This window comes from Adiantum capillus-veneris, chromosome 19 (assembly GCF_014529385.1).
Source record: "Adiantum capillus-veneris isolate H3 chromosome 19, ASM1452938v2, whole genome shotgun sequence".
Taxonomy (NCBI): Eukaryota; Viridiplantae; Streptophyta; class Polypodiopsida; order Polypodiales; family Pteridaceae; genus Adiantum; species Adiantum capillus-veneris.
Window position 1 is genome coordinate 42,382,654 of NC_140949.1, and position 144,179 is coordinate 42,526,832.

A 144,179-nucleotide genomic window follows, 5' to 3' on the forward strand; every position below is an offset into this window, starting at 1 on the left:
AAGCTCTCTCGTGTCTAATATATGTATCATGTGTACTCCCTCTATATGTTCTTACATGCATCTTCGTGGTTTGTAACTTAGATTCAAACATTGGATGCGAGAAGCTACAACAACACAAATTGGTGTTGGTGTAGAGTCCCAATTGATTCGGCTAAAAAATAGTTGCGGCTACAAGTTTTTTCACGGTTTACTTTTCCCAAGACAAGCCACAGATCAAAGAAAAAGATGCCATGTGTTCAAAATGCAGTCAATGGTCCAGGATCTGGTGTTGAGCTTGTAAATAGAATGATGCAAGACGGTAGTGGAGACCTCCGAAAAAGTTGGGTTTGCTTTGATCATGTCCGTAGAGTAGCAGGATGAACAACAATGACATCCCATGTCTATGACCCTACGTAAGACCTATTGACATATTGACCCTATTCTTTTTCTTTTGTTTGTAACAAATATTAATCATTGCACTCTATAGGATCCAAGAAATGCAAACAATAGCCATTTGTGAGATGAAAGAAGAAGACACACATGCGCAAACCATGTTTTGGGAAATGATGAATTCAGTGCTTTTGGAAAGTGGGCACCTTCTAGCATATTTTAGAGGATTCATGGCAGATGAGGTTGGGGTAGATTGAAGAGTTGTTCGATCTGTATTCAATGGAGGGCCTGACAATATTATGGAGGGAAGAGAACGTTCTTGCTTGTTTCATTGGGAGAAAAGTTTGCAGATTCACACCATGCAATACGTGCATAAAAATTTCCAGGACGAGCACAAGCGTCTGTGTGAACTTTGGCGATGTGCAAGGAGTGACGATGAGGCAACAAGCTTGTATAGGACTATTCGAGGTTGGTGGGCAACTAGTAAACTATCCAATAGTAACTTGTCTCGGGGCTTTTTTATTATTTGCCTTCTTTATATCACTTGTGCCGACATTTTTCTCCATTGCTTTCAACTTAATACTAAAGACATAAGAACTAGATGTTCAATCTTAAAAATAATTTTCTTCTTTTTAATACATATTAAAAAAACAATCACTAAGAAAGCAATCAAATCTACACAATATGAGATTTGCAATGCACTCTAGTCAATTTTACATATCGATCACATATGTTCTGAGTGAACATACACATTGCAATGCACTCTATACCTTCATCTGACTACGATATTATGGAAGGGCATCCTACACCAAACCCCAATAAAGTAAACAAAAACGTACCTATCTGGGTCCCACAACCTGGATCTAGTGTGTTTAGTTGCTTTATAGAAACCTTTAGTAGAGCTACTCGCTCTGAACCTACGGCTAGTGAAGTTAATGAAGGTGAGAGAGAGGTAGATTCGCCTTTGGTATCTTAGCAGGAGACTATACTCCCCAAGAGTGTCCACGTCAATATCTTGCCCCCTGCTTTCATGGAAGACCCTGCAAAGCAATCACCCCCCGAAGTTCTACTACCCAATTGTAGGAGTCTTGCGGAGGTGCAAGAAGTTTAACGCTATATGCAATCGACTATGGAGAGGGAAATGGAGAGTTTCCTAGAACAACGTTGAGCCATGAAGTGAAAGACCCCTAGGACAATTGGCATAGCAACCGAGCAATCGAGTGCTCCTGAGTTAGTAGGCAATGTGGGTCAAAATGCGGGAAACAACAATGCTTCCACCTCAAGGGAAACCTCTAGGACACCGGGCCTAGAAGTGTTATTTCTCAACAAAAATTGGGAATATGACCTACAAATTGAAACCTTGACTGACCTGTACATAGGTTACACACACCATATAGATTGGTTAGAAGTTGTACAATCTACTTCTAGCGCCACAAGTCTAGAGGAACGGCAACAGATGGTCTGCAATGTCATCCATATCATCATCCAATTGGAGAGGCAAAACCGAGGGATTAACATTCCTTCAACGGGCCTTATGAGATTATTGGATACGGGCAAGGCCACACAACCGACAGTATCACACATGGAAACTCCTTTAGTGAGTCAAATGAACCCTTCATATATTGTGTCACCTGGAGTTTCGGTACAGTCTGAACCCACAAGTAGTAGTTTTACTTTTCCAAATCTAGCTCATCTGTCTCTCGGAGACACTATGACTATGATACCTACTCTAGTGATGAGTACAAAAAGTACACCTTGGACCTCGTGTGTTAGCACTGCACTACTACCTAGTAGCACAATGCCCTCAACAATACCTACAAGTGTGCATCAAGCCTATGTACCTATTGCACGTCATGCCCACGTAGCTCCCACACCCCCAATTATGCCAAGGGCTTACACTCCACAATGGCATTATCCGAGCTCATATTCAAGTGGGGCCATACCATTTAGCAATAACATGTCGTATTCAGCACTGGCTATGCCTAGGGCCACACCTACAAACTTTGGACCACCACGTGGTACACCACCATACGAGGTATGGGACCCGAAGGCCGCACATATGCTAAGGACAAGGCCAACTCCCATCCCACATGTAGTTCTAGGAGCGCCTACACCTGTGGCCACTATACTTGCTTATTTAGGAGATTTGACAGTATTTTCTCAAACCATCGATCGATCTATTGGTGAGAATATGCGTAACACACCTGATAGAGAGCCTAGAAGTAAGGCAATACAAATAGCCAAGCTCACACAAAAATTTAGTGGAGACGGGGATGTGAGAAAGCATATCAAAACGTTTGAACAAATATGCAATTCTCTAGGAGAACACAATGACCTACATAAGAGTAATGCTTTAAGCCTAACCTTAAGTGGGAAGGCTGGGGATTGGTATAGAACCCTAAGGGTAGAAGAAAAAACGATTAAACCTACTCTTAGGAGATTGTTTTTGAAAGAATACATACGAGAGGGAGTGCTTTGGGGTGTAGCCTCTCAGCTCTAGAAAGCCCAACTAGAGGAAGGAGTGTCGGTTAGAGACTTTATTAGTCGCTTGAAGCAATTGAATTCTTGTTGTAATCCAAATGAGCGCTTCAATAATAATCAATTGCTTGATAGATTCATTAGGCGATTATGACATGAGGATATCTACAATGGCCTAGTCATTAGAGGTATCACCACTTGGGAAGCAGTCACCACCAATGCGATCCAATTGGAGGATAATTTAATGATTCAAGGAGAAAGCGTGTGTGTTGAGCATAAATCTATTAGCTCGCAAGCATTGGGGCATCAACCAATGACACTAAAGCCTGTTGCTAAGGAGCCAAATATATCTGAGATGAATTTAGCAGATCTCACCAAGGCCATTCAAGAGAGTCTTAGAGACAATCGTGCTCCGCAAAACAATCATATGTATCCAAGAAGGGGCAGCAATGTGGCTCAATATGCTATGGTCCGCATAGTACTAGTGAATGCCCTACTTTTAGAGTAAAATTCAATGGGAATTGCAATGCCTGTGGGAGGTATGGTCATCAAGCTAAGGATTGCATAGTATTTAAGCGCACGATGGCCAATAGACCAACCTTAGCATGGACAGACACACCTCGAGTGCCTGTATTGATGCCGGCCCCACATCTTGAACAAACATCACAACACATGGTCCCTAGGGCCCAAAATGTTGTTCAAACAACATCCTTATCACCTCCAGTGCTAGGACCACAACCACCACATCCAAGAATCCATTTTGTGAATCAAGTGGGTTGTGAGTCATCTATTGCTTGTTTGGAAGGCTGTGAGGAAGATATAGACCCTAATATTGCCTATGGGATTGACGCGCTTGAAGAAAGTCCACAATACTACATGGAGGACAAGTCAAACCTGTCTATCAAGTAGCTGCTCTTGCTGAAAGGCCAAAATATCAATTACACTGCCAAGATACCACCTCTTCAATGCTATGAGTATGAAGGTCCACATCGTGTGGCCGAGTGTCCTATTAGGCTACACAAGAAAGCCACACTAATGCAAACTAATTAAGCAAGCATGTCTACAATGCCGATACTCATGTGTACTCAATGTGGCATATATCATTTGATTGTCCAATGTTTAGATAATCCAAATGCACCAAAGATCATGCCATTAAACTTGATTGAGGTTACCAAGGAGCCATCACAAAGTACACTTGTGGTACCAATAAACATACTCACACGATCGATGCTCCAAAAACAAAATTATATTCTTGAAGAAAGAGACACGACATCAATTTCCCAATCTCAAAAGAAGAAGAAAACACAAAGGAAGAGATCACAAAAAGCAGCGAAGTCAGACCCCAGTTCAAAGACCAACATAGGGACTGGTGACAACCCCATATACATGAATGACAATGAAGAGGATTCTGATTTAGGTGAAACCATGGAGACCAAAATGTCCACTAAGAAAGAAACCAACAAGGAAGATCGTCACGAGCCACAATGGCCAGGATCCAAGAAGAAGATAGGAACTTATCCAAACCCTACAGAGGAGATTGATGAATCAAGCAATTAAGAAGTTTGGTAGAAGATACCCAAAGGGACCTAGAACCAGCACCTAGGCAGATCCAGATTACAGACACATTGTTCCCTACGCAACAACAACCTCACAAAGTCCATAGATCCCTAGCCATACCTAGTGTCATCCAAGAAGAAAGTGACTTAAAGTCATGGGAAAGTGGGCGGACTCACTTCTTGTTGGAAAGAATATTTACAGAGGGACTACGTGATCCTATCAAAGAAATGGAGATCCCATCTTCCCCATGTCAAGGGACTGAAGCCCAAAAGGTGCTGTTAAACATTTCCAAGTTGATGGACTTCATGGCTTTAGAATTTAGAACCACCATCATGTCCAAACTATATGGAGACCCTGAGCTATTCTTAGCTCTTCGAGCTTTCCTCAATGGAGAACCGAAGGTCGGGACTACCACAATTTGCACAGATGGATGGAGCTAGGGAGATGCCAATAGAGGAGGAACACTTAGATCCACAACCCAACCCAGATGAGAACCCTGATGTAGAAATACCTGTTAACAAGTTGGGACAATACTTTGAGGTCGATGAATCCAATGCAACCATACTAATCACTACCAAGGGATTAACTATGAAGGAAATCCTTGATGGTGGCGTTGGAGGTTAGCATTGTGACTAGTGTAGATAGTGTTGGCAGTGTCCTGTCCAACACCCAAATCATCCATAAGGCGTTTGAGCCATACACACTCAACCGTAGCTGTGAAGACTACCCTGTACTTAGACTCACAACTCGAAGTGGCCACAGTAGGTTGCTTCTTGCTCAACCATGATATACATGAACTGCCAAGCATGAAACAAAAACCACTTGTGGACACTCACATGTCAAAACAACCAGCAGCTGGGAACGAGTCTCACAAAGAAGCTGTAATGAGTTTTGTTGCACCAGTTTCACCAGGGGAATGCAGTCCTTCCCCTATATTGAGATTTCTACAGGACATGAGCAATCCCCAGCTCAGGGTTGCTGCAGTTTGGTGCGTGATGAATTTGAGCTATCCTGACAGTTCTGGTGCTGTCACACGTGTAGCAAGGCTTCGAGAAACTGGTATAGAGCAACAGCTGCTGAAAATGGTGGATGATCCTTGTCTAGATGTAAAGGTAGGGAGCTATATTTTTTGGTGCTACTTATGAGTAATGGATCAGTCGTACTGAAAAGCTAATTATTTTATCTTAACAGGATCGTGTAAAGACTGCTTTGGAGCAGTTCACAGGCGAGCAGTTCACAGGCCTGGCCAATGTATAAATGTTTATCTTTTGGTTATCTGGTAGCATTTATCAACAGTCAAAGGTGATATCCAACGTATCAATCGAACAATGGGCTTCTAAATGCTTGTGTCTGTCTAGAGGTGCTGATTTTACCTCCTGAGAATCGTGTTGTGATATTTGCCAACCCAGCCTTCACATTGATCAGTTTTTACTGGCCTCAGATTATTGATCTCTTCGAGTTGGTAAGACATTTAGCTGTTTCCTTCTGACGCTTTGTCGAATATTTTTCCTTCTGAAGCTCTGTCGTATATTTTGCAATATTCGCAGTATGCACTAGAGAAAGCAGTTTGTTTGTTTGACTGTGCAATTCTCTTGTTCCCTACGCTATAACTTTTAAAGTGAAGTTTTGCAGTTTCTATGTTTAGCTAGTGAATGAAGAGAGCCTTTTTTTTCAGGTTAAGGTTTATCCATCGGGCTTTGACTGAAGACGTGCATTCAAGATACATAGTCTGCAGCCATGGTAAAGAGTAGTGCCATGCAATTCTTCAACCCTTCTTTATACGAGTCTCATAGTGTTGACGATGTAGCTAGTTTAGGTATTTTTGCTAGCAAGAGTTTAAGGGACTTGCTACAAAAACCCTCTAGAGGTTGCAGAGACTTTCATTGAAATATTTAATAGTGCGTCCAGACTCTCTTTCTTATCGCCACCCATCTGTATTTCAAGAGCTGTAATGTTTCTATTTGATTGAGGTGTTGGTCTTTCAAGTTCAGCTCTGGTTACTACTTTTGCTTCCCTTTGTTACAAACATTGGATAGACTTGAACCATGAACTTGGAATTTCCTCTTTATGCTGTGTTAAAGTGCTTGGATGCTCCCTATTTATTGCTTCAATGCTTCTTTTAGTGCTTGGCTTCATTATGGCAGAATCTTCCCTGCATCTCTAGAGTTAGGACTGAAACTTAGTACACAGATCTTTGTATTGATGTACACCCATGCACCCATACACGGTGCACGTACATCAACACACACACAAAGAGAGAGAGAGAGAGAGAGAGAGAGAGAGAGAGAGAGAGAGAGAGAGAGAGAGAGAGAGAGAGAGAGAGAGAGAGAGAGAGAGAGAGACAGTTTAAATAGAAGCACGTGTCAAATGCATAAAGCTCCAATATTTTTAGGACGTTCATCGTCCTTTAGTATATAGTCAAAAATTTGTAACGGTTACATAGAAAATATAACTATAAGAAGTTGTTTCTAATCCATTTCATTGCAAATAGCTAGCAAGCCGTTTCTGTCTTGTTTCCGTTTCCTGTTCCATGTAACTATGGCGTCAAGTGATTAAAAAGATATTTGCTCATTAATAATCTTCTGGAAAAGATTATTTTCTCTCTTGCTTCAAGTTTTTTGTCAGAATATAACCCCCCCCACCCCCCCGCCCCCCAAAAAAAAAAAGAAAAAAAAGAAAAAGAAAGAAAGTATTGTTAGTGTTTACTAGTTCTATTTCAATATCTTCGTCTTCAAGGGCATAATCTTTTCTTTTTGTTGCTTCACTCTCAAGATCACCTCATAAAGCTATGCATTTTGATAATGAACTTATGCAGGTTATTGGAGGCATGCTGTTTGTGTTTTATCTTCCATTTGTAGCTCCAAAAAAGCAGTCAGCATCATTTGTGTTTCTCAATTTTGTAGAGTTTCCCAACAGTGCGAGCGTGCCTGATAAAGCATATGGCGTGATAATGTCGCTTCTCATCTCTCAATACTCTTTGTTTGGCTATGATGCGGCAGCACATTTGACTGAAGAAACCAAAGGAGCTGATATGAATGGCCCTATAGCTATTCTGTATAGCCTTGGTATGGTTTCACTTCTTGGATGGGCTGTTATTCTGGTGCTTACATTCTGCATCCAGGTACGTGCAGTTGCTGGTTCATATTAAATGTCTTTGCTCTAAAAGCATCACTTGGATGTGTGTGTGTGTGCAAGTGCAAGTGCATATGTATGTTTCTAGCCATGCAAACTAAACCAGTATTTAGGCTGGGTCAGACAGCCTGGCGGAAAAAAACACATTGCTTGTGTGGGTAGATTTCATTGGTCGAGAAAAAAGCACCACTTTTCCAGCCCCCCCCCCCCCCTCCCCCCTCCCCGCAGAAGAAGCAGGTTTCCCTCGGCACTGAACAAGCACATGTACGCTCACTAGTTTTCAAACCCACTGCAGCACATCTGCAGGCTGTCAATTTTCTTCCAGGGTATGTCAGAAATATCTGCTGCTGCCGCCATGTTGTGTGAACACGGAATGGAGTTCACATATTCTAGGGCGAGTTCATTGTTCTCGACATTACTTGTAACAAATCTTAGCAAATGAATGTTTTTGGTTTCTTTTTGTGCATATCAGGCATTGAACCCACAACTTGGGCTTTAGCAAACGATGACTTAACCGATGCATGTAATGAGCCCCCCCTGCCAAGTCAATCACCTGGTTCATGGAGGAAGCTTATACACTTGAACTAATATGTACCATGCTCTTCCTTTTCATGCTTGATGCAAGCGTAACTCTCTAAACCTCTCCAAATAGACCCAGAGGTAGTGAGTATGAAGCTCTACTTTTAAACTAGTAACTTGGTAGTAGAGAGGGCCTCAATTGTATACAAAGATCTTGAATACCTATAACCTTGTAAACCTTGCTGTTAGAAGAGAGAAATTAGGCCACGAGAGTGGATCGCATGAATTGACAAACAAACACTTACTAGCTTCTTGATGAGGGCCTAAGTATGGTAAATGTAAGGAGTAAGCTTTTGGGACTCCATTAGAGCGACCATAGAAAGGGGCCTGCGCAGAAGGGAGGTTATGCATCCTCAGTATTTATAGGGAGCAAGTGCCAACATTCCAAGTGATGGGCTCTTTCTTGTGAAGGGGCTGAGGTGACTTAGTGGTGCGACTACTAGGAGAGGCGCTTGTGTCTCATTGAGCTGTGGCGGCAGAAAAAGGGACCTTGCCTGTGCCTTTAGTGCACTGTGCCTTCTTCAAAATGCTAAGCAGGACATTTTGAAGAAGCCTCACTCAAAGAACAAAAACAAAGCCAAAGAGACTCCTGCAACGACTACTCCTCAAAAAAGGCAAAGAGAAGACCAAAGAGGAAGGTACCTGCACCAAAGCTATTTATCTCACTCGTTCTCCTCAACCCCTCTACATTACATGATCTCATAGAAAGAACACACAGCCTCATGTTTTATGAGGTTTCATTTTTGGCTTTCTCAAGTCATTGCTCTAGGGTTACTCTTTCTCCCCCTCATCTCCCTCTTTGTATGTGTTTGTAGCCACAACTCTTGGGGGGTTCATTAAATATAAAACCTTTATTTCGTGTAACAAAACAGCGTGTATCTTTTTAAGATGATCAAATATGATTGAAAAGAAGAGAAAATTGGCATCGATTTCTATGTGTGGACTCAATTGTATGTGCAAGCCTAGAAATCTAGGGTTTGATCGTGTGTGCGTATTTCGCTCTAATGATGTGTATGCTAGGCATTGCCAATCAATGGTAAATGCCGTTGTGAGCGGGATGAAAACACACACAGCGCCTCTATAACGACCCGACACACACTCTTGGGAAGATACACACACACACTATGGGGCACCACTCGGCTTAGACAACACACCTGGCCGAGACAGGGAACACACCTCGGGAGTGAGAGGAGAGACACTATCCACTTGCCCACTCCACACAGACACACACACACACACACACACCCAAAAAACTTAGCTCAAAAGAGAAGAATTTCTGATGTTTAGATACAATTGAGCTTGGGCCAACACCAATGGGGCAAACAGCTCACACAATATGGGTAAAATAAGCCAGATACAATCACAAACTGGAGCAGAAACTTCGCTCATAGGAGAAACTTACACAGAAAAATAGCAGGAAAAGAGTGAGGAATTTGGCAAAATGGACAGCGCCATCGCGTCCGGAACGGCCCAAAACCCCAGTCTACAATGTCAAAGTGCTCAAATCCGACCTCGGATGAGCAGTTTACGGCCAAAACAGGCTCCAAAATGAGCAAAAACACACCTGCGGCTGTTCCTCCTCTCTTCTCCACGTTTTTTTCTGGTCTTCTCTCCGTTTTTCAGTTCCCACACTTAGCTTTATTAGTTGGGCACCCTTGGCCTTTTAGATGACCTCAAACGGACCCCGAACAGGCCAAAAACTGACCTCGCAGTGCATAGTTGTCACCTTTTTGCATCTTTCGCACACCTTGCACTCAGCTTTTTTCCAATAATGCATCTCGCCACCACGTGAAGTGGCCCCAAAAAGTGGTCCTAATGATGACCTTTCTGCATAACTCTCACTAGAAAACACCCACGTTGTGTCCGTATTCATCCACGTGCAAATATTGACCCCGTTCGGTCTCCTGACGCCACTCGATGCCATCTGACGCACCTGCTTACCTCATGTCGTCGGCCCGCGGATAGCTTCCTCAAGAAGTTTTACGCGCTACCAACTCCTCCTTATTGTAGAAAAAACATACTGGTACTGGTAATAGTGAAAATCGATGCACTATGTACATGCTATCCTAGCTGTACACATGTGGGCCCCACGTAACCACCTGGCTCTGGAAAATGGGCAATTCCTTATTTGATGCACCATGCATGTGTATGTACATATGCGCAATCCCTTGCTCCAAAAAACTCCTGACATAATTTGCCCATCCCCTAGCCTGCTAGATCATTCATGATCAGCAGCAGCAAAGAGAGATATGAGACTCGCCGCATCACAGGTCTCCTCATCCCTCACCAACACAGCTTGATCCACAGACAGCTCATCTTGCTCCACCATCATCAACCTGGCATGATACAACTTAAGACGCAATCCATTTACCCTTGACGTATGTAGAACACCATCCAGGTTAGCCAGCTGATATGTGCCATTTGGAAAACACTCCACTACCTTGAAAGGGCCTTCCCACTTAATCTGAAACTTCTTTTGGAAGGTGTTGTCCAGCTTACTATTGTAGCGCAAAACCAAGTCATGTTTCTTGATACCCTTACTTTTAACCTTTTCATTTATCTTTGCCAAAGCCTTATCCTGCATCTGCCCATAATGTTCCAATGCGCTCATCCTATCCAACTGGACCTCTTGTAGCTGCAAAAGCCTTTCTTTGAATGCATCACTAGGCGGCCCAAGCAACTTCTCTAACATCTTGACCGCAGGCAACTCTACCTCCACAGGCAATAGTGCTTCCTTTCCATACACCAAATGAAATGGAGTAAACCCTGTACCTGTCTTCACCGAAGTACGGTAAGCCCATAATGCACTAGGCAATTCCAAATCCCAATTCTTTCCTTGGTGCTCTGTCACTTTCGAAAGAATCTGTACCAACTCACCATTGAATCTTTCATTCAAGCCATTACACTGCGGGTAATAAGGAGTGGTATGCTGGTGCCTAATCTTCATCTTTGCACATAAAAAATCTAGCAGTTTAGCTCTTATCTGAAAGTAACTCCAGTGGCACCCCAAACTTGCAACATATTTCATCATACACAAATTTTGCCACATCCTTTGCAGTGATTTGTTTTACTGCTATAGCCTCTGTCCATCTAGAGAGATAGTCCACTGCCGTCAAGATATAGCTTTTGCCCCTGCTTGTGATAGGTAACGGGCCTATTGCATCAATCCCCCACTTTTCAAACACATCAAACGCCATAATGGTTTTTCGTAGCTCTGGCTTCAACACTCTCTTCCCAAATGCTTGACACCTATTGCAAGACCTACACCAATGGTGAACATCCTTGTGCAAACTAGGCCATACATACCCCCTCTTGCAAAATTTTAATGCAAGGTGATCATTAGAGCAAAAATGCCCACACATGCGCCCTCGTGATTCTCTTCACAAAACCCTCGTGATTCTCTTCCAACACTCTGTAAAGCTCCTCCCGCCAAGGTACACGTCTCAACACGAGATCAGCCCCTTTCATGTATAAGACATCACCAATCAATTTGTACCTGTATGCTCTACGCACAAAGCCATACTTCTTAGACTTCTGAATCTCCTTTGGAATGATTCCTGTTAGCAAAAACTCTCTTCTTGAGCCAAACTTTCCCGGCCATGATAAAGAGGTAAAGTGGTCCTCAACACAAATAGCTCCCCAATCATGCCTTGAGCTGCTTCATGTGCCTCTCCATTTAGAGCACGTTCAATGTGTCTGATACTCCATGCTTCAAACTTTTTTAACAGGCCTTTAATTCTGAAGCACATTTCCTTCAATGAGGTGTTCTTGCTCTTCCACACACCCAACACTTGCTTCACCACTAACAAGGCATCACCTTTTATGCTCAACCTTCGAACCCCATGCTTCAAACAAATGTGTAATCCGGCTTCCAATGTAGCATATTCAGCCTCATTGTTACTATGAGCATCCAATTTGAACCCTCTCTTGCATACTAGCTTCCCCTCTGGATCATAAAGTGCTATACCCCCTGAAGCTGCATCATGGCTCTTTCTGTATGAACCATCAAAGAACAACACATGTGCATTGCTGATCTGTGGCACTTCTTCAACTACCTTTCTCACCACCTCTTCCTTAACAATAAGGGGATTCTCCTTGTAGGTCAAAAAATCAGCTAGGGTAGCCCTTGTACTATATTCCACTAGAAAAGAGAACTCAAACTCTTGCAGCTCAATTACCCATTTCTTCACCACATTTGACATGTTAATACCATTAATTAACTGTGGCAAAAAGGCATAACTCGTCAAGAAAACAAAAGGCCGTGGTAGCAAGTAATGACGAAATCGTCGACAAGCAAATATTACACTAGCCATCACTAGCTCTACTTCCGATAACTTTCTCTCCGCTACCAACTTCACTCGGCTTGCACAATACACTGGCCTCATATAATGGCTGCCCTTCCCCTTTTGCAATAGCATGGCTCCAATGGCATCATCCCCTACTGATGGATTTACATAAAAAACTTTCTCCCAATCAGGAGCCTGCATGGCTGACAACCCCCCTAACACCTCTTTCACCTCTTGAAACACTTCTTCACACTTGTCATCCCATTGCAATGGATCATGCTTTGCCACTTGTTGTAATGGATAAAGAAGCTGCGAAGACAATGGAATAAACCGTGCCATGTACTTCACTTTGTGTATAAAGGTTGCCAATTGCTTCGTACTCATAGGTGATGGAAGAAGAATAATAGACTTCACCTTATCTGGATCAGCCTCAATGCCATTTTCTGACACCATATGGCCCAATAACTTCACCCTTGGCTGTGCTATATGACATTTCTTTGGATTTAATTGTCCTCCACATTCATCATATCGAGCCAATACCATCTGCAACTTTTTTGTGCGGTCTTTAAGAGCAATCTTCAACTTGAAAATAGCCTGAAAAAACCATCACACACACTGTACCTCTCATATATCCTGCCACTGAATCCAGATCTGATCGATGAATGGAAGAGGATATGGGTTTCTTCTTAGTGGCTGCGTTTAAGGGTTTAAAATCCACACAAATTCTCCACTTCCCATCCTTCTTTGGACTGACTACAACTGGACTCACCCATTCTGTGGTCTCCACTGGAACTATGAACCCTGCCTTCAATAACTTGTCCACCTCTACCCGCAAGGCTTCCATTTGCTCTTGACCCATCCTTCTTAGCCTTTGCCGCACTGGCTTAGCACCTTCTTTCAGCTCTATATGCATCTCTTCACCCTTGAACCCTCTGATCTCTTCATATGAAGTAATGAACAAATCAGGAAAACTAGCCAGCATATGCAAATATATATCCTTCTCCATAGCTGAGAGGTCTCCACTGATCATTTGTGTCATCAATTCCTGCTTCTTTGACAAACTCAACCTTGGTTGGCATCAGCCCTTCAATCACTTCATAAGGCCCTTCACTTTCATCTTCAACTTCTTCGCAAATGCGCTAAACCAAGCTCCTGGATTTCTTTGTCCATCAAAAGAAATGCAACATCAGCATATCATCACTGCTGGTAGTGCTATCACTATCCTCATCTGTCACCGTGGAAGAGTCTTCATCACTAGACTCATCCTCATCTTCATAAAGCTCCTCTAATCGTTTCCTTGTGTCCATATTATAAAGCTTCTTGGTACCTGTCTTTCCATAGAGGCTAATTGTACCATGTCGCCAATCTTGAACAGCTCCCACTGCACGTAACCATGGTCTGCCCAGTATAATAGGATATGCTCCCAACCCTGCTGGCATCACATGAAAATCAACCACTGCCTTTGCATCATATGCCTCCACTTCTAAGCTCTTTACAACACCCAAGCATTTTACTTTTTGATGGTTTGCCAATCTGATCCGAAAACCTGACACCCCAGCCACTGTGAGACCCATCTTCTCAACGCATGAGTGTGTTATGACGCATATTTGGGCTCCGCCATCCACATAACCTTGTCCCAAATTTTTCCTTTTATGCCACACATCTACTATTGGACAAATGTCTGGTAGCTCGTCCATTGCCAACACCTTTACTGAACCTCTCTCTGGCTCTTTCTCCATTGGGTTAACCATCCTCTTCCACTGTCGCTTTAGCTTAGGCACCATCTCTATAAGCTGCCCAAAAGTAACATCTGCCTTCCTGCTCGTCAGATCCTCCTTCAAGTCATAGCTTAATTGCCCATCCCCTAGTGGAAAATCTGAAACATGAAACTTTCGACGAGCTCTCCTTTTCCTCTTGGCCTTGACATCCTCGCCTTCATGGCTCTTTCCTTTCTTCTTACTAGGACCTGGGGCACTTCTTCCTTCCTTATCCTCTGTGGTCCTCTTCCCAATAGGCATCACTAATGTATCCTCTAGCTTTGATGCCTTCTCCAAGGTGATTACACTTAGCACTTTTGTCTTTCCCTTTTCCTCCTGGGTCAGTCCACTGGTTCCTTCGTCTCCCTTAATTTCGATGCCATAATCATTTGATCTAGTTAGCACCTGTCTTGGCAATGGATACATGTCTCCCCCCATCCTTGGTGGCTTATCACATTGCGGGCTGATGTGACCCAACTCTCCACAATTATAACATGTGGGCGTCTGCCTCCAAAACCTACTATTACTTTGTCCAGCACCATTCCTAGGTCTTTCTTCACCTCCTGGCTGATTTGCAAACCGCCCTCGACCTCGATTATTTCCCACTTGACCTAGCATGTTTAGGCTGAGATTCTTCATCAGATCAACCACTTGCCTCATGTCTTGCCTTAGGCCATCATCTTGCACTGCTGTAGTGACCACTGCTGGCATAACCTGAGTAGTAACAGGAACCACTGGTTCATGATGAACCCCTGACATGCGCCCTTGTAAAGACTCTATAGGCTGAAATTCAGACCTCATTGGCAAAGACTCCACCCCTAACTGGCTCATTTTCCTCAGCTTCCACTCTTTGTTCCTTGCTACCTCTAGTGCATCTTCATATGTCCTAGGCTTCTTTAGCTCTACTCTCCAACGTATATTCTCCCAAAGACCAGCCAAGAACCTGTCCTTCTTCATCATGTCAGGCGGGGGTACCTGTGGTGCTAAAGCCTTGCACATTCGCTCCCATGCCAATGAAAACTTACGTATGTATGCATCTACTGGCTCACCTTCCTTTTGCACCAAAGCCTGTACTTCTTGCCACACTTTGTCAGGGTCTTCTATCTTCACAAACTCCACTTCCAATCCATCCCTTAGATTGTCCCAACTCAATCTTATAGGTGGATCAGCCATACGCAACTCCTCTTCAAATGCTTTGGACCAAGCTCGTGCATCACTCTTCAAACAAATTTGGAGAAGGCGTAACATTTGCGTAGGGTCATGAATCTGGTTGCTAATGCAGGCAACCTCCATCTTTTCCAAAAATTCTTCCACATCTTCATCACTTGTTCCATGAAACTCGGGATAAGAGAAAGCCATGGCCACCCAAATTATGATGCTTTGAGAACCCCTTCGAACACACGTGCAAGAACCCAAAACTTTTCACTTCCCAATCCCTAGAAACTTCAATGGAGCTCAACTTTAGATAAGGACAAACACATGCACATCAAATGAGTTTTCATAGTTGATCATCGGAATTACAACAGGCAAAGGACATTCCAGTATCTCTCTTAATCTTCTTGACCCGAACATAAAGACTAGGCGCTGCTGGAAAAAGATCTTCCTGGACACATGAACATTAATCTGGATTCTTTGAGTTAAATGAAAAGGAGTGAATTGAGGGCCATTTTGATCATCCATTAAAGCCAACCATGAAGCTCCCAAGAAGGCACACCTGACTCAACCACTGATTTTGCCAAAATTTCAGCAGCATAACAGCATAAATGGCTTAAAAGACCAAAAGACCAGCCATCATAACTTGGAAAAATTTTGACAGAGCTTCCCCAGAAGTAGAGCAATGAGAACCCAAAATATAGACTGTATCTGTATGCATAAACTGTCAACAATAGAACCTGAGCATCAAGTAGGACTCACTAGTACATAGCCTATGGCGAGGTCACAAAAAGGGTGCTCCAGCTACTTGTATCACCGAAAGGATCTCCACATTTGAGAATCCCCCAGCTCAATAAAAACCTCACGCTATCGACCCTCACACGAAGGCTAATGCAAATCGCGTATAGTCAAGTCTCAGAAATGACTATCTTCCAGACCAAGTCTCAGAAATGGCTGGGACTGCCAAATACAACCAAGTATGGCTCCACAAATGCGTACAATGATAGTTTCCACAAGCAACGTACAATCCAACAGACAATGCGCTCAAATAGGCGCCAAGTGATGCATACCCACAACAACTGCAAGTGACATCACTGCTAGTATATCACTGTACTCCAGCTACCTGTACCTGTGTGAATCACCTGTACCTGTACCTGTGTGAATCACCTGTACCTGTACCTGCCCCTGTAACCTATAACCTGTAACCTGTAACCTGTAATCTGCAACCTGCAACGTGTAATCCCGAAGCTCGAAGCTCGAAGCTCGAAGCAGAAGGTACTCGAAGAAGATCCTCCGTGGGGGCACCAAAAGAATGTGAGCGGGATGAAAACACACACAGCGCCTCTATAACGACCCGACACACACTCTTGGGAAGATACACACACACACTATGGGGCACCACTCGGCTTAGACAACACACCTGGCCGAGACAGGGAACACACCTCGGGAGTGAGAGGAGAGACACTATCCACTTGCCCACTCCACACAGACACACACACACACACACACACCCAAAAAACTTAGCTCAAAAGAGAAGAATTTCTGATGTTTAGATACAATTGAGCTTGGGCCAACACCAATGGGGCAAACAGCTCACACAATATGGGTAAAATAAGCCAGATACAATCACAAACTGGAGCAGAAACTTCGCTCATAGGAGAAACTTACACAGAAAAATAGCAGGAAAAGAGTGAGGAATTTGGCAAAATGGACAGCGCCATCGCGTCTGGAACGGCCCAAAACCCCAGTCTACAATGTCAAAGTGCTCAAATCCGACCTCGGATGAGCAGTTTACGGCCAAAACAGGCTCCAAAATGAGCAAAAACACACCTGCGGCTGTTCCTCCTCTCTTCTCCACGTTTTTTTCTGGTCTTCTCTCCGTTTTTTCAGTTCCCACACTTAGCTTTATTAGTTGGGCACCCTTGGCCTTTTAGATGACCTCAAACGGACCCCGAACAGGCCAAAAACTGACCTCGCAGTGCATAGTTGTCACCTTTTTGCATCTTTCGCACACCTTGCACTCAGCTTTTTTCCAATAATGCATCTCGCCACCACGTGAAGTGGCCCCAAAAAGTGGTCCTAATGATGACCTTTCTGCATAACTCTCACTAGAAAACACCCACGTGCAAATATTGACCCCGTTCGGTCTCCTGACGCCACTCGATGCCATCTGACGCACCTGCTTACCTCATGTCGTCGGCCCGCGGATAGCTTCCTCAAGAAGTTTTACGCGCTACCAACTCCTCCTTATTGTAGAAAAAACATACTGGTACTGGTAATAGTGAAAATCGATGCACTATGTACATGCTATCCTAGCTGTACACATGTGGGCCCCACGTAACCACCTGGCTCTGGAAAATGGGCAATTCCTTATTTGATGCACCATGCATGTGTATGTACATATGCGCAATCCCTTGCTCCAAAAAACTCCTGACACCGTTATGCCAAGAAAATCGTGCAAAATTAAGCGAGTACCAATATTCTGCAGGATCCATTTTCCTTGTATGATCCAAACAATGAGACAGCTGGAAGCTTTGTGCCAGCCCAGATTTTATATGACGTGTTTTATGGAAGGTACCAGCATGGCCTGGGAGCAGTTCTGATGCTGCTCAACATCTGGGGCTCATTTTTCTTTGGAGGCCTCTCAACTACAACCAGTGCTGCACGCATTGTGAGTACATGGCACATGGTCAATAGGCAAAATTGAAAATGGTAAACTTTTCTGATTTGCATGTAGTAGAGCATACTATGCCTATGGTTAGCGGGAACTTGGACAATGCACTGTCGAATATATCGTAGCAAGAATAAGTGTAGTCCACATTTTGGGTAATTTGTGACCATTCATCTTTTGCCAAAAGTTTGGATCGGCGGTGTCTTTATACAGATAGGCATGCTCTTTCTGTGATGGTATGTAGCTTTTGATCATAAGGTAGAGCCTCTTTCTGAGAACTGCTAGAACATTGATGGTCATGTAGGTGTATGCTTTGGCGCGGGATGGGGGCCTGCCCTACTCTTCTATATGGAAAAAAATCCATCCCAAAAGGAAAGTACCCACAAATGCAGTGTGGCTTTGTATAGTAATATCTATATTGATGGGTTTGCCCATACTAAAGGTGAAGGTGCTCTTTACAGCAATTAGCTCCATATGTACAGTAGGGTGGGTTGGATCTCATGCAGTAGCATTGTGGGCGCGCGCACAAGTATCTCCGAAGGGATTCCAGCCTGGAAGATTTCATTTGGGCAAGGCAGGGCGGGGAGTGTGCTGGATTGCTCTAGTTTGGGTCTGCTACACTTGTGCCATTTTCCTGCTGCCCACGCGATATCCTTTACAATGGGGTAACTTCAACTATGCGCCCATTGCTGTCTTTCTTGTCATGTCCTTCAGCTTGCTTTGGTGGGTTTGGGATGCTAGACATTGGTTTAAGGGACCTCTTCCTAGCATTGCATGACTACACAAAATGGCAACTCTTACTGAGTCTTTGTACCACATCTTCAGTTGGGTACCACCTATGTCGGCAGATATTGAGATGTGACCGGGGTCGTCTCACTAATGGAACATCTCACTTGAACAGGGTGATTTTCTTGACACATCTCTAAACTTGGCTAATGGTTCACTATGCTCCAAAACAGCTTTCTAAACAGGCTGAAAAGTAACAATGGCCTATATAAGAAGAGTGGAGTGTGAGAGAGAGCGCACCTGACCCACTACTAAATGCACTTTCTTCATAGAAACAGAAATAGGAAAACAATTGTTAAGTCTCTCCCACTATGGCGTACATACACATAAGTACCGCATTTTATGGAAATAGGCAAGCAATTGTCCAATGTCAACAGTCTCACTATAGCCTACATTAACAATGCTTGGTTAGTGCCCCTCTTTGTAAGAAGCAGGAAGAAAGCTATCATTTAGTTCCCATGTGGTGTTGGTCGACAAGCTTATTTAATAATCTGCGATTGCTCTGAAGAATTCCATGTTTCACAAAGGCCTTATGTAGGCCAAAGAGTTATTCTATTGGTCTTGATGAAATATAACAACATTAAAATCAAAACGCCCTTTTGTTCTACTTGCATCGGCTCAAGAGAAATTTAGCATGCACAAACAATAGCACTTTGGTAAGGTATGTCCTCAAGGTTGCTCGCTTGTAAGTGACGTTACACGTGTGTTCTCTAAGCTAATCAAAGTACAAAGCATTAAAAACAATATTGAAATTGAATATGGAACAAGCCTTGAGAATCTCAAATACAAGAACAACAAGAATATGTGTTGGAAACAATTATGATGAATTTTACTCAGGAGTACAACACAAGTAAAACATGCACTTGTCTACTTTTAATTGATGAAGCCTCACAGCAAACGACTATTCATACGTGAGAAGGTAAAGCAAAAGGACCTCTAGTGTCCCTTCCTCATAATGATCACAACCACATGGCAATTGGCGAAGGCAGAAAGCCACAGTGGGAGCAGCTTTCCGGCTGTTGACTTGGCATTGACCTGAGCTACTACAGTGGGTATTACCATCAGTAAAGTTTAGGATTTCTAGGGCTGAGATCTGGACCTTGACAGTAATGCACTGACCAGAAAGTTGAACTTGTGCCACATTGATACAATTAAGTGATGTACACAATTTCGAGCATGATAACACAGTTGTCTTATCCCAGAGTGCTCTTAAGGATTTTGGCAGGAATCCCAAGGAATGGCATTTTCAACCTTGGCTTGTTTGCCTGTTCACGATGCTAGCGAGTTGCTACATGCAATAAAACCTAACCATTAAGAAAATACACCTCAGATCTGAGCTTCATTTTACCACTTCCACTCTATTTTTTGTTTTTCTCTGCCTTCAACTGGCATTTTCAGTCTTGACATGAAGCTGAGACAACACTCTTCCTGAATATTGCCTACAACCCTTCGACACATAATGGTACTTGTCTTATCCCCGAGTGCTCTTAAGGTGCCAAAATCCCAAGGAATGGCATTTTCAACCTTGGCTTGTTTGCCTGTTCACGATGCTAGCGAGTTGCTACATGCAATAAAACCCAACCAGTAAGAAAATACACCTCAGATCTGAGCTTCATTTTACCACTTCCACTCTATTTTTTGTTTTTCTCTGCCCTCAACTGGCATTTTCAGTCTTGACATGAAGCTGAGACAACACTCTTCCTGAATATTGCCTACAACCCTTCGACACATAATGGTACGCTAAAGTGCAAGCAGTCCTTTCCATGCACATGCAAACCCTTTCTCTAAAACTTAGCCTTCACTGCAAATGCTTTTATCGGACATATAAAGGCTTTACACATTTGGCAATTTGGGCTTTTACATCATCCCTGCACACAAAATGTGTACTCTCTTGCCAGTCACCATGCGGTTACAGGGAATGGTCTCACTAACGGACTATTCCTTGCATGTTCGGGCTTGAGTGGTGCATAAATTTGTGCATATAATGAATGGATAGACCAATCCCTTTGTCCCACCTCTCATTAAATACGACTAATATAGTGTACATTATAAATGAGGGTTAAGGTATACAGTCTTGACAAGTACGTCTGGATATGAGCGGAGCTGAGGGAGCCACTGCTCAATCTTTCAATCCCTCCTCGATCTCTCGATTATGTCGGGCTTTGATCTCTGTTATGTCTCTGAGGTAGAGCCATTGTGCTCTGTGTCTTCTGCTACCTGTAAGGCCCTCTGTTCATTGATGCTAGACTAATCAACCACTCGACCTGCACGTCTTTTTTAACTTCAAGCAAATATTCGTGAGAACAAAGATCATCCTACCCTATCTAACAATTATAGCTTCAAAAGTACTAGTTGATGACATATTTTCCCTGAGCCCATTGCATCACATTCATTAAAATGGTAGAAAAAAATGGTAGAAAAGTACAGCTTCTGGATGTAGAGTTCGGAGTCCTGCGAGGCGAGAATGAATTACTGAGTAAACTAACCGATACAAAATTGTTTGGATAATGTACATCTCAAAGAAAGTAAATAGATACAACGGCTAGCTACAATAGGTGTCAAAGTGCTTCTTGCACCAACCCTGTGTCTCTTTCAACCAACACTTCCCTCCGTATACCTCTTTACAAAAATATGAGAGCCCCTATCAACTTCTTCAGCACTTGAGAGAAAAATTGCCTCACCTACCCAGCCTAATCATGATGTAAAACTGATACAAGAATTCACCTCAACCTACATGTAGATTACAGTACCCCAGGCTGTTTACAAATAGTGGCCCGGTTGTCCTGCAGCCACAGCTCATTCCATTACTGCAAAACGGACAAGCATGAATTTATTAGATGAACACAAACGCTAAGTATTAATGCACCTCTCTCTCTCTCTCTCTCTCTCTCTCTCTCTCTCTCTCTCTCTCTCTTCCCCCCCCCCCCCCTCTCAAAGGAATCTATTACTTGAAAGTCCCCCAGATCACTTTCTATGACCAAGCAAAAGCATAAGCCAGCCTGAGCAACCAAACCAACGCAACGGTGTCCACACTGTAAGCCTCCTGCATTCTTTGACCACACTATCAGGGTGCTGTGGCAATCGGCAATCCACAACCCTCCAAACTTACAAGGTGACCTGCATACGATAGGAAATCACAAAAGAGTTCCCCCTTGCCCAATCACAGCCTCCATAAGCCTTGCAAAGTGGCACCCCAAAGACGAGGGAAACCAAGAAAGAACAAGCAGCAGCAACAACCGCTTCCAGGACATGGCGTTGCAAAGTCATGTAAAGATATGACAACAGCTCTCTCTCTCTCTCTCTCTCTCTCTCTCTCTCTCTCTCTCTCTCTCTCTCTCTCTCTCAAGGTCAATGTTACAGCCCCAATGTATCACGACTTGGGGGAAATCTGGGGGGGGTTCATGCCTCATACATTACACCACATATGTTGCCCCCGACTACAAAATCATCTTCTTCCCAAACGAAGGAATCACACCCAATGCTCGAGCCCATCCATTTCTCTCTCTCTTGCTTATTGCGTAGAATAAAGCAAAGTCAAAAAGCTGCCGCAAAAAGCGTCGCAATTCACGGGCTTCCGTACGGCATGCCATGTCGTCATTTCAGCGGGCAGTGTGTGTGTGTGTACCGGGCAGCCACGTCACCTGTTTGTGACATACCCCCCTCTTGAAAGCATTGTAATCGCCCTCGATTACACTTGCAAAACAGACAGAGGCCATAAACTGTCTTAGGAGACACTGACTGTTAGTACCGACGCACTAGGAACACATATCTAGCACATGTACCAATCGACCGTCACATCACTTGACATCACATGACAAATCACATTCAACCTTCATTTGTATCTCAGACCATGATTTATCAGCAACGTATTTAGCAATCGCATCTAGATCCACTCACGACCTCACAGATGCCCGATTGACTAATCCTTATTGCAACCATGTCTATCGAGATCATTCAGACCAAAATGTTGCAATCATTTCATCTATCAATTCCTGCACTTAAAGAAGTCAAGAACAAATCAATATCATATTATAGAGAATTCCAATTCATAAAGTCATACAGCAGAATACTATTAGCTCACAGTATCCCTGAAACTCAACGAGACATCAGTGACTTTAATATCAAAAATCGAGGCAATCTGTTGACAAAGGAGTGGAGCGACTCCCCAATTGTGCATACCCGCTGCACCAGATTCTACCCAAGCTGAGTTCAGGGTTCCATCTAGAATAGACTATGGTAATCCAAATGCTTCAAGGTAAAGATTCACAATCTAAGGAGTATCTGCTAGGTCCTCCTCCTCAATCCACTTTGCATCCAATGCAGGATAGTTCTTGAATTTAACCAAAAACCGCCTTATCACTTGACCCTTAATCTTTCTGTCTTTATGTGCCAATATTTGTTCTGGAACAAGGATCTCCTCGTTTTCTTCCACTACGGGTTGCTCATCAGGCTCCCCATCTTCCGGCACATCGCCTTTAAAAGGCTTCAAGAGACTCACATGAAAAGCATTGTGAATTCTCGAAGTATTGGGTAGCTTCAGTGTCACAAACTGCTGACGTATCAAAGCCTAAAGAATGGATCCAACTTACAAATGTCGACCGAGGGGCCTAAACCCTAAGAAAAACAAGTAACAGAAGAAGAAGTCCTACCAACTTATGGGGACCCCGTCCGATGGAGTCCCAAGTGACATAAAGAATTAAAATAAAGCAAGACATACGTAAAAACTGATGACGTGGAAAATTTTCAAAATTGCACTGGTATCGCATACTAAGCTTTGGAAAAAGCCTCTCCTTTCCCTCTCTTTCTCAGGTGTGCCTTCTCAAAATGTAAGAGCACCCAATCGGTCTCCTTCAATTTCAAATCGCGACGATGGCGATCTGCTACCTTTTTCTGTCTTTCTTGAGATTTCTGCAAAGCCTCGCAGACCTTGGTAAAAGCCGTGTCCAAGTCACGCGTGTACTTATCGACTTCAAAAATCTTGTCTTTCGTGCTTAGGAAGGGTGGAACCTTCGTAGCACCTTCAATAATCTCAAATGGCGCCTTCCCCGTCGAAGAGTGTACCGTGTTATTGTAGGCAGATTCCACCAAAGATAAATACTTTTCCTATTGAGTCTCGGAACACTTATAAATCTGTACCACTGAATTGGCAATCTCAAATTGCCCGTCAGTCTGCAGGTGGAATGATGACAAGAACTACAACCGCGTGCCAATGTTCTCCCAAATAGCCTTCCAAAACAAGCTCATGAATCTAGGGTCCCTGTCGGAGACAATCGTCTCGAGCATGCCATGTAATCTAAAGATTTGGGCCACAAACAGTCTCGCTAAGTGATCCGGCTTGACTGTTTTCTTCACTGGAATGAAATGAGCTTGCTTGCTAAATCTGTCAATAACAGTCCAGATACCATCGTGACCACTTTGTGTTCTCAGAAAATCAAAAATGAAATCCATTGCAATACTTTCCTAGGGGCGGGTGGGTATGGGCAAAGGTTGTAACAATCCCTGTGCTTTATGCCTGTCAAACTTGACCTTTTGGCATACCAAGCAACTTCGTACAAAATCGTCCACTCCTTATTGAGTCTCAGCCAAAAGAAGTATCTCTCTACACCTTTCAAGTGGTAGTAATGATGGGGTGACCCGTAAAAGGTGGACAGTGGCATTCGGTCATAACCTTTTTCCTCAACGGCTGTGTAACGCACAACATGGTTTTCCTCATCAAGTAGCCATCCCGAATGGAATATCCCACTACTATCTCCCCATTCTGTATCCGAGTGAAAGTATCTGCAAAATTTGTATCTGTGGAATACTGATCGACCATATCCTCGAAGCTCCTATGATGTATCGCGGAAATAGCCAGAACCAACGGCTTCCGGGACAAAGCATCTGCCACCAAATTCTTCTGTCCCTGCACACGGACAATCTGGAAGTGAAACTGTGACAAAATGTTCGCCCACCGCATCTGCTTTTGTTGGGTTAAAGGCCCAAATGACCCGTTTTATGTACATTTTTAAAGGTTACTAACCTTTGGCCAAGTTCACATTGAACTTGGCCACTAACTTAAAAATGGTCCTATACTTTTAATAAAGGGAATGTGAGCCAATTTGCTCACTTACTCATTCCCCTCAAAAATGTGTAGCGCTCTCCCTCTCTGCTATTTCGTTCCCTAGCGCTTCACCTCTTCAGCCACATTGCCTCTGCTCCAAGCCTCAAGGCCTGCACATCTCCTTGTGCTCTATCACTTGCACACATTGCTGCGCGCTCATCAACTGGTATCAGAGCTAAATTAGGGTTTGCTTCCAAACCTGCAAACGCTGATTTTCAGCCAAGAAGGTCAACTTTCACGCGAGATTTTGCAATTTTATTGCCAAAGGACTCGTCCCCGGACACTAGAGGGCTCCCGGCAAGTCAAATTGACCTAAAACAGGCTGAAATTAGGTCAATTAAGGTGTGGGAACATCTTTACTAGGTCCCCGCTACTCGAAAACAAAGAAATTGCCGAAAAACAGGTCCCAAAACAGGTGTTTTCAGCAAATTTCAGATTTACGCAGGTTTTTGTCAGTGTATTTTTTATGCATCTACATTGAGGGAAGTGCAAATTGATGCAATTTATGTACATTTCACAAGTTTTGGCTATGTATGACCATTTGTGGCTCAATCTTCTGCAATTTGATGCTACAAATTGGGGCTTTTGCTCATACATGCTTCTAAAGGCTGTGCATTAGCCTTATGTATGTTCTGTGAGACTAAAAACAACTAAAATTGTTGTTTTTGAGCACAAATTCACTCTCTGAAATTTCCTGCGCATAAATTTCAGAAATTGTTTTTTGTGCCTAAACCCACCCATTTTGCGCCAAATTGCTCCTGTGACCATTTGGAGCTGTAGTGCACACTTCTGTGAGGTTATACTCCGGTTTTTGTGCATTTTGCCAAAAAATTCAGTGTATTAGCCCTCTTATTCGTGCAACTAGGGCCTCATCTTCTTCGGATGTGAAGAATCTCTTCGAGATTAGGAGGTTCGATGGAACAGGTTTCAACCTTTGTAAAGACAGGATCCAAGGAATCCTATTTCTTAAGGATTGTGAAGGGGCACTTGAACAAGTAAAGCCACAAAATATATCCGACGAAGCATGGGTTAGCCTGAACAGGAAGGCAATTACAGTTACGTACATAAAAATGGCCATGACCGATGAGACGGTCATTGATTCGAAAGGTCTCACAAATGCTTTTGATGTATAGGAGAAGTTAAAGGCGATGTATGAGAATACAGAGCTTGTCAACGAAGTGCATTTGATGCGAAAACTTGTTGGCATGCAACTAGATGAGTCCAAGAGCGCTAGGGAAAATTTGTTTTGAAAGTCACCTGTGTCTTGTTTTCTTTGTGCCTTTCTTAACACGAGTGTGAGACCTGGCCTACGGGAGAGAGAGAGAGAGAGAGAGAGAGAGAGAGAGAGAGAGAGAGAGAGAGAGAGAGAGAGAGAGAGAGAGAGAAAGATGAAATGTTATATTAACGTCTTCAAAAGGCCATAGTGACCTATGAGACCAGAAAGTTACAAGGTGGTGGATCTGATACAAAGTCAGAGTAACGAAATAACCTAACAACAGTACAAAACAAAGATATATACTATGGGGTCCTAGATTGGTCGATGTGAGCTAAGCAAAAAGCTAAGCAAAAATGAGCGGCTTGTTGGGATAGCTGAATCACAAAAAATCTAGCATCGGTTGTGGGCGAATCTCATCAATTTCCTCCATGGTTAGTAGTGTGACTGGGCGTCGTGCATGCCTGGCCAGCGTGCTCCGAATCTTTTGACGTAGCCTCCGTCGGTGCTGTGTAGTCCTTCGCAGTCGTGGGCGCCTGGATTTCCCCAGTTCAATCGCTCGATCGATTAGTGTGCCTCTGGTGTGAGACGAGGGGGAGCTCTGCTGTGGGAGTGGCTCTTGCGGCTGTCCCGTGTCTGCTCTGAAGAAGTCTGTGATCCGTCTTTGAGACTGTCTAGCCTCGCCATTCATCAGGATCTCTCTGTGTCTGCGTAGCTCGAGCAAGAACAAACCAAGGCATCTCTAATCTTCGTATCCCATTACTCTTGAGAGTGGTCCAAATCCCTCTTTGAACAAGCAATGGAAGCGGCCTCATATCTCGTAGTAGACGGGGCAGCGGCATGTATAATGCAGCTCTGTCTCAGGTTCCATGTCACACAAGGGGCATGTCCTGGCCTCTGCTGGTACTCCGCTGTATCTCCCAGTTTCAATCCGCAGCTGGTGAGACGATGTGTGTAATTGGCCAATAGCACATCATATCCCATGAGACAAGTGGGTATCCATGTATCTTGGTCTCGTCACAAAACCATCTTCTGTAAGCTGGAGAAGGTGGTCTCTGTAGAAAGCCATCTTCGTGCCCAATTCTTGTGTTGGTTGTATCCATGTCCTCCTGGTGTCTAGCTGGGTCAGGTCTTGGCGGATGAGCTTGGTGATCTCCGACCGTGTAAGAATAAGAGATGGTGCATCCAATGAGTACTGGAATGGTGGCAGCCTGTCTATGCTGAACCCATGCGCCTGAAACCATGATGTCATCTCCCCATACCAGCATGTTGTATCTCCTTGTATGGCTAACTGTCGAGAGGACTCAAGTGCCATGCGAGCATATCTGTCTCTGGGAAGTTCCCATGTGCGGTTTATGAAGGAGATTGATCTGGTGAGCGCCTCCACCACTAGTGGGGGGGCCGCTAGCTCTGCTCGGATAATGGCCCGTGGTACTGATGCCTTGGCTCTAATGAGCCGCGAGATCATAGAGACGAGGGGTTTCTCCATGTTCCCCCATCCGTCTGTGCGACCCGGCCTACCGTGGTGATCCAAAGAAGGTCCCCATATCTCAGCCCCATAGAGCAATGCTGAAGCCACCAAGGTGTCAAAGAGCTAGAGCTGCGTCCGGGGCTCCTGAAACTGAACGTGCGAACACATCCTCTTCAATCTACCCAATGTTGCGTGGGCTCTAGTCAGTCTGGTCTCTGCTGCTCTTCTGAGTGAGAATGTAGGTCCGCTAAAAACCACTCCAAGGTAAGTGTAAGCGTCTGTGTACTCCATAGTCTCCTGGCCGTATGTGAATGTAGGTGCTGACCTCTTGATCCACTGTGGGGTGGTATTAAACACCATAACCTTGGTTTTACCAAGGTTGACAGGCAAACCACTTTCGTGGGTAAACTTATGCAGAGTATCCAGTTGACGTTGCATTCCCTCTGGGGATTCGGAGATCAACACAATATCATCAGCATATAACAGAAGTGGAATCCATGTCCCTACCAGCTGTGCACCTTTTATCCCCATCGCTGTCAATGTAGTCAGAAACGTCATCCACATACATACCGAAAAGAGTAGGAGAGAGCGGGCAGCCCTGCTTCACCCCAATAGTGGAGTGAACCGGTGTAGAAAGTCCCTCCGGGGTGCGTACATGCCCTACTACGGATCTATACAATGCCATGATCCCCCAAATGAGCTCTGTGGGTACTCCCAATTTTTGTAATCTGCGCATCAATCTAGCTCTGGGTACTGTGTCAAAAGCTTTGCGGAAGTCCGCAAAGCTACAATAGATCCGTCTCTCATGAGATCTGCCTTCCTCGATGATGGCCCTGAGTGTCAAGATATGGTCAAGAGTAAAAAACTCTGTGATTCGTCTCTGAGACTGTCTTTCCCTTGATGTCCTCAGCAAGCTCTCCCTAAGTCTGCGCAGCTCTAGCAGGAACAATCCGAGACACTTCTGATCCTTGTATCTCATGACTCTAGAAAAAGGTCCGAACCCTTCTCTGAACAAGCAGTGGAAGCGTCCGCGTATCTCATAGTATGCCGGACAGTGGCATGTGTAGTGCAGTTCTGTCTCTGGCTCTAAGTTACATAGGTGACATATCCTGGCTCTTGCCGGCACCCCTCGGAATCGGCCAGTCTCGATCTGGAGCTGATGTGAGGATGTGCGTATCTGTCCAATAGCGCATCTTATCCCATGAGATAAGTGTGTATCCATGTATGGTGGCCTAGTCACAAAGCCGTCCTCCGTGAGTCGGAGAAGATGCTCTCTGTAGAAGGCCATCTTCGTGCCCAACTCCTGTGTCGGCTGTATCCATGTGCTCCTAGTATTTAGCTGAATTAGATCCTGACGTATGAGCCCGGTGATCTCTGTCCGTGTGAGAGACAAGGAGGAAGCGGAGGTAATCTATCCATATTGAGACCATGTGACTGGAACCATGATGCCGTCTGTCCATACCAACATGCTGTATCGCCTTGTAGAGCTAGTTGTCGAGATGACTCCAGGGCAAGCCGAGCGTATCTGTCTCTGGGGAGATCCCATAAACCGTGCATAAAGGAAACTGATCTCGTCAGTGCCTCCACCACGAGGGGGGGGGGCGGCTAGCTCGGCTCGGATAATCTCATGTGGTACTGAGGCCTTAGCCCGAATCATCCGAGCGATCATAGAGACCAGAGGCCTCTCCATACATCTCCATCCATCTGTGTTACCAGATCTCCCATGGTGGTCTATTGAGGGTCCCCATACTTGAACTCCATAGAGCATAGCTGGAGTCACTAGAGTGTCAAAGAGCCATAGCTTTGTTCGCGGTTCCTGAAACTGAACCTGCGAACACATCCTCTCCAGTCCTCCCAAAGCTGCATATGCTCTTGTCAGTCTAGTCTCTGATGCTCTCCTTAGTGAAAACACCGGTCCACTGAATACTACCCCAAGACAGGTATATGCATCTGTGTACTCCACAGTCTCCTGGCCATACATAAATGTGGGTGCCGACCTCCTGACCCACTGTGGTGTGGTGTTGAACACCATAACCTTGGTTTTTCCCAGATTTACCGATAATCCACTGTCACGAGCAAATGTATGCAGAGCATCCAAATGACGCTGCATCCCCTCTGGGGAGTCTGAAATCAGCACAATATCATAACATATAGTAACGATGGAATCCATATCCCTGCTAGCTGAGCCCCCCCGTCTCCTTGCCGCTCTACATAGTCTGAAAACTCATCCACATACATCCCAAAAAGAGTCGGGGATAGTGGGCATCCCTGCTTTACTCCAATAGTGGAGTGGACCATGTCAGACATTCCCTCAGTGGTGCATACCCGTCCCATCACTGTCCTATATAGAGCCAGAATACCCCATATCAACTCTGTAGGCACACCCATGTCCTGTAGTCTGTGTATAAGTCTGGCTCTTGGCATTGTGTCAAAAGCTTTGCGGAAATCCACAAAGCTACAATAGATTCTCTTGCCATGGTGTCTACCCTCCTCAATAATAGCTCTGAGTGTTAGAATCTGGTCAAGAGTGGAGAAACCTCTCCTGAAACCTGCTTGCCCTGGTGCTCTTATTCCCTCTCGCTCTGCCCATCTACTCAGCTCTTGCTCAAGGACGAATGCATACAACCTAGCTAATGTGTGGCCAACCATGATGGTGCGATAATTCGCGGGAATCATGGGATCTCCTGACTTGAAAATAGGCACAATCGTAGACATACTCGAGGTCTCCGGGAAGCCTTCATACATGGCTCGATTAAACATCATAGCCAGGAGCTCTGCAAGCATATCCCTGGCATGGATGAAGTGCTCTGCTACCAGACCATCATGATCATGCGCTCTCCTTGTCTTCATCCTGGCAATGGCTTTCCTTACCCTCTCGGCAGTAAAGAAAGAACATGTCTCTGGGCATGTCTCTAGTGGGTCCGGCAGAGGTGGTTGCCCTGATGCCGTGTAGAGAGATGTGGCATATTCCCCCCATGTCTCAGTGGAGGTGACCGTGGGTGGTGGTGAATGCTCGTGGAATAGTCTCCATGCTTGGCCTGAGTCCCGACTTATAAATAGCTGATATAGATCCCCGCTCTAGCTGAGATAGATAGGCCCTTTTCTTTCGTCGCACTAGGCGGCGAAAGATAATCCGTGACTGTCGATGTGTGGTAATACCCGTGAGCACTTCCCTCTGTAGTTTGATCCTCGTCTCTTTGCACTCCTCATCATACCAATTGTTATGGGGCATGTTCCCAGATCGTCTCCGTGTAGGCTGACTGTGGGGGTATGCCTTTGATGCTGCATCATGGAGCGTCTCTGTCAAAATCTGAGTGAGTTCATCTAGTGGCCGTCCCTCTTGGGTGCATAGCTGTCTGTATATCTCATCCATATATACAGAATCCGTCTCCCTCATGAAGGTATACCGAGTGTGTATGGGGACCCCACCTAATGGAGCTTTGCTGAACTGAAAGGTCAGGGTGAAAGACACGATAGCATGATCAACTGCTACTCCAACTGGCCTAGTGCCCACCATGAAATCCTAAAAGAATGGGATGAGACCTGGCTGGGCCATAACATAATCCACTGTGCTTGCACTATGTCGGTGTGGAAAGCAAGTAAAACCTCCAGCTGTCGAAAAGCTTTGTAGGCCGTTCACAATGGCCAATCTGTGTGCGGTTCCCATATCTATCAAGTATCTACCATACTCAGTGTATTCCTCATCTTGTGATAGTCTGGATAGACCCATCTCTGTGACGTCCAGCTCCCTGAGCATCTCTTCGGAAGTATCATAAAATATTGTCTGGTGGTGGGCAGTCCTAGCATTGAAATCCCCTAGTATGATAATGTCACCATCCTTGGAAAACTCCCATATGTCATTATCCAAAATAGCAAAGGGAGATTGTCCCCTAGGTGATGCATATACTGACGTACTAGGAGGAAAGTAACAGATAGCAATGTAGAGGTATCTGCTCGTCTCTGCCCTGTGCCTCACCCACATGTACCTAGCATGCTCATCCCTGCGTGCTATATATAACAATGGCTGCAACTCCTCCCTAAATAAAACTACCACTCCCCCTGAGCCTCGTCCTCGATGCTCCAATCTGGTCTCTTGTCTGCAGGCTCTCTCCCATCTATATCCGCTCACTTGTGGCATGGATTGCCCAGGGGCTTGATGCGTCTCTGAGTAGAAGATGATGTCTCTCCCTGTGAAGCTATCCTCAAAGGCCCCTACATCAAGACGGAGTGAACCGTTACAATTCCAGGTTGCCATCTTTAGTGTGGTCCCATGGGTCTTGCACTGTCATGCGGGACGTCGCTCCAATATCACCACCTTTCCATCTCTGTAAAAAGCAATCTTCCCCTTTTCCCTTGCTGCTCTAATTTCCGGCATTACTTCTTGCATATGAGCAATTTGCGAGAGGGCGAGGTCATCTCCAAGAAAGATGCCAGTCTTCTTTAGAGTCGGTCTCTTCTTCAGGAAATCCTTCTTCGCTTCCATGGATGGGAAGCGGAGAATGAGTGTCCTTTCCTTCGAGGTTTCTCCGTTGCTTCCGCTTTTCTTTGTGCCCACTCTCCAGGCCCTCGTATGCGTCTGTTCGTTGACCCCCGTCAGAGTCATGAGTTCTTTCACCTCTTTCTCCACATTAGCTTGGTCTTTGAGGCCACATACTCTTACGTGTAAGGCCCTCACACGTCTCCTTTGCTCCTCTTCTAGTGTCAAGTTGATGATGGTTGGTGTGGGGGTGGGGGTTATTTCCTTGCCTTTCCCTTTCTTGACAATCTCGATCCATTTTTTGGCCTTTTTTGCTTTTTGTTGGGTCTTTGTGATGACATCTACCCACGAGGTCGTCATTTCTTTTTGTTGCTCCCCACCTTCTTTGATGGCCCGCATTTGTTCTTTGATCGTGTTAAGCTCTTCAATTATTGAGGGTTGAAGCTCTCCCTCTTCGAGGACGTTCTGCGATCGCACCTCTGCAAGCTCTTTCTTGAGTAGTGCGATTTCCTCATCTTGAGCCTTCATGCGATCCTCGAGTGTATTTATCGTGTTTTCCTGTGCTGCCACGCACGCGTCGAGTATGTTGATAGTACCTAGGAGGTGGCGGTTGATCCTGCTAATGGACTCGCTTAGGTCTTCTTTGCATTTTTGGATGGCATCCTCCACCGGGTCATCTTTGCCACTCTGCTTCCTCATGGTCGGAAGGCTGCACCCAGGAGAGGTAGAAAGTCTCCCCGCGGGTAAGGGGTTTGTTTTTTTCTCTCTCTCTCTCTCTACGCGGCTAAGTCCTTTCTCTCTCGACGTGGCTAAGACTTTTTTTTCCCTTCTCTCTCTACGCGGCTAAGTCCTTTCTCTCTCTACTCTTCTCACCTCTCTCTCTCTCTCTCTACGCTTGTCCTCTTTCTCTCTCTACGCTCTCTACGGAAGTCTTCTTTCTCTCTCTACGGTTGGGAAGTTGCGGGGAGAGCGCGAGGGAGCGGGGGGGGGGGCAGCAGGGGCACGAGGGGCAGGGCCGCAGGGGTGAGCGAGAGAGCGCGAGCGGGAGCAGAGAGGGGGGTGGGGGGGTGGGCGGAGAGCGAGGGTGCAGGAGCAGCAGCAGGGAGCGCCAGGATGCAAGGCAGCGGGGGGTGCGAGGGTGCAGGGGGGAGAGAGAGAGAGAGAGAGAGAGAGAGAGAGAGAGAGAGAGAGAGAGAGAGAGAGAGAGAGAGAGAGAGAGAGAGAGAGATGAAATGAAATGAAATGTTATATTAACGTCTTCAAAAGGCCAAAGTGACCTATGAGACCAGAAAGTTACAATGCGGTGTATCTGATACAAAGTCAGATTAACAAAATAAATTACACTAGGATAACAAAATATAAATACTGCAGAATCTTAAACTAAGCTGATTGGTGTGAAAGGTGAAAGGCGTAAAATGTGTGAACTAAGCAGTACAATGTGTAGACAATATGGGAGGGAAGTAGAGATCCATCTTCATCTGCACTCTGGACGACAAAAAAGTATGGCTCGAATCCTTTGCTGTAGCCTCCTTCGAAACTGTGTAGCTCCTCTTCTCCATCGGGGTCGTCTAGATCTCCCTAGCTCCAATGCTCGGTCTATGAGAATGCCAGTAGTGTGGACAGACCTCTCCACTGTTGGCTGCTCCTGTGTCTGTTCTTCTGGGTGTACAATATCTAGTGTAAAGAATTCTATGATCTGTCTCTGGGGTTGTCTCTCTTCAGCTCTCCTCAGTAAAGTTTCTCTATGCCTGTGTAACTCAAGTAGATATAGCCCAAGACATCTCTAATCCTCATAACTCATGACCCTTGATAGAGGCCCAAAACCTTCTCTGAATAGACAATGAAAACGGCCTCGTATCTCATAGTACACTGTGCAATGACATATGTAATGTACCTCTGTTTCTGGCTCTAGATGGCATAAGCGGCATATCCTGCTATCTGCTGGTGTCCCTCTGAATGTGCCAGTCTCAATCTCGAGCTGATGTGAGGACGTGCGTATCTGGCCAATGGCACAACGCAAACCATGAGAAAGATGCGTGTCCATATAGCTAGGTCGAATCACAAACCCATCCCCCGGGAGGTGGAGAAGATGCTCTCTATAGAAAGCCATCTTTGTGAGAGAGAGAGAGAGAGAGAGAGAGAGAGAGAGAGAGAGAGAGAGAGAGAGAGAGATATGTAATAAATGAAATGTAATATTAACGTCTTCTAAAGGCCAAAATGACCTATGAGACCAAAAGGTTACATGTGGTGAATCTAATACCAGCTCTGGGTACAAAAAGTACAAAGAACTGAAAAGAAAATAGTGCGTAGGGATGGGGTGAAAGCTGATACAAAGGGAATAGGAAATACAAAGGGTGAGCTAATACAATGGAGCTCTCTGACAGTCGAGGTATTATATACATATCCATCAGTATCCGGGACGGCTCCTATGTCGCGCCAGTATTATATATCAGTATCCGGGACGGCTCCTATGTCGCGCCAGTATGGTATGGATCCTCTGTCGCAATTTGCATCGATATCGAGAGGGCCCCCTCATCGGGCGACGGGACCGCCTGTAAGGTGCAGCGGAAAGAATGTTGTATTTTCTCAAGATTAGTGATCTATATTTGCTCAAGGTTCCTTTTAGTTCTTAGGGAAGGAGAGAGCCTTCCGTCTTTATGGAGAGTGCTATGATCACGAACAAAGTGAGTGGATATTGTGCGTGCAAATGTATGAGACTAAGAGAAAGAGAGAAGAGAGATACGACACCCGAGAGTTTGTAAAACCCTCCTCCAAAGGCCCCACTCTCGTCGGCGAGAGTGGTCTACTTTTGATTGCACAAAGGTGTACAATGATGATGCATGGGCTGATGCAAACGGGGACTATGTCGATGACGACGATGAAGACTTTAAGACTGAATTAGATGCTCTTCTATCTGCTGTCCACAAAGGGGTATTGGCTGAGAATCTGCACCACTTTGGGAGGCTGAAAAAGACTGAATTACTGCTGTTTTTATGGCTGAAAATCACTGGTTTTGTGGGGGCTCATGCGGTGGCAAAAACGCTGAGGATCTGTCTCTATCTGGCTGTGTTTTTGGGGTCACTGTCGTAGGCTGAAAACGCTGATGAATTGCAAGGCAAAGCTGCGTTTTAGGGGCTGAATTACCTGCTGTAAATCACTGTCCAAGCTGCGTTTTCAATGCTGAATTTGCTGAGGTAAAACGCTGAAGTTGCAGATGGCTAGTGATCCAAAAACGCTAATGGCTGGGATTGGTTGTCGCGGGGAAAAACGCCAAGCAGTGATGCTTGAGGGCGATGGTTGTTGGAGAAGGAAACGCCAGGGCATGAAGCAAGGTAAGTGGCTTGACGAGGTTCTTGTTGAGAGAGGGAGGGAGCACCTGTTGCTTGGGGAAGCCTGCTGTGCTCTTTGCTCATCTGCCCAATTGTGCTAACTTGGGTTTGCTTGTATATTAACTTACCCAATTTGCCCTACTGAGTTCCCAACAAAAGTCACTTAATAAATAAGTGAAAAATGTTAAAAATAGGGAAAAATAGGATAAAGTCACTTGAAAAATCCCCAAACTGACTCTGATGGAATTTGATGGAAATGCTTATGCTTATGCGGTGTGCAACCAAAGGATATGCATCTACACTAAGTGACTGGGCATGCACGGTCTACAAATAGACTCACAAAAATGCCATATCACTTCTAATCTAAACTGACTGGACTGACGGGAACCCTCTTATAGTGTAGCTTGTCCACAGACACATAGGGTTGGATGTGTCACGTGACATCCCCTCCTTTTTAAAGTGAGGTACTAGTACCGAGTTGCATGGCTTCCTTGTAGTCTGCCAACAACTCTGGATAATCCTTGAAGAACTCTTCGTCTACCCACACGGCTTCGTGGGTTCCTCGATCTTTGAACTTCAAAAAATATTGTTGTACTTGTTTCTTCGAACCATGGCGAAACCGATGCAACAAGACTTGCTCCGGCTCCATGACTTCAGCTTCATCGATGATCTCCAGTTCTTCTTCTTCCAAAACGTCCTTTGGAGGTGTTCCCTGAAACACTTTCAACCAAGAAACATGGAAAACGTTGTGCATTGACCATGAGTTAGGCAACTGCAATTTCATTGAAACCTCATTAATCTTTTTGATGACTGGAAATGGACCATATATACAAAAAGACAACTTAGGACATTTCTTTTCAACTTGCTTAAGACGTTGTTTCATGATTCGTAGATACACCCAATCTCCTTCCTTGATCGAGACCTTCTGACGATGCTTGTTAGCCTGTCGAGAATAAGATTCCTGAGCCTTGCTTAGCCGAAGCTTCACACTCTCAGAAATCTCATCCAATGACCGACTCTCAGCATTGGCATCAGGCATTTGACTGACCGATCTAGTCAAAAGTGACTGGAACGGACGGCCAAAAGCTGTCTCATACGGAGTTCGACCAATAGCAGAAGAAAAGGAATCATTTAGAATAGCCTGAACCAATGGGAGATAGAGCTCCCATTGAGACTGTTGATCATGAACATAAGATTTTAACACATCAAAAGCCAATTGATTATAAATTTTGGTTCGACTATATGACTGTGGATGAAAAGCGGATGAAAAATTCAACTTTGTGCCAAAATTTTCAAAGAGTGCACGCCAAAAGTTGGACATGAACTTAACATCCCTATCTGAAACAATGGAGGGGGTACCAATGCTTAATGAACAATCGTGCAACATCTTGTGCAGTAACTGTGGCCTTGTAAGGAATCAACATGCAGAATTTGTTGAAACGATCAACAATTGTTAAACATTGAGTGTTCCTTGAATGCAGACTTGGTGATAAGTTAGTCACAAAATCCATAGAGATATCCTGAAAAGGTCCCTCGGGAATAGGCAGCGGAAGCAAGAGGCCTTGCGGCTTACCGCGAGGAGCTTTTACTTTTGACATATAGTGCACTGTGTGACATAACTAAACACATCTTTTCGCATTTTAGGCCAATAAAAAAATCGTTTAATCTTTTCCAATGTGGTGTTCATACCCCTGTGCCCACCCGTGAGAGAATCATGTGCATCATGCAATATGGTTGGCCTGAGAGAGGGCAACACACATAAACGCTGACGAAAAATAACAATCCATTACGAATGAGATAGTTGCTGGGCCCTTGGGAAGCAAGAGCCTGCGACCAATACTTACCAAACTCCGAATCTGCATACTGATTCTTCATGCTGTCAAAAGACTCACCGTGTATAGAAAATGTGATTCTTGACTCAAGAGCCAAAATCTGTCCTTTGCGACTCAACGTATCTGCAACAGGGTTAGCTTTTCCGGGCACATACTCAATCAAACCTCCAAACTGCTCAAAAAATTGTGACCACCGCGCTTGGCGATTACTCCAATGTGCATTAGGCATAGACTGGAGCTACTTGAGGGCTTGATGATTTGTGCGCACTGTAAACTCTCTACCATACAAAAAATGCTTCCAATGCTTAAGAGAGTGAATGACAGACAAAAGTTCTTTATCATAAACTGAATAATTCTTTTCCGCACTATTGAGCTTCCGGCTAAGGAAAGCTACTGGGCGACCATGCTGCTGGAGCACAGCGCCTATGGAGACATTGCTCGCATCCGTCCATACCTCAAAGGGATCATCCCAAGAGGCAAGAATAAGACACGGTGCTTATGTCACCGCAACCTTGAGAGCTGCGAAAGTCTCAATGGCTGCTTCGGGCAAGTCTACGCGCTGACGACGAGTCTTTATCCCTTTCAAAACATCGGTCATAGGTGCAGCAATGCGTGCAAAATTCTCTATGTGTGAACTATATGCTTGACATAAACCAAGAAAAGAACGCACATCATATGCAGTTTTGGGCAAATCGCAATTACGAACCTGTTCCACCTTCACGGGGTCTAGCTTGACGCCTTCTACAGAAATGATATAACCCAGATAAGTGACTCCAGTAAGAAAAAATTGAGACTTCTTAGCTACAATATACAACTGACACTCATCCAAACGAGCTAGTACCCTTTCAACATCTAATTCATGTTGCTCCCACGATGCAGAAAAAATGAGAATATCATCTAAAAAGATGAACACACATACACCTACCATATCGCTGAAACGACCTACCATGAGACGATTGAACGTACCCACGGCTCCTGTCAATCCAAAAGACATAACAATATACTCCCATTGCCGTCGCTCGGTGCGAAAGGCCGTCTTGAAAATGTCGCCTTTGAATACCCGTACTTGATGGTATCGACTTTTGAGATCAACTTTGTTGAAAACCTTTGCCTCATTGAGCCTATCCAGGATATACTCAATGCGAAGCATCGGAAACTTGTTCTTGACGGTCATCTTGTTTAAAGCCCTGTAATCAACACACAAACGAGACGAACTATCCTTCTTGCGAACAAACAAAATAGGGGCAACAAAAGGACTTACACTAGGACGTATGAATCCTCTAGCCACCAACTCCGTGAGTTGTCGCTCTAACTCTTCCTCCTGTGACTTGTTCAAATGGTAGAGAGCCTTACTGACAGGCTACACTCCCTCCATAGGCTCGATGCGATGGTCCTCCGGCCGCTCAGGTGGGAGACGAGGTGGAAGATCATCCTGCAAAAAGAGATGTTTAAACTTCGTAAACAACTCCGAATACTTACCTGGAGCCTGAATGCTCTAGGAAACTGGGGCAGCATAGATGAATGCCGCTTGTGCTCCTCGTCGTAATTCACACTTTACCTGCACATGCGAAATGAGAGGCAAAGAATGCAAGCCCTCCTCAGCACGAATGATGAGGGGGGAATCAGTTTTGGCATGTAAAGTGAGAGTGTTAGCCTTCCAATCAATGAGAGGGTTGAGTTCACGAAACCATTTAATGCCTAGAATCATATCACATCCTGCGAGAGGAGACACAAAAAATTTTCTACGAAAAGAAGCTTGTTGAACAGTAAATAGCACATCAAGGCATTCCTTCGTGATGAGAGAGTCCATACCAGGAACGAAGCCAGAAATTTCGAGAGGAGATCTCTGGCTAACCTCTAGGCGGGCTCTCTCAACAAGAGGGGGACTAATCACATCATGCATACTGCCTGGATCAAACAATATGATAAAACGTTGCCCTTTTACATGACCATAACACTTCATGAGAGATTCATCAATGTGTGTGTCAAAGTCATGAGAAGACGCAGGCTGTGTTGTGACAGTGCTTGTGGTAGCTGTGGGTGTCTTTGGTTCTTTAGGTGGGACTGTCTTAGGACAGGCCTTCTTAATGTGACCCTTGACGTGACATTGAAAACATCTACCTTCTTTAGCATAAATCACTTGTTCTTCAGCCGTGATGTATCCTCCTATAATTCCTTGTGAAGCTTTTTCATCAGGGGTTAGCTTAGGTTTTGCAGGTGCTTTAGCTTTACCCTTAGATTCATTATTAGAGTTCTTTTCCGAGGAATTAGAGGAAGAAGGGCTAGAAGAATTACCATTCTTTCCATTCTTACCATTTTGTGTGTTGTGAGAATTCTGCGGGGTTCCTTGAGAAATCTTGTTTTCCTTAGGCTTTTCTTTGTTGTGCTTCATCTCGTGGGCGAGAGCAATTGCTACCGCTTTGTTGAGATCGATTGGATCAAGTACCTCGACATCATACTTGATATACTCGTCCAATCCGTAAAGAAAAGCCTCCTTGCGCTCGGCATCCGATTTGCGTAATTGAGTGCCTAGCTGCAAAACACGATTAGAGAAAGACATAACCGGCATACCGTTTTGCTTGAGAGCGCGCCAATCGTCCTTCAATCGTGCAAGGTACTGAGGTGGCATAAACCGCGCCTTGAGCTTGTCTTGGAAATCAACCCAATTGAAGGAAAGGGACGTGAATCCGTCGGCTTCCTCGAGGTGCACGGCTAGCTGTGCCTCTTGCCATGCATGGTACCAATTAATGGCATCACCGGCAAGGTATATAGCTGTCGTCAAAACTTTGTTATTGCCTGTTTTCTTAGTTGTCGCAAAATAAGCATTAAATTGATGCAACCAAGAATGAATAACCGTAGCATCCATCTTACCGTCATACTTACTGAACGTCAACTTTTCGATGACTGGGTTGTTGGAGTCCGCATCGTGGCTTGCACCACTTGAGGAACTCCCACGGTCTTTGGGTGGTTCGATTTTCGAGGCTAGCGCTTGTCGAAGCAATTCTTGAGTGCGTAGCTCTCTTTGAGCTTCACGCTCGGTCTCCAAAGCCAATCTTTGAGCCCTACGATCGGCCTCCAAGGCCGCGTTTCTTGCCGCCTCGTCCGCCTTCCTTTGTTGTTTCCTTTCTTTACGTTCGTTGCGCTCGCGTTCTAAAGCAAGGCGATTGTCTTCTTGTTGTGCGGCAAGTTTTGCGTTTCTTTCGTCGCGCTCACGGTCCTGAGCAAGACGATTTTCTTCTTGTCTATCCATCATGGCCATCATCTGCTTGACCATTGCTTCCATAGGGTTTGGTGCACTTGGTGGCGTAGATGGCCAAGGGGGAGGGTTGTAGAAATCATCTCCTGGTAGGGAAGATTCTTCGTCGCCTCTCTCATACTCATCACCTGTATGCGAAGTATCCATTCCGCTTCGGGTGACGACCATGCACTATGATCTTGGGTTCTTAAGTTCGCAAGGCACTTGGGTTCTTGAGGGTCTTGAGGTTCTTGATTCTTGAGAATCTTGGGTTCTTGAGGTTCTTGAGGTTTTCTTTCGCTTGCAAATCGCGTTGGAGAAGGATCTTCTCTTCACCTGAGTTCTACTCCTTTCTGTGGGCGCACCCCTTGGCGGCCTTGCGCTCACACCAAGGTTGCTTTTTCCCACCTCGCGTCGATTGGCCGGCCGCTAAGTGCACGGTCCGCTCTCAATGAGTGAAAAGAGACACAAGGGGAGGCTGGACAAGCCCTTCTTTCTTGGGATTCCTGTCACTCCTCAACAAAACACGATTAGGAATTGACACGCCCAAGCGAACTTGGGTTCGTGCGACCGCAACAAGCAAAAAAATTCTTGTGGTTCTTGTGGTTCTTCCCTTGAGTAGTACAGAACACTTCCAAAGCTCTGATACCAATGTAAGGTGTAGCGGAAAGAATGTTGTATTTTCTCAAGATTAGTGATCTATATTTGCTCAAGGTTCCTTTTAGTTCTTAGGGAAGGAGAGAGCCTTCCGTCTTTATGGAGAGTGCTATGATCACGAACAAAGTGAGTGGATATTGTGCGTGCAAGTGTATGAGACTAAGAGAAAGAGAGAAGAGAGATACGACACCCGAGAGTTTGTAAAACCCTCCTCCAAAGGCTCCACTCTCGTCGGCGAGAGTGGTCTACTTTTGATTGCACAAAGGTGTACAATGATGATGCATGGGCTGATGCAAACGGGGACTATGTCGATGACGACGATAAAGACTTTAAGACTGAATTCGATGCTCTTCTATCTGCTGTCCACAAAGGGGTATTGGCTGAGAATCTGCACCACTTTGGGAGGCTGAAAAAGACTGAATTACTGCTGTTTTTATGGCTGAAAATCACTGGTTTTGTGGGGGGTCATGCGGTGGCAAAAACGCTGAGGATCTGTCTCTATCTGGCTGCGTTTTTGGGGTCACTGTCGTAGGCTGAAAACGCTGATGAATTGCAAGGCAAAGCTGCATTTTAGGGGCTGAATTACCTGCTGTAAATCACTGTCCAAGCTGCGTTTTCAATGCTGAATTTTCTGAGGTAAAACGCTGAAGTTGCAGATGGCTAGCGATCCAAAAATGCTAATGGCTGGGATTGGTTGTCGCGGGGAAAAACGCCAAGCAGTGATGCTTGAGGGCGATGGTTGTTGGAGAAGGAAACGCCAGGGCATGAAGGAAGGTAGGCGATCCCAAAACGCTAGGGCATGAAGGGGGTGGCCTCACCAAGCGGCTTGACGAGGTCCTTGTTGAGAGAGGGAGGGAGCACCAGTTGCTTGGGGAAGCTTGCTGTGCTCTTTGCTCATCTGCCCAATTGTGCTAACTTGGGTTTGCTTATATATTAACTTACCCAATTTGCCCTACTGAGTTCCCAACAAAAGTCACTTAATAAATAAGTGAAAAATGTTAAAAATAGGGAAAAATAGGATAAAGTCACTTGAAAAATCCCCAAACTGACTCTGATGGAATCTGATGGAAATGCTTATGCGGTGTGCAACCAGAGGATATGCATCTACACTAAGTGACTGGGCATGCACGGTCTACAAATAGACTCACAAAAGTGCCAGATCACTTCTAATCTAAACTGACTGGACTGACGGGAACCCTGTTAAGGAGTAGTTTGTCCACGGACACATAGGGTTGGATGTGTCACGTGACACCGCCCCAACTCTACCGCCCGATCAAGCAGTATGCCTTTGGTGCCTCTGATATTGTTATGTTGTGGGGGCTGCTCGAACTCCTCTGTCTGTGACTGAAAGAAATCTGTAATCTTTCGCTGTCGCTGGATCTCTCTATGTGCCCCTCTTCAAGAGGTCCTCTCTGTGTTTGCGAATTTCGAGTGAGTATAATCCGAGGCATCTCTGATCCTGGTATCTCATGACTCTAGAAAGTGGCCCAAAGCCCTCTCTGAATAGATAGCGAAAGCGGCCTTGTATCTCATAGTATAGTGGGCAGTTACATATGTAATGTAGCTCTGTCTTTGGCTCTATTTGGCACACTGACAAATCTTGTACTTAGCGGGTACTCCTCTAAATCTGCCTGTCTCGATCTCTAGCTGATGTGAGGATGTGCGTATCTGATCAATAGCACATCGTATCCATGAGTATCCATGTATCCTGGTCTGATCACAAAACCATCTTCTGTGAGTTGGAGAAGATGCTCTCTATAGAAAGTCATCTTCATACCTAGCTCATGTGTAGGTTGTATGTGACAGAGATGTGGCAACTGCTAACCTTGGTTGTTGGTTTCTTTCCAATGGGGTTTATTTTATTTGTTTCGAGACACTCTTTTTGAAGTAGCAAACGGTCGGACATTGTATGGCCAATGTGAACGGTAGATTCACCCGCAGACAGGAAGTGGTCGGCACTGGAATTCGTATGGTAAGAGGATGTCTAGGCTCAGAGCAAGATCATGTAGGTCCCCCCGTTGCACTTAGCAAGTTGGTGGATACTAGGAAGTGAACTCAATAAAGGCATAAAGTCAAGGTGGGATCACCAACAGAAAGTATCCGACAGTTGGGTCATATTGCACTTTTGGATGCGGTCCCAATGAGGATAGATGGTCAGAAGACCAGCGGGAGCCCGACGGAAGCATCTCCTAAAAATGAGGGAACTGCTATTTTGGGCCGTGAAATTTGTTTGCGTCATTACCTTCAGTATGACCAAGGGAACATTTTATTACTTTGTTGCAAAGTCAACTGATGCACCAGTTGAGAGATTTTTAAGCAGGAAGCCCAATGCGGGGAAATTGCATGTATGAGTGCCAAGTGGCACTTTTTGGTCAATTTACCAAGTTTGGGAGAAGAGAACCCGTAACTGACTTTTGGGAGCAGTTTTGGAGGTTGTTAACTTTGATTTTCAGCCATTTCTCTCCATTTTTGAGCTTCCCAGGACTTTGCCTAGGTCCAAGGAGCTCATTTTCAGCATTGGAAGGCATCAGATGCGTGTTTACAGGACTAGTTTTGGCAGCCATGGAAATCTTCCCCTTTTTGCATCTATTTGTTCACAGATGCATTACAGGTTAAGGGCAGAAGAGGGGACGCTCGATTTATGCTTGGGGGATGCTTCATTGAGAACCTGTCACAAGTTAAGAGCTATGGAGTGCTTCCTTTCCCTCTATGTACAATGTGGTGCTAGGAGTGATGACCTGCACACTACACATTGCTCTCTCTCCCTACGTGCAGTTATGTGATGCCCCACAAGAGGGCTCCTCATTTGACTGATGTACAGTTGTGTGGGTTCATGCTTTTGTGCTGAGGCAAGAGCCTCCTTGAGCAGGAACAGGGGTAGCTAACTGCTACTCCAAAGCAGGCACTGGTGATGGTCATAACCTCACCGTACAGGTGCAAAATCAGCACTGTGTATGCGCTGTAAATTCACTGTTTTTCAGCCATACGGACGTCGGGACCATTGGGAATCGTGCCCCACTGGCAGAGGACAGTTAGGGGACTATTTGGGGCTGAAAACAGGGCAAAAACCAGTAAATACAGCGTGCTGAATTTACTGTTTTTGGGCAGGAAACAGAGGGTATACGCCAGTGCAAGTGAGTTTTAGCAGGGGAATTGGTTTCGCGCAAGTTTTGGGGTTGTTATGTTGCTGAAATTTGGCCAAAGCAAATGGTATCTAGGTGGATACACGTGAAGGATTCCCAGGACCTTACCTTGTAATTTACCCTCCTAAAGAATAAAGAAATACCGAAAGGGGCGCCAATTTTGGGGCCTATAGGTTGTCGGCGTTTGCTCGGTGCATTCTAGCTTCCGAGCCGTGTGTGCGATTAAGTGTTAATTCTCGTCGCAGGTTCTCTTTGCAAAGTGCGTGTGTGTCTAAAGGAAAGAATTTCGGGTGAAAGCCAACGCCTACCGCCCTACGGGCCGGTTTCAGTTGTATCCATGTCCTCTTCGTATCCAACTGAATCAAGTCATGTCTGATGAGCCTGGTAACCTCTGCCCTAGTGAGGGAGATGGAGGATGCATCCAGAGAGTACGGAAATGGGGGTAGCCGGTCCATACCAAAGGCATGTAACTGAGACCAAGATGCCATCTTTGCATACCAACATGATCTATCTCCCTGCAATGCCAGCTGTCGCGAAGACTCTAGTGCTGATCGAGCATATCTGTCTCTAAGGAGAGCCCAAGTGCTATGCATACATGAAACTGATGGAGTGAGTGCCTCCACTACCAGTTGAGGAGCAGCGAGCTCGGCCCTAACAATGTCATGTGGTACTGATGCCTTGGCCCTAGTCATTCGAGAAATCATACACACTAAGGGCTTCTCCATACATCTCCATCCATCAGTACTGCCAGCTCTGCTATGATGATCAACTGAGGGGCCCCATATCTCCACTCTGTACAGCATGACCGAAGTGATCAAAGTGTCAAAGAGCCAAAGCTTTGTCCGAGGTTCCTGGAACTGAACCTGCGAACATATCCTCTCAAGTCTCCCCAGTGCTGCATAGGCTCTGGTCAATCGTGTATCCGCTGCACATCTCAGGGAAAATACTGGACCATTGAAAACTGCCCCAAGATAAGTATATGTATTTGCATACTCCACAGTCTCTCGACCATATGTAAAAGTGGGGGCCTCCTTACCCACTGCGCTGTGGTGTTAAACACCATTACCTTGGTCTTACCAAGGTTCCCAGACAATCCACTTTCCCGTGCAAATACATGCAATGCATCCAAATGACGCTGCATCCCCTCTGGAGAATTGGACATCAGCACAATATCATGAGCATATAATAGCAGCGGAATGCATGTCCTTGCAAGCTGAGCACCTCTATCACCCTCTGTATGTACATAATCTGAAAACTCATCTACATATATAAGAGTGTCGGAGATAGGGGACCACCCTGCTTCACCCCAATGGTGGAGTGAACCATGTCGGACATGCCCTGAGTAGTGCGTACTTGTCCTACCACTGTCCGGTATCAAGCTAAGATCCCCCAGATCAACTCTGTGGGCACCCCCATGTCTTGCAATCTGTGTATGAGTCCGGCTCTTTGCGGAAATCCACAAAGCTACAATATATCCTCCTGCCATGGTGTCTATCCTCCTCAATAATGGCTCTGAGTGTCAAAATCTAGTCAAGAGTGGAGAAACCTCTCCTGAACCCTGCCTGTCCTGCTGCCTGTATGCCCTCTCTCTCTGCCCATCCACTCAACTCATGCTCAAGAATTGATGCATATAGCCTAGCCAGAGTGTGACCAACCATGATGATTCAGTAATTCCGAGGAAGCATAGGATCTCCCGACTTGAAGATAGGCGCAATAGTGGATATACTCCAAGTCTCAAGGAAACCCTCATACATGGCTCTATTAAACATCATAGCAAGAGGCTCTGCAAGCATATCTCTGGCATGGATAAAGTGCTCTGCTACCAGACCATCATGATCCTGTGCTCTTCCTGTCTTCATCTTGTCAATGGCTTTCCTTACCCTCTTAGCAGTAAAGAAAGTATATGTTTTTGCGCATGCCTCTGGAGGGTTAGGCAAAGGTGGCTGCCCCGATGCTGTATAGAGAGATGTAGCATATTCCCCCCATGTCTCTGTGGAAGTGATGGCTGGCGGTGGAGAGTGCTCATTGAAAAGCATCCATGCCTCACTAGAGTCATGACTCATAAACAACTAATACAAATCACGCTCTAATTGAGATAGGTAAGCCCTCTTCTTTCGTCTCACTAGGCGGTGGAAGATAATCCGTGATTGTCTATGTGTAGTAGTACCCATGAGCACCTCTCTTTGTAATCTGATCCTCGTCTCTCTACACTCCTCATCATACCAACTGTTCTGAGGCATGCTCCCAGATCGTCTGCGTGTAGGCTGGTTGTGGGGATATGCCTCTGATGCTGCATCACGTAGCGTCTCTGTCAGAATCTGAGTGAGCTCATTTAGTGGTCGTCCTGGCTCCTGAGTGCATAGCTGCCTGTATATCTGATCAGTGTATACGTGATCCGTCTCCCTCGTGAAGGTATACCGAGTATGTGTGGAGGCCTCTCCCAATGGAGTTGTGTTGAACTGGAACGATAGAGTGAAAGACAAGATAGCATGATCGACTGCTACCCCAACCGGCCTAGTTCCCACCACGAAACCCTGAAAGGAAGGAATGAGTCCTGGTGGAGCCATAACATAATCTACTGTACTAGCGCCATGCATATGTGGAAAGCATGTAAAACCACCAGCTGTCTGCAGGGAATCTTTGTAGGCCATTCAAAATGGCCAATCCATGTGCAGTCCCCATATCAATCAAGTATCTGCCATACTCAATGTGCTCCTCATTCTGTGATAATCTAGACACGCCCATTTCTGTAATATCAAGCTCTTGCATCAACTCCTCTGAGGTATCATAGAATACTATATGGTGATGGGCAGTCCTAGCATCGAAATCCCCTGGGGGATAATAATGTCGCCATCTCTGGAAAACTCCCATATATCATCATCTAAAATAGAGAAGGGGGATAGTCCTCCAGGTGATGCATACACTGACGTACTAGGAGGGAAATAGCAAATAGCGATGTAGAGATATCTGCATGTCTCTGCCTTCAGTCTCACCCGCATGTACCTAGCATGCTCATCCCTCCGACCTATATGTATCAGAGACTGTAGCTCCTCCCTGAATAAGACTGCCACTCCTCATAACCTCATCCTTTGCGCTCTGATGGAGTCTCTTGTCTGCAAGTTGTCTCCCAACTGTATCCGCTCACATGGGGCATGGATTGCCTCGGGGTCTGATGCGTCTCAGAGTAGAAAATGATGTCTCTCCGTGTGAAACTATCCTCAAAGGCCCCTACATCAAGGCGCAAAGATCCATTACAATTCCATGTGGCCACTCTGAGTGTGGTCCCACAGGTCTCGCACCGTCATGCAGGGCGCTTCTCCAGAATAACCACTCGTCCATCCTGTAGAGGGCCACTTTCCCCTTCTCTTGAGCTGTCATTATTTCGGGCATAACTTCTTTCATTTGAGCAAGTTGTGTGAGTGTGAGGTCATCTCCAAGGAATATACCCGTTTTCTTTACTGTAAGACGCTTCTTCAAGAAGTCCTTTGCCTCCATGGATGGGAAGCGCATGATTAGAGCTCTTTCTTTTGAAGTCTCCCCATTTCCTTGTGTCTTCTTCCCTACCCTCCATGCCTTTGTATGAGTAGCCTCACTACCCATCATGCGGAGAAGTTCTTCGACTTCCCCTTCGACGTCATCTCGGTCTTTTAGACTGGTTATTCGTATGTGCAAAGCTCTAGTCTTCCTTCGTTGCTCTTCTTCTAAAGTATGTTGATGTTTGTAGGAGTGGGGATAGACGTGGGTTCTTTCCCTTTCCCTTTCTTAGCGACTTCTATCCATTTCTCGGTCTCATCCGCCTTCTTTTGTGTCTTTGTGATTACATTCACCCACGAAGACGTCTTTGCCCCATTCTGTTTTTCTTCCTCTTTGATCATCCGTACCTGTTCCTTGATGACCTTGATTTCATCTATCACTGAGGGCTAGAATTCACCTTCCTCTAGTCAATCGCTTGCTCTATCAGCAAGCTCTCGTTTGAGGCTGAGACCTCTTCTTTGAGTGCTTGTGAATCCGCCTTAAGTGCTTGTATCTCTACGTGCAGGTCCTCTTTCTCCTTCTTCCATTGCGTGCCTTCGTTGAGAAACATTTGAAGAAGGTTGGCCTTCTCCTTCCACCATCCTTCCATCTCTGCTTTCCATTGCTTTATTTCCCTTTCCACTTGTGTTATCCGCTTGTTTGTAAGCATGAAGGTCGCCTTCGTACGGAACTTGCAAACTGGTGAAGCGCTCATGACCTCCATCGTAACGGCCCCTGTTGTGCACAAGGAGTTTCCTGCGATTGTTGCCAAAGTGCTTAAGGCTAAGGTGTCCCTTGCTCGCAGCCAAGAGAGGCCAAAGCACACCTCTTCACATCAACATAAAGCCGAAGGAGATCAATGCACACCTCTTCACATCAGCATACAACTAGCATATCCTCACAGCGAATAGCCTGATGATAGACACTGCAAAATGCCTGCAATAGGAGGGCTGTGAGAAAACAATCCGGAGGCAGGGCTAAAATGTCAACGAGCAGCAATCTGATAGGAACTCCTCTCTAAGCGCGTGCAAGGGCCTGGCAGGCAGGGATCAACCAGTAATTGCCGGCAGAGGGGTGGCATCCTGCAGCAAGTGAGAGACTCAGGTGGAGCTTGAAGAGATGGAGCGTCGATGATTGATCGACGATGCAACAAAGATGATGCTAAATTTTGCGAAGGACCCGAAATTTGCAAAATTTATGACCCAGATCTCCTTCGACGAGGTGCATTCACAGTGGCGGCAAACCACAGAACCACCCCTCAAACCGGCACTCAAGAAACCTCCTTCTCCAAGGATGTTTACAGAGCAAGAATTAGAAGAGGTGGTTGATACACGGATTCCTCAGGTTTTTGACGCGAAGAACAAAGCCGAAAAGCACGACAAAAAGCAAAAGAAAGGCACTGACTTCCTGGGTTATTTGGGTCGTGAGTCTACATTTGCCTCGGCAAGAAAGCAGAAGAAGCATGTGCGATTTGAAGGAGTACCCAGTTCTTCTTCTTCTTGTTCTTTTGACAGTTCTTCTAGCTCCTCTGACTCGAACGAACAAGACAAAAAAGGGAAAAAGAGAAGCAAAAAAGCAACGCTTCGGAAAGGGCAAGAAAAAGGCAAAGAAGTCTAAATCTCGCCCAGTTGTTGACAGTTCTACAGAGGACTCGTCTTCAGATAGTTCGGACTCTAACGACAACAGCTTTTATGCAAAGAAGAAGAATTTTTATAAAGCCAACCAATATGACTTTTTGGAGGATAAAAGAAAGAAAGTCCGAGAGTTTAAAGAAGGTGGACAGTCAATTAAATTTGACACGTTTTCTGGATATCGAGATGCTTTGAAGGCTTTGGTCTTCATACAGCAGTTTGACATAGCTTTCTCTGGAGGGCGTTACTTAGAGCACTCCAAGATTCGGAGGGCTACTTCTTACTTCAAGGGAAATGCTCGAACTTGGTGGCTGAAATCTAAAAGGTTTTTTATTTCTTCTTGGTTGACGCGGGAGTATAAACGCGACATACGAATTGCTTGGAACCATCTTCGGATGACCACGAAGGATACATTGGACGCATATTGCAAGAAATTTTGGAGCTCTTTTCTACCAGCCTCTTCATTTAAGAAGATCTCGTTCAAAGGACAGGTTGAGCGGTTTACCTTGGCACTTCCTACAGAGATCTGAAATCACTGCTTAGAGCAAAAGTCAGATTCCATTCAGAACTGACGAGTCATGCGAAATGGGGTGTGTTCAATTCATTCAGGCAGTTGACCTACCCCACAGATGAAATCATGTCACAAAGGACCGAACAGACTTCGAACAATGAAAGTAGAAAGAGGAAGAGCAACCCAAAAAAGAAAGAAAAGGATGCACGACTCGAAGAGAGAGCTCTTTACATCAAAGAGGGGAAGTGCTTTGGATGCGGGGAAACTGCGCATATCTCCGCGAAGTGCCCTAAAAAGGCACCGAAAGGACAAAACGACAAGGATGAAGACAGGCCAGAGGGTTCGAAAGCAGCTGAGGAACGTGGACGAAAAGGCAAGATGAAAGCATGACTGGTTCCAGCTTGCATGGGTATTGACCCAAGCACGATTGACGAGAGTACAGAACTTTGCCGAGCTTGGGGCAAAGTGAAAGACCAAGAAACCCTGATTTTCTTTCATGGAGGAGCCAAGGCCAACATCATTTCACCTGAATTGGCGATGCGGCTCAAGATCACACCCGATCGGATGGGACCACTAGCAGAGGCAGTTCTAGCGGCACCTGGCAGGGACATAGCCGTTCCACCTGTCATTGGCAAATTTCGGTTGCATTGTCAGGGGTATTTGGGGCATGAGGACTTCTACATAATGCCCTTGGAAGGTTGTGATGTCCTCTTGGGAATTCTCTGGTACCATAAGAACAACGCCGTGGTCGACTATTGGGCGAGAAAAGCAACTTTGACTACAGAGAAGGGGTGAACTATTGTACTTGATGTAAAACTTAAGGGCGAGTCTCTCCCTATTGTATCGGCTTCAGTTGTTTCAAAATTAATGAAATCCAGTCTGTTTGTTTACTCAATCTTTTTGAGAGAGTTGAACAATGAGAATAGGACAAATATGTCTGAACTTGATAAAGAACGCCAAGATTTCCTCCACAATCATGCCGATTTCTTTTCAGAGGGCCTGCCAGGCTAGTTACCACCTGCTCGTCCTGAGGATCATACTATTGATCTGATACCTGGAAGCACACCACCGAACCGGCCACCTTACCGTGTGAGCTGAGCCTAGAAGAAATTATGAACCAAATGTAAGACCTCTTGGAAAAGAGTCTTGTCCAGCCTAGTACTTCACCAGTGTTGTTGGTTTTGAAGAAAGATAGACCTTGGAGAATGTGCATCGATTATAGAGCTCTCAACAAAATCACCATCAAGAACAGATTTCCGATTCCTAGGATCAATGATATACCGACTACAGGGATCCTCTGTTTTAGTAGGATCGATTTGAAGAGCAGATATCATAAGATCCAAATCGCGCCGGGAGATGTCTACAAGACAGCTTTTCGGATGACTTTCGGGTTATTTGAGTTATTGGTGATGCCTTTTGGCCTAACTAATGCTCTAGCAACATTTAACCAATGATAGATATCATTTTTTGAGAGTACAGACTATTTGTTGGCACTTTCTTTGACGACATCATTGTTTACTCCAAGGATGAGGCAGAACATAGAGAACATCTACTACAGGTCTTTCAGGCATTACGAGATCACAAGTTGGTGATTAATGCGAAGAAAAGTGATTTTTTTCTACCCAAGATACACTTTTTGGGACACATTGTTTGAGCAGCAGAAGTGCAGATGGACCCGGCCAAGATAGAGACTATCCGTGATTGGCCCAATTTGACGAATATCCATGAAGTTAGAAGCTTCTTGGGCTTGTGTTCGTACTACAGGCGGTTCATTAGAAAGTTTGCAAAGGTTGCTTCCCCTTTGTATTTGTTGATGCAGAAAGGAGTCCCTTTCTCGTGGGGACCCATAGAGGTGACTGCCTTTCAAACATTGAAAGAGAAATTGACTACTGGACCAGTTTTGACTTTGCCAGACTTGCAGAAGTCATTTGAAGCATATTGTGATGCTTGTGGTCGTAGTCTGGGTGCGGGGAAACTGACTTTGCCAGACTTGCAAAAGTCATTTGAAGTATATTGTGATGCTTGTGGTCGTAGTCTGGGTGCGGTCTTAATGCAAGAAGGCCATGTCATTGCTTACAGAGCCAATTGTCCTCAAGCCCGGAATTAACAGCACAGATTTATGAGAAAGAGCTGTTGGCGGTTATCCATGCTCTTACTCAGTGGCGACATTACCTACTCGGAGCGGATTTTACTGTCTTCACAGACCATCAGAGTTTACACTACTACTTGTCACAGAAGCAGCTATCGGAAAAGCTGATGAGCGCGCAGCAGTGTGTGCAAGTGATAGAGCACGAGGAGATGTGCAGGCCTTGAGGCTTGGAGCGGAGGCAATGTGCTGCAGAGGCGAAGCGCTAGGGAACGAAATAGCAGAGAGAGGGAGAGCGCTACACGTTTTTGAGGGGAATGAGTAAGTGAGCAAATTGGCTCACATTCCCTTTATTAAAAGTATAGGACCATTTTTAAGTTAGTGGCCAAGTTCACATTGAACTTGGCCAAAGGTTGGTAACCTTTAAAAATGTACATAAAAGGGGTCATTTGGGCCTTTAACCCAACAACCTCCCACTTAAAGGCATAAATGACGTCTTTAAGCTACGTGACTCCCACCATCTGTATGCAGAGTTAATGTTGTGCTTTGGGTAAGCACTTAGTGAGAGCATCTGCTGAATTTTGTGATGTATGGACCTTAACCAATGTGATAAGGCCATCCTCAAGCACTTCTCGAATGAAGTGATACCGCACATCAATATGCTTTGTGCGTGCATGAAACATGGCATTCTTTGCCAGGCTTATGGCACTCTGGCTATCACATCCAAGCATAGGTGCATTGTTAGGCAAACCAAATTCACTGCATAGACGTACTAACCAAATGGTTTCTTTGGAAGCCTCAATGGCTGAAATATATTCAGCCTCTATAGTAGACAATGCAACGATCTTTTGCAATCTAGAACACCATGAAACAGCACCTCCTGCAAGAGTAAACACATAGCCACTTGTGGATTTCGGTGTATCCACATCACCAGCCATGTCAGAGTCACAAAATCCCTTCAAATCCAATGGTCCTTGACCATAGCAGAGGCATTTGTTTTTAGTCTCTTTCAAGTACCTCATAATGGACTTCACTGCACCCTAATGCAACCTGCCTGGCCTAGCCATAAACCGGCTCACAACTTCCACTGCATGGGCTATGTCAGGCCTAGTAGCAACCATAGCATACATAAGTGAACCACAAGCTGAAGCGTAAGGCACACTTGGCATGTCATTGGCTTCTTCCTTTGACTTGGGGCAATCATCCTTAGAGATTTTGACATATGGTTGTAATGGCACGCCAAGAGGCTTTGCTTCAGCCATGTTAAATCTGTCCAGCACCTTTTCAATGTACTTTTCTTGCGACAAATACAATATGCGCTGGTCCCTTTGCCTTGTAACACGCACTCCAAGTATATGTTCAGCTGCCCCAAGGTCTTTCATTGAAAATACAGATTTCAGCTTCCCTTTAAGAGCATCAACATTGCTTGTTTTCTTTGCAGCTATCAACATATCATCCACATAGAGCACAAGAATGATAGGGCTGCCATCCTCATCAGTTTGGTATACAAACAATGGTCTGCATGGCTTCTTTTGTAACCATGTTTGAGCATGAAGCGGTCAAACTTCTTGTACCATTGTCTACATGATTGTTTCAGCCCATACAAGCTTCTATTCATAGCAAGTCACATCACCCTTGCCTTTGCTAGCATTTCCCCTTTCCTTACTCTTACTCTTACTCCTTTGTGCATAGACATTCTTGTTCTCTGTCCTGCCTCTAACCATGTTGGCAGAGCTGCCTCCCTCTCCATCTGCTTTTCTCCTGATTTTCTCGTTCAAGATAGAACCCCTAACACCATCAGGTCAAATTGGGGTTATTCGACAATGAAACCACCAATGTTTCCATGAATCAGGTAAGGTCATAAGCAAGAAGATAGCTTTGAGCTTGTCATCAAAAGGAGACAAATCTGAATCTTGTAACTGCGACAAAGTACTTGTAAACAACGACAAGTGCTCCCTAGCGCTCTTGGACTCATCTAGTTGCATGCCAACAAGTTTTCGCATCAAATGCACTTGGTTGACAAGCGCTGTATTCTCATACATCGCCTTTAACTTCTCCTATACATCAAAAGCATTTGTGAGACCTTTCGAATCAATGACCGTCTCATCGGTCATGGCCATTTTTATGTACGTAACTGTAATTGCCTTCCTGTTCAGGCTAACCCATGCTTCGTCGGATATATTTTGTGGCTTTATTTGTTCAAGTGCCCCTTCACAATCCTTAAGAAATAGGATTCCTTGGATCCTGTCTTTACAAAGGTTGAAACCTGTTCCATCGAACCTCCTAATCTCGAAGAGATTCTTCACATCCGAAGAAGATGAGGCCCTAGTTGCACGAATAAGAGGGCTAATACACTGAATTTTTTGGCAAAATGCACAAAAACCGGAGTATAACCTCACAGAAGTGTGCACTACAGCTCCAAATGGTCACAGGAGCAATTTGGCGCAAAATGGGTGGATTTAAGCACAAAAAACAATTTCTGAAATTTATGCGCAGGAAATTTCAGGGAGTGAACTTGTGCTCAAAAACAACAATTTTAGTTGTTTTTAGTCTCACAGAACATACATGAGGCTAATGCACAGCCTTTAGAAGCATGTATGAGCAAAAGCCCCAATTTGTAGCATCAAATTGCAGAAGATTGAGCCACAAATGGTCATACATAGCCAAAACTTGTGAAATGTACATAAATTGCATCAATTTGCACTTCCCTCAATGTAGATGCATAAAAAAAACACTTACAAAAACCTGCGTAAATCTAAAATTTGCTGAAAACACCTGTTTTGGGACCTGTTTTTCGGCAATTTCTTTGTTTTCGGGTAGCGGGGACCTAGTAAAGATGTTCCCACACCTTAATTGACCTAATTTCAGCCTGTTTTAGGTCAATTTGACTTGCCGGGAGCCCTCTAGTGTGCGGGGACGAGTCCTTTGGCGATAAAATTGCAAAATCTCGCGTGAAAGTTGACCTCCTTGGTTGAAAATCAGGGTTTGTAGGTTTGGAAGCAAACCCTAATTTAGCTCTGATACCAGTTGATGAGCGCACAGCAATGTGTGCAAGTGATAGAGCACAAGGAGATGTGCAGGCCTTGAGGCTTGGAGCAGAGGCAATGTGACTGAAGAGGTGAAGCGCTAGGGAACGAAATAGCAGAGAGGGAGAGCGCTACACATTTTTGAGGGGAATGAGGAAGTGAGCAAATTGGCTCACATTCCCTTTATTAAAAGTATAGGACCATTTTTAAGTTAGTGGCCAAGTTCAATGTGAACTTGGCCAAAGGTTAGTAACCTTTAAAAATGTACATAAAAGGGGTCATTTGGGCCTTTAACCCAACAAAAGCAGATGCGGTGGGCGAACATTTTGTCACAGTTTCACTTCCAGATTGTCCGTGTGCAGGGACAAAAGAATTTGGTGGCAGATGCTTTGTCCCGGAAGCCGTTGGTTCTGGCTATTTCCGCGATACATCATAGGAGCTTCGAGGATATGGTCGATCAGTATGCCACAGATACAAATTTTGCAGATACTTTCACTCGGATACAGAATGGGGAGATAGTAGTGGGATATTCCATTCGGGATGGCTACTTGATGAGGAAAACCATGTTGTGCGTTACACAGCCGTTGAGGGAAAAGGTTATGACCGAATGCCACTGTCCACCTTTTACGGGTCACCCCAGCATTACTACCACTTGAAAGGTGTAGAGAGATACTTCTTTTGGCTGAGACTCAATAAGGAGTGGACGATTTTGTACGAAGTTGCTTGGTATGCCAAAAGGTCAAGTTTGACAGGCATAAAGCACAGGGATTGTTACAACCTTTGCCCATACCCACCCGCCCCTAGGAAAGTATTGCAATGGATTTCATTTTTGATTTTCTGAGAACACAAAGTGGTCACGATGGTATCTGGACTGTTATTGACAGATTTAGCAAGCAAGCTCATTTCATTCCTGTGAAGAAAACAGTCAAGCCGGATCACGTAGCGAGACTGTTTGTGGCCCAAATCTTTAGATTACATGGCATGCTCGAGACGATTGTCTCCGACAGGGACCCTAGATTCATGAGCTTGTTTTGGAAGGCTATTTGGGAGAACATTGGCATGCGGTTGTAGTTCTTGTCATCATTCCACCCGCAGACTGACGGGCAATTTGAGATTGCCAATTTAGTGGTACAGATTTATAAGTGATCCGAGACTCAATAGGAAAAGTATTTATCTTTGGTGGAATTTGCCTACAATAACACGGTACACTCTTCGACGGGGAAGGCGCCATTTGAGATTATTGAAGGTGCTACGAAGGTTCCACCCTTCCTAAGCACGAAAGACAAGATTTTTGAAGTCGATAAGTACACGCGTGACTTGCACACGACTTTTACCAAGGTCTGCGAGGCTTTGCAGAAATCTCAAGAAAGACAGAAAAAGGTAGCAGATCGCCATCGTCGCGATTTGAAATTGAAGGAGACCGATTGGGTGCTCTTACATTTTGAGAAGGCACGCCTGAGAAAGAGAGGGAAAGGAGAGGCTTTTTCCAAAGCTTAGTATGCGATACCAGTGCAATTTTGAAAATTTGCCACGTCATCAGTTTTTACGTATGTCTTGCTTTATTTTAATTTTTTATGTCACTTGGGACTCCATCGGACGGGGTCCCCATAAGTTGGTAGGACTTCTTCTTCTGTTACTTGTTTTTCTTAGGGTTTAGGCCCCTCGGTCGGCATTTGTAAGTTGGCTCCATTCTTTAGGCTTTGATACGTCAGCAGTTTGTGACACTGAAGCTACCCAATACTTCGAGAATTCACAATGCTTTTCATGTGAGTCTCTTGAAGCCTTTTAAAGGCGATGTGCCGGAAGATGGGGAGCCTGATGAGCAACCCGAAGTGGAAGAAAACGAGGAGATCCTTGTTCCAGAACAAATATTGGCACATAAAGACAGAAAGATTAAGGGTCAAGTGATAAGGCGGTTTTTGGTTAAATTCAAGAACTATCCTGCATTGGATGCAAAGTGGATTGAGGAGGAGGACCTAGCAGATACTCCTTAGATTGTGAATCTTTACCTTGAAGCATTTGGATTACCATAGTCTATTCTAGATGGAACCCTGAACTCAGCTTGGGTAGAATCTGGTGCAGCGGGTATGCACAATTGGGGAGTCGCTCCACTCCTTTGTCAACAGATTGCCTCGATTTTTGATATTAAAGTCACTGATGTCTCGTTGAGTTTCAGGGATACTGTGAGCTAACAGTATTCTGCTGTATGACTTTATGAATTGGAATTCTCTATAATATGATATTGATTTGTTCTTGACTTCTTTAAGTGCAGGAATTGATAGATGAAATGATTGCAACATTTTGGTCTGAATGATCTCGATAGACATGGTTGCAATAAGGATTAGTCAATCGGGCATCTGTGAGGTCGTGAGTGGATCTAGATGCGATTGCTAAATACGTTGCTGATAAATCATGGTCTGAGATACAAATGAAGGTTGAATGTGATTTGTCATGTGATGTCAAGTGATGTGACGGTCGATTGGTACATGTGCTAGATATGTGTTCCTAGTGCGTCGGTACTAACAGTCAGTGTCTCCTAAGACAGTTTATGGCCTCTGTCTGTTTTGCAAGCGTAATCGAGGGCGATTACAATGCTTTCAAGAGGGGGGTATGTCACAAACAGGTGATGTGGCTGCTCGGTACACACACACACACTGCCCGCTGAAATGACGACATGGCATGCCGTACGGAAGCCCGTGAATTGCGACGCTTTTTGCGGCAGCTTTTTGACTTTGCTTTATTCTACGCAATAAGCAAGAGAGAGAGAAATGGATGGGCTCGAGCATTGGGTGTGATTCCTTCGTTTGGGGAAGAAGATGATTTTGTAGTCGGGGGCAACATATGTGGTGTAATGTATGAGGCATGAACCCCCCCCAGATTTCCCCCAAGTCGTGATACATTGGGGCTGTAACATTGACCTTGAGAGAGAGAGAGAGAGAGAGAGAGAGAGAGAGAGAGAGAGAGAGAGAGAGAGAGAGAGAGAGGAGAGAGAGAGAGAGAGAGCTGTTGTCATATCTTTACATGACTTTGCAACGCCATGTCCTGGAAGCGGTTGTTGCTGCTGCTTGTTCTTTCTTGGTTTCCCTCGTCTTTGGGGTGCCACTTTGCAAGGCTTATGGAGGCTGTGATTGGGCAAGGGGGAACTCTTTTGTGATTTCCTATCGTATGCAGGTCACCTTGTAAGTTTGGAGGGTTGTGGATTGCCGATTGCCACAGCACCCTGATAGTGTGGTCAAAGAATGCAGGAGGCTTACAGTGTGGACACCGTTGCGTTGGTTTGGCTGCTCAGGCTGGGTTATGCTTTTGCTTGGTCATAGAAAGTGATCTGGGGGACTTTCAAGTAATAGATTCCTTTGAGAGGGGGGGGGGGGGGGAAGAGAGAGAGAGAGAGAGAGAGAGAGAGGGGAGAGAGAGAGAGAGAGAGAGAGAGAGAGAGAGAGAGAGAGAGAGAGAGAGAGAGGTGCATTAATACTTAGCGTTTGTGTTCATCTAATAAATTCATGCTTGTCCGTTTTGCAGTAATGGAATGAGCTGTGGCTGCAGGACAACCGGGCCACTGTTTGTAAACAGCCTGGGGTGCTGTAATCTACATGTAGGTTGAGGTGAATTCTTGTATCAGTTTTACATCATGATTAGGCTGGGTAGGTGGGGCAATTTTTCTCTCAAGTGCTGAAGAAGTTGATAGGGGCTCTCATATTTTTGTAAAGAGGTATACGGAGGGAAGTGTTGGTTGAAAGAGACACAGGGTTGGTGCAAGAAGCATTTTGACACCTATTGTAGCCAGCCGTTGTATCTATTTACTTTCTTTGAGATGTACATTATCCAAACAATTTTGTATCGGTTAGTTTACTCAGTAATTCATTCTCGCCTCGCAGGACTCCGAACTCTACATCCAGAAGCTGTACTTTTCTACCATTTTAATGAATCTGATGCAATGGGCTCAGGGAAAATATGTCATCAACTAGTACTTTTGAAGCTATAATTGTTAGATAGGGTAGGATGATCTTTGTTCTCACGAATATTTGCTTGAAGTTAAAAAAGATGTGCAGGTCGAGTGGTTGATTAGTCTAGCATCAATGAACAGAGGGCCTTACAGGTAGCAGAAGACACAGAGCACAATGGCTCTACCTCAGAGACATAACAGAGATCAAAGCCCGACATAATCGAGAGATCGAGGAGGGATTGAAAGATTGAGCAGTGGCTCCCTCAGCTCCGCTCATATCCAGACGTACTTGTCAAGACTGTATACCTTAACCCTCATTTATAATGTACACTATATTAGTCGTATTTAATGAGAGGTGGGACAAAGGGATTGATCGATCCATTCATTATATGCACAAATTTATGCACCACTCAAGCCCGAACATGCAAGGAATAGTCCGTTAGTGAGACCATTCCCTGTAACCGCATGGTGACTGGCAGGAGAGTACACATTTTGTGTGCAGGGATGATGTAAAAGCCCAAATTGCCAAATGTGTAAAGCCTTTATATGTCCGATAAAAGCATTTGCAGTGAAGGCTAAGTTTTAGAGAAAGGGTTTGCATGTGCATGGAAAGGACTGCTTGCACTTTAGCGTACCATTATGTGTCGAAGGGTTGTAGGCAATATTCAGGAAGAGTGTTGTCTCAGCTTCATGTCAAGACTAAAAATGCCAGTTGAGGGCAGAGAAAAACAAAAAATAGAGTGGACGTGGTAAAATGAAGCTCAGATCTGAGGTGTATTTTCTTACTGGTTGGGTTTTATTGCATGTAGCAACTCGCTAGCATCGTGAACATGCAAACAAGCCAAGGTTGAAAATGCCATTCCTTGGGATTTTGGCACCTTAAGAGCACTCGGGGATAAGACAAGTACCATTATGTGTCGAAGGGTTGTAGGCAATATTCAAGAAGAGTGTTGTCTCAGCTTCATGTCAAGACTGAAAATGCCAGTTGAGGGCAGAGAAAAACAAAAAATAGAGTGGAAGTGGTAAAATGAAGCTCAGATCTGAGGTGTATTTTCTTAATGGTTAGGTTTTATTGCATGTAGCAACTCGCTAGCATCGTGAACAGGCAAACAAGCCAAGGTTGAAAATGCCATTCCTTGGGATTCCTGCCAAAATCCTTAAGAGCACTCTGGGATAAGACAACTGTGTTATCATGCTCGAAATTGTGTACATCACTTAATTGTATCAATGTGGCACAAGTTCAACTTTCTGGTCAGTGCATTACTGTCAAGGTCCAGATCTCAGCCCGAGAAATCCTAGACTTTACTGATGGTAATACCCACTGTAGTAGCTCAGGTCAATGCCAAGTCAACAGCCGGAAAGCTGCTCCCACCGTGGCTTCCTGCCTTCGCCAATTGCCACGTGGTTGTGATCATTATGAGGAAGGGACACTAGAGGTCCTTTTGCTTTACCTTCTCACGTATGAATAGTCGTTTGCTGTGAGGCTTCCTCATTTAAAAGTAGACAAGTGCATGTTTTACTTGTGCTGTACTCCTGAGTAAAATTCATCATAATTGTTCCAACACATATTCCTGTTGTTCTTGTATTTGAGATTCTCAAGGCTTGTTCCATATTCAATTTCAATATTGTTTTTAATGCTTTGTACTTTGATTAGCTTAGAGAACACACGTGTAACGTCACTTACAAGCGAGCAACCTTGAGGACATACCTTACCAAAGTGCTATTGTTTGTGCATGCTAAATTTCTCTTGAGCCGATGCAAGTAGAGCAAAAGGGCGTTTTGATTTTAATGTTGTTATATTTCATCGAGACCAATAGAATAACTTTTTGGCCTACATAAGGCCTTTGTGAAACATGGAATTCTTCAGAGCAATCGCAGATTATTAAATAAGCTTGTCGACCAACACCACATGGGAACTAAATGATAGCTTTCTTCCTGCTTCTTACAAAGAGGGGCACTAACCAAGCATTGTTAATGTAGGCTATAGTGAGACTGTTGACATTGGACAATTGCTTGCCTATTTCCATAAAATGCGGTACTTATGTGTATGTACGCCATAGTGGGAGAGACTTAACAATTGTTTTCCTATTTCTGTTTCTATGAAGAGAGTGCATTTAGTAGTGGGTTAGGTGCGCTCTCTCTCTCACACTCCACTCTTCTTATATAGGCCATTGTTACTTTTCAGCATGTTTAGAAAGCTGTTTTGGAGCATAGGGAACGATTAGCCAAGTTTAGAGATGTCGCAAGAAAATGACCCTGTTCAAGTGAGATGTTCCATTAGTGAGACGACCCCGGTCACATCTCAATATCTGCCGACATAGGTGGTACCCAACTGAAGATGTGGTACAAAGACTCAGTAAGAGTTGCCATTTTGTGTAGTCATGCAATGTTAGGAAGAGGTCCCTTAAACCAATGTCTAGCATCCCAAACCCACCAAAGCAAGCTGAAGGACATGACAAGAAAGACAGTAATGGGCGCATAGTTGAAGTTACCCCATTGTAAAGGATATCGCGTGGGCAGCAGGAAAACGGCACAAGTGTAGCAGACCCAAACTACAGCAATCCAGCACACTCCCCGCCCTGCCTTGCCCAAATGAAATCTTCCAGGCTGGAATCCCTTCGGAGGTACTTGTGCGCGCGCCCACAATGCTACTGCATGAGATCCAACCCACCGTACTGTATATATGGAGCTAATTGCTGTAAAGAGCACCTTCACCTTTAGTATGGGCAGACCCATCAATATAGATATTACTATACAAAGCCACACTGCATTTGTGGGTACTTTCCTTTTGGGATGGATTTTTTTCCATATAGAAGAGTAGGGCAGGCCTCCATCCCGCGCAAAAGCATACACCTACATGACCATCAATGTTCTAGCAGTTCTCAGAAAGAGGCTCTACCTTATGATCAAAAGCTACATACCATCACAGAAAGAGCATGCCTATCTGTATAAAGATACACGTTGTTTTGTTACACGAAGTAAAGGTTTTATATTTAATGAACCCCCCAAGAGTTGTGGCTACAAACACATACAAAGAGGGAGATGAGGGGGAGAAAGAGTAACCCTAGAGCAATGACTTGAGAAAGCCAAAAATGAAACCTCATAAAACATGAGGCTGTGTGTTCTTTCTATGAGATCATGTAATGTAGAGAGGTTGAGGAGAACGAGTGAGATAAATAGCTTTGGTGCAGGTACCTTCCTCTTTGGTCTTCTCTTTGCCTTTTTCGAGGAGTAGTCGTTGCAGGAGTCTCTTTGGCTTTGTTTTTGTTCTTTGAGTGAGGCTTCTTCAAAATGTCCTGCTTAGCATTTTGAAGAAGGCACAATGCACTAAAGGCACAGGCAAGGTCCCTTTTTCTGCCGCCACAGCTCAATGAGACACAAGCGCCTCTCCTAGTAGTCGCACCACTAAGTCACCTCAGCCCCTTCACAAGAAAGAGCCCATCACTTGGAATGTTGGCACTTGCTCCCTATAAATACTGAGGATGCATAACCTCCCTTCTGCGCAGGCCCCTTTCTATGGTCGCTCTAATGGAGTCCCAAAAGCTTACTCCTTACATTTACCATACTTAGGCCCTCATCAAGAAGCTAGTAAGTGTTTGTTTGTCAATTCATGCGATCCACTCTCGTGGCCTAATTTCTCTCTTTTAACAGCAAGGTTTACAAGGTTATAGGTATTCAAGATCTTTGTATACAATTGAGGCCCTCTCTACTACCAAGTTACTAGTTTAAAAGTAGAGCTTCATACTCACTACCTCTGGGTCTATTTGGAGAGGTTTAGAGAGTTACGCTTGCATCAAGCATGAAAAGGAAGAGCATGGTACATATTAGTTCAAGTGTATAAGCTTCCTCCATGAACCAGGTGATTGACTTGGCAGGGGGGGCTCATTACATGCATCGGTTAAGTCATCGTTTGCTAAAGCCCAAGTTGTGGGTTCAATGCCTGATATGCACAAAAAGAAACCAAAAACATTCATTTGCTAAGATTTGTTACAAGTAATGTCGAGAACAATGAACTCGCCCTAGAATATGTGAACTCCATTCCGTGTTCACACAACATGGCGGCAGCAGCAGATATTTCTGACATACCCTGGAAGAAAATTGACAGCCTGCAGATGTGCTGCAGTGGGTTTGAAAACTAGTGAGCGTACATGTGCTTGTTCAGTGCCGAGGGAAACCTGCTTCTTCTGCGGGGGAGGGGGAGGGGGGGGGGGGCTGGAAAAGTGGTGCTTTTTTCTCGACCAATGAAATCTACCCACACAAGCAATGTGTTTTTTTCCGCCAGGCTGTCTGACCCAGCCTAAATACTGGTTTAGTTTGCATGGCTAGAAACATACATATGCACTTGCACTTGCACACACACACACACACACATCCAAGTGATGCTTTTAGAGCAAAGACATTTAATATGAACCAGCAACTGCACGTACCTGGATGCAGAATGTAAGCACCAGAATAACAACCCATCCAAGAAGTGAAACCATACCAAGGCTATACAGAATAGCTATAGGGCCATTCATATCAGCTCCTTTGGTTTCTTCAGTCAAATGTGCTGCCGCATCATAGCCAAACAAAGAGTATTGGGAGATGAGAAGCGACATTATCACGCCATATGCTTTATCAGGCACGCTCGCACTGTTGGGAAACTCTACAAAATTGAGAAACACAAATGATGCTGACTGCTTTTTTGGAGCTACAAATGGAAGATAAAACACGAACAGCATGCCTCCAATAACCTGCATAAGTTCATTATCAAAATGCATAGCTTTATGAGGTGATCTTGAGAGTGAAGCAACAAAAAGAAAAGATTATGCCCTTGAAGACGAAGATATTGAAATAGAACTAGTAAACAGTAGCAATACTTTCTTTCTTTTTTTTTTTCTTTTTTTTTTTCGGGGGGTGGGGGGGGGGTTATATTTGACAAAAAACTTGAAGCAAGAGAGAAAATAATCTTTTCCAGAAGATTATTAATGAGCAAATATCTTTTTAATCACTTGACGCCATAGTTACATGGAACAGGAAACGGAAACAAGACAGAAACGGCTTGCTAGCTATTTGCAATGAAATGGATTAGAAACAACTTCTTATAGTTATATTTTCTATGTAACCGTTACAAATTTTTGACTATATACTAAAGGACGATGAACGTCCTAAAAATATTGGAGCTTTATGCATTTGACACGTGCTTCTATTTAAACTGTGTCTCTCTCTCTCTCTGTCTCTCTCTCTCTCTCTCTCTCTCTCTCTCTCTCTCTCTCTCTCTCTCTCTCTCTCTCTCTTTGTGTGTGTGTTGATGTACGTGCACCGTGTATGGGTGCATGGGTGTACATCAATACAAAGATCTGTGTACTAAGTTTCAGTCCTAACTCTAGAGATGCAGGGAAGATTCTGACATACCCTGGAAGAAAATTGACAGCCTGCAGATGTGCTGCAGTGGGTTTGAAAACTAGTGAGCGTACATGTGCTTGTTCAGGGTGTATTGCCGAGGGAAACCTGCTTCTTCTGCGGGGGGGGGGGGGGCTAGAAAAGTGGTGCTTTTTTCTCGACCAATGAAATCTACCCACACAAGCAATGTGTTTTTTTCCGCCAGGCCGTCTGACCCAGCCTAAATACTGGTTTAGTTTGCATGGCTAGAAACATACATATGCACTTGCACTTGCACTTGCACTTGCACACACACACACACACACATCCAAGTGATGCTTTTAGAGCAAAGACATTTAATATGAACCAGCAACTGCACGTACCTGGATGCAGAATGTAAGCACCAGAATAACAGCCCATCCAATAAGTGAAACCATACCAAAGCTATACAGAATAGCTATAGGGCCATTCATATCAGCTCCTTTGGTTTCTTCAGTCAAATGTGCTGCCGCATCATAGCCAAACAAAGAGTATTGGGAGATGAGAAGCGACATTATCACGCCATATGCTTTATCAAGCACGCTCGCACTGTTGGGAAACTCTACAAAATTGAGAAACACAAATGATGCTGACTGCTTTTTTGGAGCTACAAATGGAAGATAAAACACGAACAGCATGCCTCCAATAACCTGCATAAGTTCATTATCAAAATGCATAGCTTTATGAGGTGATCTTGAGAGTGAAGCAACAAAAAGAAAAGATTATGCCCTTGAAGACGAAGATATTGAAATAGAACTAGTAAACAGTAGCAATACTTTCTTTCTTTTTTTTTTTCTTTTTTTTTTTCGGGGGGGTGGGGGGGGGGTTATATTCTGACAAAAAACTTGAAGCAAGAGAGAAAATAATCTTTTCCAGAAGATTATTAATGAGCAAATATCTTTTTAATCACTTGACGCCATAGTTACATGGAACATGAAACGGAAACAAGACAGAAACGGCTTGCTAGCTATTTGCAATGAAATGGATTAGAAACAACTTCTTATAGTTATATTTTCTATGTAACCGTTACAAATTTTTGACTATATACTAAAGGACGATGAACGTCCTAAAAATATTGGAGCTTTATGCATTTGACACGTGCTTCTATTTAAACTCTCTCTCTCTCTCTCTCTCTCTCTCTCTCTTTGTGTGTGTGTGTGTTGATGTACGTGCACCGTGTATGGGTGCATGGGTGTACATCAATACAAAGATCTGTGTACTAAGTTTCAGTCCTAACTCTAGAGATGCAGGGAAGATTCTGCCATAATGAAGCCAAGCACTAAAAGAAGCATTGAAGCAATAAATAGGGAGCATCCAAGCACTTTAACACAGCATAAAGAGGAAATTCCAAGTTCATGGTTCAAGTCTATCCAATGTTTGTAACAAAGGGAAGCAAAAGTAGTAACCAGAGGTCTTCTCTCCATATTAGCATGAACTGAGGAGAAGATTCAATAGAAGTAATAAAAGTGCTGGCATAGAAGATAAAGATCCTGAACTTGAAAGACCAACACCTCAATCAAATAGAAACATTACAGCTCTTGAAATACAGATGGGTGGCGATAAGAAAGAGAGTCTGGACGCACTATTAAATATTTCAATGAAAGTCTCTGCAACCTCTAGAGGGTTTTTGTAGCAAGTCCCTTAAACTCTTGCTAGCAAAAATACCTAAACTAGCTACATCGTCAACACTATGAGACTCGTATAAAGAAGGGTTGAAGAATTGCATGGCACTACTCTTTACCATGGCTGCAGACTATGTATCTTGAATGCACGTCTTCAGTCAAAGCCCGATGGATAAACCTTAACCTGAAAAAAAAGGCTCTCTTCATTCACTAGCTAAACATAGAAACTGCCTAACATTTTAATATACATACCCCCTCACAGTTCAACTTACAAAGACCACTACCTGAGAGTTAGGTAGCGCCACTACTAGGGTAACCATATTAGTCTAAGTGCACCAACAAAATACAAGGTAATTTGGAGTTTGGGCGGAAGGATTTTGCTATTCCATGCAAGATATGTTTAGATTTGTCTTTTCAAAGGAATTTTTTACAAGACCGATACTGATATTTTTTTGAAATTTGAGCAAGTTGGTACTTTCAAATTTTTTTAAAACTGATGCTAAAGAGGCAGTTTGTTCCAAAAAATGGGTTTCTCAACTAATTACCCTTTCAGGATTGCGCATTTTAATTGGAACAAGGAGCGTAAAATGATGGGCACCACACTCTTGGCCACTGATGCACGCCTCCTTACTAGCTCATTTACCCTATGTACAAACGCTTTACATGTGCAGCCGGGGGGTACAATACAATAGAATACAATACTGAAACGGATTCAAAATTTGAACTTATACAGTAACATGGAAGCAAAATACAATATATTATGCATATGAGCCAAAGTGACACAGAATGGGAATGGGGAACAGGACTTGGGGGTTCAAGAACCGGCGGCCCTAGGACAATGGAACGGGAACGAGGGTTGGAATGGTAAACATAAAATATGCTTAAATTAGGTTGGATTCAACCTATATGTTAGTAGAGAGCCACACACACCCATTTGTCGAATTAGAATCCTATTTAGGTATGCTTTTCGATGATGCTTACAGCTCACACGCAATGGCACCGCAGGGTAACCGGATAGAGCTTGTTAGAGAGCCAGGGATGGAGCTTGAGAGTAAGCCTCGAGGGAGGGATGGAGGTTGAGCTTTGAGGCTTGAAGCCTTGGGGGGGAAGGCTGAGAGCTTGAATGAAAGGGTCCAAAGCCCTTGACATTTTTGAATTCAGCCGTCCGGCCACTCCATTCCACGTTCTGTTTGGCCTTTTGCCTGTTTCGGTTATCCCTAGGAATGGAACGCCGTCCCTGTCTCCATCCCGAAGATGTGCAGGGCTTGGGAACGCGTTCGAAGAACGGGAGGGCCCTGTTCTGCCCGTTCCCTGTTAGTGTGGTATGAGCAATGGCCATTAACCACAAAGCTTCCAGTGAAAATCAAGTAAATCTACTTTTTTCCATTGAAAAAAACTCTTACCTTTAACTCTTCACTACTACTACATGAGGTGCTACACTGCAAAGTAAGCAGTATATGTAGTGGTCTTATCTGTCATGATAATTGTAAATGTAATGTTCTACAAAGGCACGTCAATATTAGGAAACATCAGGATGCATCTTCAGGTCTCAAAGATCTCTCTCTCTCTCTCTCTCTCTCTCTCTCTCTCTCTCTCTCTCTCTCTCTCACACACACACACACACACACACACACACGTGCGCAACACAACATATGCATGCCCACCTTATTCAGCATTGAAACAATAGGCACAACTATGAGAAAGAACAAACCGGGAAAGAGGAGCAGATCTCGGCAAGGGCAAGGGCGCGGAACCAGGTGAAGAAAGAGACGAAAAGCCAGCCCCAGACGAGGGGAGGAGGCCCTGCAAAGGAGAGGGAAAATCCATAGAGGGGGATGATGCCAGTGAAGAGCGTAACTGTGGAGAAAGCTATGCCCAGAGCTTTGGCCAGGCTCTGCAATATACCAAGAGTCCCGCCACCCTCTTAGGTTTCACAGCACATGTGTTAAACGGCGGGCATGGTGGGCTATGGCTTACCATGCTTCTAAGTAGCTCCTACTTGTAGCCTAGCTCGTTTAGCCTCCTTTCCACGCTGTCTTTCTCTCCTCCGTCATTGCTGCTACAGCTCTCTCTCTCTCTCTCTCTCTCTCTCTCTCTCTCTCTCTCTCTCTCTCTGGGTGTGGTTCTCACACCTGGCAGGCACCACACTGAACTGTAGATGCTGGCCACTTTCACTTCATGCACATGCAGAGAGAACTGATCGCTTTTGCACAATGTAGAGCTCTTTTCAAATCCCCATTCTACCAGTAAGGCCCTTGTCACACACGTCCGCCCAAATGTGTCCGGGGATGAAGTTGGTTTACGGAAGTGGACGGACTGAACCCCTCACCCAATCACTGATCAATGGCGGACATCATCAAAAGTTAAGGCGCCAAGACCTTCAAGCCATCATCATGGTGGGAGGAAGCTGGAAGATCATCCACCTAGGCTATGCCCATTTGATGATTAAACTTGCAAAAGGTAGTTTATGTCTTGTATCCACCTTGTGTGACACACACCACGCCCTAATGGCCATTCGTTGGCTAATTTGTACATCACATGTGTGTGATAGGGACCTAACACTGGAAAATTGTTCAGCCAGTCAGCGCTAGCCAAGTGGTTTCTGCCTCCGGTGTTGCCAGCCAAAGCTTAGTCTAGGCGTAGACGGGGCGAAGGTAGTGAAGGAGAAAGGACCGTGCGTCCATGGTGGCGCACACACTGATTGGAACAAACGAATGTGGCGAGCTTCTAGACCCACCTCAGAACAAGCGAGTGTCTCTCCCCCCCCAGCCCCCCGCCCCCCGATCGGAATTCGCTACCTGCAACTTTTCAATGCAAAAGGCAAATCACACACATCGACAGTGTCAAGAGAAAAAGCTCAGCCACCACACCATTGCTCACTCTCTGTAAGGGATCTTGATATCAATTTGTATGGTGCCGCCTCCGCCTCTTGTGGACAAGCCGTAGCTCAAGAGCCAGCGATTGCCGTCGGGCTCTTCTCCAGCCTTAGGCATTGTTCATACTGCCCGGAACATTGAAGGGGGAAGGGGCATGTCATCAAGGTGGTACAGTCCATTCGCTTGAGAAAAGAAGTTCAACTTCTCGACCCACATAGGAGACAGGCGGCCTTCCCCCCTCCGAACAAAAGGATGTCCAAATACGCTCCAACACCAACCACGGAGAGGCCTCGATCTCCTGCCTTACTCGCATCGTCCCCACTAGCTGACCACGAGGCCAAACTTAGTAGGTTGATGTAGAGCTTGGCGCACAAGTGAACGGAGTCCCGGATGGACATAGCTAGCGAGAGAAGAGAGACCAGATAAGAAAGGAGCGGAGACGGAGAAGAAAACACACAAAAATTGTACAATGTAAAAGAGAGTTTGCATTAGGGCTTCATAGGTCTTATATAAGGTTTTACATTCTGTTATGTGAGTGTGGCCGCCCAATCTGGGCTGACCCCAACAATCGCCCCCTTCAGCCAAACTTGGCATAATCATCATCAAACTGTAGGGTGATAGCATGAAAAGGGGGTGCAAAAAGTAGTGTCATTGACACTTCTTTGTGAGGCACTTATGGATGGTGCTTTAGCACACTTTTGAAGATGTTCTTGTGAGACTACGCTTTATGTTTTTTTTTTTTAAACGTTGACTCCAACCAGTTTAACGATTTCTTGAAATGTATGTCCGTCTACCTTTCATGCGTGCTATTGTAGCTGAGCGTCTCTCTCTCTCTCTCTCTCTCTCTCTCTCTCTCTCTCTATCTACTGGCATGTTGTTGAGCAATCTATTGTCGGCTAGATCTTTAAGGTCTCTGGGATAGTTTCCTACGACGTTAAAAAACACTCTTCTTATCGGGTGTGTGTGTGTGTGTATGTGTGTGTGCTAATAAAAAGAGGAAAATGGTATAACCTTTCTATCACCCAAGTGTAGGAGATTGGTTATGCCATTTCCCTCTTGAATAACAGGTCTTGAGTTCAACTCTCCTCGTCGGCTAGATCTTTAAGGTCTCTTGGGATAGTTTCCTACGACGTTAAAACTCTTCTTCTTCTTTCTTCTTCTTCTTTTCTTTTTCTCTCCTTCTCTTGAAGCAAGCAAGCATGGCTTGCACATCCATCTGCCTCAATGACGTCTACATCCTGGCTTGATGCAAATGCACTCAAAAACCGCAACCGACGTGCTCCAACCTTCAAAAGGGCAAGGCTCTTGTCTACTCTGCCCCACGTTGGTGTGGCCCACATGTGGCAGCAGGACATTCAACAACATCAGCCTTCTCACTACTCTCAAGGTGGATGGCTACCCATGGATAGAAGCATTAGGAGGTTGGGAGAGAAATTCAATAGCAACATTTTTGTGTGGGTGAGAGCACCTTGGAAGAGGGGGTTGTGTTGCACCAACAGCATTGGCAGATCCTTCAGCTTGGATTGCAGCCCACGTCCATGGAAGCAGCAATTGGACACCAACAACATCCTCCAAATGATCGCCACATTATCGGACAGTCAATCATTGCATACACAATGGTTTTGGTTACCATCAACAAGCTTCAAATCCAATGGAGTGGTCTCACTCGTCTCAGGATCATGTCGAGGACAATCCAAAAATGATGGGATGTCCCCTATGGCCACATTGATTACTCAACCACGATCCGCCAGGAAGCCACACATAGGATGCGACAGTACTGGGCCATGATGAAACGAGAGAGTTGTCAAAGAAAAAGAAAACGGGATGCATCATGCTTGTCAACGCCTGAAGATATGAGTATAGTTTGCAAAACAATGGTGCTTTGCTGGCAAGAATCTACAAAAGGCATGTATAGTGAAGCTAAGAAATCCACCTTTCGATTGCTTCTAAAGAAGCCAGATTTTTGACAGCTGCACTGTGGATTAGAGAAGTCTATACTCTCCAACATACAAGACACGATCACCAAAGTCAAAGCATCCTTGTATGAGAAGGAGCTGAAGCTAAAAAGAGCTTTATTCATGATGTTGGTGAATAGCGAAGGGGGTCCATCAAGGTCTATAAGCAATTCGGAGATGGCGAGGTTCACAGGGTTGCATCGATGAAATTTTGCAACAGCTAATTCACGATCACAACAGGCTGAAGCGGGAGCATTTCCATTGTAATTATGTCGACATCAAGAGCCTACAAAGTCATTGCATCACGCAGGAGACAAGAGACATTGTGTTTGCGCTTTTGATAGACGGAGACGCGAGTGTCCCCAAAAAAAAAGGATGTGTGTCGAAAGCCTCTGGGCGAAAATCTACATAAAGCATCCAATATATTTGCTTGACGAGTCCCAGGTATGCTTTAAAAGTGCTTGAATTTTTTTTTTTTCTCTTGCATGCTCTAGTATAGGTACCAAGGTACTAACTGCGTTTAGGTAGTCTTACATCATGTATAATGTTGTCTGTGAAGCCCCAGAGGTGTGACACTCCAAAAGGCAATCTTTTGGTACTCTTGGAGCAACAATATAAACTCAAATATAGTTTACTATCACCATAGCAAGCACCATAGGTATAGTATATACAAACTCTTCAACCACCAATATATACTCATGGATCTCCTAAAATACTTAGAACCATGAAGAATATCTTCACCCTGGGTAGAAGCTAGCTTGAGGTCAAACAAGTACTTCAAGTATACGTAAAGGCAAATAAAAGTGCATTGGGCCAAAGTGCATAGGCTAGGTACTTCAGCACTACCAATTTTGCTACATGTACCTTGTAGAAATATATTACATTGAAGATTACCTAGAGTACCTACATATAGATGCTAGTAATACTACCATGTCAAAGGGGTTGGTGCTCAAAAGCACCAATGTAAACTCATAAGTTCTATTAGGGTCCTCCTAGACAACGAATGAATATTTAATGGTGGTTTAAAACCACCTTTGTAAACTCATAGGTCCTTTACAACTATGACAGTGCATACCAATAGGCTCTCTTGGGCTACTTGGAAGCTTCAAAAGTACCTTGAGATTAGGTAGAAGCTAGCATGCGACCACCAACATGTACTTTCAGAATACAAACTCTAGGTATATAGGTACTTTAAATGTACTCTCTGAGGTACTTATTAAAGTATCAATTTCAAGGACTTAGGTACTTTGCAAAAACTGGTACTTCATAAAGTACCGTTTACAGTGTCTTAGGTACTTTAGTACCTAACAAAAGGTTTAAAAAGTACCATGTCAGGTAGCATGTTCAAGTTGCGATGACTTTAACCTTCTCTTCACAGCCTCAAAATTTTGATGAGATTTTCTTTTCATTGGACAGGTGGAATTTTATAGGAGATTCGAAATGCAATACTCACACATCAAGATCTCTCTCAGATGTTTTGAGGGATTGAAGCCTTGGTTTGTTCGCAAGTTGAAGGATATGTACACTTGTTGTTGCATTGCTCACATACGTATGATATACCTCAAGGATGCATTCAACCAGATGAGACAAAGCAAGATAGGTGTACACATTGAAGGGTGTGGCTGCAAGTGTCAAGTATGCTTCATAGAAGAGGATCTAGGAAAGTGTGGAGCTACTGCGTACAGGCACAAGAGCATCAACAAATTGGCTGAGATGGTATTATGTCCGAAGCCAGATGAGTCTACGTTTCATAAGCACTCTTGCTTGAAGGGAGAATGTGATCAATGTGGATCGCAGCGGTTAATGCTCTGTCCAAAAGAAGAATCTGAAAATGCATTTCAAATTTCAATAAAGGTGTTTGAAGACATTGCATCAGCCCATCAAGAGGGCAAGAAGCGCAAGGATCTACTGGTCAAGGAAATGGGATGTGCAGATTTCACATCCTTTCTTAAAAAACATCTAACCACCTATATCAGACACAATTTTATTGCCAAGTGACAATCTTAGTAATTCAAAGACTGCATTCAAAGGTGTCCTAGAGATGTGGTAGTCTCTGTTATAGACTTTGCTAAGCATTACTCTTTCAAGGAGAAAAATGAAATCCAATCAATGCATTGGTACTCTTCACAAGTCACAATCTTGGTGCACATCACCTATGTTCGAGACGAGGCTGACAGGGTGTTGAAGTATATTTAATTTTACATCTCTGATGACAAAGAGCATGACACATTGTTTGTGCAGCATTGCATGCAGTGTGTGGCTACAAGAGCAAGGACTCAACTCCTTGAAGCGGCACTTGGTCTGGTCAAACAGATGTGTTGCTCAATTTCAAGGTATCCAAGCCATTTTTCTTCGTGTCAAGGTATTCTAGCTTCTCTCATCTCTTGAAAATGATATCCAGTTTCTTGTTTTCTCCTAGGCTTTGAGACGTGTCATTGATCTAGGTACTACTATTGACTAGCATTGAGATGCTATGGAGTTTCTTTGCATCGGGCCATGGCAAAGGAGAGCATGATGGGACCGGTGCAATTGCCAAAAAGGCTCTGACAATTGAGCAATTGAAACCTGATGCATGGCACATGAAGTGTGCCAAGGATGTGGTTAGTTTCTCGAAACATAAATTTCATGATGAAAACACCCAGTCAGAGGTGACTCAAATTTTTTGGGAAGTCAAAGCGCCCGATGTGACGAGGGAGAGGAAATGGAATTGTAAGCGAGTGAAAGGGTCACGCTCTTTGCATTGTGTGAATGAACACTCTAGGAATGACAAGCTTGCACTTTTCTATAGAGCTCTCTCACGTTTTTGTTAGTTTTGTATGTCACAACGTTGGAGGTGATGCCTTAACAATACACATGTCAAAAACTGGCAGTATATTTCCATCAAACCCTTGGACAGCAGTGACGAAGAAAGTGATCAGTCAAATGACGATGAAGGATCAGATTTGCCTATGTATGGTGGACATCAGGATGCCATTAGTGATGCTCCGCGTGTAGGTGACAACTTTGCCACGAATATGACCGAAGACGGAGCAGACTTCTACCTCTTAAGGTGCTCAAAAGAGAAATACAAAACAACACGAGCTCTAAGATATTCTTAGGACAACTGCATTTTTCCAAATTCCTATTTGGTTGAGGGCTACTACTATGAGCTAGTCGATGGTACCAAGGATGTTTATTACATACCTCCTGACCAACCAAAAGTGTTGTTGGCATTGCACTTGGTTTGATCCATCAAGATACCTTTGGAACCCTTGCATGGAGAGCCACATAAGTTAAAATTATCTCCAGAGGTTTATGAAAATGTGTACAACAGCATGCCAACGGTGTTGTAGGTCTTTGTGTCTTTGAGCCTAATAAACAATTGTTTTGTTGCAATTATTGTTTGTTGTACTTGAGTCCTCCCCAAAACACCTAATCACAAATGTTTCCTCCTGGTTCTCTTTTCTCTTTCTACAGTCCACATGTGGTGTGTTTCTCTCCCTCCCATCACCACTTCTCACATGATATCAGAGTATTGACAACAAATTGTCTGTCTCCCATTTATTGTACCAACATGTGTAATTCAAAGTAATTTTAAACTTACTACAGTTCAGGTTTCAAGCATCTGACTACTTGTTCAAGTACTTAAAGGGGGTATCCAGGTAGTCTCAAAGTACCAATGACGGGTTTTTAGTGCATGTTTTACAATGTAGAAGTGTGCAGATTAGGTACTTAAAGTAACATGCATGGAACATATTTGTAAATTAGTTACTTTAAGTACCATGAAAACCTTGCAGATCTTTTCACAAAGGCATTGTCTCGTGAGAAGTTTGAAGCTTTCCGCAAAGCTTTGGGCTTACTCCCCTTTGTGGACTGATCATGTCCTCACAGAGTGACAATTCCCTCTACTTTAGGTGCCATATCTCGTTCATCGCATCACTCCCAAGGGGGATTTGTTACCATATACATGTGGTAGTGATGTTACCATATACATGTGGTAGTGATGTTACCATATACATGTGGTAGTGATGTGTGTGAACACACTCAAGACCGCCGAGGCATTTTTTCCCTCACTAGGAGGTTTCCCTCCCCCCCGTGCATTGTATATATGCCCATCACTCTAGGGCTATCTTATCTCTCCATTGCACACTAATTAAAACACTCTCTGTTGTGTACCTTGAGCTTCCTTCATCTTCTCCAAGCTGTGTATGTTTTTTTGGGCCATAAGTGCAAGACTTGAATACGCCAAGAAACTATGGTAAGAAACTCAAGTTAATTTTAAAGAATCTCCGCTATAATAGGAGTGAAATATCAATTCAAAACAGGGCTCAAAGTGCCAAGAAACATACATTAAACTTGTGGAAAATATCTGATAGCATTATGTATCTGTAAACCCATGCTACTCCAAGTGTGCATGAGGAGGGTGAAGAATCTAGCTCACCTCCCAATTGTAGAGGAGGATGTGGAAACCTTCCCCATTCTCGAGCCTTATAGTGTGTGGCATGTCATCCACATTTGCCCGACTGCCTGTGTGCTTCGACATCGGCCTCCACAACCATTGAATCCTTGTTGGCACCTTGCTGTGGCACTCCAGCCACGATCTCGGCCATCCGATTGATTGTCTTTCATAATATTACAATCTACATGACATTACCACCCCTTGTAAAGAGTTTTCATCCTCAAAAACAACATTGGAAAATCTCTTGGCAATCATGTTACGGTGTTGCCAAGGTGCTTCTTCCTCGTCTATGTCTGCCCACTTATTTTGTATCTCTTGGTACACTTTATGATGGGTTTGTCTATCTTGATACCCTAGAATCCTTTTTGGTTCATGCAGTATCTTTGATGGCTCTATCAAGGCAATAAAAATCTATGGAGAATCTATGTTCCCCAACCCGTAAACTGATTTCTTTAGTTTACTAATGTGGAAGACAAGGTAAATTTGATAACTCTCTGATAACTCAATCTTGTAGGCTATGTCCCCAATCTTCTTAAGGACCTTAAAGGGACCATAGTATTCAGGAGAAATTTTGTCATACTTTCCCATTTTCATGGTTTCTAACTTTGGAAGAACCTTTAGGAATACAAAGTCACCTTCCACAAAGGTAACTTTTTCTTCATCCTTTATCAACAGACATCTTAACACAATTTGTGCACTACGAAGGCTTTTCTTTGGTACCTTCAACATATCATTCATATCTTCAAGGAAATCCTTGATAGATCTCCTTCTCCAGGCCTACAACTGTAGGATATCTTGGCTAAAAACCATACATCAACATGAATGGTGTAAATTTAGCTCTTGAGTGTTTGGAGCTGTTATATGCAAACTCCAACAAGGGCAAGTATTCTTCCCAATTAGGTTTCTTTTCACTTACACAAGAACGTAGAATTTCCTCTAGAAAGCTCCTCCAATCCCCTACTCAGAGATATAGAATGCTATTACTATGGTAAGAAAGGCCATTTAAAGAAAGGTTGTTGTCTTTTACAGCATAAAAAGGGCAAAGCTATTGTGAAGTCTGATGCTCCAAACAACAATGTAAAGATAGAGAGATCAATGTGGTGGAATCTCTACCTCCAAAGGTTGTTCTTGACATGCAGTTTGTTCTCACTTCCAATTTGATTCCAGATCCGTTATTGTCTCTTGATGAGTGTTATGTGCAAAGTTAGATCATTGATTCACGTGCCAGTTTCCATGTTACTCCCCATACGGAATGGTTCTCCACATTTACTGTGATGCATGGTTCAGTCAAGCTTGGATATTCCTATCACCTTGATATATATGGGAGATGTCAAATTTTGCATGATGAATGGCACTAAATTTATGCTTCTTGGAGTCAGACATGTTCCTAAACTGACTAAGAGTTTGGTGTCAGTTGGTCAGCTTGATGCTCTAAGCTATACTACTGTTTTTGGCAATTTTTCTTGGATGGTTCATAAAGAAAATTTGGTTGTCATAAAAGGTCACAAATTTGGTTCATTGTACTCTTTATATGTCTCTTTAGTCAAAGAGAGTTCTATATATGTAGGCAAGAAATCTTCTACTAAGTTGTGGCATAGCAAGCTACGCCATATGAGCCAGAAAGGAATGAAAATCCTTCAATGTTTGGGCTAGTTACTTGTGTTAAACTACTTTGATTTCCATTTATGTGAGCATTGCATCTATGGGTAAGCAAACTAGGAAAACTTCCTTCCCATTACATAGAAAGTTGGGAAACCCTCTAAATTTGATTCATAGCGATTTATGTGGGCTTATGCCATATAAATCTCTAGGGGGAGCTCTATATTTCCTGACATTCATAGATGACTCTACTCAGAAGGTGTCTCTTGAAGGGGAAAGACAAAGTGTTTGCTACATTACAAATAGTTTTAGCCATGGTTGAGAACAAATTTGGTAGAAAGCTAAAAGCTTTTCAAATTGGTGATAGTGGAGAGTCTGTCTCCACAAAATTCAAGAATTTATGTAGCAGACAAGGGATTCAATGACAATTCACTACGATGTACACACCTGCTCAGAATGGAATTGCTGAGCGTATGAATCACACGATTCAAGAAAGAGTCACAACCATGTTATCTATGGCAAATTTACCTCCTCCGTTTTGGGGGGGAGGTTGTTATGATAGCGGTACACATCATCGATAGATTGCCTAGTACTCCGTTGAATTTCAAGATTTCGCAAGAGATGTGCATTGGCAAGAAGCCAACTTATGATAGATTACATGTGTTTGGGTCTGAAGCATTCTCACACATTCCCAAAGAACTTTTCAAGAAACTGGACCCCAAATCACACAAGTGCATCTTCATTGGTTATGGTGCAGATGGAGACATGGGATATCATCTCTGGCACCCGAAATCTAGAAAGGTTATTTGTAGCTCATAAGTAATATTCAATGAGTCTAAAATGCAACCTGTGAAAAAGGCTAAATATCAAAATGTCAGATTTGAGGATGTAGCCTCCACAAATTTGGGAAAACAAACTCAGTCTACTGGTGAAATTCCTACCACTAGTAGTGCTCCAGAGAGATCAAAATCTAGCAGTCATGCAATGAGGAGATCTACGCGTGTATCTCATGCACCTGAGTGTTTTGAGCCAGGATTAGATTATGTGTATTGAATGTGATGAGCCCACTTGTTATAAAGAAGCTATTCAGATGGAAGATAGTGTGAAGTGGGAGCAAGCTATGCAATCTGAGTAAAACTCGATTGTGAACAATGAGACATGGGACTTGGTTGAATTGCCATATGGCAAGCACACCTTACCTTGAAAATGGGTTTACAAGAAGAAGTTTACATCTGATGATCCTAAGGCTAAGTTGAAAGGACGAGAGTAATGCCATGTGCTAGTCTCCACCCAATCATGCCATCTTATAGCCTCCCCCTAGCATACACACTATCCGGCCATGCCGATGGCCTTGCCCGTAGGACCCGTGTCCTTACATTACCCCCCTTGGAGAATCTTTTTCATCCTTGAAAATGAACGTAGGAAAACATTTCTTAAGTGTGGAGACATTCTCCCATGTAGAACCTTCTTCAGGTCTATCTAGCCATTTTACCAACACCTATCGTCTGACATGATGTCTGGTGTGAAGCTCATGAGAATCCAAAATCTTTTCGGGTTCATGAGGGATGCTTGGCGGTTTGATAAGGTCAACTAACACACCTGTGTCAATGACATTATCATTTTGTCCTAGTTGTTTTCGTAAATGGCTAACATGAAAAACAAGGTGAACTCTTGAGTGCTCGAGAAGAGCTAAATTATAGGCCACTTGACCTATAGTTTGAGAATGGTAAATGGTCTGCAATATCGTGGTGAAAGTTTATGCTTTGGCGATTTTCCACAGTCTTGAAAGTAGCAATATCTACAAGGCCATGATCTCCTAGATCATCATCGTCATGCATATTAATGTCGGCAGCACCCTGGTGACCAGATTTTGATGTGCGTACTCAAAATCAAAAGTGTGTGTAGGTGGGATATCCTTGCCGGCCTTGGTAAACACACGCTAATGTAGAGAGAGAAAAATGTCAACTTGTGCCTTGTAAATCTTGAAGTCTTTTTGTTTTGTAGCTCGATGACTTTTGTGTTGCATGCAATCCTCGCCTTGAGAAAATTATAGTGCTTCACATCTTGTTCTTCGTAAGAACGCCTTTGTTGATTTCTTAACTCATCGTTTTTGTGAAGGCTTTTGTTCACTTGTGAAGCTTCTTCCTTGAAGAAAAAGGAATTTTGGAAGAAAACTTGTCTTTGTCTTAGGAGTGAAAAGGAAGGGTGAAACTACTTTTTTGAAGTTTAGCTTTCCTTTTCTTCTAGCTTTCTTTTTCAACTCAAGTATGCTAACTTTCCTTGTTGTATACAACAAAGCTCAATAGCTTGGATGGTAGGGAGTTAGCCTCTTACCCTCATGGGGTGAATTCAATCCTCCTTCATGCAAGGGTTTAGAGGGCCTTCCTATTGTAACCAATGGTGCCAACAAAGCCTCGGTGCTAAAGTTGTCGGTCAAGTTTGTCTCAGTCGTGCGTTGTGGAGGGTGTAGATTGGATGCCACCTACCTTCCCGTGTTGCTACCTTTCAGCGTTGCACACAGAACTCTGTGCCACCCTTCTTTTTGTTGCTCTATGGAGGGTGTGCGTCTTCCCAACCTATTGCCTACGGAAGGTGGGAGAGGAGATGTCATGCACATGCAACCTGCTTTTTTTTTCTTTCCTTTCCAAAATAACTCAGATACCAGTGAAAGGATGAGAGTAATGTCGTGTGGTAGTCTCCACCCACCCATGCTATCTTATAGTCTCCCCTAGCATACACACTGCCCGGCCGTGCCAATGGCCTTGCCCATAGGACCCGTGTCCTTACATAAGTACAAAGCTAGATTGGTTGCTAAGGAATTCAAGCAGTCAAAAGGAGTTTATTTTGATGAAATCTTCTCACCAATGGTCAAGATGTCTATATTGTGTACAATGCTTGGCGTAGTAGCCATAGAGGACATGGAGCTTGTCCAAATGGATGTGAAGACAACTTTTCTTCACGGGGATCTAGAAGAGGATTTTTACATGAAACAACCTAAAGGTTTTGAAGAGCCTAGCAGGAAGGAGCTTGTATGAAAACTCAAGAAAACACTTTATGGCTTAAAGCAAGGTTCTAGGCAATGGTATAAAAAATTTGATGCTTTTATGCAGTCCCAGGGTTTTAAAAGCAGTCAAGAGGATCACTATTTGTATACAAAGAAACTCTGCTTGTATACAAAGAAACTCAGAGATGGTTCCTTGGTCATTCTCATTTTATATGTAGATGACATGCTCATTGTAGGAAAGTCCATTGAGGAGATTGCCAAATTGAAGAAAATGTTGAGCAAAAACTTTGCTATGAAAGATTTGGGCGAAGCAAATCCTTTTCTTGGTATATGTATCAAGAGAGATAGAAAAAGAGGCATTCTTGAGTTATCCCAGGAATCTTATATCCACAAAGTCTTGCAGCATTTCAATATGCAGGGGGGGAAGGTATTGAGTACCCCACTACCATTATATTTGAAACTTAGCAAAGAAGATTCTCCCAAGTAAAATGCTGAGAGAGCAAAAATGGCAAATGTGCCATACTCTTTGATTGTAGGTAGTCTATGTATGCTATGGTAGCTACAAGGCCAGACATTGTATTTGCAATGGGAGTGTTAGTTGGTATATGGATAATCTTGGCAAGCAACATTAGATAGCGGTGAAACACATCCTTAGATACTTGAAGGGTACATCAAGTAGGTGTTTATGCTTCGACAATAGTGATGCATCTATTTTTGGTTACATGGATGAAGCTTATGCAGGTTGTAGAGATAGTAGGAGATCTATGTCTGGCTACATTTTCATATTTGTAAGAGGAGCCATTTCTTGGAGATCATCTCTCCAAGATTGTACGTCTTCTTCCACTACAAAGGCTGAGTATGGTGCAGCGTCAGATACCAACAAGGAAGCTATATGGTTGGCATGTTTAGTGGGAGATTTAGACATCCAGCAGGTTTCAATTTTGCATTGTGATAGTCAGTGTGCCATTGCTTTGGCAATGAATCCCATGTTTCATTTCAAGACAAAATACATTGAGGTGAGGTATCATCTCATTCGGGATGCATTGATGGATAAGCACTTGGAACTTGTTAAGGTCCACACTGATCACAACCCAATAGATGCTCTTACAAAGAGCCTAGCTACAGAGCGGTGAAGCTGATAATGGGGTGTAGGTTGATAATCTTTGTACAAGGGTGAAGCTGGCATACTTCACAATTGTACATACTAAATATAGTAGCCACTTATGGCCACATTGGCCTTTAAGTGGGAGATTGTTGGGTAAAGGCCATGCAGTTGGGCGCCCATGTGAACCTAACTCATTAACTTTTGTATACACTAACCCTTCATTGTTCATATATATACAAAAAGAATAAAAGAGACATAAGTTGTAGTCTCCTCTTGTGTGTTTTCCCCAAACCTCTTCTCTTCTTCTTCTCCTTCCCCTTTCCTTGCACGCACGCGCACTGGGCTTCAAGCCCTTCAATTTGTGGTGTGGAATCTATGTATTGAGCACTATCAGGAGACATTTCCCTTGCTCTTGTTTTCCCAATAGTGTAGATGCATTTGTGAAGCACACCACCACTTCCAAAAATCATTAAACTGCTTCACAAATGCATCTACACTTGATTGTCCCACTTGATTGTCCCCTTGCTCTTGTTTTCCCAATAGTGTTTTGGTGCCCGCCACTGAGGATCTTCTTCAAGTGACCTTCAATTGACAGCTTTGATGGCTATAATGGCGGAGTTTCCAAATTTTGATGGTCATGAAGGTGAAGATGCTAATGAATTCATTGAGAAATTTGAGTTTTCTTATTTTATTGCCAACAAGAAAGATCCAATGTTTATGCTAAAGATTTTGTTCTTTTACTTGAAAGAGGATGCAAGGACATGGTATGATAAGTATGAGTCTTGGTTGAAATCATCTCAACCTTCCCAAGTGATGACTTATCATGAGGTCAAGAAGGCTTTCTTTGAGAGGTGTAGGAAGAAAGAGGACCCAATAGTTGTATGGCACTCCATTGAAGGACTTATACGGGGTGACAATCAAGTGTAGATGCATTTGTGAAGCAGTTTAATGATTTTTGGAAGTGGTGGTGTGCTGCTTTGGGTAGTTATGTTCCTCCTCTTATGCTTAAGAAGTGTATGTTAATCAAAAACTTGAGAGTTGATTTGTTGAATAATTAAATGATTAGATAATTTAAATGATCTTAAAAGGCAAAGACTTTTGATGATGCAATGTAGGTTGCACAGGGTAAGGAATGGACGTTAAAGAGATTGAGAGAGCTTGGATTGCAAGGTGATGTGAAGCCAAAGGATCCTCTATGTTGTGATGTGAATTTCCAAAATACTTGCAATGAGAAAAAATTTTATGTTACTTCTTTTAAAGGGGTACAAGAAGCATCCCTTATGGATAAAAAAATGAAGAATAGTGCATGTCATTCTTGTTGTTTAAGCATTTTGGTGTCGCTACACATGTCAAAGGTGATGTTTCTGTGAAGGTGAGATAAATGAAATTGATAGATATGTCCATGAGCATACTAATGCTGCTCATGAAGAGGTTCCTCAAGTACATGACATGATTGAGTGCATGCCAAAGAGTGATGATGCAAAAAGTCTTGTTGTGAACCTTGTAGATGAAGAATTTACCATTGAATTTTGTGATAGTTCTTCAAATGAAGATTTGGTAGAGGATGTCTTGGTTCATAATGAAAATTGGGAGGCTTCAGAGGATATGGAAAACCATGAATATTCCCTTAGTATGCCTCATGTGGAGTTGGTTGATCCTATCTTTTTCAATTGTCATATTGAGGAGCACCAAACATGTCAGAAGGATAACATGGTTGAGCTAAATGCTTGCAATAGTATGATTAAAGTGAAACACAAGATTGATATGTATGAGGATATGAAAATGGGTGAGGTAAAAATTGAAGACCTTTTGGATAAGATGTTAAAGGCTTCCATGTGAGCTATAGTAATGAAAGCAACTCTTTGTGTGGTATTTGTTGAGAGTGCTTTATATCTAAAGAGGATTGGATTCTACATATGGTTTATGATTTGTTTTTGGAAGCACTAGTATGGCTGGTGTTTTTTCATTACTTTTGTGCTTATGCTTTATGCATTTTTGATCCAGGTGGATCTAGTGTTTATGCTATTGTTGAGCATGAATGCTCTAGCAGACTGGCAGTTTGGCAAAGTATATTGTGTGCATTTTGAACACCCCGTTTTTGTAAATTTGTACATTGGACATGATGCCCGATGTCAAAATGGTGTGTGTGATTTCTTTTTGTGATTTTTTAAGCTTGCTTTAGCAAGCACATGTACATGCAATGCAAGTCGTTATAGTGTAGTGCCAGGTATTAGGTTGCCTTGGGTGCTCGTAAGTGAGTTTTTTAAAATGTCACTTGTATATAACTTAAACTCGTGTAAAAACATTAAAAAATTCAGCCAGATATATGAAATTTGCACATTTTTTCTCATTGTGCCTTCTTCATGCTTTTTCATGCAGTTTTTTTATCCTTGACTAGCCTTTCGTATGTGTACTAGTTGGGCCATGGTAGCTTGCTATTCGTGTCAATTTTGCACATAGAGGTGCATAGATTTTAAATTTGTGGTCTTCAAAAAATTTTTGGTAGAAAATGCAGAGAATTTTTGAGGCTTGAAAGCATCCCTTTTGGAGAATTTTTGAGGGTTCAAAGCATCCCTTTTGGAGTTGTGGTTGGGAGATACAATCTTTTTACCACAAGGTACATGATATGGCAGCCCGCAAGCAGTTTGGTGTATGGTAGGTTGTGGAAGGTCCTTGTTTGGTGGTGTGCCTACGCTTCAAAACTGCTGTTTTGAAGAACTATTTGGTGCAAGGGGGAGCTCTTTCCCTCAAGTGCATTGGTTGGCGAGTGCTATAAATCAATGCTAGGGTAGGTGCTTTCTAGTTTTTGTGGTGGTATTTTGGGTGGGCGTGTGCTTGTAAACTCCCAAGGGATCAGTTATCTTTGAATTGTGGTCTTGTGAAAATTCTTTTGATGCAGTTTGTGGTGCTAGATTTGTGTCTTGAGCGTTATTGGGAGACATTGCTATAGAGGTGCCCCTTGCTCTTGTTTTCCCAACAATGCCCACTTAGTCGCTCACCGTATGTTATGAATATCTTATTTTGATCATGTTCAAGGGATGGTGGCAGTCTATTCCTCCCAATATTCATTTTAGAGGGGTTTTTTTTGCAGTAACACACTAAGAAAAAAGCATAGGCCCTTGGTGTGTAGCAATGGTAGATCAAAAACCTGGCAAGAGTGGAACACTTTGAGCCTTGCAATAGTGCAAGTGATTTGAAAATTCAAGGCAACCTTGGTGTAGCATTGATTTCATAGAAAGAACGCAAGTTGTAAACATTTTTGTGTAGCGTAGAAAAGAAGTAAGAGCAAGGGTAAGCCTTTTTGCTATTGTATTACCGAAGTTTTGCAAACGACGATGCAAGGGAAGGTAAAAAGAAACGAGCATGCACTCACACACACACACACACACACACACACACACACACACACACACACACACACACACACACACACACACACACACACACACATACATATGAGGCAATAGGAAGCCTTGGTAGTGTGCGTAATATACACATACAACTTCCAGAGAGAGACTTTGAGTGTGTGTGCTCTCAACATGCATGCACACAACGGGATTCAAAAAGGGAGCTATGTATGTGCTCTCAATGCATGTGCACACATGGATTTGTTCCACTCTAGAGTGTTGAGCCAGCAGAGGATCACACCCACATTTTTGCTCACACTCATCATTTTGTAACCATTGATTGTAATAAATGTCTTTCCGACATTAATTTTGATTTGAGCCATTCATTAAGTAACGGGACTCAATTCAGTTTCCAGCTTGTAATCCCGAAGTAATTTCACTTGCTGATGTAATTAGTTAGAGATGTTCTCACCTCCAAGGCTGAGGTATATAAGCCAAAGTTTTTGTAACCTAGGGGGATTCAGATTATTAATCAAAGTGAGTTTTTGAGCGCCTTGACTGTGTCACAGAGAGAGAGAGAGAGAGAGAGAGAGAGAGAGAGAGAGAGTCTTATCTACTTGCTACGCGAGCTACGGAGCCGCCATTGGAGAAGCGACACCGCCATTGTGTTAGCAACGGCGAGAGCTACGCACAGATACCAAGAGTGCGCGCTATCGGCTTCTATGTGTGGTAAGTTCCTACGAGCTTGGTGTGAGTTTTCTTCCAACTCGTGTGTCGGAATGGAGCGTGCAACATATCTATAGAACCACAACGAGTAGAACTACACATTAGTACCATCGGGGTCAAGTTTCGATCACCTGTATTTTTCGGCCTGTCTTCATAATTTTTTACCGCACGGAGTGGTTATAGGTTGATTTTGAAGTTCAAGTCTTTAGGGTGTTGTTCTTACCTAGTGTATAGACTTCCCCTTGAGTTTGAGATCGATTCAATGATTCTAGATCTTGTTTCGTATAGTATTCGTCCGTAGTACGGATTTCAGTCACTTGCGTATTTTAGAACTTAGATTTGATTTCCTTAGTAGTGATTGTCATTAGAAGGTCGAGTAGGTGATTTGACACCCACCTAGTTGTTTCCATGCGCCTCCGGGTCAAGCTCCGTCCTCGTCTGACAAATTCTGTTGTTGGTTGAGTTCTCGCTATTTAGCTTCCGCTAGCGGCGTAACCGCCTTAACATTTGGCGCCGCTGCCGGGGACGAGAGCCCTAAGTAGGTGACCTTAGACTAATCCTACGAGGTGAGTCGTATAAACTACTTTGTATACTTTAGTTAGAAAAGATCTAGGAGTGGTGGACTCCGAAGATCCCGAGAGATACTAGGAAGTGGGGTATTCCTGAGTCTTCCGTGTTGACAATATTTTTAGTTTAGCTTAGATTTGTTTGTTTTTTTGTTGGTGTTGAGTAGTTGATGATAGAAGAAGAATTTGCTAGTCCGTGAGTGACAGTGGATCTCTTTAAAATCACAATTACCAAACCCATTTTATGATTAGGAATAGCTTAGGTAGGACTTCATTTCATCCTGATCTGGAGCTAGTAAACATTGGAGTATTTGCTTGATATGGTTGATTGCATGTTAGATCACTAAACCGTCGAGTTAGTAGTGAAACTTGCAATAAACAAAAGTCAGAGAAATTTTCTGTGTATCTGGGAGCTGCTGAGCACTTGAGAAAGCTTTAGGAAGGATTCTGTGCCAAAAACCTGGAAATCTGTAACTTTAGACATCATACGCGTATGATGTCTAAATGACCAAACAGAGACCAAAACAGAAATTTTGACTTTACCAGAGTGTTCAAAAGGGGGGTTATACCCTAATTTCAACTTAAAACAAGAGTATTAACACTCAAAGAAACCCAAAAAGACAAGTCGGAGTCCAAGAAACGCAAAGAATAGGAAATTTTGGATTCAGATCTTGATTTTACATTCAAACCTGACAAAAACACTTGAAACTCAATTATAAACATTGGAGAAGGCTTAAAACCAAGAATAGTCAAAATCTGGGACAAAAGACATCATATGCGTATAATGTCTTTTAGCACATCCACTGCTTATTTTTGATATCTGACCTGACAAGATTGTTACAAACACTGTAGAAAGCATAAATATCAAGTCTTGACCCAAATTGATAAAAAAGACATCATACGCGTATGATGTCTTTGACCTAATTTTGGACATATTTTGATACTTTGCCAACACAGATCCATTGTAATAGCTGTCTAGAGGTTATATTTCAAGTTTCATCCCTTTTGGATCACAATTGACCCAAAACAAGTCAAAAGCGGAAAATTGCCAAGAAAAGCCTAAATTAGCCATAACTTGCTCAAACAGAGTTCAAATTGAATTTTGTGAGTGGACAGAGCATAAGGGGGCTACTGAGAGTGAGCATAACCAAAATAGTCCAAATCTGTGAAAAAAGACATCATACGCGTATAATGTCTTTTTCAGCATAACTGCAACAAAATTCTCACTTGATGAAACAGAAGTTGTCCAACTGACAAGATTAAACAATTGACCAAGTATCAATCAGTTTGGATCAATTCTGACCACAAAAACTTGGGAAAACAAATTGCCGAGACGGAAAAGTTAAAGTCCTTTAGGGGAATTGATGAATTTGAGATCGGGCAGGAATCTCCAGAATAACCAACCAAAACAAGGGGAACAAGCAAGTGTCATATCAACCGAGGGAAGTGTAAACCAAAGTTGGGTGCAACCATTAGAGCCGATCTTTGAAGGAAGTGTTTCTGATACTTCTTCGGAGAGATCTTACGAGATTTTCACCGAACACTTGGAACACTTGAACCTGAACAACAGAGAAAATATGGCAGCAGGATCATCAAACCCTTCCGCCACAATGAAGCTATTGTTCATAAAATATAAGTACGACAATGAGCAAGGTGCCAAGATCTACAAAGATGGAATGGACCGCTATTGTGTAAAGATAGAAGATAGACCTAGTGAGTTCAAGGACTTAGTGCCTGTGAGCTATAGCGGAGATAGATATCTAGATAACGAGGGTACCATGTACTTGGTAGTTCTAAACCCTAACATTGTGGACAAGTGGGGATTGATGGGCACCAAAGCCAAAGTAGATGAAGAACTCGAGGAGAAAGCACCAATAATGAACTTCCCTGATGCGAGGTTAAGAAGAGAGAATGAAACTACAAGGATCAACACTTATAACATCTATGTGGGGCTATACAAATATAATAATGGGGAGCAAGATCTCTATTATAGATGTGAAGAACCCTACACCGGAGAGTTGACAGACCAAAAAAGACTTTATGTCTTTACCTACACAGAGGGATCGGAAGTGAAAATTGCCGCTTACGACAAGTATGGGAGGCAATACTCAACAATGGGCAAGAAAGAATTAGAAGGATATACATAATTTGGGGGACCACTACATCAGTATTATGTTACTTTTAGCTCACAAAGACCAACACCAACAAATGGAGTGCAAAACCCAATGACGACAGGAGGACAAAGAACTCAGGCTGCTGACTCTTTCAGTCAACCTCAGTACTCGAAGCCCGGACCAATGGGATCATTACATTCTAGAGAGTCAATGGATACAAATCGAGGTAGTGCAGTTCCAATCCCCACGTATACCACTCCAGGTCCAAGGTTCGAAGCGGAACCATCACATTTACCTTCTAGTAGTAGATTCAGGGCAGGGGAACCGACAAGGGTAACCCATGAAGTCCATGATGCTAGAGAAAGCTTTAGCAGGGACACAGGAGCAATGAGATTGGTAGCAGACCATAGGCGTATGAGACCATCTCAAGTAGCCAAGTGTATGCCAAAGAAGTATGGTGGTTCAGGAGATCCGTATGCACATGTGTCACTCTTTAAGCAAGTCTTAAGAGCTGAGCAGATAACCGATTTCCATACACAATACGAGGGATTTGGTCTTACTCTAGAAGGTACGGCATTGACATGGTTTCAACCATTGAACAGAGGGGGATTCCATGACGTTGACCATTTGCTAAGAGAGTTTGCTGAGGAATTCTCAAAACGAGGGATTAAGCACAATACGGTCTCACAAATATATGCTTTTAAACAGAGAGAACACGAAAAAGTGAAGGAAGCTTCACTTCGCTTCAAACAATACATTGAGAGATGTCCAGTACGTGAACGACCACAAGATGACAGACTATCTGTTCTCTTTATTGAAGGATTGAGAAACGACACTCTCAAGAAGGACTTGCACTTGAAAGCTTGTACAAGTTTCGAGCAAGTAACGAGAGAAGCATTGTACTTAGTGGATAACTGTACGGTTTATGGAGAGGTGTCAGCGGATACAGATTTTGCATCTAGTAGCTCTTCCTCCGTAGCGAGCGAGACTACCACTAAAAAGAATGTTCAAACAACAACCATGTCAAATGTAGAGCAAATGATAGAAGAGGCTCTAAAAAGGATGGCACCATACCAAAAACCATTACCAAAACCACTGAAATGGTGTGCGATTGAAAAAAAATGGACAAACCATCCAACAGAGGAGTGCTATTACAACAAAGGGTATGTAAGAGAGCGTCAGTATGCACCTCCTGCTCAATTAGCACCACCTCAGGTACATCCAGTACCTCGATACCCAACGGGAAATGTACCAGGACCTATGGGGATAGAAAGACCGCAACCGGTATTGGGACAACAACCACCTTTACCAGGAGCAAGACCAGTGGGCATTAGATATGCACCAACCTTAGAAAATCAGGAAGAACAAGCCTTAGTGCCTGTTCAAGCCTATTATGAAGAATCTGGTGCACACATGTCTCCAACTGTGTATTACCCACCAGAAGAACCCAAACAACCAGAACCATGGGGCATGATTGGGAATGTCGGAACACCAACAATTACAAGTGCTTCTGATGAAGAGAGATAGAATTTGGACGCAAGAACATTGATGTTCATAGCTCATGGAGGGTTAACAGGACAAAGACCATCCTATCCACAAAGGACGAATCAAGTGGGACCAAGACCAGCACTAGGACCCTGTTACAAGTGTGGAGGTGACCATCTGATGAATGTTTGTCCACATACGGAAATCATTAGAATTAACGCTTATTGCACTGAGTGTGGGGTTACTCACTTCATTGAGGATTGTTCAAAGAATCCAAACAAAGTGCAAAAGACGACATTGAATATGCTAGAAACTATTCCTACCAGCAGTGGGTCTGAAAATGAAACTCTGATACCAACGCAAGTTGTTACTAGAGCTCAAGCTAAGAAAACCACTAGAGAACCTGAGAATGGAAAGTTAGCGACTGAAGTGGTTAGTCAAGGACCGCGGAGTCAGAGAAACACATGGAAAGCTAGAAAAGCATGCATGAAGTTGAGAAAAGAACGTGAAGACGCTATTCTAGCTGAGGAACTAAAGCAAACTAAAGATAGATTACAAAAACTTGAGAGTCAAAACGGGAAACGAGAGATGAGCCCGGAAAGAACGAACAAAAAAGTGTCAAAGAAACAACGAGCTTAAGCTCAGGGGGATCAGTGCTAGTCGACAAAGTACACAAACCATTGGACACACTGATCAGAGCTTATGAAGCTAGGTTAAAGAACAACCAAACACAAGAACAGAGGTGGATGACATACCCAAACGCGGAATTGGAAAAGCAGAGACTTGAAATGTGCCAGAGAATGATCGAGACTGCACAAGCCTTATTAGAACCACCAAGAGAAACAATGAATTGTGGAACGGAAAACCCAATTCAGCAAGAGACTATCATTTCACGGGTAGCTGAAAAGACTCACAGTGCACAAAAGTCTGAAGATACACACAAGGATGACCGCATAGTATTGAACACAATCGATCAGGAGATAGAGAGTTTTCATCCAGTCATACAGAGGTCTTACGGAAGAGATGAGGATTACAATGAATTTTGGAAACAAGTGAGAGAGGCAAACTTTGCAAACGAGCTAAGTTGCCAAGCTAATCAGACAAATTGGGAAAAGGACATCAGGAATCCTCCCATAGTGGAATTTGAGGCAGGATCTCAAGTGGACTTGGATCTGCAATCTTACTGGGGAGATGGGGGCTCTGTTAGAACAATGGAGAGAAAACCTCACTCACTGAATACCTTACCTTCATACTTAGGAGAGTATGAAGCAAAATCCGAGATTAGAGCACTTCCCTCACGAAGAATCTCATCAGAAAAAGTCATGGACTCGCAAGGATTGATAGAGATCTTGTCAACACCAGTGACATGCACTATCACTCTAGCTGATCTTTTGAAGCTAAGACCACATATGTGGACCACTGTAGGAAAATGCTTGGAGAAATTTGGGATAAAAGACCCAACATCGAGACTGCAAGAGGGTATACAAGAGCTGAGCAAACCACAAAAGAACGCTAAGCCTGTACCCTTAAACAAGGTCGGAGAGTATTGCGAAGGTGAAGAGGGGAATACAACCTTACCAGTTGAATTCCAAGGAGTGAACACGATGGCAATACTAGACAGCGGAGCTGGGGTAGCCATTGCTACAAAAGAAATCTGGAAAAAATGGGGGAAACCAGCAATAAGGAAGACTAGGTTGAAACTCCAATTAGCAGATGGACACATGGAGAAACCTATGGGGTTATTAGAGAAAGTCGTACTAACTTCTTGCGGCATTGAATACGAACATACTTTTGCTATTGTCGATTTTGGCAAGGAGAATAACTATGATATCATACTGGGAAGACCATTCATGAGACAGTTGAAAATGGTCCAGGATTGGGGCTACGATCACATATACCTGAGAAATATGGAAACCACTACACGTGTGAACCTGAGAGACCATAGCTACAAAGATGTGAACCGAACACCGGTAGAGGAGTTTGATTCAGCTACTTTGGCGGGATTCGAATTTCCAGCTTGGTTAGGTAAGCCGAAGGAGTTATGGATGTGTGGGGCCTCGAAATGTGGAAGTCTGAGGCGAGAAGAATATGTTTTAGAAAGGGCTATCGAAGACGAAACTTATATAGGAGAACCCTTTTCAGAGGACACGCTCGAACCATTAGAATGGACACACATTCTAGCAACCCTAGATGTTTGTGCAATTCCGGATGGTCCCACAACGAAATTTTACGACAAGGACGTGTACGACGTGGTTCCGTACTTCATGCTGAGAACTATACTCGAAAAAGAAACTGAAAAGAACGATACACTGGAAAAGGAAGATGAAGAAGAGGTGTTTCACGACATTCCCGATCATCCAGAGTGGGGAAATGAAGCAGACAAGGAGTCAACGGACAGTTCAAGCGGAAACGAAGAAACTATAACGGATGTCAGATTTTATGATTTTCTGAACCAAACTAAACAACGCCAGAAACGCTATAGAGCAAAGAGAAAAACAAAGGGGGTTAGAACCAATCCGATGCCTAGAATAAGAGGAAAAAATCAATTCCTAATGCTAGTAAAGGCGGAAGATTGTGTTAAGGACAAGATTTCTGGAAGAATGAGAGGCAATGAGCAAAAGAGCTTACGAAAAGACAAAAGAAGCTCAAGAAATCAAGTTCAAAGGAATGAAACAAAAACTGAAACAGAAAATCAGAAAATCAGAAAAGAACAACCGCAACAGAGAACACACGGAGTCCAAGTTAGAACGTAGAAACAAGTACAGAGAGCTCAAGAAAACTCTGAAAGAAGTTTGGACGACAGAAATTGAGAGTGGAGAGGACGAAAATGCCAAAATCAAGGAAAACATGGATTTTCCCTCTCACTACAGGAAATTCACAATAGAGGATAGGAAGGTGGTATTAACCCAACCTATTCGAGAGATAAAGGAGAATGAATCTTATGACGGACCGGAGGATGCAAAAAAAGTTGATTTAGCAGCTCCAGGTGAGACACCTAGACCGGTGTACATAGCCACAGATTTGTCTCCAGGCAAGGAAGAGAAACTTTTAAGTCTTCTCAGAGAGTACAGGGATGTGTTTGCATGGTCTTATAAGGACTTAAAGGGATTTGACCCATCGATATGCCAACACACAATCCCATTAAAACAAGACGTAAAGCCTAGCAGACAGAGACCATACACATACAATGATACGTTTCCTAAGCGAATCAAAGAAGAGATAGATAAGCTAATGGAAGCTGAATTCATATACGAGATTGAACACACCGATTGGGTATCTCCGATTGTGGTGGTACCCAAGAAGAACAGAAAACTCCGAGTGTGTGTCAACTTAAAGAAAGTGAATGCTGCAACAATTAGGGACAATTATCCCCTGCCGATAACTGATCATGTTCTAGAGCGTGTATCAGGGAAAACAGCATACTCCTTTCTTGATGGTTTTTCAGGATATAACCAGCTAGCCATAGCACCGCCAGATCAACATAAAACAGCTTTTGCAATGGAGTGGGGAATTTATGCTTATCGGGTTATGCCTTTTGGTCTAACCAATGCTCCCGCAACCTTTCAGAGGCTGATGACGCATGCTTTCAAAGAATACTTAAGGTTGTTTCTAGAAATATACATGGATGACTTATGTGTACATTCTCTTCTGAGAGATGAGCATCTAGAACACCTAAGAAAAGTATTTGAGAAATGTAGGACATATCGCATTTGTCTCAAGCCTGAGAAATGTGTGTTTATGGTCCGACAGGGCAGAATTCTGGGACATATTGTCTCACAAAACAGAATATCCACGGATTTAGAGAAGATAAAAGTTATAGTGGATATGCCTAAACCAACCAATGCGAAACAAGTACAGAGCTTTATGGGACATTGCGGATATTATAGACGATTCATTTACATGTACGCTATAATAGGCCAACCACTATACAGGCTAATAGTGAACTTTGAATGGACAGAGGAGTGTGAGGAATCATTCAAGAAATTGAAAGAGGCACTCATTACTGCTCCAGTCTTGAAATCACTAGATTGGGAGAAGATATTCCATGTGCATATAGATGCTTCGGCATATGCAATAGGATGCATTCTGGCTCAGCCAGAAGAAGGAAACATGGATTTTCCTATCTGTTACGCCAGTCGACAGCTCAACAATGCAGAGAAGAATTACACCACAACAGAGCGAGAGGGATTAGGAATGATATATGTTGTGAAGAAATTTCGGCATTATCTTCTAGCCAACAAGTTTGTGTTTTTTACGGATCACCAAGCCTTGCTCTACCTAGTGAATAAACCATGTAATACGGGAGAATAGTGAGATGGTTCATTATCCTGCTGGAATTCGACTTCACGGTAGTAGTAAAGAAAGGAAAAAACACATCTTAGAGCTGATCATCTTTCACGATTGACGAATGGGGAAGACCCTATAGGAGTAGATGACGACATGCCAGACGCATACTTGTTCAACATAGAAATGATACCGAAGTGGTCTCAAAATGTCGTTAGCTTATTAACCTATGGAGGAGAGTTTGATAGAAGAGAATACAACCAGAAACATATTGCTATTCAGCAATCCAAGAATCTTCAATTGGTTGCAGGAAGGTTGTATCAATTGGGAAATGATCATGTTTTACGACTATGCATCAATCCTGAGGAATATAATATATATTTGCGCGAAGCACATGTTCAGGAATGTGCATTTCATTGTTCAAGAAGGAACACATATAGGAATTTGTCACAATTGGGAGTCTATTGGCCAGGAATGAAAGAAAGCGTACATGAATATGTCACTGTATGTATTGTATGTTCATCAAAACCGCCAGCAGAGTATTCGACATTATATCAGATAATGATAGCTCCGGAATGGAGTCAGTATATTGTTGAATATCTCACAAATAGAACTTTCCCAGAAGGAACGTCAAAAACTCGTCAGAAATCTGTAGAGACAGAAGCTAGAGATTACGCTTTAATAGGAGATCAACTCTATAAGAGAGGTAAAGACAACCATCTTAGGATTTGCGCATCAGAGTCTGAGTATGTGATAATCCTAGAGCAAGCTCATGGAGGAGTAGGTGGAGGCCATTTCTCAGGTGATAAGACAATAAAACTTGTCTTAGCCGCAGGAATATGGTGGCCAACATTACATATGGACGCTGAGGAATACGTTAAACGGTGTGATGACTGTCAGCGGACCAAAGTACCACTTAAAAGAGATGATATGCCGCTTAGACCAATGATGGGGACAAGAGCTTTTGCAAAATGGGGGATTGATTATGTCGGACCCATTTCACCTCCTGCATATAAGACTCATGCACAATACATCGTTGTGGCTACAGACTATCTAACAAAGTGGGTCGAAGCAAAGGCAACTCAAAAAGCGGATGCCAGGACCACGGCACAATTTCTATATGAATACGTCTTTGTACGATATGGATTGCCAATAGAAATTGTGAGTGATCGCGGCACACATTTTATAAATGAAGTGATAGAGATCCTTCTAGATGAATTCATGGTAATCCATAGGAAATCAGCCCCGTATCATCCACAAGCAAACGGACAAGCTGAAGCAACAAACAAAACCATATGCACGGTCCTTACAAAGATTGTATCTGAGTCGAGAACTGACTGGGACTAGAAGTTGCATTCAACATTATGGGCATATAGGGTAGCATATAAAACATCAATAGGAATGACCCCATATAACATGGTTTTTGGGCTAAATGCTATCTTACCAATAGAATTCTTGATTTCAACCTTAAGGGTGGCTAAGGATCTAGAGTGGACAGGGCACGAGCTTTTTGATAGAATAGATGACCTGAAAAAGCTAGACGAGCTTCGCCTAAAAGCAGTAGCTTCTATCTACGCTTAAAAAAGGCGACAAAAGGAATTTTTTGATAAGCATGTGCAGACTAAAGAGTTTAAGGTTGGGGACTATGTCCTAGTTTACACTTTGAAACAGCATGCTAAGAAGCTTAAAAAGCGAGGGATGGGACCTCTGGTGATTAAAGATCTATCACCAAGTGGAGCCGTCAAGCTTGCTACATTAGACGGAGAAGAAATGCCCAATTGGATTAGTGGATGCAGAGTGAAAAAGTATCTTTTGCCGCTAACCCAAAACATGCTTCTCAAAATACATCAAGAAAAGCTGCGTGTCCAGAAAAAGAAAAAGATTGTGGAGGAAGCGCAAGCCGAGGCGAAGGAAAGAATGGAGAAAAGAAGACTACTACGTCAGAAACAGCGCAATGAAGGAGCAATACGAATAAACGCAGTCAGTATAACAGAAAGGGATAATGACAAAGAAGAACCCATCATTGAATGCAAAGTAGGAACCAACCAAATCAAAGCCAAAGCACTATTGGATTCAGGAGCTCAAACTAACCTACTTTCACTCAGTTTGTACAGACAATTGACAAATGACACTAAATTACAAACTGCCAAGCAAGAGTTAAAGAGTTACTCTGAGAATTCAATCAAAATTGTCGGATGCATAGTTTTACATATACAGATTAACCAGTATGTGTATCCTCATATGTTTTACATGGTTGAAGACCAAGCTACACAACATCCATTATTGCTAGGACAACCATGGCAGAAGCAATACAATGCAATGATTGGCTGGAGTTCTAAATCAGTGCTTATCAAATACGAAGGTGAAAGTCAATCAGTTAAGTTCACCAAAGGAGCAGAGCCAACTTCAGAGGAAGAATCCAAGAACAAAGGTAAACAAAAACCAGAGAAAAAGAAGAAGCAATGGCAACCAAAAGTTTCTATACAACCGGATTACTCTTCGACGAGGAATTCTCAACATTGGATAAGGAAGACAAGCAATAATATAACAGCTCAACCTTGGAAAAAAACGGAGTCAAAGTTGGTATGGAGACCAAAAAAGGTTGTGCCAGAGAACACAAAGGTGGAAAACAGAGTCTTCAATACCAGACAACAGAGTGATTCCAGACAATCAAGGACAGTGAAACAGATCTGGATTCCAAAGAAGTTCATGACGGCACAAAGCTATAGCAAGCAAATTTGGATCCCAAGGAGTTGTAAACAGGAACTCCCTTCAGTACAATCCACGGAAACTCCTAGGTATTTCAAGGCGAGGAAATCAACACAAAGAACAAAGCAGGTTTGGGTCGCAAAGAGTTTGTGGCAAGCACAAGCGAAGCGGAAGCACATTTGGATTGTGAAAAAGAACAACAAGGTAAAGAAGAATCCATCTACTGATTCTACTACCGAAGTGCCAAAACCAACCCAAAACCCGACCACCAATCCTTCAATCAAACAAAGAGCAGCTTTATTGGAAAGACTGTTGTATCATCGCTCTACAATTGCATTGGGGACTTATGACCAAAACAACTACAATGCTTCGCCCACAGACACTTCATAGTCATCCGGGAGGACTCAAACTAGGAGGGGGGGAGGTATACAGGTATACACGAGCTACAAAGCAACTACAAAAAAAAATTTAAAAAATAAAATAATATTACAAGGGCAGTGTCTTACATGATTTTACAATTTTTATGTTTGATTGCGGATATTGATAATATTTATGCCCTTATATACCTTGTTTTGCAACAAGAAGAGATCAAATGATGAATTTGGGTCTCTAAACGCATAAATATCACTAAATAATAGTGTTTTTGGAGTTAAAAAGTGAAAAAAAGTGGTAATCCAAGTCTAGAAATCACAAATAAGTGTATATTCATATACACAGGGTTACCAGCTATTTATTGTGTATGTTTGGAATTTTTTGGCTTCAATTTGCTATTTTCCTTTATTTTTTATGATTTTCTTAATAAAAGTAAAAGAAAAAATAAAAAAGCAGGTGAAACGAGATCAAAAAAAAAAAAAAAAAAAGATGGTGATGATCCTAATGACAAGGGCAACCCATGGTAAAAATTGAGTACAATTCGGGAAAAGTTGCGGAAAGCCCGAAATGACAGAATTTTGGCAAAGTGGACAGATTTCTCAGAAACAGGTCAAACGGAGTCCAAATTGAGAAATTTCAAATCTTAAAGTGCATTTCACGACGAGATAGGAGCACATGTCAAATTTGGTAACAAGTGATCCGGGAAGTCCGAAGTTAAGTATTTTTCACATCACTTTCAAGCTCATTTCCACTATTACCTTCTTGGAGAGAGCAACGAGCACACAGGAGCATCCAACCTTGTACAGCCTTCTACGACTGCTACGAGAGCTCAGAGGACACCAGACATGAGAGGTAGACTCGTTGCCATAAGCTTTTGATGCTTATCATTAACTTTTGTCGCGAAAACTGACCAAAACCAAGAAACAAGAGCAGACGGGGAATGCGGTAGAATGCTAGGTAGTGGCACAACCGCCTAACCAAACCTTTCAAGAACTTATAGGTGGGTTACCCTAGTATAGAAGATGGGTTTCTAACACTCAAAGCTCGAGAAAGAACGACTGGAAAAACCGTAGGTCAACAGAGCCTGCAAAAGGCAAACAGGAAAAAGTTGTCGAAACGACACGAAACTCCTTAGGAAGCTTAACAACATCGAGGGCAATGCAACCATGGAGTATCTCCAGGTTTGGACCACCAAAAGTGGGTCAAAACAACCGATTCGACGACAGACACACAAAGCGTCATTTTGGCATAACGGCTGAAATTGACGACCGAATGAAATGAAACTTCACAAGCAGCTTCAAATATACATGGATGACTTATGTTTGCAAGTAAAACCCAAAAGAAAGCTGATTCACTTACTGATGGTAAAAAAGACGCTTTCGGGCAACCAAATGGAGAAAGATGGAGAACGGGGAGCCAAAGTCAAGTTCAACCAAATAGATGGCTTCACAACATATCCAATGAGCTGGAAATGCAACTCTCGAGAAGAAAAGTTGAAGAAATTCAACTCCAAGGCAAAAAGACAACTTCGGAGACTGAAATGCCTATAAGGGGGCTTTTTAGCTAAACTGATGACTTTTTAAGTTGAAAACTAGTTAGCAGGGCCTAGGGCACTAGCACAAAGCATTCTTTGCACAAAAAGATCAACATTTCAAGAAAAGACATCATACGCGTATGATGTCTCACAGCATGACTTTCACATCCATTTCAACATTTGAGTGCATAGCCTCATTCCACATGTTAATCACATCCTATGAACCAAGTATCATGAGAATTGGAGTTAGAAAACCCAAGGAAAACCAAAAAGACGCAAAGTAGGCCATAAAATTGATTTTTGGTCCTAATTTTGTCAAAATAACTCCAAACTCATTAAAACTTTGTAGGATTGTTGATTAACACATCTACAAGCTATTTGGAACCAAAAAACACCATTTTGACACAAAAGACATCATACGCATATGATGTCTATTTGCACTTACAGAGCCAAAACTGCTCATTTGTCATCATACATCCATTATATATATCTAATACATGCTACATATGAAATTTGGAACCATTTGGTCAAGAGGATCACCCCATTAGCCCAATTGAGGGAAAATCCTTCACCTAAAGCCTATTTTTGGCCAAATCCAACATACTCAAGTCCAAACCAAGATTTGAGTAGAAACAGCCCTTCACTAGTACATGGGGAGTCCACAGAACCAATCCCATGCAAAATTGATGAAAAAGACATCATACGCGTATGATGTCTCCAGAGCCAATTTTAGCCCAAAATCTATCCAAACTTCATAAATCCACTGAATAAGCCTATCTAAAGCCAAATCCAAGCTTATAGAGAAATTTGGTCCAAAAATACACTAAAAGACATCATACGCGTATGATGTCTCACTATGTGATTTTGGCACCTCATGGCTTCAACCACCAAACAGAAGTGATCTACATGCCATTTGAAAGTGAACCACCAAGTTTTATCCAATTTGGATCATAAAATCCAATTCCCTTTCAAAATTTTGCCAAGAGCCGGAACTGGAATAAATTGGCCAAAACTTGACCAAATGGGATCCAAACTCAAATACAAGCATATGATATTCATGTATACACTATCAGCTACAAGCACAACCAATATGAAGTCATTTTGACACAAAAGACATCATACGCGTATGATGTCTCCAGCATGATTTTGAGCCCATTTTGCATATTTTTCACCTACCTTGCATCCTTAGGCCCTGAATAGCTCATGTTTCAATTTTCAAGTCATTTGGATAGTTAAAAGCTCATTTCGGCTTTCAGTACTAAAAAGATGCTAACTTCTGAAATTGGAGTTACAGGATCCATGGATTCCACCAAGTCATCGGCAACGAAGAGAAAAAGACCGACAATCAAAGATGCTCTTGCAGAAGCGGAACCCTTTGACATTCCAGCAAAAACCCTCAAGCCAACCAAAACTTGGGTGGAGGAAGTAGTATTGGAGAAAGAGGGAATAAAGATCTACCAAGGGACTTTCAGAGATCCTCAAGGGCAAGCGGTGGATGTACCGATGATCCCACAGGAATTGGTAGATTATAGCAGGTCAGAAGACATCAGCAAATACCTGGAAAGGGCAGACTTGCACAGTTTCTTCACCTCGAGACCATCAAGTGTGGATACAAGAAGAGTGTACGAGTTGGCAACATTCATTCAGAAGGACGGAAAAGCCACATTGACAGCCATGGATGGAGAGAAAGTAGAAGTACAGATCACTCCACAACTCATTGCAGACGCATTGAAGCTGCACAACAAAGGGAGCTCGGTCAGGGAAAGAAGGGAGGCCATAGAGGTCTATGGGTCCAAGAAACAGAATGCAACCTATGGAGATATGGCGGACCCAAGAGCGACAACCCTTTGCCGATTGTACAACCAGTTTCTCCATGTTTGCAGTAAAAGACCGCAAAAGTATACGACACCACCCCATGCCATTGCGACCACCATCACATGGGCATTAAAGAGCAATATGCCAAAAGAGGTGAATTACGCTCAACACATCCACGAGCAAGTAATTGCCATGCACAACGAGAAGCCAAAGTACATAGGAGGAGCGGAAATTCTGACAAGAATAGCTTATGAAGCTATTGGAGCTAGAGATCAGTGGCCAAAGGTTCCCTCCCAGAATGAGTGGCTTAGAGAAGCCGACGAGGAGGAAGAACAGCCCGAAGTACCCAAGAGGGCATCCACAAGAGCACGCCGGAAACTAGAAGTAGTTTCAGAACCTGAAGAGGATGTGGACGAGCCACTTAAGAAGAAAGTAAAGAAGAAGGTTGCTCCCAAGCAAACCAAAAGTCAGAAAGCGGCAAGAATGGAAAGATTAGTGGAGCAGTTTAGAGCGGAAAGAGCTCTAAAGGGTGACTTTGAAGAAAAGTGGGTGCCAGACCCCACTAAAGTCGGAACTAGCTCAGCCAGGCCACATACATATTATCAATACGATCAATATATTAAAGCTTATGAGGAGTCAGAGGCTATTCTGGAGCAGCAACCTGTCGAGCCATACATTGAAGAGGAGGTACAGCAATTAAAAGCTGAGCTGAAAAAAGACGACAAGGGGAAAAGGAAAGTAGATGAGTCTACTAAGCTTCAAGAGAAAGATGGGCAAGCTGACAAAGGGAAAGCCAAGGAAGCTGAGGACAGATATCCCTCTTTTACTGATGTACCAAGCCCGAAGAAGACGGAAAAAATTGTGGAGGAGACCACAGTAGAGGTGGACACAGATGATTTGGAAAAGCCAGAGGCCGAGACCAAAGAAAAGAAGATAGATCCAGTTCAGCAAAAGAGAAATGATTATGAGGATCTGGTAGAGATAGGATACACCGAAGAAGAGGCCCTTGAGGCAGTTTATGGGATCACCCTACAAAAACAAGATGAACGGAGGAAAAAACAAAGAGTAAAAAAGAAAGTGACGAGAAACTGGACGAATCGAAGGTACTAGAAGAGACAAAGCCAGTGGAGGTGGTGGCGGAAAGAGCTTTAGAGTTGACAGATGATGATGAGAAAGACATGCACATGGTGCATGAACTGCTCAGAAAGATAAAAGAAAGGTCCAAGGCAAAGGAAGTAGAGATTGAGACAGCCAAACAAAGGGAAGCGGAGTTGCAGAGAAAATTAGAGAATGCTATGACTGAATCTGAAAGTCATAAAGCATCACTCTATGACGCGGAAAACGAGAGAGACGGCTTGATACTCCAGCTAGCCGAGGCTTCAAGAGAAGTAACAAGTGCACAGGAAGCAAGGGAGCGAATAGAGGATGAGTTGGAGGCGGCCAAGGATGAGCTCATTGAGCTAAGGGAGAGAGTCGAGCTCCAAGAAAGAACAATCACTAAACTCAGGACTACCCCTAGAGCTAGCAGAGCAGGAACCGAACAAGAGGGAGCTATCATACCAGCTTTGGAAGACCAGGTCCGAAGCTTACAAAGAGAGCTGAGATTAGAGCAAGTGCAAAGGTTGCACATTGCGGAGGGATCATTGGCCGCAGAGGAGAGGCTCACATTAGAAAATCAAACACTACGGACAGAGAGTGAGGCCCTCCGCAAACAGCTCCAAGATCTACAAGAGCAACAAAGAAGAGAAACAGAGACACCACACGAAGAATCAGGAGGAGCAGCCATAGAGCTACCAGAAACTGGAGAGGCAACCACAATTGAAGATCCAGCCCCAGCTCAAGAGGTGGCCTCGACTTCAAGAATCTCTGAAGAAGAAGAACAAAGGCTCCATGACCAAATAGAAAAGTCAGCAGAGGAGAGTGGCAAGGCGGAAATGGAATGGGAGAGGAGACTCCTAATCTCCATTAGACTTCAGGGACTAGACACAAAAGTGCTCCATGAACAGTGGATGCAACCCAACCTTCCTTTCCCTTTGATGAAATTTGAAGTGCTAAAGACGAAAAAGAGAATAGAGGAGGAGCAGTATGTCGCTCTTTACGAAGGCGACATCACAAAGGAGGAACAATCAAAGAAGATAGTAGATTCACAACCTAGATGGAGGAAAGGTTGGCTGAATAAATACTCAGCCTACCTCATCTACTTGGTGGAGGCACCAAAGGAGATTCGGGAGGATGCAACCTTCTTCCGGTGCCAAGAGTCAGAAACTGGAAAGAGCATGGCAGGATTGCAGAAAAGAAGCCAAATTGGCTTAATTACCCCAGGATGCCAGGACCAAAGGCAGGAGAGAGAATAGGTAAAGCCTACATGGTGAAAACCCTAACGGGCACCATCAAGCTCTTTACTGGCTCTCCTGACCTTTCATGTCAGATGCTCAAGAAAATCTGCAGGACTCTCTTAGCTTGCATTGAAGTGTTCGCGCCAGATAAAGCCACGACCTCGAATCTACTATCGATGGCCGACACAGTGACTGATATGATGTACGATCTTTCATTGCAGCCTTCTCCAAAAGTGTTACACCTCCTATACCAAAGGATTATGTTTTTGCCTAGCTTCCACATGCAAACATTCGAAGAAGCTTTCTACACCGGCTTTTTCACCCACGAAAGCAAAATATTCGGCCCAACCTTGACCATCGGCAACCTACGATACGAATCACATTTGCAGATGCTCAAGACGACAGGACTTTATTGTCCAAGCATAAAAGTCATGTCAAGGACGACATGAACGCGGAGGGGGGGAGTGTTGAGCCAGCAGAGGATCACACCCACATTTTTGCTCACACTCATCATTTTGTAACCATTGATTGTAATAAATGTCTTTCCGACATTAATTTTGATTTGAGCCATTCATTAAGTAACGGGACTCAATTGAGTTTCCAGCTTGTAATCCCGAAGTAATTTTACTTGCTGATGTAATTAGTTAGAGATGTTCTCACCTCCACGCTGAGGTATATAAGCCAAAGTTTTTGTAACCTAGGGGGATTCAGATTATTAATCAAAGTGAGTTTTTGAGCGCCGTGACTGTGTCTGAAAGAGAGAGAGAGAGAGAGAGAGAGAGAGAGAGAGAGAGAGAGAGAGAGAGAGAGAGAGAGAGAGAGAGAGAGAGAGTCTTATCTACTTGCTACGCGAGCTACGGAGCCGCCATTGGAGAAGCGACACCGCCATTGTGTTAGCAGCGGCGAGAGCTACGCACAGATACCAAGAGTGCGCGCTATCGGCTTCTATGTGTGGTAAGTTCCTACGAGCTTCGGTGTGAGTTTTCTTCCAACTCGTGTGTCGGAATGGAGCGTGCAGCATATCTATAGAACCACAATGAGCAGAGCTACACATTAGTACTATCGGGGTCAAGTTTCGATCACCTGTATTTTTCGGCCTGTCTTCATACGCGTTTACCGCACGGAGTGGTTATAGGTTGATTTTGCAGTTCAAGTCTTTAGGGTTTTGTTCTTACCTAGTGTATAGACTTCCCTTGAGTTTGAGATCGATTCAATGATTCTAGATCTTGTTTCGTATAGCATTCGTCCGTAGTAGGGATTTCAGTCACTTGCGTATTTTAGAACTTAGATTTGATTTCCTTAGTAGTGATTGTCATTAGAAGGTCGAGTAGGTGATTTGACACCCACCTAGTTGTTTCCATGCGCTTGCGGGTCAAGCTCCGTCCTCATCTGACAAATTCTGTTGTTGGTTGAGTTCTCGCTATTTAGCTTCCGCTAGCGGCGTAACCGCCTTAACATATTGAAGGATAGCAAGAGATAGAGAATTTGGCTCTATGTCTACATTGGTGATTTCTTGGCATCCTTAGTATACCCTTGGCATTCTCAAGTATCCTCGACACACACAAATTAGGTACGACATTCAAAATTGGCATGTTGACTTCCACATCAACATTGGAACCATTTTTTTGGCATCTTCTCAGCTTCTTAGTGACTTTGCCCACAAGCTAGTTGTCAGTGCGCGTGTGAGTGGATGCACGCGTGCGCGATGCGATGCGGTGCGTGCAGGGAATGGGAGGAGCACAAGAGTGTGGGTGGAGAAACCTCTGGAACTATGAGTGAGGTGCTCCTTATTCTTTGTATCTTATTCTTCATATACAAAGAATAAGGGGATGTACACATGTGGCGGGTGGGCAGACATCGGACGTCCGGCCCCGAGCAAAGTTGCAACGCCTTTACCTCAACAAAGTCCCACTTAAAGGCGATGCACCAATAAGTGAGATCTACTAGCTAAACTACTAGTATGTACAAGAAACTAGGTGAGAGACTCTCTCAACCTATGCTCGTTGACTCACTCAATCGATCTACACGCAGTCGTATCCGTTCTAGTGGTAGGTGAGCGTGCGTACCCATGCTAGAGCCAGCATGTAAATCCCGCACACAACTCTGTATGGTCTGCAAAGCTCCACAAAGCATCATGCTACTATCAATCATTGTACTACTGATTGTCCCTACTGCAAATGCTCCCATTGTAGCTGTTAGGTTGGGCCTTGACACTAGTAAGTCAAACATGAGACGCCTGAATGCTGACAAGATCAGCACAAACCTGGTTGTACCACCTCCCTTGTGCTATCTGCATGTACTACATCATCAGGACTACTCATTGTGTATGGATGTGTCAATGCCGACACTGGGATAGCTACATCCCTCTCCCATAGGCAAAACTGTGCGTCCTGGCACCAACTCATTAGCCTCTAACATGAGCATATAAAAAAACTCCATGTCTGTCATCTTTGTCTGTGTCTCTAGGGAGAAAACCTGCTCTACCTCTACCTACACAGACTTTGACAACAACTGTTGTGTGTCACTAGAGCACTGCCGCTCTATCTCTCTCTCTACAAAGTCCACTAGCATATCTTGCATAGCTAAATGCTTTGTCTCGTGATCATAGTGGAGCTCACATGCGAAGGAGACACGTCTCATCTCTTGCTCAAAGCATGCCAACAACAAAATCAAGACTATGTCTTCTCGAATCTCAGACACATGCATAGGATATAGCAGGTCGTTGTTCTCCTCTATCAATCACTAATAAACCACAATCCATCTGGAAAGACAGCTCTCTAAGTAGTATCTGACAACTAAAATCTGCTAACAATCTCACTAAGATAAAACTTTGTCTCACCTAAGGAACATAGTGCACATGCCGTAGCTTGTATGATGCACCACTGGGCAATGACAAACAAACGTCTCCTGCACCCTCTATGCAAAATGCCGAACCATCATCCAAGTGCACACAGCCAAGTCTACCACTAGAAAATGTGCTAAACCACTCACGACATGGTGTGACGTGGAAAACAACATCTCTATCTAGTAACCATTGTGGAGAAAGTGTGCTATCCATAGACAAATCTACAAACAAGAGTACACTCGAGGCAAGCATGACATCACCGTCACTTGCATAGACTGCCACTGTAACTGCCTCTCTAACATGTGTCAAAGTCGTGAGTTGGTCCGGAGAGACTAATCGATCCTTCAAAATGGTACATTTTAGAGATATAGACACTTCATCACCTTTGATAGCTACGGCTTCAAAGGGGGGTGATAAACTTCATTGGGGGAAGAAGGATGCTAACTACTCCATTGATATATTTTTTGAAAAGCTTCTCTATGCTTGTCTTAGTGTGTCGAGGCAAAAAGGCAAAAAAACTCTCTCTCTCTCTCTCTCTCTCTGCAGTACGTAGCACATACTTAGGACAACCATAGTGATTATTTATGTTCACAAAAAAGCCAAAATCAGCATCTGGCACCCAAGAAACAAAAAACAGACAAGTTTGTACACCCTCTTTCCCTTCACATGATCTGTGCTACGACAACAAGGAGAAAGCATTCTTTACAAGTATTTGCGAGTAAACATAACACATTTAATAATTCTTAGACTGTTCAAAGCATGCGAATACAGTGGCTGACCATAAACAACATTTTTTGCAAAATGTGAGGTATCTTATTGCTAGGCTACAATATGGGATTGGGTGGCGGATCCAGTTCCACAATGTTTGGATGCGCCTCCACAAGAGATGCTGCCTTCAGGGAACATCGGACTTCATCTGCTACTCTCTTATCTCACTCTTGAATCTCTCTCAAGCGATGTGCTTGCATCTCCAATACATTGTTCATTCTGTTGGAGACATCCTCATTGCTCTCAAACATTGTCATCATGCAGCCCATTTGGCTATCCATTAAGGCTAATGCACTGCAATCACCCCCGTATTGAACGACAATGTTGTTATCATTGGTGTATGTGCAAGCAACTGCCAAAGGAACCAATGCCCACGTTCCATATCCCCTACACAACAATTTTTTGTCAAAGGATTTAGTAACATGAAACATAAAAACTATACTTAGAGCCAAAAAGAGAGAGACGTTACCTTGCATTGGTGTCCCATCCTCATCTCGTGTCTAATCATCTTCTTGCAGAGAATCGTACCAAGCATCCTCTGATGGAATGTCAATGGCCTCTGTAGTCCAAGTCTGCTCTTTTCTCATAGCTGACACCAACAATGCACGCATGGTTCTATTCTTTATCTTGCAAACAGGTGTCTTACACACAACCACATTCAAGTGATCTTCTTGCTATCCAACAGTTTACGCCATTTCATGCACCATTCCATAATTATCTAACGTACAAACAACCACGAAAACACCTGTCATCGGCTGTTGCCAATGTAAGACGTGCGAACTGTCCAAAATGGCATGCTTCCATCTTGTTCCATTTTGGGACTTCTGTTTTAGATAGCCCATACACAGGCACGTTTGATGGCAGGAAAAGAATATATGCGTTCACCAATGAATTAGCGCATGACCCATCTCGCAATGGCATCAGACACTTCTCCACCATGTGAGGCGTCACATTGCTTAACAATGCATTTTTCAAGTCATCCTTTGTCTTATCCCATCCGAGATGCAAAATCTGAACACAATCGCCATTGCCAGCTGCAAAACAAAAACATGAACTTAGCAAGAGGCTCTTGAATCATACTAGAACAACCATGTAACCTAGATCATAAATTACCGGTAGAAGGTATTGTAACTAGTGGCAAGTCTGAGACATGCAATATTTCTGTTTCTAGATTCGTGGCAAAATCTACCACCTCCTCTGTAGACATCTCACTTCTTTTTCTTGAACAAAAAGACCATATTAACAAGTTGAACAATCGAGACTATGATTCTTACGAACATCAATAGAACGCACGTTTTTCTTTCATTCTATCCTCTCGTTGCGAGCCAAAAGAGTGAAAAGACTGTTCCATCTGCATAACAAAGATAAATTGGTTAGTGAAATTGCACTGCCACCATGGTGATGGAGCTTATAAATAGAGTGTTTTCAAATCACGGAATGATAGTACCTCAAAAGTCGTATCAAACCCTCCCCGTGAGGCAATTGAACACTAGACTCTGCTGCTGTGGACACTTCTACACCTGCAAGTGCTCTTTCTTCTCTTTCTCGCACTGCATTGTTGCACGCTTTTTCCTCGCTTATGGGAAACATCCCTCATCATACTCTAAGAACCAAGGCAAGTCTTGGTAGACTCTTCCCTTGAAGTTGCGGGCTACATGCAAAGGGTTGAACACGTGCTCTCGTTTACTGATCTCCATCATTTTTTGCAAGTTGGGAACACCTTTGATGTTGAACTTACGCTTTCACAACCGTCTGATACATTTTACAAAATCAAAAGTACTTAACAGTAAGTTCTTTTAAAAGCAGCCAAATACATTGATCTAACCTGCAAAGGCATCTTTTTCCTGCATCTGCCAATGCTTTGGCCACCTTTGATTGAGTTCCCTTCTTCATTAGAGCTAGCTCATAAGTGGAGCTCTTTTGTCTATGAGTAAGCTTGACATCATCGATGAACGAATCAAGGTCTAGACCAGGCATAGAGCTCAAATGTATACTCTAGATGATGCTTTGTACGTTCCCTACTTCTCTTGTAATTGACACCCAAAAAACCTCAATCCGCAACACTCCCTAAACACACTTGACTCTCTTGGGTTGTGAAAACATCTATCATTACAATTGAACCCCATGAAAAGCCAAATAGGTAGACTGTTAAAGGTGATGTTCAAATGTCTTCACCTGTCTGTGGTATGTCCAAACTCTTAACATCTGCCTGGTCTATTGAAGCCATTGCACGGAGAATGAATGTTTTCTTCACAGGTTGAAGATCTACACATGCCAGCCCGTACATGCAAAACATGCAAGAAAAGTACACTCTTGCATTGAAAAAGATCATTGTCAAGAAGGATAGAATGCTTCCTTCAGAGTTTCAATGCAATTACAAAAAAGGCATTCTTTGAAACAGATGCACCATCCAAAAAAAAAACAAAACATGCGTTGGCCATTGTTGATCCAGCGTTAGGAGATGATTGGTGGAGGTGTGTTGTTTTGATCTGTCATGCACTAAAGTATGAAATTGATCCTTGTTGGTCTCAATGCAGGTTATTGCAAACAATTGAGTGGACCAGCCACCCAAAGTGGCTACAATATCTAACGTAAACTTGTGCAAAAAAACCACAGTGGCACTCACGAGATGCAGTAATTGCGACATTAGAGCCACATGTACATTATACCATGCTTTTTCCCCTACTTTCTTGTCAATGTCTGCTTGCATCCAATTGTAGACAACACATGGCAATTTCTCCATGATTGCCTCCTTTGAGGCAAGCCCCATTGCTTGCACCATCCATAACATATCAGTGTAAGATGTTGCCACGAATCCCGTCTCATTCAATCTACATTAGATCACCAAGCATAGGATGACAATATTATTTGATTATAAAGTCAACACTTGATGCAAAACTGCCTCAAGGTACTTACTTGTTTATATGCATCACTATGCTCAGCATGTCAGCCTAATTTGTAGAGTCTACCGCCTTTACAAGCTCGACACAAACCCTTGGATGCAAATCGATATCTTTCTCATAGGCTATGCATGCAATCACAAGGAAGTTTACTCCCCAATTAATCCCAAAACATGCATTCAAGTTAACCACATAGAGAACCAATCTTACTCTGTTTAAGAACTTCCATCCAAGTCCTATGGTTCCATCCCATGTATATAACATTTTTCCACAAGGTCACGCCAACATGTGCCTTTGATTTTAACTCAAACTCTTCATTGACCATTCACCACAATGGATCCCATGTTTGAATGATTGCATCGTCAACATCCACGCTAGGATGTCCTGGTGCATTGATAGAGCATATGAAGGATCCCTTGGGCTCATAATATCCCTCCAACAAAAAGGTATCTCCAAGTGGCTGAAGACGCTTGGAATCCCAGCTTACTTGTCTTGCTTTCTCAAGTTTCAGCAATTGGTAAAGAGAGACCATGGCAACGAAGTTTCATGCTCTACCTGCAACAACCAAATTATGTCCAAAACCTCATTTTGCATTAGTCGTTGCATAATTTCAATACAAAGATCAATTCCACACCTTCAAATTCCCAAGATGCTTGGACAACATATCCTATCATACAATGACATCTTCGTTAATGGGAAATTCCCCACCGGCACTGGCCCCTGCTATCATGTAAGCCTCCATCTCCTTGTCATCGATATCCTCATTCGAACTGACATCTTTCACAAACCCAAAAGATGTCCCTTCTTGCACTTTTGTCTTACCCTTCACAGCCTTCTTAGCTTTTTCCACAATTGAAACAGGTGGAGATGGGACAACACTAACCGGTTGGCTACTAGTGTAGTGACTAACAGTTGCTGATGGTGAAGTTTGTGTTGGTTCTATCCTTGCAGTCTTGATGAGCGGCTGTTTAATAAAATACAAAGCTAATATCATTCAGCAACTTAACTCATTCGAGATGTACACACAACACTCTCCACTTAGAGTATATTGATGACAAGCCCTTAGAAAAATGAAATTGAAAATTACCAATTCACTTCTAGGCCATGCAATAAAACTGTTCTCTGCCCTTTCCAAAGTAGTCATCTCCTCATTCCCAGAAGGGACTTGAGGCAAAGGAGTTTCCTTCCCTTCATACACATCAAGCATAGAAACGAAAAAGCATCCATCTGGCATTCTGTTGCCATGAAGCTTGGCCAAATTTGAACTCTTGTCTATTTTCCAATTCCAATAGCTTCTCCATTGTAAATAAATTTGATAGTAGCACCGACATCACTTTTCTTGGCCACAAGCATATACTAGATAGTAATGCAAAGATAGACAACTCTATAATTTAAACCAAAAGAAAAGACCTTGATTATCTCTAGTATATGCTGGGCTCTCTCACTCGCTTCCTTCCTCAAGCCCAGCCTTAATGTAGAGATTTAGGAAGGGAGAGAGCTTTAGGAAGGAAGAGGGCCTCGGATCATTATACTCCAAGTTATAAGGTTTTGTGCCGGTAATCTGTGGAAGAAACTATTTACATCTTCCAGGCTCGGTTGGCATACATGTCAATAAGCGTATTTTCAATGTTTGTTTTCAAGCCACAGCCATTCTATACAATCAGGGCCTTCCTGGCTATTGTTAAACTAAATTGCTATAAGTGATTCCCTAGTTCCCTGATTCACTATTCCCAGAGAGAGAGAGAGAGAGAGAGAGAGAGAGAGAGAGAGAGAGAGAGAGAGGAGAGAGAGAGAGAGGAGAGGAGGAGAGAGAGAGAGAGAGAGAGAGAGAGGAGAGAGAGAGAGAGAGCGAACCTAGTGAGACAGGGAGGGAGGGAAACTTTCAAAATCTAGCAATAGATCATTACTTTAGTATGCAACAGTCTTGTTTTACCTTTCTTTTCAACTCTTAAAAACCTTATGATCATCCCCTATTTATAGAAAATTTTGATGGCTAAAGATCAAATCCACACATACTCCCTTCACTCACTCTGTCTCTCCCACTTTCCCTCTATCTCACTCATGCAAGACATGTATGGTGAGTGCTAGACTCCCTTCACTCCCACTTTCCCTCTATCTTTTGCATGCAAGACATGTATGTTTAGCGCTAGCGCTCACCATACATGTCTTGAATGAGGGAGATAGAGGGAAAGTAGGAAATAGAGTGAAAGAGACTGTGTTGAAGCTGCACAGTACCATCCACAACCAAAGGCTTTGCAACTGGGGCATAAAAGAAATGCATAAAGACAACACCCTAGCAATCTTGACGACCTAAAAACACGATAAAGGTCAACCGAAGAAACCAGGTTTACTTCAAAGTAGTAAACTCTCTTTCTATGCAGAAAAATATGAAAGCTCAAGAAAGCTTTCAAACAGGGAGCTATCTAACTTTCTAGGGCAACTTACTTTCTTATTATAAAAGATATGGTCTTTATTAGAGTGTCCTCACACAAGTATTAAATTCGACAGTGTGCCCTCATTTCTAGTAGTGAATAGCTGTTACTGCTTTCAAGTCAAAATGCAAGCTTGCAAAAAACCACTTTTTTGGAAAATATTATTCAATACTTTTGTTAGTGACAAATTAAAGGACGTCTATTGTCAATAAAACATCATGGTCAAAATACGAGAGTGAATTGAAAAGCCTGTTACATTCAGATTAAGATCATTCAACTAAAGAGGAAAGTTAAATGTGCACCTTACAAGCAAGCAATATCAAGAAACAACCTATGGGAGGGAGTGATTGCAATCACATAACTATACTACATCATACATAGCTGTGTCACTAGAATGCAAAAGCAGTCAGGCAAACCCATTTCCTTGTTCACAACGATATAATTAAACTGACTACCAGACATGTGACCATTAGTACTAGAAAGAAAAGTGAAATGATCATAAGACATCAAAAGTTTGTCACGAACCTTACAATATGCTCCAAAAACTTGATTGCCTGAGCGCTAGCGCCTCAACCTCAACGTGCTCTCCCTCTCTGTTCTCAGCATAAAAGCTCACGAAGGCTCAACTTGGAATAATAACCAAAAAATCTCAATTGTCAAACATGGATAAAGGTTAGGATTAATAACCAAAAAACCCCTCTAATTTGTGGAAATTCCAAGAATACCCCTCTAATTTTGAAAATTTACAAAATACCCCACATATTTTGTCATTGATTCCCAAAATGACTCTCAAATTTTCCATATAATCCAAAATACCTTGGTTGTGAGGTTTAAATCCTCTAAAGTTAAAACAAATTGTATGTTTTCATAAGAAGACTGATTGTCTATCAAACCAAGATACTAAATCTAAAATATGAGCTGCTTATGTAGACTTTGGAGATGAAGTGCTTCATTATTTTCATCAATAATTTCCTTTTTGGGAGGTGATTTTTGAAAAGTAACATGCTAAGCTCCCAATACAATGATCTCAATTGTCAAGTATAGATAAAGATTTGAAAAAATAACCAAAACCCCCGCTAATTTGTGGAAAATTTCCATGAGTGCCCCTCTATTTTGAAAAAATATACAAAAATACCAATCTGTTGTCATTTTATCCAAATGCCCCTCAAATTTTCCATCAAATACAAAATACCACTAGTTGTGATAGTAATCTAAAAAAAAAAAAAACAAATTGTTGATTTTCATAAAAAGATTGATTGTATATCAATACAAGATATTAAAACTAGAATATGAGCTGTTTATGTAGGTTTGAAGATGAGTAGCTTCATTATTTTTAGAAATAATTGCCTTTTTTGGGAGGTTATTTGTGTGAGATATCATGCTAAGCTCTCAAATAAAGAATCTCAATTGTGAAGAAAGGATAAAGAGTTGGAAAATTACCAGAAAACCCCTCTAATTTGTGTAAATTCCCAAGACACACCTCATATTTAAAAAAATTTCAAATTTCCACCCATATTTTGTCATTAATTCCCAAAATGCATTTCAAATATTCCAAACAAACAACAATACCTCTGTTGTAGAATAAATTTCTAAAAAGATGACAAAAATTGTATGTTTTCATAAGAAGATTGATTGCCTATCAATACAATATTCTATAACTAGAATTTGAGCTCTCAAAAAAAAGGAACTCAAATGTCAAGAAATGATAAAAATTAGGGAAAACTACCAAAAAACAACTGTAATTTGTGGATATTCCAAGAATACCCCTCAAATTTCAAAAATTAAAAAAGAAAACCCCATATTTTGTCATTAATTGTGGTGAGAAATAGATTTTCAATGATAGACAATCAGTCTTCTTATCAAAAGAATCAATTTTTTGTCTGTTTGAAAAAAAAACCACTCTAGGGTTGTTTTGGAGGTTATGGACAATTGGGATGGATTTTGGGAATTTATGCCAAAATAGTGCCGAATTCAAGGGGAATTTAAGTGAGAAGTTGGACTGCAAATAACTCTAGAGTGTTTTTAGCAAAATTTTAGGATAAACTACAAAGCATATTTTGCAAAAAAAAAAAGATTGGGTTCAACAAGCAGGAGTGTTAGTTATATTTACAGTGTGAGGTAGAAGAAAATGATAGACATGCTAAGGGAGATAGATACATAGAGTGTCTTGGATGCCTATAAATATATCATATGGGGTTAGCTTGGAAATTCACATATATGCACACAACTATCTGCTTAATTTGTTGGGCAATGGCTTCATCATCATTGAGCAAGGTGAGTTTATTTTTAAATACTATTGGCAATGTCCCCTTGTTGATTGATTGCCCAACAAGATATCGTGGTGAATCCTGTGGACTATGGAGGTTGTGGTGGGGTAGTAAGATGTTTTCCATCATTTCAACTCCAGATGGAGACATTCAAACGCAGGTGGCAGATGGTGTGCAAGTAAATCAACAGTTTCACTTTGTGCTAGATTCAACCTTGTCTTCAAGGTTTCTATTGGTCACGCACGACAATGTGAAATTAGCCTCAACACCACCGAGGGTGGCAATTGTAGAATTGTCTGATAGTTCCATTGAAGAACAAGGAGAAAGGTATGCTAGAATTTCATCTGGTAAGACGGATGGTTCCTTTTATGCATGTGATGAAGAAAAGGCAGAAAGCTTAAGTGAGGAACATAATAAAAATACAGAAAAGAGTAAAATTTGAGCAATTGGAAAGAACACAGAGTACATTAGAGTATATCGCATTGAATAGCCATAAGTATCCCAAATTAAGCCGAATGATATCTAGATGTTCAATCAAGAAACATGTTGATGAAGTTCCTCAAATATACAATGGGGACTGCGTATGAGCTAGACGCTGTGCCAGATGGTGTTCCAAAAGTGATGTGAATGGATCAGAAGTATGATGGCCACTACTGGGTTAAGCCTGTTTAGTCTAGAATGAGGTATCCAACATTGATAAAGAGAAGTAAATGTGGTGGGCACCTCATTTGTAAGAATAGGTCGTGCTTGATAAATGCAGTAAATGGGTTACCAAACAAGACTTCTTGGAATGGAAAATTACTAATATCAATTGCTTTTTTTCGTATGTTTAGCTCCGAAAGTGGAACACTTAGTTGCTTTCATTGTGGCAATTGTCCAATTCTTCTTTGAGAGTGTCAATGCATTGTCTATTACTTACTGGCTGAGTACAACTGGACTCGTTTATTTATACATCTCAGAAGGCATGATCATCCCGTGGCCAAGGGAGTTTTGCGATCATCAATCAGACAAACTAGAGATCTTGTGTCACGTGTGTTGTCTGAAAGCCCAGTGACGGGACCTAGGCACTTGCAATTAAATCTTGAAAAGCAGATGGTTATGGGACCAGTGGTGCGTGAAAATGGGGAGGCGGGAGCAACTGAATAGTAATGAGCTGCTCTCTGTGCTAGAGGAGATGCAACCACTAATTCATACACAGAAGTAAAGCTCTCTCGTGTCTAATATATGTATCATGTGTACTCCCTCTATATGTTCTTACATGCATCTTCGTGGTTTGTAACTTAGATTCAAACATTGGATGCGAGAAGCTACAACAACACAAATTGGTGTTGGTGTAGAGTCCCAATTGATTCGGCTAAAAAATAGTTGCGGCTACAAGTTTTTTCACGGTTTACTTTTCCCAAGACAAGCCACAGATCAAAGAAAAAGATGCCATGTGTTCAAAATGTCAGTCAATGGTCCAGGATCTGGTGTTGAGCTTGTAAATAGAATGATGCAAGACGGTAGTGGAGACCTCCGAAAAAGTTGGGTTTGCTTTGATCATGTCCGTAGAGTAGCAGGATGAACAACAATGACATCCCATGTCTATGACCCTACGTAAGACCTATTGACATATTGACCCTATTCTTTTTCTTTTGTTTGTAACAAATATTAATCATTGCACTCTATAGGATCCAAGAAATGCAAACAATAGCCATTTGTGAGATGAAAGAAGAAGACACACATGCGCAAACCATGTTTTGGGAAATGATGAATTCAGTGCTTTTGGAAAGTGGGCACCTTCTAGCATATTTTAGAGGATTCATGGCAGATGAGGTTGGGGTAGATTGAAGAGTTGTTCGATCTGTATTCAATGGAGGGCCTGACAATATTATGGAGGGAAGAGAACGTTCTTGCTTGTTTCATTGGGAGAAAAGTTTGCAGATTCACACCATGCAATACGTGCATAAAAATTTCCAGGACGAGCACAAGCGTCTGTGTGAACTTTGGCGATGTGCAAGGAGTGACGATGAGGCAACAAGCTTGTATAGGACTATTCGAGGTTGGTGGGCAACTAGTAAACTATCCAATAGTAACTTGTCTCGGGGCTTTTTTATTATTTGCCTTCTTTATATCACTTGTGCCGACATTTTTCTCCATTGCTTTCAACTTAATACTAAAGACATAAGAACTAGATGTTGAGTCTTAAAAATAATTTTCTTCTTTTTAATACATATTAAAAAAACAATCACTAAGAAAGCAATCAAATCTACACAATATGAGATTTGCAATGCACTCTAGTCAATTTTACATATCGATCACATATGTTCTGAGTGAACATACACATTGCAATGCACTCTATACCTTCATCTGACTACGATATTATGGAAGGGCATCCTACACCAAACCCCAATAAAGTAAAAAAAAACGTACCTATCTGGGTCCCACAACCTGGATCTAGTGTGTTTAGTTGCTTTATAGAAACCTTTAGTAGAGCTACTCGCTCTGAACCTACGGCTAGTGAAGTTAATGAAGGTGAGAGAGAGGTAGATTCGCCTTTGGTATCTTAGCAGGAGACTATACTCCCCAAGAGTGTCCACGTCAATATCTTGCCCCCTGCTTTCATGGAAGACCCTGCAAAGCAATCACCCCCCGAAGTTCTACTACCCAATTGTAGGAGTCTTGCGGAGGTGCAAGAAGTTGAACGCTATATGCAATCGACTATGGAGAGGGAAATGGAGAGTTTCCTAGAACAACGTTGAGCCATGAAGTGAAAGACCCCTAGGACAATTGGCATAGCAACCGAGCAATCGAGTGCTCCTGAGTTAGTAGGCAATGTGGGTCAAAATGCGGGAAACAACAATGCTTCCACCTCAAGGGAAACCTCTAGGACACCGGGCCTAGAAGTGTTATTTCTCAACAAAAATTGGGAATATGACCTACAAATTGAAACCTTGACTGACCTGTACATAGGTTACACACACCATATAGATTGGTTAGAAGTTGTACAATCTACTTCTAGCGCCACAAGTCTAGAGGAACGGCAACAGATGGTCTGCAATGTCATCCATATCATCATCCAATTGGAGAGGCAAAACCGAGGGATTAACATTCCTTCAACGGGCCTTATGAGATTATTGGATACGGGCAAGGCCACACAACCGACAGTATCACACATGGAAACTCCTTTAGTGAGTCAAATGAACCCTTCATATATTGTGTCACCTGGAGTTTCGGTACAGTCTGAACCCACAAGTAGTAGTTTTACTTTTCCAAATCTAGCTCATCTGTCTCTCGGAGACACTACGACTATGATACCTACTCTAGTGATGAGTACAAAAAGTACACCTTGGACCTCGTGTGTTAGCACTGCACTACTACCTAGTAGCACAATGCCCTCAACAATACCTACAAGTGTGCATCAAGCCTATGTACCTATTGCACGTCATGCCCACGTAGCTCCCACACCCCCAATTATGCCAAGGGCTTACACTCCACAATGGCATTATCCGAGCTCATATTCAAGTGGGGCCATACCATTTAGCAATAACATGTCGTATTCAGCACTGGCTATGCCTAGGGCCACACCTACAAACTTTGGACCACCACGTGGTACACCACCATACGAGGTATGGGACCCGAAGGCCGCGCATATGCTAAGGACAAGGCCAACTCCCATCCCACATGTAGTTCTAGGAGCGCCTACACCTGTGGCCACTATACTTGCTTATTTAGGAGATTTGACAGTATTTTCTCAAACCATCGATCGATCTATTGGTGAGAATATGCGTAACACACCTGATAGAGAGCCTAGAAGTAAGGCAATACAAATAGCCAAGCTCACACAAAAATTTAGTGGAGACGGGGATGTGAGAAAGCATATCAAAACGTTTGAACAAATATGAAATTCTCTAGGAGAACACAATGACCTACATAAGAGTAATGCTTTAAGCCTAACCTTAAGTGGGAAGGCTGGGGATTGGTATAGAACCCTAAGGGTAGAAGAAAAAACGATTAAACCTACTCTTAGGAGATTGTTTTTGAAAGAATACATACGAGAGGGAGTGCTTTGGGGTGTAGCCTCTCAGCTCTAGAAAGCCCAACTAGAGGAAGGAGTGTCGGTTAGAGACTTTATTAGTCGCTTGAAGCAATTGAATTCTTGTTGTAATCCAAATTCTTGTTGTAATCCAAATGAGCGCTTCAATAATAATCAATTGCTTGATAGATTCATTAGGCGATTATGACATGAGGATATCTACAATGGCCTAGTCATTAGAGGTATCACCACTTGGGAAGCAGTCACCACCAATGCGATCCAATTGGAGGATAATTTAATGATTCAAGGAGAAAGCGTGTGTGTTGAGCATAAATCTATTAGCTCGCAAGCATTGGGGCATCAACCAATGACACTAAAGCCTGTTGCTAAGGAGCCAAATATATATGAGATGAATTTAGCAGATCTCACCAAGGCCATTCAAGAGAGTCTTAGAGACAATCGTGCTCCGCAAAACAATCATATGTATCCAAGAAGGGACAGCAATGTGGCTCAATATGCTATGGTCCGCATAGTACTAGTGAATGCCCTACTTTTAGAGTAAAATTCAATGGGAATTGCAATGCCTGTGGGAGGTATGGTCATCAAGCTAAGGATTGCATAGTATTTAAGTGCACGATGGACAATAGACCAACCTTAGCATGGACAGACACACCTCGAGTGCCTGTATTGATGCCGGCCCCACATCTTGAACAAACATCACAACACATGGTCCCTAGGGCCCAAAATGTTGTTCAAACAACATCCTTATCACCTCCAGTGCTAGGACCACAACCACCACATCCAAGAATCCATTTTGTGAATCAAGTGGGTTGTGAGTCATCTATTGCTTGTTTGGAAGGCTGTGAGGAAGATATAGACCCTAATATTGCCTATGGGATTGACGCGCTTGAAGAAAGTCCACAATACTACATGGAGGACAAGTCAAACCTGTCTATCAAGTAGCTGCTCTTGCTGAAAGGCCAAAATATCAATTACACTGCCAAGATACCACCTCTTCAATGCTATGAGTATGAAGGTCCACATCGTGTGGCCGAGTGTCCTATTAGGCTACACAAGAAAGCCACACTAATGCAAACTAATTAAGCAAGCATGTCTACAATGCCGATACTCATGTGTACTCAATGTGGCATATATCATTTGATTGTCCAATGTTTAGATAATCCAAATGCACCAAAGATCATGCCATTAAACTTGATTGAGGTTACCAAGGAGCCATCACAAAGTACACTTGTGGTACCAATAAACATACTCACACGATCGATGCTCCAAAAACAAAATTATATTCTTGAAGAAAGAGACACGACATCAATTTCCCAATCTCAAAAGAAGAAGAAAACACAAAGGAAGAGATCGCAAAAAGCAGCGAAGTCAGATCCCAGTTCAAAGACCAACATAGGGACTGGTGACAACCCCATATACATGAATGACAATGAAGAGGATTCTGATTTAGGTGAAACCATGGAGACCAAAATGTCCACTAAGAAAGAAACCAACAAGGAAGATCGTCACGAGCCATAATGGCCAGGATCCAAGAAGAAGATAGGAACTTATCCAAACCCTACAGAGGAGATTGATGAATCAAGCAATTAAGAAGTTTGGTAGAAGATACCCAAAGGGACCTAGAACCAGCACCTAGGCAGATCCAGATTACAGACACATTGTTCCCTACGCAACAACAACCTCACAAAGTCCATAGATCCCTAGCCATACCTAGTGTCATCCAAGAAGAAAGTGACTTAAAGTCATGGGAAAGTGGGCGGACTCACTTCTTGTTGGAAAGAATATTTACAGAGGGACTACGTGATCCTATCAAAGAAATGGAGATCCCATCTTCCCCATGTCAAGGGACTGAAGCCCAAAAGGTGCTGTTAAACATTTCCAAGTTGATGGACTTCATGGCTTTAGAATTTAGAACCACCATCATGTCCAAACTATATGGAGACCCTGAGCTATTCTTAGCTCTTCGAGCTTTCCTCAATGGAGAACTGAAGGTCGGGACTACCACAATTTGCACAGATGGATGGAGCTAGGGAAATGCCAATAGAGGAGGAACACTTAGATCCATAACCCAACCCAGATGAGAACCCTGATGTAGAAATACCTGTTAACAAGTTGGGACAATACTTTGAGGTCGATGAATCCAATGCAACCATACTAATCACTACCAAGGGATTAACTATGAAGGAAATCCTTGATGGTGGCGTTGGAGGTTAGCATTGTGACTAGTGTAGATAGTGTTGGCAGTGTCCTGTCCAACACCCAAATCATCCATAAGGCGTTTGAGCCATACACACTCAACCGTAGCTGTGAAGACTACCCTGTACTTAGACTCACAACTCGAAGTGGCCACAGTAGGTTGCTTCTTGCTCAACCATGATATACATGAACTGCCAAGCATGAAACAAAAACCACTTGTGGACACTCACATGTCAAAAAAACCAGCCCAATCTGAGTCCAAAAAAGCATGTAAGTCTAGCGGCAATGATCCCCACTTGGGATAAACAAGCCAAGATGTAAAGTGCCACTAAGGTAGCGGAAAATCCTCTTGACAGCCTGCCAATGCTTAGACCCTGGGCTATGCATAAATCTGCTGACCTGTGAGACTGCAAACTAAATATCTAGCCGTGTGTTGCATACACAAACGAAGCAGCCAACAACAGTTTGGTAAAGAGTGACATCAATAGGATCGCCAGCATCATACAGACTCAACTTAAAACCTGTTTCCATGTGAGTGGCAATAGGTTTGCAATCCTCAAGTCCAAACTTACATAGGAATGTTTCTATGTAACTTTTTTGACACAAGGCAATACCACCATCACACTGCTTAAACTGTATACCAAAGTAATGATGCAACAGCCCCAAATATTTCGTCTTGAAAGTAGCATTCAAATCAGCCTTAAATTCAGCAATATGTCTCTCATAGATCAGCAAATCATCAACATAAAGAACCACAATGAGAAGTACATCACCCTCACGCTTTACATACAATGTGCTTTCTGTTGGACTGTTACAAAAGCCTCGTTTAACCAAATGAGTGTCAGCTTTCTCATACCAAGCACGAGGAGATTGCTTCAACCCATACAAAGCCTTCTTACATCTACACACTTTGTCCTCTTGTCCTTTTATGACAAAACCGCGAGGTTGCGTTACATAAACTTCCTCAAATATGTCACCATTCAAGAAAGCAGTAACAATGTCTGATTGATAGTACATCCCAACCAAAATGAGCTGCCAATGCACATAGAAAATGCACAGTAGTCATACAACAAGTGGGAGCAAAAGTCTCTTCATAATGTATGCCTTTTTGTTGTGCACAACCCTTTTCAACAAGTCGAGCCTTATGGCGATCGATCTCACCATCCGGCTTGCGTTTCAACTTGTAAACCCACTTCGTACCAATGGCCTTTTTGCCAGGATCACATAAAGTCCATGTGTCATTTTCTATAAGTGCATCATATTCTGATTGCATGGCAGCCATCCAATTTTCTGAATTCAGTGCTTCATCAAAAGACAGAGGCTCCTCAACATCATGTAAACTAGACACAGCCAAAGCATAACAATCTGATGCATAAGATGCATGGCGAGAGCCTGAACGAGTATGACTACACAAAGGTGCATCCAATTTACTGTGACGCAAAGTGTGCACTAGCCATTTTGGCATACCTTTAGCCTGCTCATTTTCATCCCTTTCCTCATCAAGTACATCAGGTACACCTGCATCAGTAATAGGCTGATCTGTAACATTTTCAAAAACCCCCATAGGCTGTACATTTACCTCATTGGAAATTACATTCGTATTTCCATCACTGAAAAGAGGCAACAAAGTGTCATAAATGTCCTATGAGCTTACATTACTGTCTCTAGTACATGACAGCAAGGGCTGAACAGAATCTTTCACAAACACTACATCTCGTGAAACCAGAATACGTTTTGTTTGCGGATGATACAACCTGTAACCTTTGCTTTTAGCACTATAACCAACAAAAATACATTTGACAGCCTTATCATCCAATTTTCTGTGCTGTGTTTGTGGCACCAAAGCATATGCCAAACAACCAAAAACACGCATGTGCTCAATAGAAGGCTTTCTATCATGACATGCTTCATACGGAATAATAGACTGCAAAGCTTTTTAGGACACCTGTTAAGTACATAAGTGGCACACATGATGGCCTCAAGCCAAAAAGAATGTGGCAAAGCTGGACTTTTGACCATACATCGTGCCATTTCTGTAAGTGATCTGTTTTTCCTCTCAGCAACACCATTTTGATGAGGTGTATAAGGCACTGTACATTGGTGTTTTATCCCACGACTAGCTAGAAATGCATTAAATTCATGAGACATATACTCCCCCCCTCGATCAGAACTGAGGGTGCCCATAGTACATTTTGAGACATTTTCAGCCATAGACAAAAATTGTTTGAAGCACATAAAAAGTTCGGACTTCGCTTTAAACGGAAATACCATGCATGCCTAGACTAATCATCAATGAAAGTCATGAAGTACAGGTAATTGCCCAAGGATGGAGTTTTCATGGGCCCACAAACATCACTATGCACAAGCTGCACAAACTGCATGTGGCTCGAACTGAACCATCCTTTGGAAAATTAGAACGCTGCATCTTACCCAAAATACAGCCTTCACAAACATGTTTGACAGGTGCTTCAAGAGGTGGCAAAGAAGCAACCATATCAGATTTTTGCAAACGCAGCAAACTGGCAAAATTCAGATGACCAAAACGTGCATGCCAAAGTTTTGCATCTGAAATAGCCCTTGAATTTGCAACAGCATTTGCAAAATTTTGTCCACACTTGTCATAAAAAAGTGAGCTTATACAGCTCACGGCACAAAAGGCCAGATGCAACAATTTCTTCACCAAAATTGAGATCATGAACTGTATATCTGTCATCCACAAATTTGACTACAAGTCCAAGTCTAGCAAGTGCGGTTACAGACAAGAGATTCTTCTTGATCCCAGGTACATAAAGTGCATCAAAAAGTGTGAAAGAACTGCCATTTGCAGCAGTAAGCACAATCTTTCCAACTCCCTAAACTGGATAAGAGGCATTGTTCGCACAAGTGACTGAATTCCCATGAGGGACAGAATCGAAAGAGGTAAACAATTCACGATGTGAGGTAATGTGCTTTGTAGCACCATTGTCGAAATACCACACATGTGAATCTGCAGCAACTGACAAGCATGCATCATGCACAACAAGATTGTAAGTGCACTCTGCGCTAAAAGCCCATTCTGCATCAACATCAGCAACACAGTCTCCCTTCACAGAAGACTTAACAATGGTTGCATTTGTAGTGGAACCAGCATTTGCAGTGGAACCACCCTCTTTCTTCTTAGACTCTTTGGCCTTCAACTTAGGACACGACTTGATCAAGTGATCATTAGCTTTACAATAATGGCAAAACATCTTCTTTTTGCCCTTATCACCAGATTTCCAGACGAATTGCTACCAACAAAAGCATTAGGAACATAATTTTTGCCACTCGTAACAGAACCATAAGAAATGGCTGCATTACTGTTACCACCATTTCTTTGAGAAGCAATAAAAGCCTGTTCAACTGCACGCTACCTAGTCCTGTTTTTTCTAGAAAGTGACTCTGGCAACAGCAATGTGCATAATGCATCAAACTTGACAACTTCAGGATTTCCTTGGGTCATCAGTCTCCAAGTACTAGCAAAAGTTTGGTAGGAATCTGGTAAGGCATCAAGAACAGTCTGCACAAGTAAACTATCTAAAATGACTTCACCTGCAAAAATAAGTTGCTCATTGATATCCTTGATACTAGCAAGGAAAGAGTCCATATCATCTTCCTCATGCATAATCTTCGACTCCAGCTCTTTACGCAGCAAAGCAATTTTAGCCTCATTGCGACTTGCATAAAGACCTGCTAGAATATCCCAAGCCTGTTTTGCAGATTTTGTTGAACGGATGTGAGGAACAATGGTGCGCTTCACAGACAACGCAATCAATGCATGAGCCTGCACATCCTTTACATCCCAACAAGCTTGTTCTACCATAGGCAAAACAACTCTAACAGTAGCAATCCTTGCAGCAAGACCTGCAACATCCTCAACATCGCCTACATCCTCAGAACCAGGACGTACATCAATGCCCTGCACAATGTTCCAGATGCCCTTTGACACAAGAATATGTTGCATCATATAAGCCCACATAGGGTAGTTGTCCCCATCCAACCTGTCCTCAGCAGCAAATATCTTGAACACATCTGTGTTGTTGTTGTGAGCCATGGTAAATGCTGCACCTGATGTGGAAAGTTCCCAAAAATAGGAGAAACGGAGTGGGAACAACACATGCTATATAGCACAAACCGTAGAAGACTATAAGGCACCTGTTATGCAGAAAATGACACCAACAGAAATTCTGCACAAAATGATGAAATAGCCTGTGCAGTACTGCTTGTAGTAGAAACGGAGGCCGAAATGAGCCCAAATCAAAAATCTGAGCAGACCGAGTTCTTCGAGCTCGCCCGAAATATTTGTTGACCTACGAACGCTCGCCAAAGCTCACTGAAATCGGAGAGAGTGAGCAGGCGTGTACTGGAGCAGCTGGCGACTAAGCCCGGGAGGACGCAACCTGCTCTGATACCAATTGTTGGAATTAGGGTTGCACAGAAATGCACACAGCTTGGAGAAGATGAAGGAAGCTCGAGATGCACAATAGAGAGTGTATTACTTAGTGTGCAATGGAAAGATAGATAGCCCTAGAGTGATGGACATATATACAATGCTCGAGGGAAATAACCTCCTAAAGAGGGAAAAAATGCCCTGACGGTCCTAGTGTGTTCACACACATCACTACCACATGTATATGGTAACAAAAATTGCTAGGAAACTATGAGAAGACCTCACCTTGGGACCACAACCATATTACTAAAGATGGAAAATGGGTCTATTGTTAAACCGATTGGGATGCTAGAAGATCTCAAGGTCTATTTTCCCAAGTGTCTATGGTTGTTGCTAAGTGGACCCAATCCACATTGCTCGACTCAGTCATCCTAGGTAGTACATCCATATAAGGAGAATCTTCCCTAACATCTGTGTCCACTTTACATGTGTAACAATACTACAATGGGTCCGAGTGTACTGCGGTGTTAGATCTATGATCAATTATGAACCTGTTTCCTAGAGGATGTGCTCGACCAGTTACAAGATCCACTTGAATGATAGAATCTTGGAATTGCAAGTAGACATGGTTTTTAGACCAGTCATGCACCATTTTTGCTTCCCTCATGAAAGGACATCCTAAGATCATCTCAAATGCCATAGTGTGCATGGAGAAATCCATAACAATGAAGGTATTTCTTATTTTATGTCCAACCTGGATAACACTCGAGGGGGATGAAATGCCACTACTTGTACCCTTAAATATGCTAAAAGCAATGCATATAGCTTCTGATGACTTACAAGATGAAGGTTTGACTGGCATTGGAACCAGTAGCATTTCACAAGACTATAGCCCACACGATTTGGGGTCAAAATCATCAATTGAAATTGACTCTAAGGACGAAGAATCTGAGTTAAATCTTAGTGCAAATGTGGGGACAAACCATTCAGGGCCCAGTGGTACCCTAGATGACAATCTATCCAAGGGAGCAGAAGACACAAGTAGCGATTCATCTAGTTACTCTTCACTAGAGATCGGCCGTAATAAAAAAATTAGACAAGAAGAGTAAGAGATATAAGAGGCAACGATATCGAGCAAATGTGCGTGCTAGAATAAATGAAAAGAAATCTATCGCAGAATGGCTTAATTATATAGGGGAAGAGCTTAAAAAGATCCAAGAAAGAGTTGAGGTTCGAGATAGACAACAACGTCTTAGACGCCAACGAGAGGATAATCTGAGAATCACGGAAGCATTTTTTGAAGACACCGATGATGATTCATTGGAATCTGAGCCACCTCTACGATATCCAATTGAACTAAATAGCCGCTATGGGAGAGTACTATATAACGCATTATTGAATACAAGAGCTCAACATAATTTGTTATCCTATGGAGTTTGGTGTAGGAAAACCACCCCTATCGACAAGCACCATCCAAGTCAAGGGCGTCAATAAGAAGAAGACCACTGTTTTTAGAATTTTACATACTCCTATTATTTTTGACAATGGAACTGTGGTTCAAAGCTTTTTGGTCATGCCTGTTGGTACTATGGAGGGTAATATAAACCTCGGATCAAATGGATGTCTGCAGTCAAATGTAATATCGATTGGGAGACCGGGAGTATCATGACCCAAAAACCAACTCATGGCCCTATGGCTCAGAAATAAGACCTGAAATCTCACCTCTTCATAACACAAAAAACAACAAAATATTGTCAATCCAAAAAGTCACAACATCCTTGCCAGTAATACAACCCTCGGTTCCCAAGGTATCATTATCGGACCCCCCCTATGGTTCAAGTTAATTCACAAAGGATACCTCAAAGGAAGGTGTCCACTCAAGTTAAGAAGGTGAAAACCAAATCATGTTGGATTTCCAAACAACTATTAGAAGCCCAACGTTACTATGATGGAAATGATCAAATTTGGGTACCTAAACGTAAATCGTGTCCTTCCCTATCCACTACAAAACCATGTGAGTCAAACCTTGTGATTCCAAAGCCGATGGAAGACCGTGGGAAGGGAAAGATCATAGAATGCTACACACCTATTCTAGAGCTAGTATGGGTTCCAAGGCAAAACCAATCTATTCGGCTTAGCTCAGGAAAGGGGGAGTTCCATGAAGCTTTTAGCTCCTCATGTAATGCATCCATAGAGGTAAAAGCTTCTACACAACATCCACCTACCATAGGCAGCCTCCATGAAGCTACAAAAGATTCGACACCTCTCATTGTCTAATTATTACCTGATGCACTACTTCAAGTTCGTTCATAGGAGAGTACCTTACCACCCTTGCAACTCGATGAGGCACCCAAGGTAATAGATAACTATTGGCTAAAATCCTCACCTATTACCAATTGGAATAACTGGTTCCAAAAGGTGATGACATCCTTTTAAAGTATGATCTACCCAAGGAAGGGGGGAGTTTTTATTCACGTTAGCCTATTGAATTATTTCCCTCTTACCCTTCTTTCCCTGACCCTTGAGATTTTCGATTTTAGGGATTGTATATATATAGATATATAGTAACTAACCACCCTAGTTAAAATAAAAAAATAAAAAAGTAAAGAGCAAGAGCAATTAGCAAACAAGTGTGCACAATACTAGTCAAAATCATTGACCCAGACCTACACATGTCACATAAGGTACACTAAAACAGAAACCTATTTCATCAAACACCTAACCATCCTCTATTTGTGTTCACAGATATGGCTGATTCTTACAAATATTCTTTTTAACTGTCCCAAGTAATGCATTTATGTTATCCTCATACTTCCTATGAATGGGATTCGGTTGAAACACTCGCTTGTGAGAGAAATGTTGAGGAGTTAAAGTGGCTGGCCTACCTCTTAACTACGATGGATCCCTATTCTATCAAGGAAGTTCGCCTAATTGCCCAAGTTTACCCTTTTACCTAGGCTGAGTATGCATGCCTCGTGACATTCCTAATACTATTCGTCACGGAAGAGGACGAGGTCGATAATGGTGATTGGATAGACGAGACACACGGCCTTACCGAAGAGGATTACACCTAACTTGATGATGAGGATAGCTACTGATCGGCTCCACAACCTCCACTTACTTTGATTCTCATCACTCGAGTGATGGAGGGTAGGTAGGATTAGTACGATAGGAGTGTTTCCATTTTAGAGTTTAGTGATTAACAAAGTTCTTTTTTTCCACTGATGTGCCTTTGGAAGGTGGATGTTTGGTGGTGACTATTGTGCAATTTGTGACTACATAAGGATGCCTTCAAAGGAAAACGACAATGGATGTTTACATGTTACAACAATGGAGGTTCTCCATTATATCAGGTGTACTACTTCCTTTTATCTATGCTTTCCATAGTTACATGTTTGCATCTTGTCATTTGAGTTTCTAACAATGCATAAAATTTATGAAGTTGTGACATTGCCAATTTAGATGCTATAATTTTTTCAAACTTCTAGTACCTTGTTCTTCTCTTTGAGTTTGGTCTATTAGTTGGCTATAAGTAGGTATTAGGATCTTAGGTTAAACTAAGCCACTTAATTGTGCTTACTTTAATTCCTAAATAGTCTATTAATTGTAGTAACTTTAGTAATGTTTTAGGCTATGAGGATATAGTTCTCTCTAGCTTATTCCACCTAAGTGTGACATGTGTTGTGGAAATCCATGTGTTAAGCTGGTATTTGAGACCTCAAGTCTCCTTGTTAGTTTATGCTCAAGCTGGTATTTGAGACCTCGACTCTCCCAGCTGCTGCTGGTATTTGAGACCTCGAGTCCCCCAGCTACTTGTAGCAACTATGACAATAACAAAAAAAAAAAAAGAAAAAAAAAAAAAAGAAGAGAGAAAGCGAATAGCACAAACTTCCTTGTATTTTATGTTGATGACACTTAAGTGGTATAAGTGACAAGATCACTAGTCTTTAGATCTCGACGAGCATTCCTAGGGTTAACTACTTTTTAGTCGACATTTTTTAATTGACGTTGGTCAATCTAATACTTACTTTAGCCCTAGCTCTTGTGTACTTCTCTTACAGTCAACCTAATAGACCTTAACTCAATTACATTTTATTCAGGTACTACGCTTGTTTTAGTTGGCAATGTTAGAATTCATGATTTTTTTTTTTGCATTTCCTAGACAATCATGTATGCATCTCAATTATTGCACGCCTGCACATGCTACCTTTGATCTTTCACAATGTTATTTTTCTTCTGCTATAGGTACGTCTATCGTGGTTCCCGATGCTACACTATTAAATTCCGAGGGCAAAATCTACATCAGGAAGGGGGACATGTTAACCACCGGTGTCGACTTCTAGTAGTCATGGGCCGGGCTTGTCGGTCAAATAGGAAAAGTGTAAGAGTGATCGTCGATGAGAGGTGCACTCTAACTGGAACATTCAAGGGCTAGTTAGCTAAGCATGGGCTCCCAAGTGTGAATGGGCGTGCTCATTAAAAGTCACCTAAACCTAAAAATCACTCATTCTCTCATTTGTGCAATTGAAGAGTGCTCTTGCTCCATCTCCATCTTCTATTTTATCTGCTTGTGTGTGTGTGTGTGTGTATGCGAGAGAGAGAGAGAGAGAGAGAGAGAGAGAGAGAGAGAGAGAGAGAGAGAGAGAGAGAGAGAGAGAGAGAGAGAGAGAGAGCATTGCGACGGCACGGCGGCGGCGAGGTGGTTGAGTATGGCACGGCGGTAGCTCCCTCTTCTTCACGACGAGGAATCCTCCATGAAGGCGAGCATAGGGCGGTGAGTGACACACACTTGCTCTCTTGAGCTTGCTAGATTAATCTGGTTGTGTGCTTGTAGCCATTTGTGGCTCGCACACAGTGTATGGCAAGTCCCTTGCTTTGACATGTGCGACAGATGCACACCTCTTCATACCTTTGTTTTCAGTGAAGGATTTAAATATATTTAGAAGTGGTTACCGTATTAAGAATTACACTCGGCCCAAAAAAGGACTTGTGACTCTGTAACCTTAGGTCAATTCACAAGGAGATAATTGTACTCGATGCTCGGATACATTCCCCAAGGATTTCCCTGATTAAAATGAAAAAAGTAAGAAGAGGTTTACTATATACGATTAGGCCCATTGAGAAAATGAAAAAGCCCGGTGGGCCTACCGACTCTATTGGCTTTTGCAAGTCACCATCAAGATCACGTTAACAATTAACGTGATCACGCATTTTTAATGTGTTATTACTTGCATTATTAACATGATCACATGATTGTGATCACGTCAGTGAAATGCGTGCTTGTTGGTGATAGGTGAGAGAGAGAGAGAGAGAGAGAGAGAGAGAGAGAGAGAGAGAGAGAGAGAGCTTGAAATTTTGAATTACCTCAAGAAGACTTTAATTATAAACTTCATTTTTTGTTGTATTGACAACCAAAAAATATTGCAAATATCAACCATCAAAAAATTGCATGACAATTATTCAAGTCGAACATGCTAAATATTATTGAGTTTTTGAACAAGAATAGAAGAAACTTAAAAGAAATTGAAGAACGAGTGAGCAATGTCGAGATCAGCAAGCCTTTAATGGATCTTGGAAGGAGCAGATTTTGGTTTAAGAACAGACGAGAAGATGTGAAGGCTTTAAATTGGCTCTGGAAAGAAACGAGAGGAAGTTTCATAAGGTCATCAAAAGCTTTTTCAAGAGACTATAAAGATCTACTCTGTTGGAAATTTCATCTTGCAATCTCAAAGAGGCTTCAAAGTGTTGGGAATCATGGGCTTTGTCCTAGAGTCACTGGAGTGTGAGTGAATGAGAGAAGAGCTGGATTATCCCACATATAAAGGTGTGAATATGTAGAGCAACATAAAGCTCCCTTTATGAATAAACAATCCAAGTTTTTGCATTACATGTTGCTTCAATCAAAAAAAATATCTCCCAAATTCGGCATGACAGACAGACTTAGTATTGGAGTATAACTTGGCCTAAACAAGTTGAAGTTTTAGCCAAACAATTTCTACAAAATCCTTACATTGTTGTCATTGGTTCATAAGCTCTGAAAGCCAATCATTCAATTATACAAATTGTAGAAGTTATTTTTGAGAATGAGAAATACTCAAAATTGGTAGATTTACTGAAGCAAATGATGGATGGAAATAAAGTGATCATATGTATGGAAACAAAAAGAGGTTGTGATCAAGTTACTAGACAACTTTGAATGGATGAATTTGCAGATTTATCTATCCATGATGATAAGAGTCAAGCTGAACGAGATTGGATTCTTTTTTAATTTAGATATGGCAATAGCCCTATAATGACAACATCAAATGTTGCAGCTCGAGGTTTGGTTGTGAAGGACATAAAGCACAAGAAAGAAAAACAACAACAAAGACGGCACCGACATTGACATACAAAGCCAGGGTGAAATACACTTCCAGATTGTAAATACAAAGCCATTTGACCCCTTGAACTCTATTTTGGTTTAACCTATGGTAGCCTTAGTATATAAGGTACCTAGGTCATTTTGTAAAGAGAGCTTAATCATTATCAAAGTTTTAATCTATTGTTGACTGTGTGTGTGTGTGTGTGTGTGTGTGTGAGAGAGAGAGAGAGAGAGAGAGAGAGAGAGAGAGAGAGAGCCTCATCGTGAAGCTACTTCTTGCTTGCTTATTGCGTTGGAGATTCAATTGCACCATCACAATTGGCTTGGAAAGAGCTACACAACAATGCCAAGCATTCCTCATGAACGGGAGCACGTGTGCTAATGCATCTACGAGCTATTTGTGGTTGTAAGTGTATCAAACAACGTCCGTTTTTTGCGTGGAAGTAGTCATTATAATCATGGCAACACTAGGTAGCTCCCACAACAAAGGAAGTCGTTGATCTCTCTCTCTCTCTCTCTCTCTCTCTCTCTCTCTCTCTCTCTCTCTCTCTCTCTCTCTCTCTCTCTCTCTCTCTCTCTCCCCCCCCCCACACGACCCTCTGTCTCCCTCTCTCCTGTTGACGTACCTGCAAAGATGGTTGCTTTCTCTCTCTCTCTCTCTCTCTCCCCCCCCCCCCCCCCCCCCCCCCCCGTGCAGTCGTTTTTTGACCTAATAGACAACAATTCACTCTTTTGATCATAACTTCTTCATCCAAACTCCGATTTGGGTGCTCTATAGCCTCGATCGAAGAACACAATGCTCTCTATGCATTGATGTAAAGATAGAAAATTTCAAAGTTATGGAATAAATTTTTGTAGCAGTAGTTTTGAAGTGAACACGTTCAAGAAAGTTGACTCTCATCTCTTATTTTACATACAATGTCTTCCGGCACTTGCAAAGATTCTTCTTCTTCAACAAGGTCCAGAACCATTGTGAAAAATGATCCAAAATCTCTTAAGTGTGGAAATAGCAACACAACCACCCAACCGGCGACATTGGAAACCATGATCATGAAATACTTGGTATCATTGCAAGAGACAATAAACAAACAAGGCAAAGACTTATGGGCACTTGCAATGGAGAATGGCACATTAAGGGTACTTGTGGTTGAGAATGAGAATCTCAAGAGGACACTTGAGATGCAAACAACACGTTTGATGCAACTTGAAGAGGAAGTCAAGGAATGTAAACGCTCTCTTGTGGACTTGAATGCTTTGAAGGAGCGCATGAGCAAAGTAGAGCATGGCCATGTAATGAAAGAGGAGAAATTTGACACCATGAGCCAGGATGTATGCGACATGAAAAATACATGCACAAACAAGTCTTGGGATGATGTATGTGGTAACAATGTGGTTCCTAATTTCTCACTCATGCAAGCTATGGTTCAAACAAAGAAGGTTGAGAATGTGGATGTGGAGGAGTTGAAGGAACGGGAGCGACGTTCTGAGAACATTGTTATTCGTGGAATTCCCAAAGAAATGTTAGAGACACCTCCTTCTCTTGCCATTGTTATCAAAGATTTCTTCAAAACCCACTTTGGCATGTCACGAGCCCTCTTCTTGCTAGCAGATTTCTAAGACCCCGAACCCTCATGTACCTGAGTAAAAGAATCACCAAGCTGTCCAAGAAGAGCATCTTGCAAAGCGTCTTTTGTTTGCTGTGTTGTTTTCTGTTTCTCCGTCACTACAAATGCAAGGAATTTCTCAGCAATCAATGCTTCCCACACAGCTACAGGTACCTTGATGTACTTGCCACAAGATACATCACAACTTGAGTGATTGTACTCGACAATGTGAAACCACAGTATTTGCATGACCACTTGCGACAACCTGTTCCAGCTTTCCCAAGAGTGTTGACAATCTCCATGACATTGGTGTGCTCCTTCCACACGGGATTAGTTGGTTTTGGCATGATGGCTCCTTCTTGAAGGAAAACAAAGAGCTGATATAAGACTTAAGTTTTGCTCAGTGCTCACAATATGTGTGTGGCAAGAGAGAGAGAGAGAGAGAGAGAGAGAGAGAGAGAGAGAGAGAGAGAGGGATGCAAGGTGAGAATACTTCACTTACCTAAACCTCCACACAATGTCCGTAAGTAGTGCTATAAAGAATTTTGCAAAAAGGCGACGCAGAGAAAAGCACCCCCAAATCAATTTGCATACGGCAATTTACAAAGCCCTTGGTGCACAATTTTAATCAAAACCCAGGTCGCTGCCATGCGGATGCCCAACTCATCAGAATTTATAAATAAAAAAAAACTTACCGTACAATACAATCAGTCCGTGTATTGTACAGATCCGTACAGACGTACCGTACCATACGGTTCAACACGTACGGACTGGTTTGAAGAACATAACACAAAAGTCAACCTATGTCGTGGGTTTTTTTGTCATGTTACACCACTAGATCAGTGAGGCACCTCTCAAGTACCTAGCAAAAATTTCCCTTTTTGCATCTGATTTTTCATGGAGATCAACATAAATTGTCCATTGGCGAAGCCAATTATCAACTGCAAACTCTATACCTGTGGACAATATCAGCAATTTGCATCAACAATTGTCGAATTTCAAGTTCCATCCCAGACAACAACACAATTGTCGGTTGAGCTATGTTTTCGATAGCAAAAAAATTACGGGTATCAAGGCCATATAAAGCCTCTCTAGATGACAAACATTAATGTTCATATTCGATGAAAATGGCATACAAAAGTAGAACATAATCAAAGCCAGTGGAGTCTATCATTGGCAACTAAAAGAAATATCAAAATTCGACTCAATTCATACTTTTCGTGTTGTGAAAAGATGAAATTTTATGCTCTACCGTGTCAACGGGAGCGTGCCAAATGTAGCTAGTGACAACAGCAACGTGTCTGCACAATCACTAGTGAGAGAGGAGGTGTAGGAAAGGTGAAAGTGAATCTTTGAGAGAGTTTTCTTAAAATGATCTCTTTGGAGTGCTTTTTTCATAAAAGACATGTTTCACAATTTAAATGGCCACCTTTTAAAATGTTTGGCCACAATAAATACTTAAAGGTAACCATAGTAAACTCCAGCATTGGAGAATAATCGAGGCACATAGGTTTCCAAATTTCAACACCAGCAGCCTCTCTCTCTCTCTCTCTCTCTCTCTCTCTTGTCAGGACCTGATCCACCTGGATACCAGGAGGACATGGATAGAGCCGCCATAGGAGTTGGCACAAAAGATGGCTTTCTATAGAGAGCGTCTTCTCCATCTCACAAGAGATGGGTTTGTGATTTCATCCAGCTACACGGACACACATATGTCTCATGTTTGCGGTGTGCAATTGGTAAGATACGCACATCCTCACATCAGCTGGAGATTGAAACTGGTAGATTTAGAGGGATACCAACAGACAACAGGATATGCCACTTATGCCAGTTAGAGCCAGAGACAGAGCTACATTACATATGTCATTGCACAGTGTACTATGAGATACGGGGTCGTTTCCATTGCTTATTCAGAGAGGGTTTCGGTCCTTTCTCTAGGGTCATAAGTTATGAGGATAAGAGATGTCTTGGGCTATATCTACTGGAGTTACATAGATATAGAGACACTTTACTGGGGAGAGATAGAGAGAGACAATCCCATAGACAGATTACAGATTTCTTTTCACTAGATATGGGACAACCAGAGGAGCACTCATCATTGCAAAGCTCGGCCCACACTCATTCGACCACTACTAGCACTCTCATCGACCAAGCACTGGAGCTACGGAGATCTAGTTGGCCACGATTGAGGAGAAGAGCTACACAGCATTGACGGCGACTACAACAGAGGATTCAAGCCATACTCTCTCGATATCCAGAGTGCAGATAAGGATGGATTCTAGTCATAGTATCTAGTTCTTTTGTACCCAGACATGGTCACCATTTTGTAACAGATTGGTCTCATAGGTCATTTTGGCCTTTTGAAGACGTTAATATAACATTTCATTTCTCTCTCTCTCTCTCTCTCTCTCTCTCTCTCTCTCTCTCTCTCTCTCTCTCTCTCTCTCTCTTCCCCCCTTTTGATCATAACTTCTTCATCCGAACTCCAATTTGGGTGATCTATAGCCTCAATCGAAGAGCACAAAGCCCTCTACACATTGATATAAAGATAGAAATTTTTAGAGTTATGGAAGGCGTTTCTATAACAGTATGTTTGAAGTGAACAGGTTCAAGAAAATTGACTCTCATCATTTATTTTACATACAATGTCTTCCGGCACTCGCAAGGGTTCTTCTTCTTCAACAAGGTCAACAACCATTGTGGTAAATGATCCAAAATCTCCGAAGTGTGGATAGCAACACAACCACCCAACCAACAACATCGAAAACCATAATCATGGCATACTTGGTATCATTGCAAGAGACCGTAAACAAACAAGGCGAAGACTTACGAGCACTTGCAATGGAGAATAGCACACTAAGGGTACTTGTGGCTGAGAATGAGAATCTCAAGAGGACACTTGAGATGCAAACAACACATTTGATGCAACTTACAGAGGAAGTCAAGGAATGTAAATGCTCTCTTGTGGACTTGAATGCTTTGAAGGAGCGGATGAGCAAAGTGGAGCATGACCATGTATTAAAAGAGGAGAAATTTGACACCATGAGCCGGGATGTATGTGACATGAAAAATGTATGCACAAACAAGTCTTGGGATGATGTATGTGGTAGAAATTTCGTTTCTAATTCCTCACTTATGCAAGATATGGTTCAAACAAAGAATGTTGAGAATGTGGATGTGGAGGAGTTGAAGGAACAGGAGCGACGTTCCAAGAACATTGTTATTCGTGGAATTTTTGAAGAGAAGCTAGAGACACCGCGTTCTCTTACCATTGTTATTGAAGATTTCTTCAAAACCCACTTTGGTATGTCCGGAGTTATGGTCTATGGGGCACAAGAGTGGGGAAGCAAGGAGCTCCTCGCTCGGGAGAACGACCAATTGTATGCACCATAAGATGAGACCAAGCGAAAGATTATCCTTGATAATAGTTGGATCTATTTGAGGGATACAAAATGTTTTGTATGTGAAGATCGCACAATTAAGCAACAAAATATGCGTCGTAAGGCATATGGGGAAAAGAATAAGAAAAACAAGGAGATCTCTCATGAAGAAAATGTGTCAAGGAGGAGGAAAGTCCCTCGAGCAAATAGGGATGCGTGACCTATGAGACCGAGTTACAATCAAAAATATGCTTTTGGAATTGTAACGGATACCCATGGAATGTGGGGGTTGGCATTGATGAACTAACAAGCAAAGCCGATGTTGTACTTCTTGTTGAAACTTGGGAGCATGATATACAAAGGATTAAACGGTTTAGAGAATTACAATGTACATTCATTGATGTGGTCAAAGAACCTTAAGCAACGAAGAGAACAAGGAGGGGTAGCATGCATGGTTAAGAAAGGATTGGAAGATTTTGTGAAAGATGACAACTACAAACGTTATGTATGGCTGAAAATTATGACACCAAAAAGAGCACCCATTTTTGTAGCCGGTTGCTACATTCCTCATCATGATTCTCCCTTTTATGCTTGCATGGATAGAGATCGGCCATTTTTTAATTTAGAACAGGACATTGCTTATTTCAAAAGTGAAGGTGATGTTATTTTATTTTGGGATATAAATGCTCGCACAAAAACATTACAACATGATACTCATACAACAATTTGATATGCCATACATTTCAAGGGAGTTGGAGGAATTTCACTTGTATGATCATTCTTCAATGGATGAGAAAGAGCCGGATCACTATGGAAAGTTACTTTTACACATGTGTAATAGCATAGGTATGCTCATTTCCAACGGTGTATCTTTTGGAGTGGAACCAATGGATTTACATGTAGAAGACATAATGGGGACAGTGTGATTGACTATATGCTACTCTCCGAAGCCATCATGTCTCGTATCAAGAGTTTTATGTTTGGCCAATGGACCCCGAAGTCTGATCATCGCATCTTATGTATTGACCTTTTATGTGGAGAAGCAACTAAGCATGATAATATCAACCAAAGGAAAGAGAAATTATCACTATGTATGGATTTCAAACGGGCACCAATGTACATTGAAATGGTTGAGCAAAAATTATGGATGAAGAAGCTTCAATATGATGCACCATTGGAAACTGAATGGGAAGCTTTCAAGAAAGTTATTTGTTCTTGTGCTGAAGATTGCTTTGCTATAAAGCATCTCCATGGTATCAACAAAGATAGATCACGCAAAAGGTGCTTTGATAAGGAATGTCAAGATGCTCGAAGGTCCTTTATAAAGCTTGATGCAACTATGGACAAAGACAACTATCACAGTCATTTGCATACATACAAGGCATTGATTCAAAAGAAGAGAAGAAGATGGGAAGTAAAAAAACAACTTATTCAAGTCCAAGAAAAGGCACATGCATGTTGAAGATTTTGGAGAAACTTAGGGGCAAGCGGGTTGAGAATTTTGATAACTTGAATCTTGTGGATATGTACACACGTTGTAGGCAATTATATGAGCAAGCAAATGCTGAAAAAATGCCATTTTATGGTTCACTCCCATGTATGCCCACTTTTTTTTACTATTGAGGATGTATGCGGTGGGCTTGAAAAGTTGGCCACTCGCAAAGCGCGAGATCTTCAAGGTATCAAGTCGGAGATGATCAAATGGACGGGAGATTTTACCCATGAGTGGATGTGTGATATGTTCAACCTTGCACTTTAACATGGTATGCCTTATGATTGGAGTACTAATTGGGTTATAAGCCTTTGCATAAAGGAGGGGATGTAAAGAATGTAAACAACTACCGGACTATAATGATTGGGTCCCTTATGGCGAAGTTGTTTGGGTGCATAATGGAGATGAAATCGAGTCATTGGGCTGAAGATAATGACAAGCATGCAAATGGTCAAGCGGGTTTTCGTCGATGCCATAGCACCATTGATCATCTTGTCACTCTTCGTGTTCTCATGGAGGAAAGTCAATTGAAAGGCAAGCGATTGTATTGTTGTTTTATGGACTTTAAGAAAGCCTTTGATATGATTCCACGTAACAATTTGTGGAGAAGGATGGAAGAACTCCAAGTGCCAAGTGAATTTATGCTTGCGGTTTCTCGAATCTATGAGAAGGTGATTTGTCAATTGCGCATGGGAAGAGAAATTTCAAAAAAATTTGTAAGCACTATTGGGGTTAAACAAGGATGTCCGTTGTCAACAACTCTCTTTGGTCTATGCATCGATCAATTGGAACAAATGGTACTTGACTTTATGCAAGAAGAAGGCATTGAAGAGGTCACTATTTGCAATGCGGTAATCATGCTTTTGTTGTATGCGGATGATGTAGTGCTTCTAGCACACACTTTAGAAGATGCACAAAAGCTTATGGTTGTCCTTGAGAACTTTTGATTGCTTAGTGGGCTGATTGTGAATGAATCCAAAACAAAGGTTATGCTTATGAAAACCAACCATACGGAGAAGCCATGCATTGTGTACAACACTGAGACACTTGAAGTTGTTGAGAGCTTTAAGTACCTTGGCCTTGAGGTTCTGTCCATTCACAAGTGGCATGAATGTGCTATGCGTCGTTTGGAAGAGGGAAAGAGAGCATATTATGCATTTGAGAACATGAACATCAAGTGTTGGGTTCTCAAGAAGTACCTTTTTGATGCATTGGTGACACTAGTTCTTCTTTATGGAGTTGAAATGTGGGGCGGGAGCATCTCAAAGTCTACTTGGAAAGAGTTTGAGAATGTCCAAAAGCATGTTCTTAAAAACTTTCTCCAAATTAAGACACAAGCACCATATATGATCCTACTTCTTGAGTCGGGATCTCTTCCAATTGAGGTTATGGACATGGAAAGGGTTGTGGAGTACATGATAAAGATGTGTCAAAACCCCTCACATTGACTTCCTACAATTGCATGGGAAGCAAGAAAAAAAGTTCAAAAGACTCATAAAAGCAAGATCTTGAGCACAGGATGGATGCAAGACATAAAGAAGTGGTTTGGGAGATGGGATGCATTACACTTGCTACATGATGCTTCAATTGACTCCCAAGTGAATGAAGCTTTTCTACAACGCCAATGTATTACGGCTTGGGAGAAATCCAATGGGTCACGCTTCATACATAACACCACCCATATTGCCCCCAACTACAAAACCATGTTCCTCGCTGAAAGAGGAAACCGTACTCATCCTTACATGCTTGAGCCTATCTCCTTGTCGGCAATACGCACTATCACAGCCATTCAGCTTAGCTCCCATTTCCTTCGATGCGAGACAGGGCATTGGGGCAATGGAGAAGAATCAAATCAACTGTGCACATCATGCTCATTGTAAGTTCAAGAGTTTGAGTACCACACACTACCAGAGTGCTCAGCTTTTGGTCACATCCAAACTTGCTTCTCTCACATTTTCAGCCATGACTTAGACCTACATAGTTTCCTCTCCCAGCCACAGTGTGTGGGCTCTCCATTGCGACTCTCATCACCACAATTTTGGAGCATCAAGAGTCACTCATCAGCCATACATAGTTTCCTCTCCCAGCCACAGTGTGTGGGCTCTCCATTGCGACTCTCATCACCACAATTTTGGAGCATCAAGAGTCACTCATCAGCCATACATATACTACATCACATGTAACTTTGGTCCCATAGGTCATATTTGACCTCTGAGGACGATAATAAAATATGTGTGTGTGTGTGTGGATCAACAAAAAACACCCAGCGGGCCCGATTAGGGCTCTCTATATATTAAGCTGCAGGCCCACCGGGCTTTAGTGTTTTCTTGAGGGCCTGTAGAGAAAATGCAAAAGCCCGGCAGGCACGTAGGGAAAATGCAAAAGCCCGGAGGGCTTTTTGTGGGTTTCCAGGTCGCTCTGAACCAGCTTGTTTGTGATCATGTTAACTACGATTATGTAAATATGTCAACAAGACCTTGTGATCACACAAATTTTTTGGTAATTACATAAATATTAAATCCTTGGCAACAAGCCATGTTGTAAAGGTTGGATGGTTACTCTATGCAACCTTGCTTTACTGGTAATGGAGGTGCGTGGTGAGAGATGATGTGGCAATGAGTATGAGCATGATGGTTCTCCCCATCGTCATTAAGGATGTGGTTGTATTGCCAGCATGCACATTCTCAATATTTGCACAAAATAATTGCATCATTATGGGCAGTGGGAACTTATCAATCTCATGTGTGTTTACATATTTGTTCTCTATGAGAGGCATGCATTGCATTAATTAGGACTACTCGATTGGGAATCTGGTTTCCCCACCATTTGAATGGAAGAGAACCTTTGGGGGTGTACTATATGTAATCACATTTATGTACCACGTGAGTTCAATAGGAGTTTTTTAATACAAACATTTTAAACAAATTAACAAAGATATATTAACAAAAGAGGTTTTTATATTCCATTTTGAAAAAAAATTCTAAATTAAGAGGTCATTTTATCAGTTAAATTTTTAAAAAAGGTTTTTAAAATATTGCCTGAATGCACGTTATATAAGGGGGTTCTCAATTAAACGAACCCACCCCCCCCTCTCCCCCCCCCTTTGCGCATGCGAAAAAAGAACATTGAGTGTTCTCTGAACATAGGTCATGATTTTTGAGCTTTGATGGTTTGACTAAGAGTAATTTTACAAAAACTGTGGGCTTCGTTCATCATCTTCATCTCTATTTAACATGCAAAAGCGTACACTCTGAAAGACGCCTACTTCATTTCTAGGTCAATTATCCAATTAATTTTCCTATTTCCCTATACCATAATCTACTATATGTAAACATATTGTCTCCAACATGCAACAACATCTCAAATATAGCACCCATATATATCATGGAAATTAGTATTTTGAACGGAATCTACCAAGATCCCATCTTGAAATTGGAAGAAAATTATACAAAACATCAACTTGAAATTCTAGGAATATCATGTTTGACTAGTAGAGCTTGTTACCTTGATGGTCTAATATCGATTTGGAGAATGTAGACACCACGATCTTCCACGTGGAATACCAAAGAATTGAAAAACAATTCCAAAAGGTAGCGTGGAAAAAAGCAGAGGTAGCAAGAGAGGTTAGCACTGCATGGTTGTAGGAGGTAGTCAGAGAGTGTTGGAGGCTACAGGCCTTTGGGGTGTACGTCTATAGTTGGACCCTTAGGAGTGGCTTTGGAGAGATCCCTTTACCCTGTCGACCATCTCAAGACTTTGCAAGACAAGAGGCCATATGGGCCAACAGTTTGAGTAGGCCCTGCCAATTTTGCTTTCGGGTTGATTTGAGGGAATATTAAGAGATGCTAGTGTGTCTTCGAGGGAAAAAGGGAGGGGGATAGCATGTGGAGAGAGAGAGGGGGGAGAGAGGGTCTAGGGACATAGTAGGTGGAGGTCCTGCCAATCTTTTTTTTTGACAAGGTGCTGTTTGGCCTGTCTTGGGTACAAACATGCAGTGGAGAAGGGCACCTCAAATTGGAGGGGTGGTGACTTCTTAGCGTGACAAGAAGAACTTCAAAAATATCTGTCAAATCCTGAGTTTCATCAAGTATCATTTCCTTGAGTTTTAAGCTCTATGTTAATCCATAAGTTATGTGCCCTCCCTACCATGAACACAACCATCATGCAATTATCATTAATACAAGTAGAGAGGCTCCCTTTTCTCAGCCGGATGTCGTCTTTTGCAACACACTAATTGTAGAATATGCCCGACAAGGGCAAGGCCAGGAAGCTCTTGGCTGTTTTCAACAGGTGCAAAGCAAGGGTCTTTCTCCAAACGCAATCACCTATGCGTGCATCTTGAAGCCACGTGGCTCTACGCAAGATGCTCTTGAAGAGAGATGTCATTCATGGCACTGCCTTGGTCGATATGTATGCCACATGTGGTGCACAACAAGCACAAAAAGTGCTTGAGGAGCTTACTGTTTGGAACGACATGAAATAATTGCAAGATACTCACAATAAGACTAGGGATAGAAAGATCTAGGCTATTTTCAGCGGATGCAAAGTGAGGGCCTTTGTCTAGATGCAATCATCTACACGTGCATCTTGAAGACACGTGGTTCTATGCAAGATGCTGATATGGGCTTAAAAATTCCCTCTGATATTATTAGTCAAGGGCTGTTGCAAAACATTGTCGTGCTTGGCAATGCCTTGGTCGATATCTATGCCAAATGTGGTCCACTTCAAAAAGCACAAAAGTGCTTGAGGAGTTTCCTATGCCAAATGTGGTCCGCTTCAAAAAGCACAAAAGTGCTCGAGGAGTTTCCTATCCCAAATGTCGTCTCTTGGAGTGCATTGATTGCGGAATATGTGCAACATGAGCAGGGCCAGAAAGCTCTTGACCGTTTTCAATGGATGCAAAGCAAGGGCCTCTCTCTAGATGCAATCACATATATGTACATCTTGAAGGCATGTGGCTCTATGCAAGATATTGATATGGGCATAAAATTTCACACTGATATTGTTAGTCCGACAATGTTGAAAAAAAATGTCGTGCTTGGCTATGCCTTGTTGGTTGACATGTTTGCTAAATGTGGTGCACTTTAGAAAGCACAAAAAGTGTTGGAGAAGCTTTTCACGCTGATATTGTTAGTCCGAGACTGTTGAAAAAAGATGTCGTGCTTGGCTATGCCTTGGTTGACATGTTTGCTAAATGTGGTGCACTTTAGAAAGCACAAAAAGTGCTTGAGAAGCTTTTTGTTCGGAGTGTGGACTCTTGGAATGCAGTGATTGCAGGATTTTCCCCATAGGGTAGGGCCAAAAAGTTTCTAGCAGATGCAAAGTGAGGACCTCCCTCCAGATGCAATCACCTATGCATGCATCTTGAAGGTATGTGGCTCTATGAAAAATGTTGATATGGGCACACAATTATATTGTCATTAGTCAGAGGTTGTTGAAAAAGTTGTCGTGCTTGGCACTACTTTGGTTGATATGTATGCCAAATGTGGTGCGCTTCAGAAAGCACAAAAAAGTGCTTGAGGAGCTTCCTGTCCGAAACGTCGTCACTTATAGAATGTATTGATTACACAATCCATGCTACAATAGCATGGCCAAAAAGCTGAAGGCTTTTTGAGTGGATGCAAAGAGAGTGTATCTCTCCAAAATAAGTCACCTATACTTTCGTCTTGAAGGCTATGCTTACATCTTGAAGGCATGTGGCATTACACAAGAAACTGACATCGTGATGAGAAGCATAAATTTCCTTTCTTTTGATCCTAAGCAGGACACAATAGGTGGAGAGCACTCACCAAGGAAGACTATCAGCAAGAGGATGAACATGGCCCTTTTAGGTGGCCACTAAAGAGAATGAGTTCATCTGAGAGATGGGAAGCCAAATAGTTGATAGCACCAGAGGTCTTGGATTTGAGAGATTACCTCAATTATGATGCTGATGGATCTAGACTCGAGTATCAAGACTAAGGTGCTAAAGAGGAGCTTGCAATTGAGTTTAATCATGAGGAACTAGCTTTCTTAAGAGGGCAAACAAGGTATTCCATTGATATGTCACTTGTGAAAATCGTAAGAAATTGAGATGGTTCCCTTTTGATCATGAGAGCTGCAATGACACAATCAGCTTTACCGAAATAGAGGAGAGAATTGCAAAAGCAATAACAAATGATATGTTGAATCCATCCCACAGGATCTAAATCTTTCTTGGAAAGATTCCATACAAGAAATAGGAGAGGAACGTCTTGCTCGAGAATTGTGGTCTAAGATTATCTGCAGCTTTACCCAAAGAGAGGAGAGAATTACAAAAGCAGCAGCAAAAGACATGCTTTATTTTATCCCAAAGGATCTAAATCTTCCTTGGGAATATCCCATGCAAGAAACATGAGAGAAACATCTCGCTTAAGAACTATGGTCTACAATTCTCTGTGAATGACATATTGGGTTGGAAGAAGGCACCCACATTTGATACTTTCAAAAGTTATGCTTTGATGGGGTATGTCATCGACAACATACTAGTGGCTTGGTGGTGGAGCAACGAAAGAAACATTTAACAGTCGGTCCACATCAAATTTATTAAAAAGATTGTAGATACTCATGATAAGGATTGAAGAACTTTTGTGATGTCCAACGAAGGGACATTTCGAGAGTACACCACGACATGGCAATTTAGAATATTACAAGCCGACATAAATTAGCGGTAATGAGTTCTTCTCCTCGTGCAACTGCAAGATTTTGAAATTAGAAAGTCCCTCCAACAATGGAGGAAAAGAATCAGTCCCCCTTCAACAGTGGAGGGAATAAAAGTGGTGAGGGAGGGCACATTCCCTAAGGTATTATTATAAATGTGTTGAACGGTGCCAACTCCACACCATACATATGTATGGTTTTTCTTTTTTTTGAGGGGCACAAACATCCCAATGCACGAAATGCATCTTCTTCCATCTTTAAAATTTACTATTTGCCATTTTTCTCCTCCACACATCTATCAATGCCAAATTTCATTTGTCTTGCGAGGTCATGGAGTGGTAGAAGCTTCGAGGATAGATGCTACGAAGCCTCCACAATAAGAGCCAACATGAGGTGAAAGGTACAACACTGCTCCTCTTTTTCAATTCACACCATTTCCACAATGAATCAATCAAGGCAAACTAGTTAGTGAGAGATAGGTCGATCTCTCTCTCTCTCTCTCTCTCTCTCTCTCTCTCTCTCTCTCTCTCTCTCTCTCTGAGCTACGTGCGCATCCTGCATGAAGGCTTGCTGTTGCAAGCAACCTACACG

The 144,179-nt window shown here is 42.7% G+C and overlaps 2 protein-coding genes and 2 pseudogenes across 5 annotated transcripts; 1 reads left to right on the plus strand and 3 right to left on the minus strand.

The window, feature by feature from the left end:
- Positions 1-5,262: 5,262 nt before the first annotated feature.
- Positions 5,263-58,742, plus strand: LOC147433897 (amino-acid permease BAT1 homolog). 4 transcript variants are annotated; one of them, XM_086489840.1, is made up of 5 exons: positions 5,263-5,516; positions 5,596-5,866; positions 6,080-6,144; positions 7,308-7,525; positions 58,511-58,742. In XM_086489840.1, exons 4-5 carry the CDS (start codon positions 7,355-7,357, stop codon positions 58,511-58,513), a joined length of 174 nt encoding a protein of 57 aa, XP_086345966.1. In that variant the 5' UTR covers positions 5,263-5,516; positions 5,596-5,866; positions 6,080-6,144; positions 7,308-7,354; the 3' UTR covers positions 58,514-58,742. The 4 variants fall into 4 exon arrangements, with proteins under 4 accessions (XP_086345966.1, XP_086345964.1, XP_086345965.1 ...); XM_086489838.1 differs by lacking the exon at positions 58,511-58,742 and having other exon boundaries at positions 7,220-7,354; XM_086489839.1 differs by lacking the exons at positions 6,080-6,144; positions 58,511-58,742 and having other exon boundaries at positions 7,220-7,357.
- Positions 58,743-61,118: 2,376 nt separating this feature from the next.
- On the minus strand, positions 61,119-63,018 carry LOC147433898 (amino-acid permease BAT1 homolog). Its single transcript, XM_086489552.1, has 4 exons — positions 62,985-63,018; positions 62,824-62,874; positions 61,856-61,878; positions 61,119-61,787 (listed from the first exon to the last, which is right to left on the minus strand). Exons 1-4 carry the CDS (start codon positions 63,016-63,018, stop codon positions 61,314-61,316), a joined length of 582 nt encoding a protein of 193 aa, XP_086345678.1. The 3' UTR covers positions 61,119-61,313.
- A 316-nt stretch (positions 63,019-63,334) lies between these two features.
- Positions 63,335-63,759, minus strand: LOC147433899 (amino-acid permease BAT1 homolog pseudogene; annotated as a pseudogene).
- Positions 63,760-64,179: 420 nt separating this feature from the next.
- On the minus strand, positions 64,180-66,149 carry LOC147433900 (amino-acid permease BAT1 homolog pseudogene; annotated as a pseudogene).
- Between the last annotated feature and the right edge of the window lie 78,030 nt (positions 66,150-144,179).

What these genes read in the sequence shown, in the direction of transcription:
- LOC147433897 (XM_086489839.1), top strand. Translation starts at nt 5,289, where the DNA reads ATGAGTTTTGTTGCACCAGTTTCACCAGGGGAATGCAGTCCTTCCCCT. An exon ending in ATCCTTGTCTAGATGTAAAG is followed by an intron (nt 5,517 to 5,595) that starts GTAGGGAGCTAT and finishes TTATCTTAACAG; the next exon opens with GATCGTGTAAAGACTGCTTT.
- LOC147433898 (XM_086489552.1), bottom strand. Translation starts at nt 63,018, where the DNA reads ATGTCAGAAATATCTGCTGCTGCCGCCATGTTGT. An exon ending in TGCTGCTGCCGCCATGTTGT is followed by an intron (nt 62,875 to 62,984) that starts GTGAACACGGAA and finishes TGTGCATATCAG; the next exon opens with GCATTGAACCCACAACTTGG. An exon ending in CGATGACTTAACCGATGCAT is followed by an intron (nt 61,879 to 62,823) that starts GTAATGAGCCCC and finishes ATCTTTATACAG; the next exon opens with ATAGGCATGCTCTTTCTGTG.